The 141,305-nt window shown below is 48.5% G+C and overlaps 2 protein-coding genes across 11 annotated transcripts; both read left to right on the forward strand.

Moving 5' to 3' along the window:
- The first annotated feature begins 7,280 nt into the window (after positions 1 to 7,280).
- MYC (MYC proto-oncogene, bHLH transcription factor) lies at positions 7,281 to 11,141 on the forward strand. 2 transcript variants are annotated; one of them, XM_086742613.1, is made up of 3 exons: positions 7,281 to 7,529; positions 8,343 to 9,053; positions 10,138 to 11,141. In XM_086742613.1, exons 2-3 carry the CDS (start codon positions 8,354 to 8,356, stop codon positions 10,698 to 10,700), a joined length of 1,263 nt encoding a protein of 420 aa, XP_086598739.1. In that variant the 5' UTR covers positions 7,281 to 7,529; positions 8,343 to 8,353; the 3' UTR covers positions 10,701 to 11,141. The 2 variants fall into 2 exon arrangements, with proteins under 2 accessions (XP_086598739.1, XP_086598738.1); XM_086742612.1 differs by having other exon boundaries at positions 7,402 to 7,529; positions 8,339 to 9,053.
- Positions 11,142 to 27,330: 16,189 nt separating this feature from the next.
- On the forward strand, positions 27,331 to 101,974 carry LOC147601859 (uncharacterized). Of its 9 annotated transcripts, none has more exons than XR_015257897.1 (6): positions 27,331 to 27,451; positions 65,361 to 65,726; positions 76,836 to 76,888; positions 82,724 to 82,828; positions 89,119 to 89,199; positions 93,203 to 94,006. XR_015257897.1 is itself a non-coding variant. In XM_086742619.1 (6 exons), the coding sequence occupies exons 3-6, from the start codon at positions 76,851 to 76,853 to the stop codon at positions 90,182 to 90,184; spliced, it is 270 nt and encodes an 89-aa protein (XP_086598745.1). In that variant the 5' UTR covers positions 27,331 to 27,451; positions 65,361 to 65,726; positions 76,836 to 76,850; the 3' UTR covers positions 90,185 to 90,224. The 9 variants fall into 9 exon arrangements, 2 of the variants coding, with proteins under 2 accessions (XP_086598745.1, XP_086598744.1); XM_086742619.1 differs by lacking the exon at positions 93,203 to 94,006 and adding an exon at positions 90,139 to 90,224; XR_015257899.1 differs by lacking the exons at positions 89,119 to 89,199; positions 93,203 to 94,006 and adding an exon at positions 101,419 to 101,974.
- The last annotated feature ends 39,331 nt before the right edge of the window (positions 101,975 to 141,305 follow it).

A 141,305-nucleotide genomic window follows, 5' to 3' on the forward strand; every position in this document is an offset into this window, starting at 1 on the left:
TGACCATCACTTATGGCTTAGGCCACCCTTCTCACTGCTATCCCTTAATTCTGGGTGCCTGACCTGAGACAATAAGAACTCAGAACCCTTGGAAAGTCCAAGCCCTGATCCAGCCAAGGTAATGCCTTTACTATACCTGGCTAGGTATGCTCAAATCCATTCAGAATTTACTGCACAGTGTAATAAAACTAGGGAGAAGCTAGGGTTAGCAGTCATATGATACTATTGAGAGACTGTTACAGTTGAATGCATGAAAAGGTTTTTAGGTGTGAAGAGTTAGAAACCATCTAATGCTTTTTTAGGAATCAGTTGGGTGGTGTGTTCCCCACTGACGTGCTCTGTACTGCGAGCAGCTACTCTGAAAGGCTTTGCAGAGAGCACTACCCGTGAGAAAGGTGTCAGCATCACACTTAACAGAGGATGAATGTGCTGTGCCAGCATCACACTAACTTGAGCAGAGGACAAATGTGCTCAGTTTTGTATGTTTCTCAGTGCTGGAGTCAGTATCATTTCAGTTGAGTGCAGCCGGAAAGTTAACTTCATCAGAATAGTGCTGAAAACGTTTTGTCCTTGACTGCAGAGACCAACTGTGCTCAGTTCCAGCTCACCAATATAGTTTTTAAATGGGACTATTCTCTTCCATAAACCTGCCCTGAGAAGATATGACTTGATAGAAGAAATTCATGGAGGACAGACATGTTAAGTCAGAAACGTTTCTTGTTAATGCCTACAAACTCCCTGCTGCAAGCTCATCTTCCTCCCTCCCGTAAAGACATGGTCAAAGAGGAGCCCCAGGATTAATATAGGGGTTGGCAACAAGAACATCATCTAGGACGAGAGGAAATGGCCTCAAGTTGCAGCAGAGGAAGTTTAGATTAGATACTAGGAAACATTTCTTTACTGAAAGAGTGGTCAGGCACTGGAACAGGCTGCCCAAGGAAGTGGTGGAGTCATCATCCCTGGAGGTGTTCAAAGAACATGTAGATGTGGCACTTCAGGACATGGTTTAGTAGGTATGGTGGTGTTAGGTTGACGGTTGGACTTGATGATCTTGGAGGTCTTTTCCAACCTTGAAGATTCTACGATTCTATGATTTCACCTACTGAGTAAGATGAGCAAAACTCATGAGCACTCTTGAGCTTGCTCGGTGTGGAGCCGTACAAGGGAGCTCAGACAATCTTCACCAGTAGCTCAAATCAGAGCCCTGCACTTTGCATTGATTCAGAGGAGTTGACAGCATACATCCCTCCACCCCCAAAAAAAATCAAATGCAACCACCTAAGAGCTGCAAAAAGAACAATATCACCTCTGATCTCCAGTGTTTTCCGAAGCCCATACAATTCTGCTTTTTTTGAGATTCTCCCTCTACAGGGGTACTTCCCCCCCCCCCCCCCCCCCGAATGTTTTCCTATGGCTGAACCTGTTAATTTGGTAGAAATCAGATGTCTCATTTTTAAAGTGGCTATTTTGCAACCAGCCGCACTATTCCTGGAAGGGTTACGCTAGCCTGTTTGTAGACGGGACAGGATTGTTGGATATTAATTCTCGAAGAGACAAGAGATAATCATAACAGTGGCCCAGCTGACAATAGTTTCAATGGTTTCCAGCCTCGTGGTCAGCTGACACATTCCTTCTTCCAGATATTATCTGATACGCTCAGATATTTCTGAAGCTGGGCCTCCGCAAGACGTGCTATGAGAACTACAGCAAGCTCTGCATTCGTCTACTTTCAAACCAAACCTGCAAGGAAGTCGCTAGAGGAGGAGTTATTTATTTTTCCTGAACGTTAATAAGAAATCTGCCTAATAATTTCCGATCCTTCCCTCCCTTCCAGCTCTGGAGCTCCTTCCCACTGGGTGCACAGGCTCGGCAGATCCCTCGGGCATCACACCCAGCAGAGGGGATGCAATACGACAGTAGCTCCACGTGCATGGGTAGGCAGAAAGACTCATTTCTGGTGCCCCACATGTGACCCTCAGTCCCACGCAGGGCACGGATCAGGGAGCATCACTCAGAAACTCTCGCCCTCCAATGTTGACAGGCTGGAGCAAGGCAGTGGGAGAGGCTCTGATCCCATCTTAGCTCTAAAGATCAAGGCTTGTAAAATTAAAGAAAGTCTTGACAGTGTTGGTACCTGAAAGGATCATTAAGTAGTTGCAAACAGCCTTAATACTTTAAAGAGGACTTAATCAAGCAGAGCTGGGGGGTTTTGACAATCTGATAATTGCAGCATAAAATTCAGAGAATGTGGAGGCCATGGGGGTGCATGACCAGCCTTTTGGGGCTGATTGTTCTGCAACAGCTCTTCTTTTTCTTCTTGAAGAGAAATTTAAATTACCCCGACTTTCAAAAATAACTGTTTATCTTTCACAAGGGCCTTTAAGATCTTCTCATTTATCATGCACTTAAATCAGTGCAGATTTCCTGTAATTCACCCTTAATCCACAGCTGGACAAAACTCTCTTCTATCAAAGAATTGCCAAAACTATTGGTGTTAGCTCCTTCCCTCCCAGTTATCCATGTCAAAAGGTGTTAATTTGTGTAGGAAGGGCTGATTCAGACCCTACTCATATTTTCGGGGGTTGCTTCAATGGGACCTAGATTAGTTTACAGGTCATGTATTTAAACAAGAAAAACAGCTAGGGTTACCTAGCTGCTACTGAGATCTTAAAATAGTTGTACACACATCTGAATGTTTTTATTCTATATAGTTAAGAATAAACTAATCAAGGGCTGCCTTGTTTGAAAGCAAACTAGAATTTGATACCCAAGTAACAGTGATGGTTTGAAAGAACTGCAAAGCAAAACTGTCTGTAAACAAAGTTAAATTAACAGCTGTGGTAATTTTACCCTGAAGCAATAAAGGCAAAGACTTCACAGGATGGAAAGACCAAAGCTGGCAAAGATTATTTTATTTTCTTTATTCAAATAAGTTAGTTACATTAAAATTAAGATATTTTCCTATGTTTCACTCCTGATGTCATCTTCTATTTGACAATTGCATAGAGCAGGATAAAGCAGGACACATAGCTACCGAGACATACCTGTATCACCCCAGACTGCCTTTACCAACAGCTAATGTTTTAGTTTCATTAAAGATTTGATTTTATACGCAGTGTCAAATTAAAAAAATCAACTATGAAGCAGGCTCAACATCCAAAATATTTGGTCATAACAATAAAAACAAAACAAAACAAACAAAAAAAAGGTCTAGATGCTGGGCATGATCGTTCCAAATCTCCTCTGTTTTGGGTTGAAGACTGGCGATTGCAGCCCAAGCCAGAGGAGAAGTTCAGGCTCTGTCCCAATTCTCTTCATGGCAAAACTTAGTTTCTGTGAGAGACGTGGTACTCACTGCAGTGCTGGCGGATTAATTTAACGTCAGCATAACACTTTCCTTCCCCAGCCTTCTTCCTATTTAGTTTTCTTCTGTTTCCTTCTGTGCATGTCCCTTTTCCTGTTGGGAATAAATGCTCTGAGTTTTTCCATAGCAAGTATCAGGCTGGTAGATTACGAGAAGCACAGTGCAGAGGAAGAAGCTGCCGTGTTTGCCGCAAAGGCTCTCGGGCACATAGCCGAGAGCATGGGGGAAAGTCAAATAAATAAATTACACCAGATGCCACTGTCACTGACCCCATGACATCACTGTCTGAAGGTGGACATCCACAAAGTCAGTGTGCGCAGCCTTGGCAGATGAGAGTTTAGTATTTGATACGCACTACCTCTAGTTTAAAAAGTGTTATGTTATGTTATGTTTCTTTATTTTGTGATACTGTTGTGATCCTCACATTCATATTTACTGATGACACATCATCCATAAAACCCACTGTCTTCTTCTGCAGCCTGTAGTGTCATTCTGAAGACCTGTAGCCCACAGCTGGGGCTGCTGTGCCAGGCTAGCAATGACAGAAACTGCAGTGGTGCTGGTCCCTCTGCATCTTCAACACGAGGTGTATGTCGGTCTCTGCTTCTCCCCACCATAGACAGACAGGGCTAGTGGCCCTCCCAGTCATCTGCATTTCTCCTCCACGCTGGGGAAGTCTGTTAAGAAGGTACCTGTCAGTGCAGCATGGACGAGGAGGGCAGGAAGATGTCATTAATTTAGCCAATGCCGTGCAGCTTGCAGAAACACCATCAGCTTCTGCCTACACACATCTCACCTCCAGTTGTTAAAGAAATTACAGCTACTGAAAGAGATGAAAAAGTAACACATTTATTCTCTTTATATACATATATATATAGTAATAAGGCAAATTCAATTCTTCTTGACTCTATAGTGTGGGTTTGCTTTTTGGACCAGGGTCTTTTGGGGTAGCAGTGGAGACACGACTCCTGCAGAGTCAGGCATGCAGAGGTGTGCCAGCCTATTTTAACTGTTCTGAGCACAAGGACCCCATTTCGTTGGGTAAATCTCTTCTACAAGGAGTTAGGACTTCCCAGGTTTCATTAATGTCTAATTTCCTCACTGGTGGAAGGCTAGGAACCTGCAAAGCTCTGGAGAGGTCAAGTGAAAATTTCAGTAGAAATTTCTGAAGATCGCTATGAGCTCATGGTGACCCCACAATTATTACACAGCTTATTGCCCACCCAAAAAAGTGATTGCTGATGTCTCCTGAAAGTAAAACAGGCAGTAGGTGGCATGCATGACATTACGAATTGTGTCAGGGGTTTCCAGATGCAGAGAGGTGTGAGAGCTTTTTTCCACTATCTCCACTTGTCTCTCTTCTTAAGGATTTGCTTTTGTTTCTGCTTCTCACGGGTTCCCACTCTGCCATCACACATAAATTCCACCCTCAGCACCCTCCAATTTATTGTTTATCACTAAACTCCCCGTGTCAAAACAATCACCTTGACTCTGCTGTCTCCTTAATGCTATACTTGCGTATTTATTCTTCCCGTATAACAGCTATTTTGTCAAAACAGCCTTTTTACGGGAGATTTATATTTACTGCTTTCACACCTTGCCTGTGTTCTTTTACAGCTGGGGCTGGACATCAGAAATCAGAGCAAAACCTCTTTCCTCATCCACGCTAAAACTGCCACGGAAGAGCCATGCTGGTTTGCCTTGGAGCTGGCTCCCCAAGAAAAATGAAACTTAGAGTCTGCAAGAGACCTGAAGAAATCCTATAGAATATTTTAAAGATTGTTTCCTCTGAAGGCTGTATTGTTTCAACAGCACATTTCTTCCAGCCCTCCTCTCTTGTTTCTCCATTCATGTGAACGCAGGGTATTTTACGGGTCCATCTGCTCATGTTACTTACTCCTCGCTTCAAGTCATAATCCTCTGCGACACTACAGTTAATTGCTCTGCCTATGATTATATTGTATCACGAACGGGATTATGATTTTCAATGCTATCTGTAGTGAAGTAATTTCCAAGTATTTCTAACCGTTACCAGCTCTGGCTGAACTTTGACGGCTTTTGACAGTTTTGAGGACATTTATTGTGTACCCAGCTATTCTGACGCTGTTCATAGATAGATAAAAGTGCCCACACCGTGTTTTACACTAGTTGTAACCAATTAATTTGGATCTTGCACCTTTCTGGCTGAGTTCAGGCCCGCCTTTAGTCATGTTATTTCCATTGACAGCAGCAAGGTCTACGACAGACAGAGGGGGTGACGAGTTTTAAAAATAGCAGGGTGTATTTTAAGCCATCTCTGAGCAAGGGTCAATCCAATTCTGAAAATGTCAGCAGGTGAAGCATCTACATCACGACTATACAGCACCCTTTCTGCGTAAAACTGTGCCCTACTTTACCAACGGGATGCAGGATGGAAGAAAACGGCCCAAATTTGTCTTGCGGGCCTCTGCTCTGGAAGGAGTTTGATATTTGCAAATGCTCTGCTTGGCGAAGCGCTACTCAGCAGGAATGATGGGGGTAAAAAAAAATAAAAAATAAAAAAAAGGAGGGAGGTATTTTGGGGAGGGGGGATACTTTTGGGGTGGGGGGTGTCCCACGGCGCGGGTGGGGGGAGGTGCAGGTGCCCGTGGCGGGGCCGGCCGGCAGGGGGCGCGCTGGCCCCGCGGTAGCGGCGGCCGTGGGAACGTGGGGCTCCCCCAGCGCCGGAGTCGGGGGTGGGTCCCCGCCTCGGGGGTGGCCCCGCGCCCCGCATCGCCCCCCCGGGGGTTGTGCTCGCCCAGCGCTAAGGCAAAAAAGCTGCGGAGGGAATACATAAATATATACATCGGGATAAAAAATCCCCGCGGGAGAGCCGCCTGGGAGTGTTTTGGAGAGGGGGCACGCCGTCTCCCGCGGGTGCGGAGCGGGAGGAGAGAGGGGAGGGTGAGGGAACCGCAGGTGCGTGAGCTGCACCCGCCTGGGCGGCGGGAGGGGTTCGGGGATGTTGGTGCAGGTCGCCGGCGGGTAACGGTTTGGCGGTGCCGAAGTCCCGGCGCGATGTGGGGGGAGAGGAGGGGTGTGCGCCCCGTCGGGGCTCGGAGTTCGGATGTCTCCGGGGTGGGGGTGAAGGGGCCGCCGGCGGGGGTCTGAGGGGGGCCGGCACAAGCTGGAGGCAGGGGCACACGCAGTGACCGTGAAAGGGAGCGTGGCTGCAAGGTGACCCCCGTGGGGCTCCGCCGCCACCCCCTCCCCCCCGGTGTAATCCCCCGCAGGCGCCGGCGGGGGCGGGGGGTGCCCGAGCCACACACGCCTCCTTTGTGCCGGCAGCCAGCACCGCCCCCGCCGCCCCCCGCCCCCGCGGGGCCAGCCCGCCCTCCGTGAGCCCCGAACCCTCTTTTGAGAGGGGGGAAGCCGCTGCTGTCGGGTGGTACCGCGCTCTCCCTGCGGGAAAGCCGGCGGGAGGAGGGGAACGGCGCGGAGCCGCCTTTTAATCCCTACTAGTATTTTTTTTTTTTTTTACTATGTTTACTTCCGACCTCTCCTTGCACGGCTCGTAGTAAAAAGCCAACAAAAAAAAAAAAAAAAAAGAGGGCCGCATCGCCTCCCCGCCCCGCCGCTCCTCTCCCTCCAGCCCGGCGGAGGCAGAACGGCACAGGCGCGGATCTCTCCGCGGGGAGGGGTGAAGGGGAGAGGACAGCGCGGAGCAGCGCGGGCGCCCCCTGGTGGAGCGCCCTTCCCCCCGCGGCGGGAGCGCGGAGCCTGCGCGTCTGCCAGGAGCAGGCAGGGGGAGCGAGCGGCGGCGAGTACGGCGGGAGCGCGCAGGCCCCTTACTGTGCTTCCCCCGCCCCCGCTGCCCCTCCCGCCCGCCCCTCGCCGGCGCTTTAAAGGAGGAAAGCAACTAAAGTTCTATTGTACCGGACGGAGCGCGCCGCGCCGCCCTGCCCCGCCGTCCGTCCGCACGGCGGGAAGGCGGCTCCTCTCGGGGCTTTTTTGAAACGGTGGTGGGAGGAAGAGATCCGCACTCTCCCAGCGTTTTGTCTTCTTTTTACCTCGCCTTTCTGGCGGTTCTTTTTAATTATATTTTGCTATAGATATCTATATTTTTTTTTCCCTTGTTTTGTCGTTCCTCGCACCGCTCGCAATAATCGCCTCGCTCCGCCTGGCAGCCGGCGCGTTGGAGAAGCCGGTGAGTGGCGGGGTTCTGCTTTTCCCATCGCTCGATTATTTTTTATTTATTTTTTTCTTTATCCCCTCCGCGGTTCTGGCTTCGGACTGACACGGGCTGCTGACAGACACCCGCGCTGCGCTCCGCGGACGTGGATACCGACGGTCCCTCCCGAGGGACGCTCTGCTCCCCATCGTCCTTGCGCTCGGATTCTAATTTTTTTAAATTATTATTATTTTTTTGGAGGTGGGGGGAAGCATTTGCTTCTCCCGCGTATGCGCGGGCAGATTATTCTTATTGCACGCATCCCTTATATGCATATATATGTGCGTGTATATATGTATATATGACAGGATTTGGCCAAGTTCGCCCAGGTTCTTGCCCGTCCCCCTGCCTCGCCAGCACGCCCAGGTGGGTGGCTAGGCAGCAGCCCGGCTCTCGCCTGGAAGCTGCCGGGTTTCGCCGCCACTTCCCGCCCGCTTCCCGGGATGGGGATGGGGCTCCGTGCCCCGTGTGCGAGCGCGGCGGCGGGCGGGGAGTCCAGGGGAGCCGAGCCGCCGGAGCCCTTCCGCGCTCGCAGGGAGGACGGTCAGGTCGCGACGAGCTCGGAAAGGGGGTGAAGGGAGGTCGTGCGTTTATTTTATTTTATTTTTTTTTATTATTATTACTATATTTTTTAACTGCTAAAGGCGGCTGCGCCGGGGGCCGGGAGGGAACAGTGCTCGTCGGGCGGGGGGTCCGGTGGCCCCGCCGAGGTCGGGGGGAGCCGGTCCCCGCGGCAGAACACGGCTCACCCGGGTCCCCCCCCTCCGCCCCCCTCTCCCCCGCAGGCAGCAGCCGCCGCGATGCCGCTCAGCGCCGGCTTCCCCAGCAAGAACTACGACTACGACTACGACTCGGTGCAGCCCTACTTCTACTTCGAGGAGGAGGAAGAGAACTTCTACCTGGCCGCGCAGCAGCGGGGCAGCGAGCTGCAGCCCCCCGCCCCGTCCGAGGACATCTGGAAGAAGTTTGAGCTGCTGCCCACGCCGCCCCTCTCCCCCAGCCGCCGCTCCGGCCTGGCCGCCTCCTGCTTCCCCTCCACCGCCGACCAGCTGGAGATGGTGACCGAGCTCCTCGGGGGGGACATGGTCAACCAGAGCTTTATCTGCGACCCGGACGACGAGTCCTTCGTCAAGTCCATCATCATCCAGGACTGCATGTGGAGCGGCTTCTCCGCCGCCGCCAAGCTGGAGAAGGTGGTCTCCGAAAAGCTGGCCTCCTACCAGGCGGCCCGTCGGGAGGGGGGCCCCGCCGCCGCCGCCTCCCGCCCCGGTCCGCCGCCCGCCGGACCCCCGCCGCCGCCCGGCCTCGCCGCCTCCCCGCCTGCCGCCTCGGCCGGCCTCTACCTGCACGACCTGGGGGCGGCCGCCGCCGACTGCATCGACCCCTCGGTGGTCTTCCCCTACCCGCTCGGCGAGCGGGCTCCGCGGGCCGGGCCGCCCGGCGCCAGCCCCGCGTCCCTGCTGGGCGTCGACACGCCGCCCACCACCAGCAGCGACTCGGGTGAGTGGGGTGGGGGGGACCCACGCGTGTTCGCGGCAGGGCGTTGGGAAGCCAAGGGGCTCCACCGGGGGAGCCGGGCGGCAGCCCCCCTCCTCACTCCCCCTTCCCTCTCTTTCCCCCTTCTCCCCTTCCCTCTCCCCTACTCCCCGTGTGGGCTTTTTTAAATGCCACGTTTGCGAGGGACGGGGAGACTCTGAGTCTATTTCCTGGAAAACCAGCCCAGTTTTCCCTCCAGGCGTGGAGGGAGGAAGGGAAAAAAAAAAAAAAAAGAAAAAAAAAAAAGGCGAAAAAAAAAAAAAGAGAAGAGGGAGGGAGAAACTTTCATAACGGGGTTGCGGTGGAGCCGGCTCCCGGTGCCGCCCGTGGGCCGGGCAGGGATTAACTCCCGCTCGAAAGCCGGGCGGGAGGGTTGAAGGGATGGGGGGGGGAAATGTGGAGTCGGGGAGGTGCCAGTGAAAGTGGCTGCAGAGGAGTGAATGGGGCTGAGAAAGTTTTAGAAATGCTTCCTTAGGTATTTGACAGTCTGTTCCGCTCCCTCATAAATTTGGTTTGGAAGTGAGTTTCTACTCAAAGCTCTACAGCCTTCCCCCCCTTTTTTTTTTCTTTTTTTCCCCCTTGGATTTTCCACAAATTAGCAGATCAAGAGAGATCGAGAAAATGTCTCTGAATGTGTGTTAAGTAAGCTTTCTTTTGAGGCGTGGCCAAAGCCTCTAAATCCTTAATTAAGGGCAGCTTGAGTCTGGGAGCTTTATTGCGCTGTACTGCTGACGAGCGAGGTTAAACTTCCCTGCTATCTTTCATGCGCTCCTCGGAATTACGCAAGATCTCTGCAACTTTTGAAATCCGGGAGCCGGGGTTTGGAGCGCAATCCCTGTGTCATAGCGCACTTGAAGCGTTGCTTCCTCAAGGGAAAAGCTCTTGAGGGGCAAGCAGAGTCCGGCAGCATTGAATGGGTTTTAAGAAGGGTTTTGTCCAGGGATTCTTTGCTATGCAGCTCAGAGTAACCTTCCCTTGTAACCACAGCAGTCTTGAGAGCATTTGCACAGATCTGCTTAAAGTATTTTTTTTTTCCACCCCCTTGCAGAAGAAGAACAAGAGGAAGATGAGGAAATTGATGTCGTTACATTAGCTGAAGCAAACGAGTCCGAATCCAGCACAGAGTCCAGTACAGACACTTCAGAGGAGAACAGTAAGCCCCACCACAGCCCGCTGGTTCTCAAACGGTGTCACGTCAACATCCATCAGCACAATTATGCCGCTCCTCCTTCCACCAAGGTCGAATACCCGGCCGCAAAAAGGCTAAAGTTGGACAGTGGCAGAGTTCTCAAACAGATCAGCAATAACCGAAAATGCTCGAGTCCCCGCACGTCAGATTCAGAGGAGAACGACAAGAGGCGAACGCACAACGTCTTGGAGCGCCAGAGGAGGAATGAGCTGAAGCTGAGTTTCTTTGCCTTGCGTGACCAGATACCTGAGGTGGCCAACAACGAAAAGGCACCCAAGGTTGTCATCCTGAAAAAGGCAACTGAGTACGTTCTTTCCATCCAGTCGGACGAACACAGACTGATCGCAGAGAAAGAGCAGTTGAGGCGGAGGAGAGAACAGTTGAAACACAAACTTGAGCAGCTAAGGAACTCTTGTGCGTAGGAACTCTGGGTGTCGCTTAGAATAACCCAACCTAGACTGAAATGATGATAAAATATTAATGTTTCTAATATCACTCATGAACTACACCAGTCCATCGAGTATGGAACTATTGCAACTGCATGCTGTGCGATTTTTAACTTGAGACTACACAACCTTGGCTGAATCTCCCAATGGTTTGGCCAGAACCTCAAAACTGCCTCATAATTGATACTTTGGGCATAAGGGATGACGGGACATTCTTCATGCTTGGGGATGAACTGTTCAACTTTTTTTTCTTTTAAGATTTTGTATTTAAGGCATTTTTTTCATACGAGAATCCAAAAAAAGTTGTCCCCAAATTGCTGTATATATTTACACATCTTATTGCCATGTAAATACCTTTTAATAAAGTCTTTATAGAAAAACGTGCAACATTAATACGCAACAGTTGTGGCAACTGGATTTATACTTGTCTTGAACTTCTGTGCCATAACATTTCACAATTTTGTTTTTTATTTAAATACATTTTTTTCTTTAAAAAATGATTTTTATTTTGTTTTTAGATAAATAAATATTTGCCCAAAATATAATTAGCTAAATCCTGTGTAAAGACTTTGCTTTGTCTCCTACCGTTGTCATTAGATGCTTATTTCCATGACATCCCATCTCCCTGTCATTGTGGCAATGACCTGGCAAAAGTCAAAGGGGAGTTAGGTGAGGGGAAATAATGACAGTTTTACAGCTCAGTAGGGTGTTGGGTTTCTTTTCCCCCCTCAATGGTCTACTGTGCTTTGTGTGTTCCACCAGTGTTGCCACCAATGTGTCCATGAAGGTGCTGTTAGCAGTGTCTGTCTTGGCTGTGGGCATCTGTGCCGTATTTTTTACGCTGGTCACCCTGCTGTATGGGCTCTGCCTTTTTCCCACATATATTTCACTGCATTTTCGGGGCATGACCTTCATTCTGCACTAGGCACCCAGCTACATATTTTGAGGGCTGCTTTGTAGTAGGCTCACCTTAATTGCTTCCTGTTTGATTTTGAACAGAAGTTAAATGGGATAAGAAAATAAACGGAGATGGTGAGCGTTGCAGTGGTTAAAAGGTTAAAACGACAGGGCAGTTTCCCTTTTTAAGTGCTGAAATCAGCAGAGCCGATCTTCCTAGACAAACACCTTAATGCTTTATTAATGTGATGGTTACTTGGGATTTCAGGGAAGACAAAGTTCAAGGACACAAAACCACACTATGGGAGCAAGGGAAAGGATGAGCTCTTTCTCGCCTGCAGAGTATGCTTGGACAGATTCCTAACATTCACCAGACATAGTAAATCATATTTACACACAGGAGTTGTCTCATGATCGACTTTTCGATGGACGATGAAGTACTTGCTTGACACAGCTTCTGAGATTAGATTTGATCTTTTTCTCCCTTCCTTTCACCCACTTTGCTCCACCTTCATAAGCAAGAGATCAGTGAACCCTTTGATGTGGGGGAGGTGCTTTTCAAAAAGTTGCACCTTGTACTTTTTTTTATTTCCATAATTCCCGTTAAATACATATTTGCTTGGCTTCTAACCGTTCGAGGAGCAGTGCTACTGAATAACACCAGTGCCAGCAACCGAGCTGACACTAAGGGTTCAGGTTTTCTCCTGCTTTCGAGTTTGGAGCGGGAAGAAAGGTTGAGTGTGGGTGTATGTGGGGTGGGGGAACAGAGGTAGCATTTTGTGGACAGGGTAGACGCCTACAAAGCCTATGGTGACCATCCCAATAATTTTGTGCATGGGGCTTCTGACAGAAGGTAAGTGTCCAGATCCCATCTGATGAAGTGCTTTAGGTGCTGTCCTGAAGGTTTCTTGGGGAAAAAAAAAAAATCATTCTGTTAGAAAATCAGGAGAAAGCAAGGCTTTTTGCTTCAATTTGTCTGCACCAGCTGCTTGTAACTGGGTTTATAGAAGTGGTCTGCAGTTGCTTTTTTCAATGCATGATTCAGATAGTCACTTATGAGGAAAAAGAATGATGTGAAATGAAACCATTAATTGTATCATCTAAGCTGTAAATCAGGACATCTTCCCTCTCTGAATAAGAAAAGTTCTACCTTTTATTAGATAGGATAACTTATTTTAAAAGATCGTTAATTTCACTTGCCTTCTGGCATGCACCTTCTCTTAGATATGGGTTCAGAACAGAAATTCTAACTGCATCCACATCCTCTGAAACAAACCAAGAGGTGTAGATCCATCCACAAACTATGAAAAAACTCTGTCACCTTTGGGTCCCACTTTCGTGTGTTAGCAAATCCCCCTCACTTCTTCCCGTTAAATGAGGTTAGACCACAGTGATTAATAAACCTCTCCTTATTTGTTGGCTTGTTAAGTCATTTAGAGAATAGTTTTGGTTTTCTCTTCTGTCTGCAGAAGGTCCTTGGTCTTTTGATGAAGAGGATACTTGCAGTTATTTAATTTCTTACTCTCATCTTTTAGTTGAGCATCAGTTCCACTTGCCACTTACCTACTGGAAGAGCACACCAGATTATGAACGTGATCCCCAATGGCCACTCTAAAAGACTAGGATTTTATGGGCTGACACTTCATATTTACGACATTTCTTATTTTGTTGAAGGATTATGAGGTACCAAAGCAATGTAGTAAAAAATAAATACATTTTACACAGCCTATGGGTGTAGGGGTAAAAAACCTCTCCTGGTCATTAAACTGCCGCTACAATAAAGAGGAAGGTGGCTTCCACTTTCTGACTCCGCGTGAGAGGTTAGGATGTTCGGAAGACACAGACATCCCACAGGAGTTTCCAGGCTGGAGTCAGTAACACATTGTCTGTGGATGGGAAAGTGTTGGGTTTTGCTGCTGTTTTGGAGCAATAAAGGAGATTATAAGCTTATAAAAGAAGCCTCTGAGCCTCAAAATAAAATGCAGTTAAGTATTTACAGTGCTTGCCAAACAGCTGTACCAAACCACTACTTGAAATACAAGGATCATTTCTAACTTCGTCTCTCTGCTCCTTTACTTTCACGGGAGATTTCAAGCCACTGCTTTTCCAGAAAGGCATGAGGCAAAACACAGCATGAAAATAATAAAATTTCCCTTATTGTATGCTCTCATTGTTCTTATTTAATAATATTGATTTTTAGAATTTCAGACTATTTTTTTTCTTGTGTGTAAGTTCTGTCTTTACAGCCAACTGATTATCTAAGTGACTTCAATGTATCCATACAGAATATGCTGGGGCAGCAATTGGGATGCACCAAAGCTCCCGCATCAGCTTAACTGAGCTCCCGCCTGAGACGGTGGAGATTGCATGTTCCTTCCAGGGAAACAGCCTCACGCCAGTGGAGGATGCTCTTGAAAATTTTACCACTGCCTATAAAGAAATCACTTTACTTGCCCCTGCCTTAACCACTCTTGCTCCTGTAGCATTTTGCAGCCTTTGCAGGCAGTTGAGAGATGACAAATGTTTCATCAGAGTTGTATTAAAAGGAGAATTTCAGGTAAGTGGAATAGAATTACTGTAAACTGGAAACAAGCCAGACCACTTCAGTTAACATCTGAATTTATTCAGAATGGAAGGTAGAGGTGGTTGTTTCATCTACAGAGATGAACCATCTTTTAATACGCTGGATTTTTTTTTCAACTGATTTTTTTTTTTTTTGGTTGATCTGTGTTAGAGTCATCTGTCAATGAATTATCAGAAAAATAAAATTGAATGCTAAGGAATCCTAACACAATCAGACAACCTGCGAAGAGACTCAGGATTTTACTTCCCAGCTAAGGGGTTTGCTATTTCCTCATTTTAGGAGGACATCCATGGGAGCTTCCGTAAAAAAAAGAAAGGCTCTGCTGACTGAAAACTAACCTCTGGTTCCCCTTTGAGGTTTCCATGCAGATGAGACCTTAACTTGCCTGAAGTCAAGAAACGAGATAGATGAGCTGCAGAAGCTGGATTTCATTTCCAGTACAAAACGTTTGACATTCAGCAAGTTTTACCTGTCTTTGTGCTGTGTACTCATCTCAGGCATAGCTGTAGGGTCAGTGGGGACAGGCAACAGCGAGAACGTTATCCAAGAGTCAGAATAACAGCTAGGAAGTCAAAGAGGAGGGGGGTTGTTCCTAATTCTGCCATTCACCTTCCACAAACATCTTGAGTGAAGGGAGAGTGCAAGCCTTTGGAGCATCTTGCGGATGGCAGTGGACTCAGCGGTGTGAGTAATGCCGACCACAGAAGAGCTGCGGTTACCGTGTGTCCAGGTGGGAACAGGGTTGGGTGAGACACTGGGCGGGCAGTGACAATACCACCTCTTAATCCGTTCTAGACAATATGACAGGGTATTTTTTCATACCCCTACAGAGGACAAGGACCTTGTCCTTAAGTGTGCCCAGACTCCATCTCCCTAGGAAATAAGTCCATTTTTTCTGATAATAAAAAGTATGACCTTTGGTGCTAAATATTAGCGCATATGAAAATGTTTCGTTTGCCGCTTGCCCAAACTATTTAATATTTGTAGTTACTGGGCAAACCTTGCTTCAAGTTGCCACCAATGTATGGGAGCCCGAGCTACGAGGCACATCTGCATGGTCGTGCTTGAAGCCAGGAGAGACGAGGGAGGAGTCGTTGGCTGAGAGCGGAGCCGCACGACTCTGGCTGACTTGGACAGCAATGTATTTTATTCCCACAAGCGCCGCAGTTTCCAGCTTGATGTACAAATTGCGGAGCTATTCCTTGTTGTACACAAGTCTGGGAGAAAGCAGCTAGGTAGGTTAGTTCCTGACGTTATGTACTATCGTGATTGCATTTCGTTGCTAAACTCACCCTTGACCTATGTCTCTCTATGGGTCTTGCCATGGCTGCTGTTTGGTTGAATACATTTCTATTCAAGGCAATGCCTTTCTTGCAACCATGTGTAATTTCCATCGCAAGCTTCTGTGTCCCAATTATGTGGAATGATGTTTTCCTGACAGGATCAAAAAGAAAAAATAGAAGGAATAAAGGATTAGGTGCTATGAATGAAGAGGTTTTCAAATGTAAGCTGCAAAAATGGAGCAATCTGACTGGGTGACAAAGAGTTCCAAGCAGAGAAATTAACACTGCTTGGAACTAATTAGCCCCATCAGCTTCCTTCATGCTAATTTATCCATGATGAAAGAGTGCAGAAATAGCAGGAAGAAGAAAAAAAAAATTAAAGGAATTGTCCTTTGTATACAACCACTTTGAGTAGGCAAACCCTCAAAAATTCTGCAGGCTGAAGTGGGAGTGTGCATGCTCAAAGGCAAAGCCCTGCTCCCACAGTCACATCCCCTCGGCCGTCTCTCTGGATCACTGCCGGTCCCACAGCAACACTCCCATCTCCCAGCACATTTTTCTACCCGGCGCCACACGTGTGCAAGGGGCTGCTCATAGGGATGCAGCTGCCAGGGTGAGAGCTTCTTTCCACTCCTTTTTCTCCCATTAATCTGCTCCGTGACGACAGCAGAACCAAACAAAGCCTCTCGGTGCAGGTATTTCCTGTGATCTAGTGCCCAGCTGAGCATCTGACAAAGCCCTTTTTGGCTTGTGACCAAGGCCGTGCTGCGCTACGGATGGCGTAGGGGAGGAGGGATCAACTCCGCCACTGTGCAGATACAGCAGACGTGAGCTAAAGGTTTGCGCGCCCCTCCACAGTGCAAAATCATCCCCCTTCGTCCTCCCTGGCAGACAAGCGGCGTCTGCAATACCAGGTGAGCTCCCACGGCAGACCCCACGTTGGTCTGCTTCTAAATTTAATTTTCAGTCTGATTTATGGAGTTTATTTACGTTTATTCAGCCCGATATGGGCAATGCTGTTTCCTAGAATTCTTTGGGTTCTCATTTGACTGCACTACAATCACTCCTTAAATAACTTGCTTTCATTCATGTCACATGTGTCCCAAGAAAGAAAACTTGCTCTGCAATGACTGCTACCAGAACAAGGCTTTCCAACAAGGGTGCTTTAGGAAAGCCAGTCCTGAAGTATCTAAAAACAAATAAAAATGCAGAAAATAGAGTGCAACTGCTGGATTAGACAGCAAAGATGACCTTTCCACCCCCAGCTTCTATCAGGGTTTTTTCACTATTCCACACTTTACTCATTTACTTTTAGGCTGCACGTTAAATGAAGGAATAGAGAATTAACCAGAATCTAAGTTAAAAGGATGTGACAAGGTATATAGGAAGGATTATGCTGTAACATGTTCCATGCACATACAAATTTCAGAGAAAAATCAAATATGATCCGTTAGTTTCTGAACAAAGATTTTTCTCCCTTGGCCTAGGCTGGGTTTTCAACAGTAACCTTCATCGCAATGTAACAGCTGCAACTCAGCTTTCAAATTTCAGATTTTTTATATTGTATAAATGTGATGGACAGGAGTGGAAAAGGGAGTTTTGTTTTGTGGTTTTTTTTACTTTTATCAACCAAGTATTTTTCACAGACAGGGATTTTACAAAAAAAAATCCATCAGTTTCTTACAGTTCAGCGTGTATTGGCTGCAGATACTGTGATTCACAATGGATTCAGAGAAGAAAAGCCATATTATTTTGATAAATAGTACTGTTTTATAATATTAATTTGATCTGCAAAATTCCTCTCATCTGGGGTAAAGTAGATTTTTCTTTGGGCGCAAGTAAAATCTTATTATGTGTTCTCATTATCGTTCATCATTATGGTAAAGAGTAAGATAATATTGTATTGTGCCTAGACTTCTACGCTTTGAAGGAATGTGAAAGGCTGTATGAATATCTTATGAAGTGATTGCAAAATAAAATTGACATCAAAGTGATTCAACTATGTAGCACATTATTCCCTCCTTGTAAAATTTGATTCTTACTGAAAAACTCTTTCCTCCTTTTGCATTTGTAAAAGAGAGAAAAAAAAGAGAGTCTCCTGCCCTTATGGAACAATACGGCATTTTTACGTGTTTTACAAGGGCGAAACTATTCAACAGCCTCTGTACTTTTATTCGAAGTTTAATTTTGGGTGCTTAATTAAAATGAATCCACCCCTTCATTTCAGCACACTGCCCTAAAATGGAGACCTGAGTGTGACACCCAAAACAGTGACCACAAACTGCTGAAGCGCTAACGGGACTCCAGGAGCCAAAATGATGGCCAGTTCTCTATGACCTGCTCAGCAGCTGGAGCGAAACACCTGGGCAGCGCCACTGCCACTGGGGTCCGCACAGCTGCACTGCATTGCCTGACCATGGGGGTCCCCCCATCCCTTCAACTCCTTTTCAAACTCCTTTTTCTTGAAATTAGTGGCCAAATTCCCACTCATGGCATGCAGTACTGTACAGGAATGCTATGTGCTGGAAGATTTTAAGCTGGGTTGGTGTTTCCATGAGGTTCTTCTGTAAATGTGCCTGTTGCTGGCCCTGGGAGCTTGCTGGGATGAACATTAAATCCCCCCAGAGAGTGCTGGCTCCTGGAACAGACACACCACATCCACATGATGCAAAGTGCCAATTCGGTATGAACTCACTTTGACAGTTCAAGTCTGTTTAAAATGCTTTGAATAGAAAGCTCTGTCCTGCCATGCATGATGGCCGATCTGGTACAGTCCATCCTACCACAGCCGGTCCGAAGCCATCATGAACACCCCATAGCGTGTAGATCAGTGATGATGTTGATCCACACTGTATTTATCCTTCTGGATGTTCCAGCTGTGCATGTTTTGATTTTGTGACTGAGTCCACTACAACTTATTTATTCCCTAATTTAATTGACTCTTTGTAAATTAGCTTTCAGTTCATACCTCGTCTTGTTAGGCACTGGGAGCAAAATCTCAGCCACTTCACGAGCACCATGCAAACCACAAAACACTTATTGACTCCAGGACTACAAACTTAATATTGCAATCTTTCTTTAATCTTCTTTTAATTAATTTAATTCTGATATCATTATCTAGATTGCCCCATCCATTTAGCATCACAGCATCTATCTCTTCGTTCTCACTGGAAGGCTTTGGTAGCTTTGCAAATGTTGCAGCTCTATCTCCCATTCCTGCCTTTTGATCTTTCCTAACAACCTTCCTTTAATGTCTGGGGAGCTCAGCCTTTTATCAGGCACAGCCCTCCACCCTCTCTGGTGGAGGGGGCACCGCTCTGATCAAGGCAGGCGTGAGGAGCTGAATTTCTACCGTCTGCCTCTCGAGGTGATCCTGCTGGCCTGTCCTGGCTCCCCAGCCAGTCTGAAAACCGGTTCAGCCAAATCAAACTTAAAACTGAAGAGCAGACAGGATTCCATAACAATTTATAAGGCAGCCCGTTCCAGTTTTAACTCATTTCAAGATCTGGTTGTCTCTGCTGGGGGGGTTTCTTTTTGTAACCACCTTGGGTGGACAATTCTGCTGTGGGTGCAAAAATGCTCTAACTTACCGCTTGCAGTGAGCAATTTAGATTTAAAAGTATATAATCCATAATGTGCTGTCATTTCATTTTACTTTGGTTGATGAAAGGAGCTCAGTTGATGCTTTACTTTTTTTTTTTTGCCTAGCCACACAAAAAAACATGCTGATGCCACACGTACAGTTGACCTTAATGGCATCACCTACATATAAGAAGCCGTCCCCTCTTCTCCTTGTCCTCGATGTGACTGCGGCTCAGCTGGCGTGAGGCAGGGGCCCAGTGAAGAGGACAAGCATTGCAGTGGGGTCAGGGCGAGAGAGACCCAGAGGTCAGGGTGGAGGGTGGCAGGACATGCACCAGGACCCCCCCATTGGACCCCAGTACATCCTGTACCACTAGAACAAAAATGTGCATCCATCCTAGGTGGAAGATATTTATATTAGCGTGACTATGCCCATACCACATTGCTGTAACTCACTGGATTTTTAAAGTGTAAAGCTTGGGATAACAAGCTCATGAAAACACTGAGGCAAGTTAGGCTGTGGAGTTACACAGTAATTTCCACTGTGCTGTACACGATCCAGCCCTCTGGGCCCCACAGCAAACGGCTGGTGGTTCATCTCTATACTGAGCTACCTCCTGCTGACAGTGGGCTATCATGAAATAGCTGGCGTGCTGGATCTCCTCACACCCTTCCCTCTCCATCACACAGTCACAGACAGGTGGAGGTTGGACGGGACCTCAGGAGGTCACCTGGTTCAACCCCCTATGCAAGAAGGAGCAGTTTGAGCAGATGGCACAGGGCCATGACCACAGCTTCTGAATGCAAGGAAACTTCGCAGCCTCTCCAGGCAACCTCTGCCAGTTCTTAGTGCCCAACGCCCTGGTTGTGACTGCCTCACAGAGGGGCTCTCATCACGCGTGATTTACCACAGAATATGTCAATTTGCAGAGGTGCTGAGTGTTTGCAGGTCCCATTGCCTCCAACCACAGCTGAGGATGCTCATTGCTGTTAAAGATCAGGCCAAAAAAATACTGTGGTTTTCCTCTTCTGAAGCAGTAACAATTTCTGGATGAGATGATAGCAGAGAAAGGATAGATGCGGGGTACAGACAGATACCAGTGCACTGCCTGCCCTCTGCCATTTTTTCTGGGTAACATTAAACTCCGATGCGCTCCAGCTCTCAGGGGAGGCACATTTTCAGAAGCTCTCAGATGTCAGTGGATGCAAAGCTCAGCTGAAATGGAAAATCCTGTCCTTCAGTCTCTCCTGGCACGACAGGATTTGCTTTGACCTCTTTAAAACTTACCTGCTCTGCCCTCATTTTCTCACCTCCATTCATTTGGATCTATTGGGATCATTCAGCTCTAAGGTAAATCAATCAAACAGAAGATCGGCGTGGCTTCATTATCATGAGCTGAGAAAAAAAAAAAATAACATCCCTAAATCCTGAGGGCAGAGACTGGACACTGGCAGGAAGGCAAATACCAGCAGGCAGCATCTCAGTGGTGCTGGTTTTCTGGAGTGACAGTCTATTTGTGTGATGCTTCTCTTACAGCGCACACTTTTTCTGCTTTTTCTACCCATCATCACCAAGATGAAGCTATGCAGCAGGGCAACAAAATAAGCTGTGGAAAGCAGTAGTGGAAAGGTCTTTTCCCAGCACATACTACAGTTTGCTTAGTTGGGTGGCTAAAAATGGTGTGTTGATTTTAACGAAGATTGATAGTCAACACGAATACGCTGCCGGCCTCGCTTCTCTGCTCAGCAGAGAGCCTGGCAAACCTTAAACAATGGGATGGCCTGTTGATTCAGGGATTAAAAGCTGCTTGTGGAAGACGGCGCTGAGAGAAAGTGCTGAGAGCTTCTGCTGAAGGGGCTAATTCATAGGCTAGTCAAGTAACTTCATAACCATGTCTATCATGAAGATTTGTTATCAGCAGACTCTTTGAATCACAGATCAATGCACTGATTTCGGCACTTCTAATTAGATTTGATGGGGAAGAACATGTTTGCATTTTTTAGGCTCTGTAGTTCCCATCTCTTTACATGCAATTTCATTTTTGATTTGTTTAACAGCGATTAAGGGTTGCGAATCATGATACTGCAGAGACGTCAGCCCTGGTTATCCCACTCACTCAGTTGCTCAACGCTGAGAATGGGACACTGGGAGTCCGGAGCCCAGTGCCTCCCAGTTACACCAGCCAGAAGTCAATGTGTGCTCCCTGTATGGCCACAGGCAAGATATTTTACATATCTGCACCTCAGCTTACATATCTGTGAACCTGGATAGAGCATATATATATATATATGCATCTTAGGGGCATTATAAGGCTTCTCACCACTGCTTCTAAGTTGCTCCCATTTCTTCTGCTTCCACAGCACAACACAAAATTAATTATCATCATTCAAGATGTAGAAGGGGCACAGCCCGGTGCTTATCTACCTTTGTGAGTACCGTGGCTGCTCTGATTTCAATTTTTGCCTCTTATATGCAATTGCTTAAATCTCTTCTTGGTACAGCGAGGATAGCAGCTACACACGTGTCCATCATGAGGTCAGGGCTTAAATGGGACGCTCTCTGGGATAAACCAGTGAGCGGCTTATGACAGATTCCACACCAGTCACTTCTCCCTCCCTCCTTAGGTCTTTTCCCCAGTGCCTATGGAGTTTATTTAATGGCTGTTAACCAGTTTGCTCATATTCATACTCCCATCCCAGGGGGAATCCTGTGCCTTGTAGCGTAGGCGCAGCAGCATCGTGGCTATGAAATGTGGATGGTGTCCTGTTCCTGTGCACACCTCTACCTCTGACATGAGAGGTGGGAAGAAAGGGGCCAGCACAGAACAACAGCTGAGGTGGCTCATGGCACCCAGGCTGCAGCCACTGTTTGGGCAGCAGGGAGATGCAAAGGAGGGCATTGAACCAGGTCTCCCACTTCTCAGGGAGGTGCTGGGTCGATATATGAAGTGTGGGCAGTGGTGCCTCCATCACCAGCTGTGCTAAAAAGGGCACAAGTCTCCCAGCTGCCTCCCAGGAAGATCCCAGCCCTGCAGCCACAAACCAGCCTGCCTGAACCCTCGAGGGCCCAGCCCCACGGCTGCACCCACGCAGGGAGTGCGGGGCATGTCGGTAAACAAGCGCTTTGGGAAGGCTGAACTCTAAAGGTGAGTGCACAGACAGCAACTGGACTTAAGAGGAGAGGGACACCAGGTCCAACATGGGTTTCACACGCTGTCCCTCGCTGCCATCCCGCTGCTGGAAGAGCATCGTGCATTGCCCCCGAGCACAAGTTGTGGCTTGGCTGTGTCGCTCTCCCTTGAAAATCGCTCGCAGGGATGTTGTGTATTTGTTATAGATGGAGAGATTAGCGTAAAGGCTAAAAGAGAAAGTAAACAGAAAGGGAAGGACCCTGGGGATACCGCGGTGGTGCATGCCAGCTTGGCTGGTCTGACCTGTTTATAATGTCTAACACCGTCACAGATGCCAAAGAATAACCGGCAAGTTAAAGAGTTTCCCCTCTGCGATTCAGCAACAGGATCCTTGTGTGAGCAGGGCAGGGCCCCTGCTTTTTTCCCAGGAGCCGAGTGCTTCACAAGCAGGGAAGCAGACATGAGGCTCTTCTCCGGAGTGTTCCACCTGCTTTGTGTGTTCTCTGCTGCTGCCGAGACCCCTAGTCCTCATGTACACGCTGCCGGGTGCACAGGGCTCTCCTGGTCTCCTCCTCTCTTCATAGGGCCCAAGGAAGCTGAATCAATGTACCCCAGACCTCCGCATGCCCATAGCTGGGTATCTCCAGTCGCTTCGCAAGCAGAGCATCTCCTGGTGGACATCCCCTCGACGTGCCATGCTCAGTGTGGGGCGTCTCCTCAGTGCCGCAGCATTGACTTCAGTGGCTCGTGCTGTCTCCTGCAACCAGACCTGCAACTCTTACCTCTTATCTGACGATGTCTTCACCTCCTGGGTTTTCTATCCCTGCTGACAGCGCCACTTCCACTTCCTCTCCCAGGCTTGCAACTTCAATTGTGATCTTTCTCCCTTCATGCCAAACAAACGAAGTTGACTCCTTCTCTGCAAGGACTCAGTCAGTCCCTTTCTTGAGGGCTTCCTTGGGAAATCTGGCTGGAGCCCGAATGGTGCTGCCTCTCTCTCTCTTGAATTCTCTCTTCTTCCACTCACAACATTTGTTTTTTCACTGCTGATGCTAAACCTCCAGCTCACAGTTTTGTTAACTCTCCCCCAAACTCAGGCATGCTCATCTCTGGATCTAACAGAAATTTAGTAATGCAGACATTTGGTTTCACTTTTTTCCATTGCTTGCTTGTTTATTAAATCACATTCAAGCTAGTCATCTTAAACGCTTCCCATAACCTCAAATGGAGTTTTTGCAGCTCTCTGCCCTACAGAGCATCTCACTGCAGACTCAGAAAGGCATCCCTTTAAAATGTCACAATTACTTTTTTTTTTTTTTAAATTCAACAAACTTGGGAAATAGACGGAGCATCTGTGTCACACGCTCCACAGTTGGGTGATCAGTAACAAGCCTGTTCTTTCTCTGCTTGTTATTAACCCTGCATATCCTCTTTCTCTGCACTGGGGTCACCACCACGCTACCCTGAATCAGAGCCTTCAGAAATCTCTAAGTACCTGAGTAGCCACCATACTACTCTAGCACCTTCCCCTCTACTCTTCGTCTTACGTTCAGCATCAAGAGCACACAGAAGCAGTGGAAGTCTTTCCAGCAGCTTCAGAAAATTCTCAGTCTTTGCTTCCGCTCGATTATTGCCACCCAATCCTGGCTCTTAGAGCTTCAACCCCACCAAAATTACAGGTGAGCCACTATTGCCTAGAGACGGATCACTGTTTGGGGACAGGAATGCCTTATCTTTAGAGTCATGTGAGTACTTAAATTAAAAGACTGGGGTGTATAAATAAATTACGATAAGCACCATTGCCTTGCACCATTATTTTATCACAGAATGAACTTGACATTTGTAGATACAGCAGGCAGGTATGTGTAAGGGTGAAGAGAAGAGCCATTTGTGCCAAATCATAACACCTGCTGCCGCAAAATGGGTGTACACTGGCTTTGAATACATTCAGGATGGAAACTAGGTGGTTTCTAACCTTCAGAGGAGAAGAGTTCCAAGATAATATCCAAGAAGGTGAAGTGAGGACAAGACACTGATGCTCAGCTTGATGCCTTTATGGGCAGGCTTGATGTGAAATGATGGCTTCTAGTAGGAGAGGAGCAGATGCAGTGACACAGCCCTTCCTTCTGAGCATCTGAGAGTATAGGTTTTTGGACAGTTTCAGAATTAACCTCGAAGAAGTTTAATCCCTGGATGATGGAAGGTGTAATTATTGCTATCATTACACATTCTCAGATGTTTTTTTTTCTGCCGTCTCTCACCATGACCCGCGGTTGGGGGTGATGTGCGGTGGTTTGCCCCAGCCTCCACTGCACCTGCCTACCCTGGCTGAGGACACTTCACTTCCCAACTACCCATGGCCACCAGCCAGAGGCCGTCATCTCTGTGCCGTGCTGGCCATGAGGAGCAGGTAACAGCTCCCGTTGGCTGCACTGGTGCTTCACAGACCTTGGCCAGCTTTGCCTGGCACAGATTAAGAAGCACTCGTGATCCCTGCAGCCGGCAAAGCTGGTGGGGCTGTAGACAGAGAAGCAACAGCAGAGCGCTGGAGGGCAGAAGCCTTCAGCCAGCAGAGCCTTGTTTGCAGCCTGACCCCTGATATTTGCCTCAGATCTTCTTTTGGCCTTGAAAGAGCGTGCTGCGTCATTTGGCCTTGACTCTGCTGTGTTTAACTTGCAGAGCTGAACTTAGAGCAATGCAATTGCCTCGTGTAAGTGTGCCAAGCTGTCGTAAAGATGATTATACTCAAGTGCTTTGTTGACATGGACTAAGTATATTCAGGTTGTACTACTAGATGATTTTTAGAGTGCAACCACTAAAACGGCTGCAAGGCTGAGTTGTACGGACACAAGGCGTATTCTACAGACTTGTCGAAAGAGGGTCTCCTGCAATGAAAGACCCCACGTGTGACGGAAACGGCAGGTCCCCTCGTGACTGCTGAAGCTCTAGCTGTGTTGTCACACGGTGGTCACCCACCACCCCCCTGCCAGCCTCCCCAGAAAGTGGGGCAGTATGAAGGATGGTTTGTGCATTTTTATGGGGTGTGGAGCCCGGCTTCCAAACCCTGGGGCTGCCTTGCGGTGGGCAGGAGCAGCATGTCCTTCTGCCACCAGTTGCAGAGGTCCCTCCTGGAGCTGCATCTGGACAAGCTCATGTGACTGCAGTCCGACTTCTCCGTGTGTAAACAGGGAGGCAGAGGCTTTCGCTGTCTTTTGCATGATGTTTTCCTGGCTTTGTCATGCCAGGAATTGTACACGGAGGCACCTATCTCTCATCAGGGCCACACTGCTGGCGCTGTGGGGACACACAGGCAAGTCTGTGGCGTCAGGAAAAACAGAATTAATTTGAGCTGATGTTTAACAGCAAGCTCTGTGTGTCTTTTACTGAGGAAGGACGGGAGTCCTAGGGAGAAAGGAAGGAAGACTCAATTTTTAGGGCTATTTGATACATATTTCACTCCTGCTCTGGCAGCCGGGAGCTACGGAGGAGCCATCAGGGCCTCATTGAAGGGCAATACCGGTGGGAAGCCAGGGTAAGAGCTCTATTCCACCGCTTCTTCCAAACTCCAGAGCAGGAACAGGCTTGAAGAAAAAAGTCCATCAGGCTGCTCCAGCGCTCGGGCTCTTTTCAGCTGATCCTTTGACCTCACCAGTAACCGTAGATTTTGATCTTTCTCCCAGGCTGACTGACCTCAGGAGGTGGTTTATTTAGGACCTGGTCCCCAGCGAGCAGCAGGAGCACGGCCTCAGGTGATCTCTTCCACCCCTCTCCTGCTGCAGCAGGTTGCTGAGGGGGACATGGAGCCCCTCTCACTGCCAGCACGCAGAGCAGCTTTGTCCAACCCGGCGTTGTATCTTCCTTCACCACAGAACTGTACTTTGGATAACACCACTTTTTATACCATATTTTTGTACCTTTTGCACTGTTATTTGCATCTCCTGTAACAACCGGGTTGTTCTTGCAGACCAGCTTTTCATTGCAATATTCAAAGCATCCTAGGGGAGCTGGGAGCATATCTGCTAATTAACCGAAACAGCACGTGCTGTGCACATTTTCAACCCTGCTTTGCAAATCTGCCCGCGCTGGGTACAGAGTGACCCCGTGCAGAGGCTGACGAGCCTTACGCGGCAGCGGCAGCTCCCAGAGCGGGCACCGCATCCCGTGCGGGTGCTAACAGGTCACTCCCACCTTGTGCACATGGCAGGAAGGACAAACTGCGGCTCCCAACTCCTTGCAAGGGTGCCGGCACAGCCGGATTTGGGGTTTTCTCCTGGATGGAGCAAGAATAGAGCCAGGGGAAAAAAATCATGTGGTACTGAAGCTTCAGCTTGGTTTCATTTCCAGCCTGGAACTGAGGAGGATACAGTTCATTTTTACTTAGTTTTTTTTTTTTTTAAAGTAAATTAAAAAAACCCACAATAATGCTAGTTTTGCACATAAAGTGGAGATTTCTCTTTTTATTTCCCCCCGCCCCCCGCCCCGTTTCACCAGCCTGCAGCCTGTTCTCTATTTTTGATGTTGTTTCTTCCAGCACTCAGAGGACCGGGAAGCTGCTTTCCCTACTTGCATGTGGGACGCTTGCATCCCTCCTCCTGTGATTATTTGGAGACATCCACGATATTTCAGCAGAAATGGGAGAATGGGACATTTTTAAAAATCTGTGGTTTCTATTAGCAAGCAAACTCGTGGAGGAACGGGACCGAGGGCATTTTTTTTAAGGCTGAAAGGAGCAGAAGCCGCAAAGCTCCCGCACGTCCCACGGGCTGATGCTGGAGCTAACCGCGGTGTTCCTCGCCGTCTCCCGCATGGGACGGGCCGGGGCCTCGCGGCCGCCCCGCGCACGCTGCGTGCCTCCTCCGCGCCGGCTGCTCCCGCACCTGCGGAGCGCCGCCGCCCGCGAATATTTATTTATTTTATTTTATTTTGGTTTTATTTTTTTTTTGTTTCCGCTTCCAATTCTAGGGCACGTCGAGGGGTGAGGGGCGTGCGCGGCGTTGCGGGGCGGCGGGGTCGGGGCCGTGCGGCTCCGCGGGGGCGGGCGCTGCGCGCTGCCCCGGGCTGCGGCCGGCGGCGGCGGCGACGGCGGCGGCGGGGGGCGGTGACGTCACAGAGCCGCTCGCCAGCACAACGTTCCATTGAGGCGAGCGCGTGCTCCGGCGAGCACATGGGCAGTGGGGCCCGGGCCGCTCCGCGCCCCTCCGCGCCGCCCGGCCCCACCGCCGGACCTCAGCCCGGGGAGGGAGGGGCGCGGTGAGTACGGGGGCGGCGATGAGGGGTGAGGGGAGCTTGTTTGCGTGTTTGTGGTTTTTTTATTTATGTCTTCCCCCCCCCCCCCGTTTGTTCCCCCCTTCTCGTTGCTGTGTCTGTGTCCCCGTGGTGGGGCTGGCAGGTCGCGGCGGAGTTTGCAGCCTCGGGGCAGGGGCTCGTGCGGATGGGGGAGGGGGGGGATTGCATTTCGATCAGTTTATTTATTTATCTATTTGTTCGAAGCGGTGGCTCGACGGTGGGCTAAAAATAGCGATCGCGAGCCGAAATCCGCGCGGATGAGGAGGCGGAGGGCGCGGGGTGCCTTCCAGCCTGAATACATGGCCGCGCTGAGGGCCACGGGGGTTGGGGGTCTGGCTTCGCCCCGGGGTGACACGGCGGGATGTGCCCATCCCCCCCTCACCTCTCCCTCCCCCCGCGGCCCCTCTGCACCCGTGGGTGGGGGTGGGGGGGAGAGGAGGACAGGGATGCAGGGATGCCCGCTCACCCCTCTCCTGGCTGGGGCAGGAACTCGGGGCAAGGGGGTGATGGGGGGGGGTCCCTGCGGCTCGGGGCAGGGGAGCGGTGTGTTTGCGCCCTCGGCAACTGCGCGGAAGATGGGGCCGTGCGGGTGTTTGCGGGGCGAGTCCGGCTCAGGATGCGGGAGGCTGGAGTGCGGGGCTGGGCCGCTGCCGGGGTTTTGGGCCGGGCAGCGCCGGGGCCTGAGGAGTGGAAGGCGCCCTGGAGGCTCCAGAGACCGTTTTTAGGAAGGGGTTTATAGGCCCTCTTTTCCTTACAAAGCTGTGCGTTTTTCAAGTGCAACTCCAATAGGCCGCATTTCATTTTTATATATAAATAATATTGAAATGTTTTCATCGACAGGGTGCTTTAGCGACTTTGGTCTCGATCTGTTAGACTGTTGGTTGCTGCATCTTAAAATATCTGTCGGAGAGATTCCGGCAGAACCCATCGTTGTATCTGGGAGATGCTGGAGGCCTTCAGCGAGAGCTTTTTAACCCCCTTCGTGTTGACAAGTTTAGACATGTTTTCCTGTCCACGTATCAGGGTCAGACAGAGCGAGTCGCGAGCCCCACTCTAGTTCCTTTTTTTCTAATATGTCAAAAAATACGCATTATTTAAGTCATTGATTTGGAACAAAAGAGCCTTTCTGGGGAGTATATTAGCCCAAATACATTGCTAAATACGAAGAGCACGATATATTACGTACACGTTACGACTGTATGAAATGGGGGTATTTATTTCTTCAAGGAGCAGAAATACAATCTCACTAATGTCACTTTGTGCCAACTGCTCTGGATTATCGTAAGAGCCCTTCTGTATGATGCTGCAAAATGTGAGGACATGAAAAAAAATCCAGCTCTGAAGCGCTGGCATCACTGTAGGAAATGAAGATACAGCCTGATATTTAGTCATGTCTCATGAAATCCGGTTTCCTTTCTATTGTGGCTTTTAAAATTATTTAATAACCGTGTGTATTTTCCAAGCACGTGGACCAGTCGGATGCTGTTATGTGCTAGGTGCTGCGTATCTCTGATAAATGCCAGTTAAGTGATCTTACATGTACTTTGCATCGTTTTAGAAATGCACCTCTAACTTATTTTTTTTCCCCTCTCTCTCTCTCTCCCATCTCTCATAGCATTAAGCTGTGAGTCTGGCTTGCAGCCAGCTTAGCACTGCTGTAATTCTGATCGATTGGACGTTGCCTTTGTGCATTTTAAGTTATTTTAAGGTAATTTGTTGTACAGGTGCGGTTTGTCAGCTGATGGAAATACCTCTGTACCTGTTTAGAGTAAAATATATGATGCATCTATACATCCCTGGGAGAGATGCTGTGCCCATCTGACTGCACGGGGACAGCAAGAGCTGTGCCTGCTCTCCGCCTCGGCAAGACCCGAAGGATTTTGCATCCTTTGGCATCTGCATGCCGAGTCCGTGCAATGTCAGAGCGGTTCTGCAATAGCGAGAATAAGGAAGGGCTTAGGCCTGCCGCCGCTGAAAGGCCCGTCAGCTGCAGAAATGAGTTGTGTGTTTGGATTCGTTTGTGAACTGGAATATTGGCTCCCTGGGTGAGCGTGCGTGCTCGGAATGTCACTTCGGTGGGAGCTGACAGCTTTCAGAGGCAGCGGTGGCTTGTGTGTCTCCCGAGGGCGCATCACCGAGTTCTCCCTCTGTGCCCCTGCTGAACCAAAGCCTACTTTTTGGTTTAATTAAGGACTTTATCAGTTAAAATTGGAGCTTATGCTTAATTCTTTGCAAGTTTCGAACTGTATCTTCCTGTTTTTAATCAGAATGCTTTACAGAGACAGCTTATGCTTCCTGGCTGTATACATTTTGCTAACTTTTATAGGAGGAATTACTGGCAGGGAGAGCTACCGGTAGTGCCGATGTGCAGCAGGGCTGGGGGAAGAAAAGTGTGTCTGTATACTTTTAAGGTATTGGTGCATCTTGTTCTTTTGTCACCTTTCAGCTGAGGATGCTCAGTGGGTTATTATGGTATCACTGGTTTTCTGCAGACCTCTTTCTTCAGGCTTTTTCTGTAATTCTGCTGGTGCAGCTCTACTAGGAATTGCAAGGTAGGGCTTATAAGTGTGACACCTTCATAATTTTTTTTTTTTTTCCTGTTGGTCTATGCAGACTGTAGCACTGGCAGGCCATCGGAAGGGGAAATGCTGTCTTTTTGTGACCTGGGAGATGTTTCTGCTGCTCGGAGGAATGCTGGGGGTTCATCTTCTGCTCCCAGTACATGGATTTAGCGCAGGCTGGTGTTGGGTACCTGTGGTGCAGTGCATGGACTGCATGCACATGGGTCCGTCAGAGCCTCGGTGAAGCCCCTGTGCTGATCTCCGTGCGTTGCCACCAGCGAGGCCGAGGTGGGGGGCGCATTGCCCCGAGCCCTCACTGCCGGCCAAGGGGACAGTGGCGCGGTCCGAGGTCCTGTTTTGTGAGCTAGGAAGGGTGCAAAGCTGCAAACTGAACCGGCGGAGAGGAACACGCGTACCTGGTCAGGAAGCTTTTGCCTGGTTGCAGCAGGGTGATACCGATCTCACCATGAAGCGCGGTGCATTATTTTATCTCTCCTCGCTGGCTGGTAGCTCTAACATCGAACACCTGCCTGGCTCCTGGCGAGGTTTATGAAGAATGAGGAGGGAATAAAGACATAATCTGTCTCTTGGGCCCACTAACGCTGCGTATGGGGCACGTTTTCCCTTGTCACAGCTGCATCTGTTCCTGAGCTGGTCTGTCTTCTTATCCAGTAAAGTGCTCAGAGCCCTGGCAAGAAATACATCTGCAGCCGCGCAGGTTTATTTATACCTGGAGATGCCGCGCCTGCCGTCCACTTGCGGTGTTCGTGCAGTTCAGGGGAGGACGGCATTTTTTGGAGTTATCGGTGTTGCGATAAAGCACCATTCGTGAGTCTTTCCTCGGTCCTCTCTCTGGGAAGTGCCAGAGGCTGTTTAGGCCAGGGCGTGCTGGTGGTGGTTTTTTCCCCCCCATCGTTGTTCCAGGGATGACAGGTGACAGTGTTCTGCAGGGTGACATGAGCACGGGGATGGGCAGGAGCGGTCTGCATGGTTGGCAAGCATCCAGATCTGTATGACCAAAATGCTGTTTAATACGTCCCTGGGTGGTATCATTCTTTCTGTGGATTCCAGGTATGGATGTGAATATTGTCGTGGAGCTGTATCCTGCGAATCAGGGTTGGCTGAGTGTCGCCCGGGGTTTGCAGAGGGATTTGTCCCACCTGCTCTGATGCCTGTGTTGTCACATCTTCACTGCTATGGATGCATCTGTCAGCAGGTCCTGCAGTTGAATCCACCAGTTCTCCCTTCTGTCCCACTGGAGGGTGGGGGGAGTGAGAGAGGGACTGTGTAGTCTGGTCCCAACTAAACTACGGCAACACCCAACCCTGGTCACCTCGAAGGAAGGATGATCCCTGTGTGAATTGCTGCTGGTAAAGTGCATCAGGCAGCGAAGGGCACTCCAATGCAGTGGTGACAGGCAGCTGGAACTGGTAGGCAATTCGAATTAGAAATTATGGGACAGGTCTTTAACGGTGAGGGTGGTTAGCCACTGGAACAAATTGCCAAGAGAAGGGGCGGATTCTCTCAGTCATTTCTGCCTTAAAATCTGAGATGGAAAAAGCAGTAGAAGTCTTGTGTAAGACTGTTCCTGCAGCTCGTCCCGTTAGAAAGTCTCTGGGCGGGAGAGGGGAGGTTGGACCGTGCCCCCTCACTGCGCTGTTGGGTTGTGCGGCTGTTGGGAGCCCAGCTGCGCTGCTGGAGAATGGGCTGAGCGGAGACAGGGCGCGCGGGGAGCCCCCTGGTCCTGCATCGCAGCCCAAAGCCCCGGGAGGGCTGTACGTTTGCACAGGAGAGTGTCGCTGCTGTGAGATCTTTCGGAAGACCGCATTTTATTTTTGATTGAGAGTTGCCTGTTTGCATGCCAGAGTCAGGAATACCTGGTTACAGCATCTCCCCTGGACATGGGAATGAATGGCGGAGGAGCCTGAAGGAAGCCCCAGAAGGCTCTCCCCTCTTCTGGGGAGAGGAGGTCCCTGCCGCAAGAGTGGTGTCCGGAGCTGTGGGCAGCTGGAGAGCAGGGGTGGGTGGGAGAGGCGAGACCGTGTCCCGTCACCACCTCCAGCTTGTGGAGGCCCTCTGCACAATGCGGGTTGGGCTGGGAATTCCCACGCTCTGAAGCAGGACAGTGTGAGGATTTGGAAGTGGAAAACTCTGGTCCAGTCCTCCTAACCACCCACCATCGCCTTCCCACCATCCGTCCGGTGTGGTCCAGTCCAGTTTTCCCTGACTTGCTCTGAATGCCCTTTCTGTGCTGGCCGGCTTCCCTGGGTAACTGCTGGTTGGATGCCTGGGCTGTGCTTCAGCTTTACGGGGGAGTTGAGCTGGGTAAGGGGTATGCCATGCCGGTAACACCTTTGGTGTGGATGCAGTGTCCCCGTTCCTCGCACTGGTAGAAGCCATCACGTTGGTGCTGCTGTGAGCTTTTCTGCATCGGGGCATTTTTGCAAGGTAGCAGGACTCTCACCTGTCCTACAGGAATGTAGTGCAGGTGAGACCACAGTCTGAGAAGGAGGAACGGGAATGTCTCTATGTCCGTGTTGTTTCCTTGGCTTCTGCAGGGATCCAAGTGTTGTTGGGCTGGAAAAGGCTCCGTTCAGTATTTGGTGCCTAGTGTCAGTGCCCCAGTCCTGAGTAGCTGTGCTTGCTTTGATGGATTTCCTCTGGTGAACATTTTCCCATGGTTTTGGGAACCTTACAGGGTCAAAGCTATCCAGAAGCAGGCACGGGCCAGCGCGCTGCTGCCTGCTTACCTACTGCTTGCCTTTGGCCTCAGAACATTTTGTGCCTTTCCTGAATTCCCAACAGCTGGATTTAAGAGATTGCTTGCCTTGCTTTTTTCCTCCCGGTCAGAAGAACTAAAACTTAGGATCTTTTTCACCAGTGCTGCGGAGACAGCATCTTTTGAGGTCCTGTGTAAATCTCAGCCAGGGTTGGGAATGAGCAGTGCGGGAGGCTGGAGCTCCAGCAGTGGAGTGTTGCTGACGTACACGCGATGTTGTGTGTGCTGGTTTGCGTGGTGGAAACGGTAGCTGTGGGCTCACGCCTGAGCGTGTGGGACATGGAGCAACGGCCAGAGCCCAGGCTGTGCTCGAAGCCTTTACGTTACATCTCCCCTGCTTGGAAAAAGGTCTAGCGTGGGTCTCTCTTTGTTAATATTAAAGCTTGATAACAATATTGTTATTATTTTTAGTACTAACTGTGTTGCAGTTTATTATATATTAATGTAATCCTCCTACATCAGACCCTAGATGAGATACACCAAAAGCCCTTTATGCATCAGCTAATGCTGTAAACAGCCAGTCACGCCTGCCAATACAATAACCTGTAATTTAGCACGCAGAGCAAAAAGCTACCGCTACCATAAGTCCTTTTGGAAATATTTAGTAATGTTTCCGGACTTACTTGAATAATAATGGGTTGTTTATTTTTTTTTTTCCTCCTTCGTAAGAGTCGGGAGGTCTGAAATACACTTTCCCAGAAGTGATCATGGGGGGAGCAAAGGCCGAGAGCTTCATGAGGTGGCGTGGGTAGTTGAGATGCTGCTCAGGGGGTTGAGACGATGATGTTTGCTACGTGAATTGGTGGATCATTTGATTTACAGGTATCTCACATCTGGCTCTGGTTCTACTCGGTTTGCTTTTGGGGTTGGGGTGGGCAAAGCTTTACATTTTTCTTAAGTGTTAAAAAGGCCCCTGCTAGATTATATAAAAGTACTAACAAAAAAATACACGTGTTTAATGTTACAGAGGAAAATAATGAGCCTTGTTTGTGAGCTGGGAGGTTGGACTGGGGACCCCAGAGGGTTTTTTTCCCACCAGCACTTCTCTGTTTCTGTGGTTACTGAGGAAAAATTTAAAAGCCAAGCTTCATGTCTCCGTTTGTGGAAGGAGATGGAAGGAGGCCCAACCGTGATGAATGCAGAAGATCAGTAAATAAAAGCAATTAAAATGAGCAGGTTCAGAGGGGAAGGAAGGTGCTGCCTCTTTGTAGTCCCAAGAAGATGAAGCAGTGAGAAGTTAATCTGGAAATGTTTTCTGTATCTGGGTAGTTGGCATTACGACCCACTGGATCTGCTGGTGACAAGTAGCTTGGATAGATCCCCAGTACTTGGCTGTGGGAAGGATTTGGGGGCTTTGCCCTCACCAAGCCTTTTCTTCTCCCTCCCCTTGACTCTTCTGCTTGCCTCTCTCATCTGTGAACACATTGGGGCAGGCGCTGCCTTTCGTACAGTTGTTCACAGGGTGGGACAGTAGAGCTCTGATGTCAGCTGAACCCTCAGAGCTTCATGGAAATAGTCGAGGTCCTGTACTTCTGCTTGACGTGGTCGGAAATGGCAATGGTGACTTCCGTAGGCTGCCATCTTGGAGGGAGAGGTCTGGTGGCTACAACCAATGCAACTAGACAGCAAAAAAAAGCTTTTGAAATCTCACCAAGTAGGTATATGGGAACCTACAAGTGTTGAAGGAGTGGAAATAAAACCTTCCTTAGCTCCTAGATTAGTGTGACAGGTAAATGTGAGTGCTGGCTTTTCGTCTTCATAGCATCATTGACGGCCGTTCTTCGTATGGGGGAGGAACAGGAAGAAAAGGGGAAGGGAAGAAAGGTTTGCAATAATTTTACAATTTTAATTTTAAAGATAAGTACATCAAGTACAATTTATAGGTTACTGGTAGTAACCATCTTTCAGACAGGCAGCAGTGGCCTGTTCCAAGCTCAAGATGTTGTCCATTAGCATAAAGCATAACCTTATATTGATTGATGTTGCAGGTGGTAAACTACTTTTAGTACCCAGTGTCCCTGCCTTCCGTACAAATCTTGGTGACCTAAGAGACTTTTACCCAAGATCTTGTTCTGCAGGATGTTCTCAGTACCTTTTAGTGAATATTTTTCTTTGATACTTTTGTGAAACAGATTACAGTAAATGGCATTTCAGTTCTGGGCATCCCGCTGTTAATTAACTGCTAACACCGCCTCACAGACCAAGGTGGTATGGGAGGGGAATGTATGGGAGGGATTAAACAACCCACAGTCACTTGTGCTGCTCCACCATGACTGGGAGAGCTTACAGTTGGTCTGGCCAATACATTTCACCTCCTTGTAATAGTGTTAGGACTGCTAATATTCATAGTGACAAACACCTGAATTGTGTTCTGCTTAGAAAAACTGGATGCTGAGCAGGTAGAAATGCTCTTGTCTCCACTGTGGCAGGAGAAAGACAACTAAAGCTTATGAAGGTACAAGATACCATCAGGGATGGGGCTGATGTGTGGGTTCCAGGGAGCTTGGAAGTCTTGAAGTCTGGGCTAAATCTGTTTTAAGCCTCCCTGAGGCATGACAAAGCTTGTAGACTTCTGCAATACTGCTCATAACATTAATATTTGATTTGAAGATGTTAAGGGATTTTGATGCCCATTAGAAGTTGGGAAGCATAAAGGCTGAGCTCGTGCTGCTGCAGTTTCACTGGAGGCTTGGCCGGCAGAGCGAGTCTGCCCAGAGAGGCTTCCAACTTCCCTCCATGGTGGCAGGCCACCAGAAGGAGCTTGAAGTCACGTTCAAGCCCTTTGGGGTGGCTGGTTGCACAGGAGAAGTGATGGGATTGCCTCTTCCTACCAGGTTCCACGCTTGGAGCCCTACACTGGCCTTGCAGTAGGTGACCTGGCCAGGCAACCCGGGCTCAAATGACCATGGCACAGAGATGATCTGTAGCTCAGTTTAACCTTTTTGCACCCAGCTACTGCCAGGCAGCTGAGTTCTTGGACACCATCGGCTCATGGGTGAGGAGCAGCTCTCTGAAGCTGAGCTCCAGTGGTGCAGGAGAGCTGACGGGCATGAGGAAGGGGTTGAAGAGTCTGCCATTGCCGTGCTGGCTCTGTTGGCTCATGGTACATGTCCGCAGCTCGTCAGTTGAGTTGGTGGGTTGGGACCACTCTTGAATCTCTTCTGGTGATAAGCTCTTCTCTAGCAGTGCCAGTGTTTCTGTTATCTCTGGCTGATTAAGAGGTGCAGTCCCATCTTCCTGGGGAGAGTCTTGGTCTTGGTCTTGACAATCATTGTGTCTTGGCTTGACAACAGCAATGATACACTTGGGTAGGAGCCTGCAAGTGAAGGAAGCTCCAGCTGGTCCAGAAAGCTGCAGCCCGTCTCCTCCACTGCATGGGCAGCTTGCGATGTCTTTCTACACTGGCTTCTGTGGGAAATACAGATAAAGTTTTGAGATCTATTGTTCTTTTTTTTTAGGGTGCTCCCTGTATTGCCTCAGGTAGGAGAAAGACTGCTTAAAGCTTTGTACCAAAGGCCATAGCAGCTTTCTGCAAGGAAGTGAAACTGTGCTTTCTGAGGGTCCAGTTTGACATGGACTGGGCTACTCCAAGGGATGAAGACCACCACAAACCTCATCACGTTCTGTTCCAAGTGCAAGTTATGTTCAACCAAAGGTCCTTTTTCTAAATATATAGCAACGTTTTGTATAAAGATGGTTAAGGAAAACACAAGCAAAACAAGACCTTCCTCTGCTCGGTGGAGTGAAAGAGGAGAAATAACGTGTACGTAATGCGTACCAGATGTCAGTTCATCACTTAAAGCAGTACCCAAAAGGTAATCTGGTGATGACCACAGTGTTTAAACTGAGCATTGAGGAAAATGCATTTGACTGTAATCCCAGTTGCCTGCAGTGATTTGTGCCTTTTCAGAATATAAAAAAATCAGGAAGTAGCAAGATTGAGGTCCGTACTCAGACATCTTTAACTCTGCCCTCCCTTTCCTCTCTTCACCCCTTTCAAACTAGGGTTAATTACCAGGAATTTTCTGCAGACACAAGACTGGTTTGTAACACTCTGTTGTGTTAACGGGTCAAAGGAACCTGTTTTATCTAGCTGATGTGTTATGTGTTAATTTGTAATTTTTTTTTTGTTTAGTTACATTGCATTCTTTATGACCTTGTGGACAGGCTCATAGATTCCAGATTAATTCATGTACGACTCTTGGCCCCCATCTGTTTTATATCTCCGAAACAAACGAGCATGCAGAAGAGGAATCATGAAGTCAAGATCATGATGGACATTGTGGCCGTGTTAGTTAGGGATTATTCTCTGTGTGGTTGGATGGATGTGGTGGTTCTGTTGTGGGTTACTACTTACTAGTGGTTGTTTCAGTGATGGGGTATCTTTACACCCGCTCCATTAGTGGTTTAAGTGGGATTTCGGAGAATAGGGAAGAGTGGGTCTTTGCTCCTGCTCTGTTGTGGTTCACCCTTTTCCTGACTTCCTGTCTAAAGCAAGATTTTTAGATGTGCCCATCCAAGATTGCTGTGTATGGTGAGATGGTGATATCTCATGTCTTTTTCTCCACTCTGGTCAGCCTGCCTTATTTGTTTGTACTTTCTATCTGTGTCTTGGTTTTACCCTAGATCATTGGGTCTCTGTGACAGAGACGGGCCTTTCTGTTCCATTTTTATGTAACGTCCAGCAGAGACATATTTGGTACCTCAAGCTCTTGATGGTGCTGTGTGTAATGCCAATAACTAATAACAGTGATAACTGCTCCTGGGGATCTGTGGCTTTCTGTGCACATGACGGAGACGTGATGGCTGTAAATGTGCTGCTGTAATGTGAATTTTCTTACATGGCTTCTGTGTAAACATGGGAGCCAGCTCAGTAAAGTGTCCCCGTGCAGGTGAAAACTGTCTGTGCTGACCTGTCAGAGCCAGTGGCCGATGGTGAAGTCCTTGCTTTTGTTCAGGGCAATATGAATAAAGGGGGGCACAGTTTTCCTATTTGTGCGTGTAAGTATATATCTATATCCAAGCAGCTTTTATGCGTATTTTTATATATACACAAACATATGTGTGAAAGCATCATTGCCTCTTTGGCTCTAACTTTGCTTCCTCCTCCTAGTTTCTCTCTGCTTCTCTTTTTCTGTTCCACTTCATGTTTGAATTTTATGCCTGTGGTGTTTTTCATAGGCAAGTTTCCTTTTTTTCTTACCTTCTTTCCCCTTTCTTTCTTACCCTGGCTTTTCATTCTTTACTTTCTCGTCCATGTGTTTCTTCTCCAAGCTGGTTTATAATTTCTTTTCGGTGTGCCTCCTCCGTTCTCTCGCAGAGGCAGGTCAGCCAAGCACCCTGTTAGCATCTCTGCACCCTTGAGTGTTCACGGCCTGAGGAGTGGCCGCAGCTGTGCCCCTTCTTTCTTGAAAAAAAAAAAAAAAAAAGGAATAAGGGAGTTGGAGCTGCTCTCATTTCCCTTCTGTCTAAATGAATGTCAGCCTGACAGTTTTGGCTTTCCTTGCCGGCTCCAGATTACAGCTGACGTGGCCGAATACAAGTGTCTGAGATCCGATGGTAAGAATAAAATTGAGGTTAATGGCTGTAGTGCTTCTCCCCTGCATCCCAGGCCTGGTGATGCTAAGCGGTGGTCCGGGCTCCCTTTCCGTCCTTGACGGGTTTCAGTCTACACTCAAAGCCTTGACCCTAAGCTGGGAGCTGGGGGGATCTGAAATGGAGTTGGGGGCACGCCCCACACAGCGCTTCCCACTTCTGTGCAAGCGGTGAGCGCTGCGGAGCACAGCGTCTGTGAGGGGCTGGCTCGCAGGTGATAAAGCCGAGCGTTTCGACTGCTTCTGATTATGGAAACGGGGGGATCTGAGATCAGGAAACGCTTTGATGTTGGCAATCTGAAGAACATGCTCAATATCACTTGACAGCAGACATTTTATTCCTGGCTGCATCAGCCTTGCAGCAAGTGAGTTGGTTGGGTGGCTTTGCTTGCGCAGCTGTTTCCCCCCGCCCCCCCTCCAAAATCCCAGGACTCAGCACTGTGTTTCCCGTACTGGAAAGCCGATACTTCCCAACCCTGGTGGGGTTGGTTTCTTTGATGGGTGGCAATTCCTGAACGTGCCCAGCCCGCGCTCCACCGAGGTCAGGTCGGGTGAGCTCTGCCGAGCACAGTTTAGCTGAGCGGATCTGCGGAGGGGGCTTTTAGACAGAAATATATTTTTTTTTCCCTTGAGAAGATGTAACCTGAGCAGAAAATTTTAAGGGATATCGTCAAGGTGAATAAACAGAAATCACACTCCAGACCATCCCCTTCGTGTCGCTGATGATGATATGTGAGGCTTCTTATGCGAAATGTGAACGCTCAGTGTCGTGTTTCATTCAGGATGACTCTTCATTTTTTTTTACTTCCTTTTTTTTTCCCTTCTGCAGTGCAGGCTGCTTTCACAAGCGGTGCAAGTGTCCCGTGCCATCCACCCCTGCCCCTCAGCCCCTCTTGGGCGTGGGGCTATTTCGGACCACGTTAATAACCTGATCTTGCCGGTGACCCCTGCACCCAAGGATCACTTAGGGTGATTGTTAGGCTGCTTTGCTATTTTGAAGACACTCGGGCCTGATCCTGTTTCCCTTGCACGCCCAAATGGGATTTTATTGCCCTGGTTTAGTTTGGCTGGGGAATGATCTGCTCACAGATTTGGTATTCTCAGTCCACCGCACGCAGCGAGAGCACCTGGGCTTCTGCCGCAGCTGCGGTCTTTGGGATGGGACGCTGGGTGACACTGGTTGCCTTGGGCGATGCGGAGGACCTCACCTTGGGAAGGATAAGGAGCAGGTCGTGGCTGAGGTAGCCTGGCAGGCAGGTCAGTAAAAACATTTTTAAGAGCCAGGCCACTTCACGCAGAGCTGTCCCCATGTCAGTTGTCCCCAGTTGGATGGCAAGGCTTGCACTGCTGCTGGCCATGTATTTTTGGGTTGAAGTATGAGAGACTTGCTGTACCAGGGCAAGTGTTTTTCTTAACCAGCATCCTGTCTCTGGCCCTGGTCAAAGCCAGATGTTCGGAAAAAGAAGTGGGTGAAAGTGAAATAGATGGCTGAAAAGTAGCCAGATCATATGAGCAATCTTCTACCAAAACATTTCAAGCTGAAGTTGGCTTATGCCCGGGTTGTGCCTGCTTGTTGGAAGGCTTGGCAGTGAGTTGTAGGTGGCAGATTTCAGCTAGCTTACAGCATCTAAACAAATAAATCTTATTTCTTCAGCGTCCAGGATCCAAGTGTGTGGCCTTTCCTAATGGGGTGTCTCTTCTGAGCAGCTAAAAAGTTCTTCTAACTGAAATATGTTGAGAAATAAATATAGCTGGTGATTTGAGAGAAGGCCATAGTATGTGTTATGTTGCCTTACCCAGTATTTTTTTTTTTTCCTTTTTGTGGTGATTCTCTGCTAACTTAAAATGGAAAACCTCCTGAAAGATGTTATTTTTCCCGTTGAAAGAAATTACATACCGGAATGCTGCAACTGCCTTGCGCTGCAGCCAGTGAAGGTTTCAACCCCTCACCCCTCTTCTTCAGCCGAGCGCCGGGCGTTGGGAATGCAGGCGTGCTTGCAGCTGAGCCAGCTCTAATCATCATAATTCGTGTTGAGAAGAGCAGAGCAGCCTGTGATTAGCACAATAATTATTACGCGGTACGTGTAAATTGAGAGGTGGGCTTTTGACACGGCAAAGGGAACGCAGGCTGCAGCTGCCTGGGGAGGCAATGGGCTCGTGTCGCCTTGTTGACGTTCTCCACGTGCAAGTAGGGACAGGAACCGCACAGAGCAAAACATGCTGGTAAAATTGTGATTGCTTTTCAGTTTTTCCAGTAAACTCTGCTGATGAAAGAGCAGCCAGAAAACTTGTAAATAAAGAGTTTTACACTCTCCTCTGCTCCCCAAGGTAATTTTTTTTTTTTTTAAAGTTTGGATGCAGTTGTTGGATATGTTCTCTCTGCTTGCCAGGAGACCAAATCTTGACTAGCTGTTGGCACTAGGACCTGAAAAATGGGCTAGAAAACCTTCCAAAACTTCTTCACGGGTGCCGGTTCAGATCTGGGTCAGCTGGATTGAGAGAGACAGCTCCATTGTACGATGCCGCTCTGACATGTATAAAGCCAAGTTCATAGGCTCGTAGCTGATGACTCGTTGCCTTAAAATCTAATCTGCCGGGCTGCCTAACAGCGAGCAGGGCATTTTACGCGTGCTTTCCTCTCCCTGCTTCGTCAGCAAGGGCAAGGTTTCTCCCTGGCAGTGGGCAGGCAGCTGCGCCAGAGCGGATGGGTTGGGAGGTGGCACCATGCACCCATGGGTGCCATCGGCTGTCACTGGTGCAAGGCTTTGGGGCACAGCTCACCCCAGGGACCTGCACAGGCAGACTCAGGATCGGCTCTTGGAACTGATGTAACCCAAAAAAACCCAAACAGAGCTTGGGAAATGCTTCCTAAGGATGGTGCCGGGATGGGCATCCCCAGATCTGGGCTGTGGTCCTGCCTATGTACCCTGCCTCCCCTTTTTAAAAAATAGTTTATGTGCATATAAATATTGTTCCAGTATAAATAAGTCTTTTAAACCCCCTAGGTTTAAGCTAAAATGAATGTCGGGTACTCTTAGGGGTTTACGTCAGTTTAACTGAAGTCTAATAGACGTAGATCTCTTCCAGACTGCCTTCAGTATTTACATAGGACTTGTAGAAATAGGGCCCTGATCTTCCCCCATGGTGCTTGCTCAGTAATCGACAAATAATAATAATTAAAAAAAAACCAGCCTTAATTAGGCTTGTTTTACTTGAGGCAAGCAGGTGTAGTGTGTCCTTTGATCCTTTCCAACCTTTGTTTTCTCTGATTTCATGTTTTTCTTTCCTGTATCTCTTTTGTTGACAATAATCAGAAGCATGTATGTGTTCACACGTGTGTGTGCGTGTGTGGATGCACATACCACACATTTACATACACATACTTGCTCTTTTTCTGTGTTACAGAATGCACAGATCTTTTTCCCTGTGTCAAAAACAACTGCATGCGACTAAACAAGCCGTTAATACCACCGTGTAAAGTTCAGGAAAGCCCAGTGAACAGTTTTCTAATAAGAGGATATTCTGGTCCTCTTGATAATCAGCCCCCTATTGTAAACTCATTTTGAGTCACAGGTTTAAATCTTTGTTCCAGTGGAAAAAGATTTTTATGGGCAGCCCAAACAGGCATTAAATCCTGTTTTTTTTTTTTTTATTTTTTAGCAGAGTTGCTTAAAATAGTACAGATTGTAAATTAGAAGAGTGACTCCAAGGGAAAAGAGAAAAGTTGAAACAATACAAGTCATGGTTTGGTGGCACAAACCTTTTGTCCCAGCCCTGCCCCTGATAGAAGCTTGGCAGAGGCAGCAGGCTGGGTTTCCTCACTGCGAGACACTGCGTGCTTGCGATTGCTCTGCGCCGTTGGGTTTCCATCTTCCCTGCTGGTGGTCACCCCCTTTTCTTTTAGGGATGCCAGAAAATGACTTTGAAAGTCAAGACTATGCCAGTTTTATGCAGATTTATTCCCCTGCTTCCCGCCCCGTGTTTGCAGAGAAAAGGCTTTTCTGGAAAACATGCCAGCATTTTGGAGACATAGTGTCCCCATGATTTTGGGTTTTGACCTCTTTTTCCTTTCCCTTCTTCCATCCTGCAAGTAGGATATCCCCAAACAGCCTGTAGCTCTTCCCACCGGTCCCGCACAACTTACCCCTCACCTTCGTTTCTGTGGCTGGGATTGCCGTGGCAGCAGCGGCCCTTGGGATTACGATTTCATCAGGACAGAGCGTTGTGTGGAGACAGTCCACACCTCGGGGAGGGTGTGAGATGGTGGGTGGCTCAGAGGAGTTGGTGCCCAGGTCGAGGTGAGCTGGGAACGTGCCCGATTTTCCAGGGGTGTAGAGGATGCTCCACGGTGGGTTTTGCAGGCAGCATTGCAGCAATGAAGCTTAAGGCTCTTAAATCTCCCTTTGCTCTTCATTCCTGAGGAATCCAGTATTGAAAGGTGGCACGCATCGTTTTCTCCTGGTCTTAGTGCTGGCGTGGCAGCTGGGTACCCCTCGGCCGTGACGTCCTTGTGCGTGCTGTGCTGCGGGTGATGGATGCGCTGCCTCCGGTGCAGCCCCTTCCTTATCCTCCTGGGTCCCTGGAGGAGGACCTTCCCCTGGCTGGGAGCTTGAGGAACTTGCACTTTCATTGCTGCTCTGTCGCATGGGAATGGCAGCCGTGGTGCAAAGGGCTTTTACACCATGCAGGGTGTGCGTGCGCTCGGATTTCCATTCTTTGGTCTCAAGTGCTTTCTTCATTCTCCCAACTCTGATACTGAAGCATCCTTCCAAAATTAGCAGGTGACGGCGATCTTAGCCTTTTCCTAAAATCAGTCCCTGAGCAAGAAGGAACAGTGAGGTTAGCATATGGAGCTGACGGATTTATTATTGATGATGCCTTTAAATGATTAAACAAATTTTCCTTGCGTTATTTAAGGGGAATCATGATATTCATCACTAATGGAAAGATGTCTGGGGAAGTGTGCAATTCACACTCATAAATACCTTCTCTCCTCCGTTCGTTACTTGCTGCCTGTCTTCCCCCAGCTCTTGCTTGTCCTTTTGGCGTCAGCGTTCGTCCTTCTCTCAGGACCTCCTGCTGCCTTCCTCCTTGGCATAGGTGACCCGTGGCTGCAGAAGGGTGAGGTGTCTTTTCTTTTGGAGGGGTAACTTGCGGTGTCACTAGCACTTATATAAGGGACATGATAGTCTGGGTAAGGAAATAAAGTTTAGAAACTCTTAAGTACATTTGAGAGCTCTTTCTAGCGAATGTTGTTCGGATTAATGTTCTTTATTTTACCGTCAGGGATAACTGGAAGCATGAACAACCCTGGAATTAAGTGTGCTTGTCTCCCCATGACACGATGCAATACTACAGCTGGGTTTTATTGCAGAATGAGACAATGTCAACTGATGATTTGGTTGTGACAGGGTAGGCTTCCCGCTGCAGAAGATACGAGTCCCTCTACACCGGTTAGTTTTACTGGACCCTTAAGTCATTAAAGCACTTTTTTTTTTTCCACACAGCAGAAACACTGTTCTCAGGGTGTGGTTTTGAATGTTTTGAACGTGAAAATGTGTCTGTTCGCTTCCCTGCTGCCCTATGGGACATCAACATCTATCTGTGGAGCTTGGGTTGACCTCCACATAGTAATTAATCATTAATCTAAAAGTTATTTGGTAAAAAAGAGGGTATTTAACTGGATCTTAATTGTTGATAGTCATCATTTTCACTGAAACTGTGTATCTGCCGCAGTCTGGCTCTGGGAGGTGAGGGGGGCTGGAGGAGTGTGAGGTGTCCCCGCGCTAGGTTGGGAGATACAAACCTCAGCTTCAGGGGGTGTGTGGAAAGGATGAAAATGGCTCTTGGAGTCAGTGGCTTCCACACAGAACAGAAGTAACCTTAAGTAAAAAAAGTGTGTCTAGATAACAGTCTGTTATTTTCTCCCTCCTTCATTCTTCTTGCCTTTACTAATGTTTGTTTCTGGCTTTCAGACTCAAAAATCCCTCCTGTAAAAGGGTTAATGCTGGAAAAGGGTTAGTGCTTTTGCAGCTTCTCCCCGTACAGCTCTATAAGGGAAAACTTCTTCACTCTGTTTTCTTGACGCCCTGCTTGTCCTGCACCCCGAGTGCCCTGGCAGAGTCTTTCTGGGTAGAGCGGGGTATCGTGAGCAGAGACTGAGCAGATGCGTGGCGGGAACATCGTTATTTTGGGAGTGAACCTGGGGGAAGGTCTCTTAGATGTTTCCGTACTCTATGTTTTGCAGCCCTCATCCTTTGGGCGAGCTGCTGGACTTCAAGGCACTTGGCTGTGCAGGGCACTGCGGTGGTGTTGGGGGAAAGGAGGCCCTGCTCCCTGGCTTTCGCTGCCCCTCAGTTCAAGTCCAAGCACATAAGGATTTATTGTTTTTTTTTTTTTACTACACCTAATCTCTCTACAGAGGCTCTGTTTAATATCTTACCCTTGTTTGAAATGTGGAATTTATCTGCTGCTATTATTATCCCAATGCAGAGGGGCCACGAGACTTTTTGTTTGGTTCAACCCAGCCCAGATCACGTTGTGCTTGGGGTCCCGACTGTGGGATGGGGCTGTCCAGGCCACGTCCTCTGCAAAATAATATTTTCCCCTTTTTCTACAGCAGCTTGCCCTGCAGCTACAGCTCCTTTTTCTCTAAAAATCCTGAGTGGGGTGGCAGCCTGCCAGCCGGGATGCTTCTTGAGGTCTCATTCCCTGCGGCGAGGTATCCGTAGGCATCGCCTGGCATGCTGAAGGCGCAGAGGAGGCAGAGGATGGTCTCCCTAGCTAGAAGCCCCACGTAGCCCTACCGTCCTACTTCTGGATTCCTTACCAGCAAACGCTAACCTATCCCAGGGGCTAAACCCAGTCCTTTCCAGATGGGCATTGCTGCTGCGTGGGATGCTTCTTGTTGCTGGACGGTGACTGCCGCCTCTCTGGAGTTGTACCCTGCTCCCGGTGTTTTCCGCTGCGCCTCCCAGGACGCATTGGGCAGCCAGCCGTCCCTTGTGCCGTGGATACCATCCCAGTTATCTCCTTTTCTGGGCTGCGCAGGCGCTCACGGCCAGTCACGAGGCTCCCACGGGGCTGTGCCGGCTCTGCCGGTGCTGAGCATCTGTGTGGGCGCGTGGTCTCGGCATGCAGCGCTCGCCCCCTCCGGCCCCTGCTTCGATAGGGAAAGAGGGAAAAAAATCCCCGAATTCTTCACCTCTGACTGCAAAGGGCAGTTATTTAATGAGACTTTGGGCAGAGGGAGCCTGGAATGGTGAGGCTGCTCTGAATCTGAGCCGTGATGCTGCATGGAATGAATCACAAGGGAGAGTGAAAAAAAAAAAATCTCTGAGTCAGAATCTCTAGTACTATGAAGCAGATTTGCTTCGTGGTTTTTTTTTTTTTTTTTTTGTGTTCCTGCTTGCTGACTAATGCACAGAGAAGCAGTGAGAGCCCTTTCTCTGCTGTTTCATCTGTGAAGAATGCAACCCTAACTCCCCCCTCCTCATCTCCACACCTTACTGGAGCGTGATGTCCCCCCCACCTCCCAGCCAAGCCCTGCAAACCCCCCCCCGCAGAAGGCCAGGCACCGCTCCTCCTCCTGAAAACCCCCCAAACGCCAGCGGCAGCAGGATGGATGCCGACGCTTTGCCGGCGGAGGGGGTGTGCCAGGGAGGACCACACCGGCAGCTGCTTGTGCCCCTGTGCCTCTGCCAGCTCTCTGAGCATCTCAAAATAATTTACAAAGGGAGTTTAATAGGGTGATGGCCACCCAGCCCCCACAGCTTGGCAGTATAAATACACTGAAGTGACTCAGCTGTCCTCTCCCCGGAGATGTTCCTACAACTACCCGAGCCTAAGAGCCTGAGGAACTTGAAATCTGTATATTTTTATAGGGCATCTAATTTTTGGCACTTTGTTCTGCCAGCCAGCTCTCATTGTGCTTTTAGATTCCGACTACGTGGTGATTCCTGCTCTGTTAAATTCATTTTGATTAGATCTCCCTCCCCAAAAGATGTACATAGTATTGATATTCATTTAATAAAATCTCCCTGTCCTTTGCTTGCTGTGCAGTAGCGCCCGGGATGGAGAATTGAACCAGGTCCCCAGGACTGGTGCTGTTCGCAGAGCAGCAGCATTAAGAGGCAGCAGATGTCCCCCAAGATGTGGCGGAGAGACCGTGGTGGCTGCAGGGGGTTACGTTGTGGGTGGCAGAGCTGGTTCCCCCCGAAAGGGCAGCTTCTGCCTCCGGAGCCAAGTTTTGGCTGTCTTGTTTGGCTGATCAGATTAATTTCCTGGGTGAAGCAACTAAGTGGCTGTTTATGTTAAAGTACCAATATGAGCTGCGGTTTTAGACTCTGTATATGCTTAAAAAATATTTTGGAGTATTTCCTTTGTTTAAAGTGTGCAGAATTGAAAAAAAAATGCACAGATGCACACTGTACTTGGACATCCACAGAAAAGTGATGCGGGTGATTTAAATTTCAGTGAGCAAAGTGTTTTGTTGGGATGTGAGACTGTTCTTTTTGCCTTACAATGTCCTTAATTAATTTTTCATTGTTACAGGTATTGGTGATGGGATAAATGTTCCTCCCCAGAGAAAAGCCAGTAGCATCCCTGTCCAGGATTGCCAGCTCAGAGTTCCTGGTGCTGGTCCTGAGTTTCACTGCCCCTTGGGTTTCCTACACCTGAATCCGCTCGGCTGGAGCGGCTATCCATGTTATAGGTCGTTTTGTTTTTTAATTCCCCTTGTGTAAGGTTATTTTTCAGTTCCCTGGTCGAGTTTGCTGCCTCCCTGTAGGAAAAGAAGAGGCAGGGTTTTTGGGGGCCAGCAGATGTTTGGGTGATGCGGCTGTCACCTACTGCAGGTGATGTGATTCACTCCCCCGCCGCTGCGTACAGCTCTTCTGCTGGGGCAGCCCAAACCGGCTCCCAGAGAGAAATAAGCTTCTTCAGCAAAAAGAAGGCTTTTTCTGGTTTTCTTTCTCCTCTGCCTCCTTAGAGGTTTTTCTAAATCAGTTGCATTTCGTCAGCATAACTACCCTGGTTGGGGCTGTGGGTGTACTCTGAATTTTCTTTTAATTTTCTTTTCATCATTTTACCAGCTCCTGGCACATCCTCTGTACGGATCAAGCCAAGGCAAATGTGAGGTGCCTTGGTTTCTTGTCTGCGGAGAGGAGCTAATATGCCTTTGGGTATGAGGATGGGGAATTTGCAAGGCTTGAGATAGGGATTATTTTTTTTCTTCCCCTGTGTGTATGAGATTTAAGGGGGAAAGGAAGTCTTTGGATAGTAAAGTGGAATTTGTATTTTTTTTAAATGCTAAAGCATTTGCCTGTGCAAAATCTTTACTCATTTGATATTTAATTCTTTAATTTTTTTTTTAGCCACATGACCTGTAGCGATGCAGGTGTTGGAGTAAGTGCTCTGATTCTGCTTTGTTGACCTGGAATGCAGGCGGAGCTTTTTCCCAGCCGAATCCAGCACAATAACTCAGGGTCGCTCCCCCAGCCTGCCAAATTGCCGCCCTCCCTCGCTGTCTCTGCCGCCCTGCTTGGGCTGGCCTGGCCTGCTGATGTGACCTGTGATGATAGCAACCCCTGGCACGTGAGCAGGCAGGGAGGGCGGTGATATTTTAAATAAAAATCCATCCACCTCAGCCTGACCAAGGGTCTGAAGTGAGGAGTGGATTCCCTCTGCAAAGATCCCCTCCCCTTGTACTGAATCTAAATGAAATGGAGATACTAATGAGATGGATGCTCTCCTGGCAGGATGAAGAGCCTAAAGACGAGGGCATTAAGGGAGGTGGTGCGATCCCAGCAGCTTTGCTTGGGGGGGAACGTGTTCCCACCACGAGGCTTTGATGGAATGAGGGCAAACTCATAGGAGATGCCGACGTTTCCGCTTTGCCTTACGTTTGCATAATTCCCCGTGCCTTCACAGGGCTCCTCCTTGCAAACGGCTGTCCCAACGTTAAGTAATCCTCAGCAGCTTGAGGCTGTCGTTTCTTGTCTTGAAGGGTGGGGAGGCTTCGTGCTAGGTGAGGTTTTGCTGAAGGTGGAGCTCCTCCGAGAGACTGGCACCCGGCCGCCGGCGCCTGGGACAACCTGGCCATGCACAGCAAGGCCTGTCTCAGCTCAGGCTTGTTGGATTAAAAATAAAAGTAAAACTCCTGGTTATTCCTGAGCGGCTGTGTCTGGAGTGTTTTGGGGAGGTATCCTGTTGTGCTGAGGAGGCTTCCGATTTGTCCCCAGCTGGTTGTCCCCATGCTTTGTAGAGGCTGGAGAACCTGTGCTCAGGTTTCTCCCTGTGTCCTTGATGCCTCTAGGATCTATTTCAGCGGAGGTAAGGCCCGTGCTGCAGCCGTGCCTGTATACAGCTGGGCTTTCCCGTTCGCTTGGCTGAGAGGTGGAAGGCAAAGCCAGGGTCCCGCCTTCGCTGCACACCGTGGAGCCCGTGGGACCGCTGGGCAGACGTGCAAGTGGAGACCTCCCAGCCTCGCAGGGAGCTGGGGGTGTCCTGGCTGGTACAAACCCCACCGTCTCACGGGAACCCTCGCAGCTCCCAAGTCAAGCCTTGCGTTAGAAGGCGGTGGAATACAAGAAATGAATCCGCATATCCCGGTAGTTGTATCGGAGCCGCTGGGGATGTCCGGAAGGAAATGGTGTCAGGAGTTGGCAAGGCAGCCGCTGCGTTTGCTGGCCTGACTGAGGTTTGGTCATTGAAAATCTGCAGCTGAGAGATGATGAGTCTTGGACTTGAAAGTAGTTTTTGTCAGAGCATATAGATCTGAAAGCTGGAGACCTATCAAAGGTACAGGCAGAGTGCCTTTGAAAACAGATGTTTGATGGCTGAGAAGAACACTGAGCAGTCATCTCCAAAGATGTCCAAAAAAAGCGATGGAACTATGTGGGGGATAAGAAACCAGAGTGCTTGCTGGGCAGTGGTATTGGGACAGACTGGGAGGTGGCAGGGCCTGTCTCTTAAAACATGGTCAGGTAGAGAAGGTTACGTGGCATTTCTCGTAGCGTGCACGTGAAGAGCACTCGGTGGTAGACGGGGGTGGAGCAGCCTTGCTCGTCATCTGAGCGCTGGCTGGGAAAGGGTGACAGAAATCGGGCAGAGCGAGCTCCCTGGAAAGCTTCGGGAGTTCTCGTCCCACTTGGAGGAGTGGGATGATCCCTACAGTATGTGTCTCTCTCTGTTGTGTCGTGGTTTTGTCCTTGCTGGTAGCTGTACTGGATGAGGCCTGATGTGTAATTCATGTCGGTCATACGTAGCTGAGAAGTGGTTCCCCGTGGTGTGGAAGCAGATTCCTCCTGTCCTCCTTGAATTTCTAGTGGGACCAGCCTTACTTCACCCAGCTCTGGCACCAAGCCCCCAGCTCGGTGTCTGCAGAAAAGTGTGCGGTACTTTGCAGGAGCGTCAATGAAAGCTGTTTCGTTTTCATGACAGAGTCTTTACCAGGATTGTTTGGCAATATGGGGTATAAAAAGTACGTAAAATATGATGGCATATTTATTTTTGGTTGCAATTGTGGCGGTAATGACTGAGAAGATACGGTTGTAATTCCGTGATGGTTTTGTTCATAATAGACTTTCTGCTGCTAAGGTGAAATTTCTACTTCCAGTTTTCTGTGGGCTTCGGGTGCCTCCGTTCTTTGTTTAAACTATTTGCATCTTTTTAAATGGGGGGGGGGTCACAGGAGCTGAAGTGAAACACCAAAGCTTTTTGATGGTGCCATGGTTCACCTGGCTTTCAAGAGGTCCTCCTCTGCGCTGCGGGTTTATTGCAGCTCCAGCTGCTCGTGCAATGAAGGCAGGATGAGCCCCTGCTGTAGACGGGTCATAGATGCTTTTTGCAGCAGTACGGTTTGAAGTAGATGTCTACTTTGCTGTAAGTAAGGGCTTTATCTCTGGCAGAGGTTGATCTGTCCGGTTGCAGTTGTGGGAGGTCCATCTGCCTTGCTGGCCCTTAGGAATGAGCAGTTGGTGTAGAGCAGATGCTGACAGGGCCCTTGCTTTCCATGCTTCATTTCATTTGTGTGGAAGGGAAGGGAAGAAAAAAGAGAAACGCCGGCAAAAGCAGAAGCAGAATTTCTGCTGCAGCTGTTTGAAACAGTAAATGAACCACAATGTGATGTTGTGGGTGTTTGTTTTCTTTTTCCCCTCATTTCCTCATCCAGCTTTTATTATTTCTCACTCTTGGCAGTGGGAAGAACCATTGGTGCCTTGCCTCAGTCACTCCCTGAAACCAGGCGTACCCCCATTTACTGGAGTGCAGAACCTGCTCACCCTTCTCAGAGCGCTGGGTGGCTCAACCTGTATGAAGAGTTATCGGTACATGATGGTCATGGGAGCTCACTGCTGTAGAGCCAGTATCTGAGCTACCAAACTGGGGACCTGAGATGGGGATGCTATGTGACCACAGTGACACAATACACAAGGTTTTGACTTGCAGGAGGTTCTGCTGAAGGACTTGTAGACCCATGCTGCTTCTCCGGGAGTTTGTTTGGGAATGGAGACCACCGTGTGAAGCGGCTCAGGTATTGTCACACCTTATAACCTGGCACGTTAGAGTCACCTGGAATGGGCTGCTGTTGGCACTCTGTGATCTCCTGTGGATCATGGGATCTGTGAAGCGGATGGTGGTGAACAGCAAATGAGCTGGCATCACTCCGACTCACCTGGGCTGGGGAGTCAGCACCTGCCTACACTGCTGGACATGAAGTTACACCGTGGTGAGATTCAGAATAGGTCTGATGGGGCAAAAACACGAGAAAGCTACCTGAGATTAAAAATACCTATTTATGTATCTACATGTAAGTACATGGTGTGTATTTAAGCTGTGACCCTGTGGTTAAATGGACCTCTGGGGATTGTGGCAGGTGGTCTCCCGGCGATGCAACCGCCGTGGTAGATGTTGTCAACTCTGTCTGCTCTGCTTCCTGGAGGCTGCCACGCTTGCCACGGGTGGCAGAAGGGGAACCCTGTCAGCTCCTCAGCTGCTACCAGTCACAGCTGAGGAATTAGTTTGAGCTGTTGATTTTACTAAGCTGGAGAATACAGGAGGTCGCTTGTGCGTGCCGGTGGTGGGTGCCGGCTGGGAGCATCCTCTCAGGCCTGCCAGCTGCGTGGGTCTGCTCTCCAAATCATTTGAGGCTGGAGACTGGATGCTGTGTGAGAGCGGCGGTTGGTTTTGATCCGTCTGGTGATCCCTGTGTCACTATATTTAAAAGCCATCCCTTTCACTGGACGGCTCATCACATGGGCTGCGGAGGGTTCACATTCTTCAGAGTTATTCCTGGTCCCTTTAGATAAGCAGAGCTGTGATCTTTAGGTATGATGGCCTGACATGCCTCAGGGCATCTTAATGAATGGGACTTCATTAATGCAACTGAACCACTTAAATACAATGAACTGCTGCAGGCCTGTGGGTTGTATGAGTCCATGGGGATGCTTGAGGGCTTGGATTTAGAAGACGATTTCACAGAGGTCCCTTTCTGGGGGGGCACACGGAAAGGAGAAGGAGGGGGGCAGGAAGCGATGATGTTAAAGCGGTTGAAGATCACAAGATCTCTCATCCCTCGGTGTCCCACAAATGGGGCTGTTTGTACCGCTTCGTTACACTGTGTTAGGATCGGAAGAGAATGGACTCTCACCATTCCTCCCTGTGGTCTTCAATGGCTTTACACCATTGTGAACGATCATGAGAAGACAGGAAGATAGGATGCCGTCACATCATCTTGGGTGTATGCACAAGGATCTCTGCCAAAGCGACTGTTTTGCTTCAAGGAAGATCAGAAATTTCCCTCATTTTTGGGTCCTGACTAGCGGTGGTGCAGCTACACGAACTGCGTGGGGAGCCGTGTAGCAGCTGTGCGTGTTCCCAAACCTGACTGAGAGTGCACAGACCTCCTCAAATAAAGAAAAAACATGCTCAGAGTTGCTGCACATACTTATATCTTTCTTGCAACAAGCCCTTTGCGTCCAGCTTGAGTTGGACCAAGGTTGGCAGCTGCCAGAAGATATTACCCTGAGAGAGTGCGTTCTTACGCAGACTTGGCTCGTGTCGGTGAGAATAACCATTACCAGCTAAACTGGGCTTTGTCAAGTCAAGGCCAGAACTTTGGTGTAGCTGAGGAAAGAGCAGGCTGGCTTTGGCATGTCTGGATATCGACATGATGCATTTCCTGGTGGTATGTGGTGGGAAAGCTCACATCTGCTGCAAAATGAGCACCACTTTCCTTGGAAAAGTACTTAACGAGATAGCGATGATGGACAAGTCTCTCATGATAAATATGACTTCACAGATTGACATTTTTTTCCTCATGGAAAAAAATGGAAAAAATATTCAACGTGTTGAACTATTTAAAGGACAGGTCTGGAGGTTTGAAGGTAATGCATTCTAAAAATAAATGCTAAAAATGATTCTTGAACTTCGGCCAGGTTATTTCAACATCAAAATCAAGGCCAGGGCACTCCAGTATAGATTTCCAGGTCACTTTTACCGACTTTGTTAATCCGTGCTGCTTTTGAGGTAGGAAAAATGGTAATGTCAACCAGGATCTTTCCACTCTCTTCCTGAAAGTATGTTCCTAAGGATCGTGAAGGACTCTTCTGCCAGTCTTCTCTTGGCAGCTCTGTTGCTGTATTATGTGAGGCTCTTTTCCTTTGATATATGAATTTACCCATCGGGAAAAAAAAACGGGGTTTTTTTGTACTTTTTGTATAATCAAGACTGGTAATTATTTTGGGGGGGAGTGTGATGATATGTATATAGTGGCAGCCTGTTCTGGTCCCCCTGGCTCTGGGGAGAGCTTCGAACATGGGTCCCCCTCCCTCCTTGCTCTTAGCTTGCTGTGTCCTATGAGGACATAACTCTGATCCCGGGACCTTTTAGAGCAAGCAGCCGTGAAGGGGCTTGTTTTTCCAAGGTAATCTTTTATCAGGAAAGCGGCTCGGCAGATGTAGGTGAAAGGTGATGCCGGCACGCTGCTGGCGCAGGTCGGCCACCGCTTTCCCAACCGCGTCCTCGGCTTTTTATAGCCTGGCAGCATCATGCCGCAGCTGGCACCCACCTCCCAGCAGCTCCGGGATCGCGAGGCAGCGTTGGGACCGCGTGCGCCGTGTTGGATGGAGAGGCACGCACCGGCGGCCGAGTGTGCTGCAGCGTTAGGTTTACGGGGTTGCATCAGCCACAAGCGTGTCTAATCCGATAGCCTGACTCCCAAATAAGCAGTGTTGGATGGGTCAGAGGAGGGCAGGAGGTGTCATCTTCTTGAGAAAAGACTGATTAAGTTTAATCTCCTATAATACATTTTTTAAAATCTCTTTTTTTTCTCTTTGTTAGCCCTGAATCATCAAGTTTGGTTGTTACTCTGCCACTTACTACTATGATGTTCTTGATGTGTTTAAGTGTCCCCTCCTTCCTTCTTTTCTTTTTCTTTAACCGTGGCAGCTTCCATCACCAACTTTATCCTGCAGTCTGATTAGGTACCGTGCCTATCAGCTTTGCATTTGCTATCTTAAGTAAATGGAGAAAGCGGCCTGGAAAGTCCACTGACTTCTGCTCCAGCATCATCCCCAAGAGAAATGAGTTCAGCCTAGGAAGGAGATTGGCAAAAAGGGTGTCCCGATGAGCAGTCTTCAGAAGGAAGTTGTTTCAGGGTATCTGACCCTGAATCTCTGCAGGCTGGGTCACAGACTTAGGGTCTACCATTGCTGCCCTTAAGGAAAGGTGGTATCACCTGCGGTGATCTTTCTCTGTTCTTGGTGACAAAGGATGGGCATCTAAGTGAAAACAGATCTTCTGTTCCCCCACCCTGTCCCTGGAGCAGGTTATGACCATGAGAAAGAAATCCTGACACCATTGAAATCAATGGAGAGGCTGAAGTGGGACTGTTTGCTCCTGGCAAGGGTAAGTCGGATGGTTGAGAAAGGCTGCTCTTCTTTTTAGGCTGCGCTTGGGAAGGAGGGGAGCCAAGCTCAGAGCACAGGCAGCGGCTTTGCGTCGGGCACAACTCAGGCGCTTCCGACTGGTGGTGACAGATGGATCTGCTGTTGCTGTTAATGTGTTTGCACAGCAGGTGAGAGACATCCCTGACTTCATGTGTGGGTTTGGTAGACAGGCTGGTGTGCCTTTCGCCCCCCTAGACACCCCTGTCCAGGTTTTAGCTGAGCCTGGGGAGCAGTGGAAGTGGTGGATGGTCAGTGCTGCAGGAGCAGATATATGAGCTCCAGGTGTTTTCCCTCCTCATCCAAGTGAGCTCAAATGGACGTTTAAACAGCTTCATCCGACCCTACTTGTTGTTTTGTTTGTTTGTTTTATTTTTTTACCTGGAGCAAATCAAAGAGCACTCGCCCGTGTTGCTCTCTTGGCACGGTGGCAGAGGCGGAGACGTGCTGGCAGAGTGAACCCTGCACTGTGCGCGGCAGCATCACCCCTGCAAAAGAAAAGAGACCTTTTGGACTGTAAGTTCCACTGAGACTCATGGAGCAGACTTTGTACTTAAATATAGTATTTGACTGCATTCACATACAGCAAACGGTATGTGGCTAGGGATTCCTTCGATGCCTTTAAATGCTAATATAGTAACAAAATAATCCTGGTTTTAGTTATTTTTCTCTTATTTTTCTCCTCATTCTAGTCTGAACACCAACATGTGGCGTTCATTTCAGAAGCAGCGTGCAAGCTGTTCAGAAAACCTGGGCATTAAACATTTAAGAGGATGGACATGACTAAAATAAAAATATCAGTGGCAATAAATGGGTGAGAAGAGGTGCAGTACCTCACCAGTCTTAGAATAAAATGTTAAAAATCTCCTCTTTGGGTTGCAGGAAGGTTAGTTGGTTTTGTGCGCACATTCAGGCATCAAAGTGATGGGGATGCCAGCCCGGGGCGGTTGTCCATCCTCCCGGCTCAGCTTCAGCCCGACTGCTGCCCTCTTTGTGCGTGTTGTGGGGTTGGTGGGAAGCAGCTCTGGGGGCAAGGAGCAAACAGCTGGTCCCCTGCAATTAACTGCCACTGTTTGGCTGTATATTTATTTGGCAAATGCAGAGCGGGTTATACAGGAGCCAGACATGTTTTCAGAGGTCTTGGGTTTTGTGTTTCTGTTTTTTACCTCTTGAGGTGGCTGCAGTGATCTTGACAAAGGATGGAGGTGATGTGGGCGGAAGCGGAGTGGTGGGAATGGGACTTGGTAGGACTGACTGTTGGTTTTGGTGAGAAGGATTAAAACCATGGAGCATGGTAGGGCATGCTCTGCAGGTACGAGACAGTGAGCACGGGACGGGGCAAGCAGAGATGGAGCTCGTCCTTGATGGGAGTCTTTGCAGAAAGGGGATCGCTCTTGGATATCAGCAGAACAATGTGTCCTGGGCTGTAACTTCATAATGTAACTATGTGATGCAATAAATAAAACTTTTCCATGCTGGATTTAGTTAAACCAATGCAACATCTATGTTTGGATGAAGCCTAATCCTACGCTGTTACAAAATGTTTCCTAATAATAATGTTTTCTTTCAGTTCCAGAAGGTCCTGAGCTCGTGCCTGTTGACTTCACTGAGCTCCACATTAAAGCCGCCTGTAACAGCGGGCAGGCATTTGTTTGGATTTGCCAGCTGAAATGAGTCAAATTATTCCATGGGCTTCGGTTTAATGGCAAACACTTTCTGTTATTATTTATGGAATATTGAACATGTGCCCTTAATAAGTGGGAGCTTTAAAAAAAGTAACAGGAAGACAGAGCCTAATCTGCCAAAATGTCTCTGCGCTGCTATTCCCAGAGATGTTTTGAAATCTTCACCTCGGTTGCCTTCGCGGAGCCGTGTGCCAGCCCTGGAGCACGTGGGGCTTCTCCTCGGCTCCGCGGGGATGCTCGGACCTCAAGCCAAGTGTGACAGTGCACAGGGCAAGTCATTACCACTGGGCTCCCGTCCGATTCTCGGAGGAGGAGGCAGCCATCGAGAATTCAACTTTGAAAGGAGCCAAATACTCAACTTAAAGTGCGTCAGCCATGCAAGGGGTGATTTATACTCGTTAAAAAATGGATTTTTCCTTCTTGGCCGTTGCCCCCTTGCTGCTTCTCGGCTAGCTTTGGGCTGGTTTGCTTTACCCGCAAAAAAACACTCCCAGCAAAGAGCAGTGCATCGTTTCCCTTGGGGCTGATGAGTTGAGCTGGTCCAGAAGAGCATGGAGAAGAGCAGTGGGCTCAGAAATGTCACCTTTTGGCCTCATTGGACCAGCAAACCAATTTGATGTTCATGGGGCCAGAGCTGTGTCAGTTCAGTGCCGCAGCAATCAAACTTTGCCAGCACTGGGGTCTTCTGCTGAGTCTTTGTCCCACTGGTCCTTTCAGAGGACCAACCCCACCATCCTGGCTCCGGTGGCTGGCTCATTTCTACTTTCTTAGAGCTGAAGTGGTGACAGTATGGACGGTTCAGCAGGGAGAACTGCAAATCCATTGTAGTTACAGGGATTTCAGGAGGCTGCGGTGGTGGTGGTTTGATGAAAGCAAAAGTCAACTTTGCGAAGTAGATGCCTCAAGTTGGTTGAGTGTACCTTTGAAAAGTAAGGGGCTGATGTCTTCTGTTTTACTTTTTTTTTTTTAAATAGGCTCTAATTAATCTTGCTGTTAGCCACTTTTACAATTTTAGCACAACTCCTTTGCTCCTGGAGTGGTGTAGTCTTGTGGGAATTTCAGCATCCTGAAGGCTTAAAGAATAGGTCTAAGATAAAAGAACTGAAAATGTAACGAGCAGGAGGATTATTTTTGTAGCTGGCTTGGTGGTTTTTTTTCCCTTTTACTGTAAGCTGATGATTTATGCTGTAGGCTAAAAATCATAAATAAAAGGTAGCAAAAAGTTACCCCAAGCTTCAGACTGAGCCCAGCTCTGGGGAGCAGGATGATTCACGGTGACGAAGCCAGGCATGGGAAGCCGCAGTTCATTTTGACCGAGGCAAGAAGTGAGTTTGCAGCAAAGTTTCCCAGTTTCCTGGGAATCCTGCAGTGGTGCCCAGCGAGGGAGCCCGGCACGGGGCTGCGCATTGGGATGCAGCTGAGCAGCTCTGGAGGTGGAGCAGCAACTCCATCTTGTACCTGTGAGAGCTCTTGCAGGTCTTTGGGGCTAGACATAGGCCAGTGGGAGAGCTAATGGTTTCCTTGCTACCATGTGCCTGCGTACGTGACCCGAGGAAAGAAAGAGGCTCTTGTTTGAGCCCGCTGGCGGCACAGGAGGTGAAATGGTGCCCAGTTGGATGTGAAAACTGGGATGGAAACATGGGTGAATGCCAGTTTCAGTGGATGGGCAAATAAAAAATGTCTGTTTTGTAAGGAATTAAAAGAATTATATAATTTAAAAAAAAAAAGTTTACTAATTAGGCTCCCAGTCAGGCTTATCTGGAGCTTCTCCTCTCCTCTCCTTCCGGAAAGGAAGAGTGGACCAACGACAGCCCAGGCAGACTGTGATGAGTCTGTCTATCAGGTCTCTTGTGCTCTTGGTGGGATGAGACACTTCACACTTTTGGCTGGTGAAAGCCTGCGAGAGGTCCATCCATGTTGGTAACTAGTTGGGGCTGGGTTGAGATGTAGACCCAGCCCTCAAATGTGGTTTTCCTAAGACGTGGTTTCTCCCGTGCATGTAAGACCAAAATGAGTTGGAAGAGCAGAAGAAAAGGTAGAGATGAAGCATGAGGCTGTACAAGCTGGAGTCCTAGAGTATAAGTACTGATGGCCCAGGAGGTATTGCACTCCTTGTCCCTGGGTTTTCAGAGAGGTGTTTCAGAAAGCATGTGCTGGCTCACTTCTCCTAAAACAACATGTGGTGGGATGAACTATGTGAGGCATCCTCGTGTGGCCTTTTCCACTGCCTCCATCCCACAGCACCGCGCAACCCGCAACCGGTTATGTGCCCTCCTCCGTCTCTCAAGATCCATGTAAAGCAGAGAAGATTGAATGTAGCTTGGGCTGGTGTGACTCTCCTTCTGGCAGGGTGGTGACCCATCTGGACCTCCTTCCTGGCCAGTGTGTAGGGGCAGGAGAGCCCCCAGACATTGTGAAATGTCTCGTCTGCTGAAGAGAGAGCTGAAGGACCTGTGATGGCTCTTGCAGTCTGGCCGGATACCGTGTGGGGTTGGTGGGTATGGTGTTGGGGTGGTGACATTGGTCCTCCCTGGGCAGACTGATGTGCTTCCACCCGGGTGGCGGAACCTGCCTTTCGTTTTGATGCACAGATCTTGACTTTCCTTGTAGTAGCTGAAGTTGATGGGTAGGGATTATTGAATTAAATGAGAGACTATTTAAGAAAAGAAAGCAAGCAAGTAAAACAAAAATCCATTTCCTCGTGCACTTGAAGAGGCACAGCTTATCTCTGCAAGCTTAGCCTGGGGACCAGCTTTTCCGTAAAACAGCTCTGAAGCCGGAATCCAGGGTCCTGGAGAGTAGGAGGTGTGAGGCGCTGTGCCTTGCTTGACATCCCACTGCATTGGAGTCTGATATTCCCCTCATGGGCATCCCATGGCAGCAGTGTTTGGGAACTGGGATCAGTCTCGCATAGATGTTCTGAAATGGAAAGGGAAAAAAAAAGGCTGGAGTTTTGATGAGTCAGCTCATTACGGAGTGACCCACGCTCTTGGTGCATCACGGAGCGGCCAGGTGGGTGTTCCTCCTATCCAAGGAGCCCATTTGCGTCTCAGAGGGAGCATAGCTGTTGTCTGAGCTGGAGGTGGTTCCGGGCTGAAATGGTTATTCTTGATAGACTTGGGTTGTATGTGGTCTTTCAGTTTTTCCAGGCGTGGCAACTCAGTATCTCCTGAGAATGACACTCTAATTCATTGTAAGGCATTTTTTTTTTGCGAAGAGGAGGATGTATGGAGTGCTTTTTTCCATAACAGAGGTGATTTCAATAGCATGAAAAAAAATGTTTTTTTTGGTACTGTCACCTACTAGATTGGGGAACATTCCTATCTTGAATACTATTAAAAGGCTAATTAATATTTACCTCGCAATTTGTTCCTTTGGTCTTTTCTGTGCAACAGTCTTTGATTTATTAGGAGGGTGTCCCCCCCACTCCCATTAGGGAAGATTTTAAAGTTTTTTTTCTCTTAGAATGACTATGTCAGCTGGTGCAGATGGAGCACAAGTTTGTTAAATTTTACTTTGAAAATGGTCCAAGGTGACATCAGGTGCTTAGAATGTGAGATTGTGGGGCATTTGCTTAAAATTTTGCTTTTTGTCTTCAAAAGCTTCCAGAATTAAAAGAATAGGGTTCATTGTAAGGCATCTCAGCAATGTTTTAAAAAATAGTGTCCCTGCTTGTGATCCTCATTTGGAATCATTTTGTGAAGACGAAATAGCATAGTCACAACCTGCGTTCTGTGGGAGAACTTGGGCTGTGAAATACCCTCCCTTCATCTCTTGGGTGATGGCTCAGGTTGGTTGGCAGATCCATTCTGAGCCTGGGTGAAGAATCCTGGATGGATATGAGAGAGAAGAATTTGTGTGATGATACCTTCAGTGGAATATCTAGGCTTAAATTTAAAAAACCCTGCAGTTTCTTGTGGAACTGTTACAAGAATCAGTTCTTGGACGTGTTATTCTGTTGTAATTGGTGTTATCAAACAACTCGTCTTTGGGCAGAGCATAGGTTGGAGTTCTCCATCTACTGGGCGATGCTTTTGGGTTTGTCTTTCTTCTTAAATATGTTTTGCGTGGAGTTCACAGAATGGTGGGATGGGACATGATGAATGGTTCTTGCCTCCACCTCACCTTATTTTCCTGAAATACTGTTTGTATACATACGTATGCAACTATATTTTGGTTTTTAAATGCTGAAATACTAATTGGGTGTGCATCTGTCTTCACCTCATCGCAAGCTGCTGGAGCATCTGTGAAGTGCCCTCCCCTCATTAATCATATCCCAGCCATAGTTGGGACATTTCTGGTTCAGGAGCAAAAGCCCTGGCTCCAGAGTCTGCCTGGGATGTGACTGTTGGCCAAGCTTGCCAAGCCCTCAAAAGCGGTCAGGTTAATCCAGGAACTTGGTGTTGCTGAGTGAGGAGGAAAAGGAACAGCAGCTTTTACATTTTTTTGGGGGAAAGAAAAAAAGAGGAATATTTGAAGTATGTTGGTTTTAGGGTTTTGTTGATTTCTCTGTTATAAGGACGTAAGTGAGATGATAGGTCGAGGAGGGTCGAGGTCGAGGGAGGTGATTCTCCCCCTCTACTTTGCCCTGGTGAGACCCCACCTGGAGTACTGTGTCCAGTTCTGGAGCCCCCAACACAAGAAGGACATGGACCAGTTGGAGAAGGTCCAGAGGAGGGCCACGAAGATGATAAAAGGGCTGGAGCACCTCTCTTATGAGGACAGGCTGAGAGAGTTGGGGCTGTTCAGCCTGGAGAAGAGGAGACTCCGGGGAGACCTGATAGTGGTCTTCCAGTACCTCAAGGGGGCCTACAGGAAAGATGGGGAAAGGCTGTTTAGTAGGGCCTGTTGCGATAGGACGAGGGGTAATGGTTTTAAAATAGAGGGGGGTAGATTTAGATTAGAAATTAGGAAAAAATTTTTTACGATGCGAGTTATAGAACACTGGAACAGATTGCCCAGAAAGGTGGTGGAGGCCCCATCCCTGGAAACGTTCAAGGCCAGGCTGGATGAGGCTCTGAGCAACCTGATCTAGTCGGGGATGTCCCTGCTCCTTGCAGGGGGGTTGGACTAGATGACCTTTGAAGGTCCCTTCCAACCCTAACCATTCTATGATTCTATGATTCTATGATAGGCACATGGTGGAAAAGACTGTTACCGCTGTCCTTCCGTGACTCCATACAGTAAGCAAGTTCATGCTTCCTCACTGACACAAAACATAAGTCCTGTTGACCCAAACCCCCTGAATTTGCGACTCTCATTACTGTGCTGGATTCTTTCTATACCTCTTTTAAAATAACTTAACTAAGAACAGGGATGTAACAGCCAAGGAGAGGTTTTAGAGACGGCTTGAGCTGGTGCACCAGCTGGACGTTGTTGCAGGGGACAGTCTGGGCCGGATCCTGCCCTCGCCCTTCCCCCAGCGCTGGTGCTGAGCCTGCTTTGGCTCACTAAACCAGGAGAAACCAGTTCCCTGTGGTGGCTGGGTTACCTCCCCACTGCAGTGAACTGATGCCTTCCAGCAAATACTCCTGCAACTGCTTGCTTAAAACAAGCTGGAGACTTTATTGAAAAAGAAAAAATTTAGTTTTTCCCTTGTTTATTTTTCTTCCTTTGCTGGGTAATATTGACTTTGATAAGTGGTCTCTGCACGTGCAAATGTTCTTCTGTATGGGGATGTGATGAAACCATTTTGGGATGTTCCCCTCCTAAATGAAGGGAGTTTGGTGTCAGCGAGCGGAGCACACGCTGCCCGCGGTGCCCGGTGGATGGAGCGGCGGAGGCGAACGCCCCCGGCTGTGTTCCCACCCATAATAAAGTCACTGCTGGAGCTTACTGCAGCGGATCGTGAGGTTTAACAGGTCCCTTACTGCACTGCGCTCACATGGCTGGGTTGTAATGAACACGCTGAAGTGGAAAAACAGCCCTTTCCTTAAGACAAAAAACACAGGCATAGAAAACACCCTTTGTTTTTTAAAGTGAGCCATTGCACTTGGGACTCTTTAATGGTCAGAATTTAACAGGTGGAACTCCTTATTCCTCTCTCTTTCCCCCTGTATTTCTCAACTAATTAGCGACGAGTCTCTAACTTTTTTTCATGTGGCTATTAATCATCTGGGGGCTCTCCTTAGCAGGGCACGCTTTGCTTGCTGCTGTTTTCTTTCAGCTCACGTTGACTTGTTCTCGCTGCCCTCGGAGAGGAGCTGTGGGCTCCGAGCGCCGCTCTCCGCCTTGGGGACGATGCCTTGTGCATCCAAGCTGGATGTGCGCTCAGTGCGTGGTCTTTCCTTTGTGTGAGTAATCGAACCAGCATTGTGTACAAGTAACCGAGTTATTCCTCATCAGGGGATGGGGATGATGGATGTGTTTTTCCAAGGATGGGGGGTTGGATGTGTTTTTCCAGGGATGGGGAGGATGGGTTTGTTTTTCCAGGGATTGGGAAGATGGATGTGTTTTTCCAGGGATGGGGAAGATGGATGTGTTTTTCCTGGGACGGGGAAGATGGATGTGTTTTTCAGGTGCTGGCCCATGACTTGCAAAATCTAGATGTTCTGCAGGGCTTTGCTGCCAACCTACTGTAAGTTATTTAGGGCAAGACCTAAACTGTGGGTGTTGGGCAATACTGACAGGCAGTCTGCGAGGAAGACCCTCTGATTCGAAGGGGAAGCAGAAGGCTACTGAGGGCCTGGAGTGCAGTGAGCTGGAGGTGGACGTAGGATCTTCAGTGCTTAGCCTTGACAACCTGGTACATTTTAAGGGCAGAATCCAAGGAGCTGGAAGGTTGACTTTTCAGACATCTCTCCTGGGCACAAGAGTTTGAGCTCCATCTCCATCCCAAACTGGGAAGCACTGAGACAGTGTCTTCTCCTTACATCCAGGGTAAGGAAGAGGATCCATGAGGATCCTCCATATCATGAAGATGCTTAAAATGAACATTTGTCATCTATCATTGGTTTATCAGCTGTCCCAACCCTTGTAACCTGACTAGAAAGTCCCATGTGTTTCTGTCAAAACATGGCACATGCGGGATGAGGGTTGCTGGGCTTTTCCGCAGCCCTCAGCTCCTGCTTCCACCCAGCTGGGCTTGAAGGAAGGCAATAAGAGTGATGTGGGTGGTGGTGCACGTGGCAAGGGAGGAAGTAAGAGGAAGAAAACAAGAAAATGATGGTTTTGTTCATTGGACAGTGAGGACCGTTGGGCTTGTCTCCTGGGAGAAGTGGGCAAAGTACATATTGACAGATCCGTGGTGGAGCTAGGACAAAAAGCCCTGCTGCTGCTCCCGGCACAGCGCAGCGAGGGGCTGGGTCTGCAGGGAACAGAGATTTATCTCTGTTTGCATGCTCATATTTTACAGGTAATTGGTTTATAGAGAAAACGGTTAGCCCGAGGATTTCAGGGAGGTGTTCTTGCAGCAGGGAAACAGGTTTTACAGGCATTTTGAGTGTCATATAGTCATCAAAGTAGCTGAGGTTCATTATGTGATTGGTGGGATGGGAGTTATTGTGGAGGATTCGTGTCCTTTTCCAAAATATTTTAATCAGCTTGAGGGGTTTGGGTCAGACCTTCAACAGCTTTGGTTCATGTAACGGGGCGGGAGGAGATTAGGGAATATTTCCTTTCCTAACTCTCCCCATCCCTGGAAAAAAAAAAAAACTAGAAGCAAGGGCAAGGCAATTCAGATTTATTTTTCCACAAATTAGCAGACTTCAACTGCGACTCCGTCTACGAGCCTGGCTGCAGACTGCCCGTGGCCTTGTACTGGCTCGTGTGCTGGGTTCTGTAGTGAACAACCCGCAGACACCAGGCTTCAGTGGGTTACAGTGCGGTCCGGTCCTGTTGGTGACATCTTGACCCGGGTCAGCTTGGGTTGCCCTAAGGCTGCATCTGTACTGCAGGGGAGGCAATTTCTGTTGTTTTTCCCAGGGAGGAAGAAGTTTTGACTCAAAGCAGGTTTCGTACTTCAGGTTATTTAAACATGATCAAAGTCAGGGGAATTTTATTTTAAAAACCCACTTGATTCTCCTAATCAACCATTTAAAGAGAGCATCTGGGGAAAAAATGATGGCTTTTGTACATTTGATTATTCACTTGATTTTTTTTTTATATCTGATGACATTTCCGCTGTTGGAGGAGAGATAGAGCTTCATTGACACAATTAGCGAAACAAACGATTATCACACTTTTTATTTAAACCTCTGCTGTTTGATCTGTTTGCCTGCGCTTTCATTACTCCTTCGCTTGGTTACGTTGCACAGTGATATCACCTTCCTGTGCTGCTACGGCTACAACGAAGCGGGGAAAAAAACCCTCTTTTGGCTCTCTGCTTCTCTCTGCTGTTTTTATTGCAGATGAACTGGAGAGCGATGCCAGCCCCAGCGTTATTTGAGTTTCCTTTCGGTGCTCGCTAGGTGTGATTTCCGGACCTGGCAATCGCCTGTGTTTGTGCGACAGATTTCATATCTTGAAATAACAAACAAAAATCCCAGCAACTCTATTCCCAGCACAATTAGTAAGATCAAATTAGAAAAAAAACCAACCAAAAACGAAACAACCCCCAGATTATGATGGCTTTATGTACATCGAATACTAGAATCTTTATGACTAATTCCCTGGGTACCATGAGCCACTTTGCTGGGATGTGTTTATTTTCTTGGAACGTGGAGGTGGGAAGCGTGGCTCTGCCTGGTAGGAGGTCAAAGAGGTTTGTTGTACATCAGGGCTGCGTGTTCCTGCGATGCTGGGGGGAGGATCCAACTGATGGATTGCGCCAGATCTTGGCGCAGGCTCCTGGTGCTGTGATGCTGCAAGCCACGGATCGATGTGTTCCTCTGAAATCAGGAAGACAAGCGGTCTAGCTGACCTGCTGCCTTCCAGCCCTTTCCATCCTTCTCTTCCCTGGAGGAGAAAACACCTAATGAGGTTTAGAAGGGTGAAAAAAGAAGGGAGGAAAACTTTCTCCTTTCCTCTGACACACACAAAAAAGAGAGTTTTGGAAGGATGTGTTTGTTAGTGAGAAGTTTTTCTCAGTTGCTGGCTTGTTTTCCTCCTCCTCTCACATCACCTGGCACCTGTGAGCATCTGGAGGTGGTGGCCCCATGGTGCACCAGGTGATGCTCAGTATGACATTCATTTAAATAAAACATGCAAATTTAAAAAAAGGAAAAAAACACCCCAAACTCAACCCTAAAAACTTCCTACTGTGCGAAAGTATGTCAAAAGCTATGGGTTTGTGTGGGAATAAGTCTCGTCCAGCGTGGAAAGAGCCTGGCTTGCTCTTGTGTAATGACTTGTCTCTTTGCTCTCTCCGAAGGTCCCAGCCCTGCACTTCCCACCGGTCCGCAGTAATGTTTGGAGGAGTCCGGCAGTGTGGTCCTTTCAATATCTCCCAAGGATTTTTAGGATCATGGGATCTATGGACCCCCAAAACCTTTTGGAGAAGGTCAACCGCGGACAAGAGCATCTGGAAGTTCCTACCGTCTTTTTAGCCTGTTTTTTCCTGGGTCGCCTCGTATCATCTGGGAATGAAGCCTCTCCGTCCTGAGGATTATAGCAAACTGGTCACTTACTGGAATACTCCCCTTGCATTTTCTCAAGATGGAGCCGTCGCTTTACCCAATAGAAGGATATTTTTTTTCTTCCAGAGCTTTTCCAGTGCAGGAGTGCTCATACTCAGCAGGTATGTAGATGGTTTTCTCATTCAGTAGCCAGCTAACTTTCCTGAAATTTAGGAATTAAATAATTTTATTTAATTACTAGCTTCTGCTAAAGGTGAGAGACATTCCAAAGTCCTTGGTGCTTTGTGTTGGAGGTGGCTTTTCCTCATTAGGACACAGACTCAAATTGAGATCCAGGTTTGTGTGGAGCAGTGGGGTCAGCATCTCCTGAGGGTTTTGATGCCCAACCTGAGTCTCCTATCTGAGGAGAGGGATGGAGGTGCTGGTATCTGGGATGGAGGTGTTCATGTCTGTCACTCCCTGTTCCTCCTCCTCGATTGCCCTGCGCTCCCGGGCAGCTGCCCATTGTGTTTGTAACCCACAGCCGGCACCAGCCGTGTGTGGATCTGCTTATTGGGCTTTGTCATCTGGTTTCAAAGGAGATGACACGAGTGTTTAATCTGTTTTTCCTCATCTTAATTTAACAGTGTTGCGACTGAAGAACGTCATTTTGAGGATGATTTATCCCATAAAAAAGGAGATGGCTTTAAATTTTTAAATTAAAACTATTCCATTCAGTGTAGACATGGTTAACTCAATAGCTGTAGTGAAAATGACCAAATTTGCATTTTTATAGTCATTTACAATGAGTTAGATTTTTGTGAAGGTGACAAATTTGGTTTTTTTTTTTTCTTTAATATCAGAAACAGATAGTTGTGTTGGTCTCAGCGGGTATCAGTTTGCTGTGAGAATAATTGTTTTTGACAATTATGCTGTTTTGGGTTGAATCTGCTCATGTGTGCTTGCGAACAGATCATTCCTAAAGGGTAGAGAAAAAGTTAACTCTTTGAATTTAGTTTAACTTATTTATTTTTACTGTACAAAGAGGAGATGCTGAAGGGAAAGGGCTGAAAATGCTTCGCTGTACATTTATTCTGCATTCCCATCAGCATTTAAAGTTTCATCTTCTTGCTTTGTAAGCACAATTTCGCATCAGATTAAAGGAAGGAAATGAGGGGGTAGAGCGTCTGCGGGGGGAGAACCAAAATTGGTCGCCTCACTCTTGAATTTGTCTGCGACCCGTAGGCCAGATAGAGATGGCAGACAAAGATTGAGGATGAAAAGGTTCTTTTTCACTATCAGGAGAGGCAGGCATTTGCCGTGCCTCTAACAGAGGCTAGAATTAATGATGGTGATTTGGTGGGTGAAAAGCATCATGCTGGGTTGGTGAGTTGGCTGGTGGTCAGACCTGTGCAGCGTGCTGAGATGGGACCTTCTCCAGGAGGAGGACTGCCTGGAGGCTCAGCCAAGAGCATCTGGAAGGTCCCGCTCCTCGAGGAGGATGGAGACCCCCAGCCTTGCTGGCGTGGGCTTTGCGCTCTGCCACAGAGGCGCCTGCTGGGACAGGGACATTCGGTGTTCGACTTCCCCGTGCTGAACTGTGCTCCTGCTTTGTTCACTTAGCATTTTGCAGTCTCGCTCAAAGATGTAGAAAATACACTGAGAAAATGATTGTACTTCTGCCTGATGCGGTGCCTCTTCTGAAGGCTTTCTCTGATGGCCAAGAGAGAGCAGAAGGGCAAATAGAAAACCCGTATTCTTCAGCAGACTCCACCAGTGACTCCATTTGCACCTCTGGTGAAGTCACCAAATAATTTGGTTTGTTTATTTGGGTCCGCATGTGGAAGATGATAAGATCACGTATAGCGGTATTTAGGTTTTCTCTTCTTCCCTAGCTTTTTATCCTTCAGCACAGAGGAACAATTTACTAAACCCAAATAAATGCTGTCCTGGTTCTGGCTAGGATAGAGTTAATATTCACCTGAGCTGGGTGGAAAACTGGAGCTGGTGGCCCCTATGGCTGGGGCACCCAGCTGGGATAGTTAACTAATTAGCTACCAGCTGGGGTTAGTTTACCCAAATTAGCCAAAGGGCTATTCCATCCCATCTGACATCATGCTCAGTGTATAAGTGAGGAGGGTGCTGAAGGGAGCTTCCTGCTGCTTGGAAGAAACTAGGTGTGGAGATTTGTTATAAGCAGTTATACTGTATTTGTTTTCCATCACTGTTTTGTTTTCTTCTGTTATTGCTGTTAAATTTATTTTTTGTTCCATCTCAACCCATGTGTTTTTGCTGTGTTTTTTTTTGTTTACCAGTTCTCCCTTCTGTCCCACTAGAGGGTGGGGGGAGGGGGGAGTGAGAGAGAGACTGTGTAGTCTGGTCCCGATTGGGGCTCAACTACGACAGTGCTCTTCAGCTTCACCTGGGCTTGCCAAGCCAGACCCCACTCCTGTTCAAATCTGCTGCAAAATGCTGGCTTGTGTCACCAGCGATGCCACTGATTGGGATATGTGTGAAAAATGTGTTTATTGGTCTCCTAGTCCTTGTTCCTCAACCTTTTAGGAAGAGCATCTCTGTGATTTGATGTGAGGGAGTTCCTTGGGTTTCCTCTTGTTTGGAGAGCCAGAAGAGGTGTGATCATCTCTTGTACACAGATTTCTTCATGGACCTTGAGGACGAGAAGAGGCTTGGCTACCCTTCTGAGTACAAGCAGTGCTCAAGGCTACCCAGAAAACTGGGTAGCGGTTGCTCTGCTCTGGTGGTGCAATCCCTTTGCTGCTTCTGGAGATGTCTGTTTGGAGATGGCACGCAGCCTTTCCGTTACCTGGGTGGCCTAGAGCAGCCCTGGAGCTGCCCGTGCTCTGCATTGCGTAGGTCTGGGCTGATACCGGGCGAGGAGAAAAGCCATGGTAGTACCTCAAATGTACCCCAGATCTTCCCCTCTGTGTTGCCCCTTGCAGAGGGAGTCCCAGCTGTCCCAGGTCTTGCAGGCACCTGAGAGCCTGGCGGTACCTGGGGGTGGCCTGAGAATTGGCAAAGAATGATATTTCAATTGCAAATTTACAGCTGTCTTTTATAGGGAAGAAAAATCACCTCAGGTTTTGTTCAGGGCTAGTCTTATCCTGCACAGATGTGGGGCAGCTTCAAAGGGAGTGTAATTTAAGGGCTTTCCCCTTGGTCAGCACGAGCATCTGGGCTGGGGGGCTGCCAGGTGCAACCCTGGGTGCTGGTTAAAAGATGGGCTCCATCAGCATTTAAAATGCTCGCTGATAAAATAGCAAAGCTTTTCAGTCAGGGTGCAGAGCATTGAGTCAAAATGTCCTTTAGGGGTAGGTCTGTGGACAGATGCATGTTAATAATTTAAAAAAAAAAAAAAAGATACAAAAAGTTTCACTTTGGCTGCTTGCGGGGGTAATGTGTCTGGGTGTGTGTTTCAAAAGCACATAACTGATTATAAAAATCAGAGATGGGCTAAGTCGGTATTAGCGACGGTCGGATGGGAGTGAAAAGCAGCCCTGGCACATTGCGGGGATGTTCTTGTCATGAGTAACCCCTCTCGCTCTCACCCCAGAGGAATGTTTTAGTGCCCAGCACAGACAAGCACTGAAATTGCAGGTTTGCAGAAGTTTTCAAATCTCTCCCCAGCTGGCAGAGAATAAAGGAATGGCGAGTATTTATTGGTTTAAGGGAAAAAAAAATAACCTCAAAGCTGTAAAATAAATTTGACGATGAAGCTTTTTTTAGGGAGTCGTACTTTCTTTATGGTTTGGTGAGTTGAATGTACCGGAGCCTGGCAAAGGAAGAGGATTTAATCTACAGATGCTGTCTCTTGCATGATGGTTTCCTGCTTCTAAAATTACTCCCAGTTCTGTGGAATTGGGGCTGAAACTAGTTTCAGTTTTCAGTTTGTGGACAACCTACCTTACCACTGCAGCCGGCTGGATTGGCAAGGGTTGGGGGCAACAAATGCAAGTTCGTGCTTGGAAAGAGTCTGATCTTGGCTGCCCAGTGTCCATTTGCCACCTTTAAAATACTTACAGCTGAGGCCCTGGATTCGCCTTTCCTCTGTTTGGGGAAAATGCTGAAGCCACTGACGCTGAAATTTACTTTGTAGGGGAGCGTGTCCGGGGTGAGGGATGCTGATGGGCCTACGCTCATCCTGCCCAAGGCCTGCTCAGACCCCAGGACTGCGGCTTGCAGTACATTGGCTTTTACAGCATGGGCAGCAGTGAGAGCCAGCTTGAGCGAAGCAAATTAATTGTATATCTCAGTCCTTAGGTTCTGCTAAACCTTCCTCTGCTTTTGCAGCGTGTGTTTTCGCTCCTTAGGTCTGCCCCTCTCTTGGGACGCAGGCAGCATCTCGGTATGGGCCCTTTGTGCTCTCATTGCAGGGCATCTAATGGAGGTTACAGAAGGCCATATTTCTATTTATTTCTACTTTTATTCCTATAAGTAAATAAATATTTATACATTTTTGAAGGTCTGGAATAATCCTGCTAATATGTGTTGCATGGTCCTGCATTTATCACTTTGAGATGTTGCTCGGTGCGTTATATTGACTGCAGCATCATAGTCGTTACTTTCAGAATAAAGATCTTTCTTAGTGTGCGATCTTTGCTTTATCCCCGAGTGCCTGCATCTGCAGGTGCTGACTTACAATGCATAGTAAGTATTAACTATCTGCTGACTTGCTGTGCTGCTTCAGGTTGCACAGGAAGCCTCGTTGCTCAAGCCAGCAAAGCGAGAGGATCTGCTCACTCCTGGATCCCTTGTATTGCTCCGATGGGCTCTGCAGAGCCACAGGAGTCGACAGGCTGTTTTCTTGGGCTCCCATCTGCTGAGCAACATTATGTGGATTAATATTGAGGAACTTGTCATGAAATTTGTCTCATGCCATGAAAATGTAAAACCTCCGAAGCTGGCTGGCATCCCAAGGCTGCGAGAGGCCCTTGGAGGGGCCGTTTGGTGAAGGTGGCAGGATTTGCACCGTCCCAAAGCCATGAATGGGATGTGATCTGCACAGTTTGTCATTAAGTTTTAATTGTCTCCAGGCGGATCTGGTTGCTGATTTTGGGCAGCAGACAAAAACTGCCAGGCGCGAACGGCTGCTGCGGGGCCAGCCTGCTGCTGAGGGAGTGCATCTGCGTGATCTTCTGGTCCTGCGGCGGGGAGCCCAGTGCAGAAGCACAAAATACTGGTTTGGGCAATTTTTTCTTCTGAGGGTGTTTCTTGAGCAGGAAGCAAATCTCACACCCATCCTCCTGATTTTTCCCTGGCAATATTTTGGGGTTCCTGTGATATCACTGGCTCTGCTTTTGCAGGAAGCCATCATTGTGCTGCCTCCTTTTTACCTTCACAGTGTCAAAGCCAGAAAGTTGAATTAGAGACCTGAGGCTCCAGCAGCAAAAAGGGGACCTGAGCATATGCTCTGCTGCTGTGCGATAAAAAGCCTGTGTATTTTCATATATGTTATCATAGGTAAGTTGGAGGATGAGGCACAGGTGCATCCCAGCCCTGGTGCCTCTGGACCCCTGCCCACCATCCCGACGAGAGATCCAGCTCCAGGCCGGGCTTGACACACCCCAGTTTTCCTGGCCAAAGGGGAGTACTGGGGGCATTCACTGGGGTGCTGAATGATGCTGGGACCCCCAGGGGCTATGGGGGCTGTTGGCTTGGCCACCCCCCAGTGTGAACGTGCCCTCTTGCCAGCTGACAGTGTCCCTGTGGCCACTAGATGCTGAGGTGCCATCACCCTCCCGGTTGGCACCATCCCTGGGTTTTCATTAAGATTTTTGCTTTCTGCTGAGGTTCCTGAGCAGTTTTATCCAGGGCTGCATTTACATCAGCATCAGGTGGTTTTTGTTTGACTTTTGCCCTACTTGAAAATTAAATACTGAGGTGCTAGGAAGAGAAGTGGTCTCCCAGATAAGCATTTTTCCCTGCTCTTCTGTAATTCATGGGGGAGCTGGCTTTCCCTGCCTGTGGATGACTAAGGAGGAAATTCTTTTATGCTTAGGATAATGCTGAAAGTTCACTGGAATTTTTTTTATCATGGGTTTATCACTTCCTCCCTTCGAATTCCTAACTCTTACTGTGCAAGGCAGGGAAAAAAATGATGGTGACCACAAGTTATGGAATTTGCCTTCTGTGGAAAAGATGCTGAACAGCTGAATGGTGCTCTCAGGTTTAAATGGGGGATTTGCTCCATATCCAGGTATAAAAACAGGCTGGGAAAGAGCTGTGAATATTCTAGCAGCTACTGTCTTTCAAATGCGTTTTTTTTAAATGTTGAAGTTAATTATTGCTTGTATCTCCTGAATATAGGTGAATGTAAGCCCCCTCGTCGTACAGATGGGGAGGAGGTTTGGATTTATCGCAGGTCTCTGAGAGATGGCAGGGTCAAAGTCAAGTTTATGTGTAAAGAGTTTCTGGTTCATCTTGTTAATCTCCAAACCTCCCCTTTTTTATAGAGGGGATCTGGATGTGTGTCCCTGGAGAACACAGATGGAGTTTGGCTGGACGAGCACCTTTGAGAGCCTGTGTTTTTCAGCTGAACGTGTGTTTATTCTTGTGGTGTTCGCTTCCCGGTGGTGTTACCGTGATTGCGCTGTCGATCTTTCTGCAAAGGCTTGGCAACACTGCCGAAAAGCTTTGACACTGCAGAGTTTTGTTTACTTGTGAAAGTATTTTTATATTTTGGATCTCTATTATTCATCTCTTGTGCTGAAAGTGACATTATATCATAAAATTGCTCTTAGATTTCAGAGCTTTGAGGAAAAGCTGTTTTTTGTCCCTGGCTCCCCGTGACAGTGCTAGGAAGTGCCATACCCCTTGTATCTCTGTAGTCCCCTTTTATGAATTGTGAGTGACAGCAGGGAAGTATAAAAGAGTGTGGAGGAGCTGGTTTTGATGTTCGTAAAAGGCTTTGATAAAAGATGCAGCACATAGACTTGATATTATTTCCTATTTTTAGCTTCTTAAGAGCATAAAGCGCTCACATCCAGTATTTATGTAAAAGGAGAAAGGAGGCTGTATTTCTTCTTTTTTTTTTCCTTTTTTTTTTCTTTTTTAGGACGAGGTGAGTTAAAACAGAAAAGCATCTCTTCTGCGCCCCAGTAAAATTTTCCTTTCTTCCGTGAAGCATCCATGTCTGTCTTCCATGAAGCATCGGTAAAGCGGGTCCCATGGTTTTAGTGGTACGGGTGATGCTGGAGGACACCGGCTGTGATTTCCAAGGCTCCTTGGTCAGGGGCTTGTGCCTTCCACCTCCCGGTTACGGCTGGCAGCAGCGGACCCACCAGCCACGGTGATGTGTGGGGTAAGCCCTGCGCTTCCGATAGTGGGTCTCTCCCCCAAGACCTGGAGAAATAAAACCTGGGAAAGCCAGGGCAGCCTCTCTCCTTTCTCTAAAAGTCAGATTGCCTGCAGTAAAGGCATCTGTCTAATAAGTAGCTTTCCTTGCTCTGTAGAGATGAGAAGCTGTGCGCAGGCTGGGTAATTGGGGTTTTACTGATGAAAGCGCTTGTCATTATTTCCAGCCTCTTACATGTTGCAGTCTCCTCTTTAATCTCGTCTGTCAGCGTGGCTGGCTTGCTGTGGGCCCGCGTGCTCGTGCATATTCATGTGCATGTACATACGAGCACATCCATAAAACTTCATCAGCTGCTTTCCTGTGTGCATGTGCGTAAGCATGGCCAGATAGAAGATCTGTGTGAGAGGAGTGTGAGTAGTACATGCACACGTGGCATTGGCGTGGTCATTTGCATGTTTGGGGCCTTTGTTCATGCAAGGGCTTTCATGCTCGGTATCGAGACTCCTAATGATGGCAGCCTGCAAGCCTTGAGACCCACCTGGTGACAAAAGCCACCCTCTTGCTCAACACTGCATTTTCTGTTTTATTTGGGTGAAATGCCTTGAAACACCCTGTGCAGGTGAGAACGGGTCCTGTTATCCCCTGGAGGACTCTGGCACAGAGCAACGTTGACGAGTCCCACCTTGCTGCGGTGCTGATAAAGAGTTTATCCCAATGGGATGAGCACAGCGAAAGCTGTCAGTGAGAATTCTGAGTTCTTCAGCAAGGGGCCATTCAAATCAGGTGCTGGGTTTGAAGTAGCTGGACTTGGCAAGGACATCCCAACCTCTCACCCATCTGAGGTGAATAAGCACCTTCTGCTCAGGCCCTCATGCAGGAACTTTTACATGAAACCATAAAAACGAAGGATATTACAGCCTTGGGTGGTCATTAGAAGATGCTGAGAAGTGTGTTTGCTTGGGTGGTGTCTTCCTGCCTCCGCTGTTCCTCTGGGAGCTTGCAAAGCTGGACGCTGAGCATCTACAGGATGGGATGCTCCTTTGGGATGTGTTGGTGTAGCACTATGTCTGGTTGATGGCCTCACCTCTCGTGTGCACCTTCATGGTGGGGAGTCTCCAGTTGTATCTCAAATGGAAGCCTCCAGGATTGTATAACTGGGCCAACACATGACTTTAAGGGATGAATAAATTGAAGTCACCAGATCTGCAACACAGTTTTACTTTTTTTTCTTGGCTTACCCATGAAACTGTGTCACACCATGTGCAAGGAGGTGCTGTCGTCCTATGCTCTGTCACTTGTTGGACTTGGCCAGCTTGTAGCAGAGGAGTGTCAGGATGTACAAGTGTCTTTTCAACTTTTGTCCAGTTAGCCAAAAGTCTGGGTGCCCTCAGTTGTTCCGTAAGATATGGGAGGACTTTATTGTGCTGTTGGAGTGGACATTATGGTAAATTAGAAAAGCTGCTGCTGAATCCAGGAGAGATGAAAGGGCCAAGTCAGGGTGGGACTTGTTGAGCCGCAGTGACACCATGCTGTGCCCCACCTGTGGCAGGTTGATTGTACGGACTTGGACGCTCAGAGGTGTTGGTGCATGCTGTGCAGCAGCTCAGGAGCTTTGGTTGCATTTCCAGAAGCAATCCAGCTGCCTCTCTGCGAGTTGGGGAGGAGTGGGCTCTGGAGCACACTGGCTCCAGAAACCCATGGCTCTGTGGGGCAGAGCTGTGCCAAAGCATCTGATGAAACATAGACCTCGGCTGGCGGGAGCTGCGGTTCCTCTTCTTTTGGAAGAAGCTGGGAAAGGTGCCCCAAAACAACCACCGGAGAAAGTGTCCAGATGAAAGGTCTGGTAAGTGTCAGGGTCCCCTCTGCCATGTTTTCAGGCTCTTCTGTAATCAGCTGTCGTTTCAGGATCTGGGCATATTGGACCTCAGCAAGTATGGATTGAAACTTAAACAAACAGTGACTCTTCTATAAATATTTAGCTCACACTGTTTAGGAACTGCTGGGAGCAGGAGGCAAAATAAATTTAAAGTTCATGACTGTCTAAAAAAACTATTGGAGGATGGCACTTGGTTGCCGGATTGACTGATGTGTAGGTTTTGAATAGCTGTGCCTCCTCTTTTTTTTTTTTTTTTTTTCCCAAAGAAAATGATGTATTTAAGCATCCCTTTCAGGAACATGATGTTGCACTCTTCCTCTGTTTAAATGGCTGCATTGGGAATTCAAATCAATGCAAAGTCTAGAGAAGAGGCTGAGGGGAAACCTCATTGCTCTCTACAACTAACTGAAAGGAGGCTGTAGGGAGGCAGATGTTCGTCACTTCTCCCAAATAACTAGTGACAGGACAAGAGGAAATGGCCTCAAGTTGCAGCAGGGGATGCTTAGGTTGGATATTAGGAAAAATTTCTTTACTGAAAGAGTTGTCCGGCACTGGAACAGGCTGCACAAGGAAGCAGTAGAGTGACCATCCCTGGATGTGGTCAAAGAATGTGTAGATGTGCACTTCAGCACATGATTTAGTGGACATGCTGGTGTTAGGTTGCTGGCTGGACTTGATGATCTTAGAAGTCTTTTCCAACCTTAAAGATTCTATGATTCTATGAACAGTCTTCTTCAGCTTGGCTGGTTGAGCTGGGTGCCCAAGAGGAGCCATGATATAGAGTAAATGGATGATGTTCCCTGACCCTATGCATCTTTCTTTGCAAATTTGGCCTGGTCATCTGAAGTACATACATCTGCATGGAAGAGGGGGATGTGTCTCTGAGTGTGTGCTTTTATCTGGCCACCTTGATACCAGGACAGTGGCTTGCGCCCGGGCTGGCTGCTGACAAAGGAGCTGGGGTCCCTGGTGGGGCTTGTGTAGACAAGGCTAAATCTTGGGTTGCCACATTGTTCCTGCTCTTGCAAAAGTCTTGATAGCAAGGTAGACCTATCCCTGTCAGCCTTTTTTGCCTCTTAAATATGAAGATAATATCCTTTTTTTACCTTGAAGAGCTCTTGCAAGAATGGAAAAGAATGAAAGGTGCTGATAAGAAACGGTATCAGTAGCTGAGACGGGCAGAGGCGCATGTGCTTTGAATAAGCAAGGAACTTCACCACACACAACAGTCTGGGATTATTGATTAAAAAGAAGAAAAAAGATCAAACATTGATTATTCACTTTCTCTCTCTCTTTACTCTTCTAATACAAAGTAGTTGCAATTGGACTAGATGGTGGTTGTAGGTCCCTTCCAACTGAACTACTCTACTGTACTCTACTCTGTCTTATCCTGCAACCTGATTGAGTTGAAGATGTCCCTGCTCCTTGCAGGGGACTTGGACTAGATGACCTTTAAAGGTCCCTTTCAACCCAAACTATTCTGTGATTCTGTGATTCTAATGTGACAATAAACCAGAAACACCTGGCATGCGCTGTGAGAAGCTTTGCAACTGCTGGCACTGTCTCTGCTCCTGCTTGCGGCATCCTGCGGCTTTGTGTGCCTGGATGCTTGACGTGCCCTGTCCCGGTGGTTGACTGCTTTGCCTGGGAGATTAATGGCAGAGGAGAAAATGTTAGGGAAGGGTGAGTAAGAAAAAGGTAAAATCCTCGTTTGTCAGCTCATTGAAACCACTGTTGGGGTTTGAGAGAAAATGTCAGTGTTTGAGTTGGATGCAATGGTGGGCTTGATGGTTTTTCTCTTTCAATAGTTTCTTTTAGTGCCCTTCCTAATTTAAAAGGAGAGATCTAAATTATTAATATTTTATCTCTGAAGCGGAGGGATTCCAAAGCCTTTGGCAAGTCTCTGCTAGAGCATCTAACATAGCAAAGAGCCTCATGGTTTTTCCCGACTCCATCTTTGACAGAAGCCTCTCCTTGTGTCCGTGAGAAGCACTAAATCTGTGGAGGTGGACAAAGAGCTTGATTTATGTGGAAGGTAATTTTCTCCAATGGTGTTTGGCCAGAAAACATAAAGATGATAATGATTTTTATTTTTTGGCACAGCCTTTGCAGATTGCCATGTTCCTGACTGTTGCTGAAGCAGCACTCTGCCACGGGTGAATGCCTGCGCTTGGACTGGGATGCTTGGGTGCTGCCTGTGAGGGATGGGTGCCCTTACCTGGTCGTTTTGGTCCCAATCCCTGCAGCATCCTGGAAGTGAGAGACAGCAGAGGCTTCAGTCGTCAGTCCTCACCAAAGCTGGAGCTGGAGCTCAACCCTCCATTTAGATTTACAACATGTTTGCTCACTGAACCTCCCCATTCACTTTGGGTGTTTGTCCTGATTTTGTACCAAATCTCCTTGCTACTTGAACTGAAGAATAAAGTATTATAACTTTGGCTCAGGGCAGCTGTCCAAGGGATATATTGGGATACACTTGGCCTTTGAAAAGAAGGACTTCAGTCTCCAGCCCTGTCAGTCTCTCTGGCTCCTGGAAGTTTTCCTTCCAAATGGTTACTTCCAACCTCAGAGAAGGAGTTTGTGTTTTTTTCAGAGCTATGATTAATACCGTTTTTACGCTTCGTTGCAAAATGCCACACAATGAATGAGACCAGCAGGGTGGTGCTTTATGGGGGGGGAAGGGAAAAAAAAAAATCATCAAACAAATGCTTTCAGATGCTGTTTTGGATGAGTGATGTGTGTGTGTGTTATATAATCTTCTGCAAACTGTGAGGTTGCATTCTTATTAAAAGGAAGGGCAAAAAAAGGCTTAAACCTCATCTATGGAAAGAATGTCAGAAATAGTTGAGAAATTGAATAATTACAGTCTTTTTGCACCACGTCAGTGAAAGCGAAGTTAATATGCAGGATTTCAGTGCAATATGTCTTTGCAATTACAGAATCACAGAATGGTAGAAGCTGGAAGGGACCTGTGGAGGTCATCTGGTCCAACCTCCCAGCCCAAGCAGGGCCACCTACAAGCAGTTGCCCAGGACCACGTCCAAGTGGTTTTGGACTATCTCCAGGGATGGAGACTCCACAACCTCCCTGGGCAACCTGTGCTGGAGCTCGGTCACCATTACAGCAAAATTAGGTATAATACATTATATTTCAGTGAGCTGGTCATAGATTCCTGCTCATTCCTGGTGCAGCTTGGAAAGTTTGGGGGATGCGCATGTGGTTTTTGGGTTGGGAGTTGACCTGACTGCGCGGGGGATGTGGGTCTGCAGCTGAACCCTGTGGCTCAGGCTCAGCAATGCTTGGTTGGGCTTGGTGCAGGGTGCTTAGGATCTGGTTCCTCCTCCTGGTCTCTAGTGTTTCCTCCTGTCCTCCCTCCATAGAAAACAGTAGCCATTGTGTGTTGTCCTGGGTGCATTCTTTTTTCCCCAAAGTCACTTTCTTTTCATGCTGTTTGGATTGCTGGTAAGTGATGGGAATGGCAGGAATGAGACGATGGCTCCTGGTGAACGCTACCCCTGTCCGCAGACGCGTCCCGTCAGCATGTTCAGCCCTCATGCCAGTGACAGGGGTGTTTTTTCATTAAAAATAGACCACAGACAATGCCACTTCCCAAGGACTGTGATTTATCATTTAATAACAAGTGGTTACTCATTTCCTTTGGAAAACTTGCTGGAAGTCTTATTCTGCTTTCTCCCCTTGCTTCCTTTTTTAAAAAAAATTCCTTCAAAGCCTTGCATTACCCTTCAGAGCCACTGTGTCTTTTAAATGAAGTGTTCCCTTTTTAAGTGGAAATCATATTTATGATTTAAAGATCATGAAAAAACAACTCTTAACCCTTTGGGTGTGAGCTTTTCTTTGTAAGCTCTTGCAGCCCTGGAGTCCCAGCTCAGCCAAGGGAAATCGCAACGGAGAGACAGCTGAGTAGGTGAGACTTGAAGAAAAACGGAGACGCTGATCCTGAATATGGAGTGGATGATCTGCTTGATCTGGCTTTGAAGAAAATTTCAAATAACTGCAGAACTCATATCTTCTGAGTTGCCAGCTCTTAACTGGCACACCTCCTGGTTGCAGCAAGTTTTCCTGAAGGATGGAAGGCTTGCAGAACTACTAAGCAAACTCATACCAAGTCTGGTATTTTAGTGACTTAACCAAAAAAAAGTGCCGAAAGCTGTTGAGTGGTTCTTGGGAAAAGCCTGACAGCTCGGTAAACAAACTCGGAAAATGTACTGAAGGTGAAATCATCATAAGTGGGTACTTAAGAAGCTAAAATAAATGGTTTGCTGTTGGATCAGGAAGACATTTTGAGGGTCAGTAGCAGATTAGATGGTAGACTGCAGAGGATACAGGAGGTGAAATGCAACCAGAGGCATTGCAGGTGCTTTAGGTGATAGCATCTTCTCTTACAGGTGTCTTAATGAGCTGCAGGGGTGGTTTGAAGACAAAAAATAAATGCAGTAAAGACAAGTACAAAGCAATGCTCTTGGAATGCACATACCCAAAATGAGCAATAGCAGGTTAACTGCAGAAGAGGATCCGGGAGCTGGAGTGGATCACAAGCTGGTTGTGTGTGAATTGACAGTCAGATGGTGTTACAAGAAAGGCAGATCTTGAATAGCCCTCAGAAGAATGGCAGAGGTCATAATTCAATCTCGATTGTCATATAAAACCTCGCTTGAAATACAGCATCCAGTCTCAGCCTCTGTGTTTTTAATATGCAAGCAGGCCGCTTGGGAAGATGCTGATGATTATACTGCAGCTCGTCATGCCGTGAGTTGTGGAGTCGCACCCTGCGTGTCCACACTATGAGCTGGGACAAGGAACTTTTCTAGTATAGGAAAAGCTGAAAGGTGTCCCCAAGATTATTTTAAAGTATGGCTACATGGTTTTGCCTGGACAACAGATGGCATGCAGGAGGAAGGAAGGACGGCAGGGAGAGGAGAGGTGTTTGAGCACCTGGTAGGATCATAGAATCATTAGGGTTGGAAGGGACCTTTAAAGGCCATCTAGTCCAACCCTCCTGCAAGGAGCAGGTATGTCTCCAACCAGATCAGGATCCTCAGAGCCCCGTCCAACCTGGCCTTGAATGTTTCTAGGGCTGGGGCATCAACCACCCCTCTGGGCAACCTATGCCAGTGTCCCACCACCTTCATCATAATTATTTTTTTCTTCTATCATGTTTGAATCTGTCTCCTTCTATTTTAAAACCATTACCCCTTGTCCTATCACAACGGAGTTGAGACTTGAAGGGAATATCACAGATTTGAGACATCCAGGAAGGTGGTGTGAGGAGTGCAGCACCTGATGTCTCTCTGAGGACAGAACTAGAAGAAAATTGCAGACAGGGAAGTGCTTCTCTGGATGCTGCCTTCCAGTGCATCATCTCCATCAAGCCTGGTAGCAGCAGGGTAGGCTGGCATTTCTCAAAGCATAGGTTCCAGCTCCTGGTGATGGTGGTGAAGGAGAATGAGTGATGCTGGAGCTGGCCCAAAAAAGTGTTAGAAACGGCTTTGTTAGCTGCGCAGCAGCCCTTCCCGGATGGTGGGGCGAGCGGTGCTCGTCGCTGGGAACTGTGGCCGAGTCCTGCTTCCTTCTTGGCAGAGCTGTGCCGGTGTTGCCTTGGAGAGCGGCACGAAGACAAACAAGCCGAGAGAGGGCTCGGGGCTGGGTAGCTCTTTGAAGTCTCTTCTGGCCCAGTGTTTCTACAACCCTTGCACTCAGATTTTGGCGTGGCCTCCTTCCCCATCAGTCTTGCCGAGGCCAAGTGTCCCAACACCTCCTCCTGTTCTGAGTCCAGATTTCCAACGTTACTGCTTTGCACTTGGTTTCTCGGCTCTTGGGAGTAGTTTGGTTGACCACTAATTCGTCACTCCGTGCTGTGATGCAAGGGGATGGTTTCCTTCTTTGCAGATACTGCCTCTGCCGTCTGACGGTGATGCTGCTCGGCTGGCGTTTGCAGCCGGTGGGAATGCTCTGGATGCGGTCCTAGATGATTCAAGCTGATACTTACGATTAAATGCCTGGTCTGTTCTGCCCTACCAGCTGTACCCCCCAGGGAAAAGAGGGGTTTTATTGCGAGAAGAAAGGATATTCTGGTGTTGGTTGGTTGATAATAAGAATGCGTCGCATCAAAGCTGAAACAGTGTGTGCTGGGTTTTAAAATCACAGGAGGATGTAAAAGTGCCTTGAAGAGGAAGATCGTAGATAGGCAGACCTGCTGGCTACATCTGATCTATTTTTTTTTTGTAGGCTCAGAGCTTTCCCCTACGGTTTGCAGGGTTCCCTTCCCTTGCTGCATCCTGCACAGTGTCTGCACCTGCTGTCTTGGAGGATGCAGATGTCAGCCTTGCCAGGAGGATTTAGGCTTCAGTTCTAGCTATATTGATGCTAAAATTCACCAAAAAAAAATTATAGACTCGTTATAAATGCTTGCTGTGCTTGCTTGTGACATGCTGCTGCTGAATCTGACTTGTGTTGATCTAGATTGCTTAAAAAATAAAAGCAGCATGGTAATTTGTCATAAAAAGGGTACAGAGACAGTGAAGAAAAAAAGAAGCAATTTGCTATTTATTGCCTTTTCAAGGCTAACAGGCTGGGGCTTACACTGAGAAGATGTCAAATCCCCAGGCAGTTCCTATGCACCACATGATATCAGAAGGAGTGACCTCCAAGTGAAGCTTGCTGGATGGGGAGTGTGTGGCAGGGCTGGCATGGCAGGACTGCTGGTAGCGGTGCTTCAGAGCTCCTCAGTATGGTCAGTCAGGTCGTGGTGGCATCTTGGGGACATGTCTTTGGGCATGTGGAAAACCCATCTCCAGCAAAACGCAATGGGTGGTTTGGGCAATGCTGAAGGTCTTTGTTTCCTGAAATGCTCAGAAGGGGCAGGGAGAGCCTTGAGCACTGAGGGTGAACTCCAGGTCTGTGCCAAATTCTGCTCTGCCTGACACGGGTGCGGGTCCTGCTCACGGTGCTCGCATGGGGACCTCGCCTGGGGAAGTCTCTGGAGGACAGGGTGGTGACACCTCAGCACGCTGCTGTGCTTCTGGTAATGAGTCCATGAGGGTATTCCTGGTGGCTATGTCTGCCAGAATCTCTGGCCACATGTGGCCCTTTTGCCCAGCTCTTGCACATGTTGGGGTTATCGCTGGCTCCTCTCACCGTTGGTGTGTTTTGGCTGCTCTCTAGTGCTCCCTGTATTTTGCCCCCTTCCTTCTGTAGATTTCCAACCCATAATCATTATTATCAGCATGTTTTAGCAGGGCTCCCGCTGACCTGTACACTCTTCCTCTCTCTGCTTGGGCTTGATAAAAAGCTGCATGGAAGAGTCTGCTCGTGTTTGGTCCAGGGAAGACCCCATGCCTGCATCCATCCATCCACCCACCCACGTCTGGTGGGCAGGAGGATGTGTTGGAGGAGAGGAGCTGGGGCGAGTGCATCCCCAGGTTTCCCTCTCCCCATCGCCCTCCACCTGCTCTGCGGATGGAGAAGAGCCGTTAAAGTTTTGCTGTTACCATTTTGCTGCCTGCCAGCCCCGGGCCGACGGTAGCGGTGATGATGGGGCACATGAGCCTGAGGAAGCACCCGTGTTTGCAGCTGCTGCAGCTGAGTAATCCTCGAGCTCTTCAGGGGAAATTGGTGGTTAAAGCAGCGTTTTGTGCTTTGATAGGGGTGAAAAAGGGATTCTGATATTAATTGATAAAAAGTTCTCTTTGGAAGTGTGGAGGCTGGCTGTGATCAGACGTTTCACAGCTCCTGTCAGCAGGTACCAGGCAGATTTCCCCTGATCCAGGCAGGGAAGCTGCACGTCTGGGGGCAGCATCCGTCCTGCTTGGCCACCATCTGTCTCGCCTCTGTTCGCCTGCTCCAAAAATCTTTCCCAGAGGCTGACCTGATGACATAGAGCTGGCAGGAGGAATAGAATGGAGGTCCTTGGAGTGAGACTCTGCCTGGAGATGTTCAATGTCTTCGTTCTTCCCTCCATGTGTTTGTCCCAGGGCTGTTGGTGCTGCAGGGCATGCTGAGCAGGTGGATACCAAACAGCGTTTGTACCCAGCTGGATCATCCATCCTCTGGTCATTTCTCCTGCGAAGGTGTCTCAGGTGGGTTCAGCGCCTCGCCTGGGTGGTACCTGCATGGGGCATCCCTGCTGTGGAGAGCGCTGTGCCATCCTCCTGGGATGGATGCTTGCGCACGCCTTTGCTTTCGCCTGCTCATCTCCCAGCACGCTTGCTAGGTGTAAGGAATCAGTGTGCTGAAAGTGGGGAGCCTCTGCCAGCAACTGCCGAATGGTGATGGACCGGGCGCTGCTCTCCGTCCCAGCTCCCTCTCCTCCTTGCTGTCCCCAATTTTCTGCTTGCCTCTCTCCAGCCGCACAGCTGGGGTCTGCTGCTGGCCGTCACCGCGGTGAGGCCTTGCCCTGGCACCTTCCTCCGCTCTCCGTCTCTGCTTTTCCCTCCCTCTCTGGCTGCCGGGTTCCTCTAATCGACTTTGGTGCTTGTCCCGGGAACAGCCTCTCAACACACACAAACCAGGAAGGCTAAAATAACACTTCAAAATTGTTAAATAAATAGCGAACGGGTTCTGCTTAAATGGGAAACGCGGCTTAATTTGTTAAAGGTTTTTTGTCTTCCCTCAGACGGGGGATTCAGCTGGGCGTGTGTGTGAAGCGTTTCTTGCAGCTTCTAATCTGCGTGTCGTGGCCCCAAGTGGGCAGAGAAGGATTATACGACTCCGAGTTACTAAACACTTACAGTAAAAGTGTAGTCATCCTGAACCTCATCCAAAGAGCTTGAAGTTTTTTTTGGTTTTTTGGTTTTTTGTTTTTTTTTTTTTTCCCTCTCTCGCGGCAGGATGCTGCTGCGTCACTTGCATTCTTCACCCCGGCCGCCTTGTTGGGAAGGCAGAAATCCTCCGAGCCGGGCGGTAACTCTTTCCAGGCTGCCAGCAGCGGTCCAGGCACTTACATCCCCCTCCATTCCCCCTCTGAGAGCTTTGTGCACAGGGGAAGAGCATGCTCTCTGCCGCAGCAAAGGAGCGGCTGCCCACGCAGGCAGAGGTGCCTGTCTTCCTGAAACTCAAAAACCACTCATTTCTCTCTTGCACCTTTTCAGATCTTGAAGAAAAATAAAAAAGCAGTTACTGTTGTGTGAGTGAGGATGGGTAGCTCTGGGTAAGAGTTTGGAAAATACCCAGGGAAAACGACTGCCAGCAAAGGCGCTGAGAGAGAGCAGGGATTGACTTGGGTACCAAAATGCGTGTGTCAGGTTGAGAAATGTGTTCCTCGGGAAGGACACGGGAAACTGGCTGCTTCCCAGCACACACCTCCCTCCCGGGGCTCACTCCACGGGAGCCTGGAGAGGTGGCACCGGGGCTGGTTGTCTTCTGTGCCTTGGTGCTGAGCGGGCTGTCCTCACTGGTTCCTGCTTTTTATTCTTTCTGTCGTCTCTCAGAAGATGCTCCCCCGCCTGCCTGCCCATCCAGCCGGGTTCGGAGCCTGTTGCCCTGCTGCCTGCGTGCAGAATACATTAGCAGGTTTTTCTGAAGGTATCCCAAGGCTTGGTTTGTTAGAAAGCAAGATGCTGTCTAAGATTGTGCTGGCAATTGCCTCTCCTAAGCACCAAAAGGCGCCCTGCTATGTTACTTTAGCAAGGAAGGGATATGGAGATCACTGTTGTGGCTGGGGCAGCAGGGCTCAGAAGACTGGGCGGGCACCTGAGTGGCTCAGCATCTGCTTCCTGCAGAGCTGTGCACCGAGAGTCGTGTTCTGCTGCTCTTTGCAAGTAAAAAAGGAGTAAGGTCAAGTGAGTTTCTTTATAGGTCGTTAATGGTGCGGTCGGCTCACCCCTGGCTTTCCGAGGGACTGTTCCTGATCCGGAGTGGTTTCCGTGCCCGCTCCGCGGAGGTGCCAGGGCTGCATGGCACAGGAGCGAGCTGTGGTCCCGCCGGGTACCAGGGCATCCGTGCCGTCTGTGCAGAGCCGTGGAGATCCATCTTTCTGGTTTTTCCGGGTTATGCTTCCTCCCTGCCCTCCCTCACCCGCGGTGGGGGTGGATGGACCACGCCTGGGCTCACCTTTCTCCATCGCTCCTCGCTGCAGCACTGCACGTGGGGCTAGTGATGCAGGAGATGCACCTCTACACTGGGATCTGCTGTTCTTTCAGTCTCGTCTCTCTTTTTTTTTTTTATACATGAGTTATCCCAGCCCAGTGTTCTGAATAGTAGAAACTTGTCTGTGTTTTGGGAGACAGTTGTTTCTTATTAGTAGCTGAATGGGGAAAAAATAACCCTTACTCCCTGTAGTGGGAGTTGCATGAGTCAAAATTTTACATTTCCTTCTTCAGCTCCCCAAAGTCGTTTGTGTAAGAATGAGTTGTGGGTCAGAGAGGGGCTCTGCCCCCTGCAAGGGCTGTCTGTCTGTCTGAGTGCATCGTGAGAGCAGAGTAAAACTGCAGTCATGGCCTGAGCGCGGATACCCAAAATTAACATCAAAGGGAAGGGAAGGAGTTGTCTGATTACAACCTGCAAGCCTTTGATTCTTTGTGACCATGATACCCTGAGCCTGGTTATCTCCAGCATCAGTGATGCTGCAGTGATGGAAGCAGCTGATTCTCTATGGGAAGAGGAAGGTTTTATAGAAGGCATAATAATCTCTCTTAGATGTTTTAATTTTCCCCTTTTCATCCCAAACTGTAAGTGCAGAGTTTCCTCCACTTTGAACAGATCTTTTTATGTTGGCCTACCTTTCAGGTTGGGTAGAATCATGTTTCTTCAATATATAAAGTGAATCTGGCAGCCTGGTGTTATACTTCAGCCTCCCGAAGAGACACACAAGCATAAAGCAAAAAGATTCACTGCTGCTAAAATGCTCCACTTATTAAAAAAAAAAAAAAATCCTCTGTGAACATCCTGTTTCAACTCTGCAGTAAAACTCACCGGTCAGTAAACGGTGGATCTCTTGTTCCCATGGAGAAAGACAGTCACAGAATTAAGAGTTTGCTGTGGGAAAGGGGGAAAAAAAAATTAAAAAGATCCACTTTTGGTCTTGCAAACAAAGGTTGCCTTGGATTGCGGTCACATGTTGCAGTTCAGCTGATCTCGCTCATGCCAAGAGGGGAAAGATTTCTAGTACTTGCCTGAACCCCACTGAACTGGTTTAGGGAATTAATTAGAAGAAAATTATTCACCTTTTTTTATTTTTTTTTTCCTGGCTAGTTTTCTCTTAGATCCGATTGCCCTACTCATCGGGTCAAGGGAGCCAGGGGAGCTGGAACAGGACCACCTTCTTGATGCTGGATGGCCATTCTGTGAATTTAACAGTGATTTAAAATCGCACCATTGACAAATGTCTTTTGGCTTTCCCCTGCTGAGGATGAAGGAGTTTCTCAGGTACCCAAGTCTGGGATGCTCCTGAGCTTTGTAAATCATACCCCGTGGCTGAGTTGCATCCAGAATATCAGGGCAGAAGTACCCGAAAGAACATTTGGGGGTTAATTGCAACCCTCAGGCACATCAAATGAACTGATAAACTAGTGTTGGCAGAAACCTCACCATGCCTGTGTCTGTATTCAGTAGATACTGTTGGCCAGGTCAGGCTCCTTCCCTTGGGTTCACCTCTCCGTCCGCAACTGCTTTGGCTTCACAGTAGGTAGATATGTGCGTTACATGCATTATACGTGGCTTTTTGGGGCAAAGCCAGCGTAGCAGGTTTAGCTCTCCTCCTGTCTCAGCAGAGCCAGGTTTTGAAATGCTTCCCAGGATTTTGTCACCTTGTCCGTGTGTGCGCTGGGTACTCGTAAGACCTCCAGATCTGTTCACTTGGAATGCACTGGTGGTTAGTTTCCCTTTTTTTTTGTTGGGTTTTTTTTTGTTTTTTTTTTTGTTTTTTTTAACTCAACATTATGGATTAGGGCTGCTGAATGAAAAACAAGGAGTGAAAAAAAAAATATATTTTTTAATTTTACAGTGAAAAAGCATATCTCTGTTTCTTGGGTGAGGCAGAATGAAATGCTTGCCGCTTCCTAAGTTCCCTTTGCTCACCTGTGCATCGCACGCTTTGTTTGCAGTGCTGGAGACGAAAAGCTTTGGTGCGTGTTCCCTTCAGGGCAATGTGGATTTCTCCTCAAAAACCTCAGTTCTAGTGACTGGTTTTATAAATGCTTAAAAAATGAGGCTTGTACCTTATCTCTTGGGAGATCGTTGATGGATCCATTTCTCAGAAAGATATTTTATTCAGTCCTTTAATGCTATGCCACTCCCTTCGTTCAGATGCCTGGAGTCTTTTATCACGTCTCCTCTTACTCATTGCTTAGCCAAGTTAGGCATATTTAGTTCTTTTAATCTTTCCTTGTAACTCAACTGTCTTTAATCATCCTTCTTGATGTCAGAGCGTTTGATGCCCACTTTTACAGAAAACAAGCCTTTTTTTTTTTTTGGTTTTTTTTTTAGTGTGTGTGCATGTGAATTACTTGGGAACAGTCCCTGGAGAGCAGCCGTAGCTCCACGGCCGGTTGCCCAGGCTCATGCCTGGATTCCTCAAAAGCTGCCTCGAACGTCTCGGCGTGGGCGCCGGGGAAGATTTCTGGCTCACCTTGTGCGCCGTTGGATTTGGCACCCTCTGGGATTAATTACCGTGTTTATTTGTTGGCTGTGGGCAGCAGCTCCCCCCACCCAAGCCATTTCGCGGGTTGGGTTTCCAGGGGCAGGTTTCTTTGGGCCTCTGCAGAGGGGTGCAGGTGCTGGCAGTGTTTATGGAAAACGGGCACTGAAAAGTCACCGTAACCTGTGTTTCCTTCCTGCAGACACCAGCAAAAAGAGCGAGAGGGAGGTTTAATTTGCTTATACGGTCTCAAAACCAGAGCCTGGTGATCAGATGTTTTTAGGTACCCATGCTGCAGGGCAGGTCAAGGTTTCCAGGTGCTGCAAGGGATGGTGAGCCCTTCTTCCTGCAGGTATTGGTGCTGTCTTTCCTGAGTAGTTCATCTGTTTTGCACCCAAAAGTAGTCATTTGTGGCTTCTTAAATCGGTTTGAATGTAAGGATTGCTGCTGGCCTGTTACCAGGCTGAGCACTGCATCCTTTCAGGGCAGGGTCTTCAGACTTCGCTATCTGAAGGTGAGCGCCTCCTCTCTTGCATGGAGATGTCCCAAATCCACCCCCACATACCTCCTGGAAACCTATTATTTCAGTGGGAACTGTCTCAGAAAGCCTGACTCCGTCTTTTTCTTAAAAGAGCCAAGCTCAGATGCTGACTCAAAGGGGTTAAGGCACTGGATCTCCAGGTTTGCTGGGTCTGGGCCATGGCTGTGCAGCTTGGAGTGACATCCCTGACATGGGCTTTGGATTACAGAGGCTTGGCAGGGAGTTGAGGGAGGCCAAAAGCTTGGCCTGTCCCTCCCCCGCCTCCCCTTCTGCCGGAATGCTTCTCATACTCTCCCAAATTTAGCAGTGCAAATGTGGCTGGGTTAAGTAGTCTGAGTGATGAGGCTATTGTGATGGGGATAAAGGTCCCATCCCCTCCTCTGCCTCAGGCGCTCGCTGCCAGAGCTGCTGTGTGATCTAGGGCTGTGTGATCTAGGGCTGTGTGATATATGACAGCCCCAACAAGGGGTCCCGTGGCCTCAGAAGAAAGAGAGGATGGGGATGTAGATGGTGGGAGAAATACAGACATCCTGGTCCACCACCCAGCATGGCGCTGGGGACCTAAGCCATGACCTGGTGTCCATCTGGCTGTTCCTGCGGCCCTCGGGCTGTACTGTGGGGTGTCAGCGAGGCCTGGAGGTCACCATGGGGAAAAGCCCACATCTTCTCCGTGATGAGATGCTCTGGGTCATGGAGCAGGGGCCCGCCGACTCCAACTCTCTTCCTCGCAGCTCTTGGCCAGCCCTGGGTGAGCACCACAAGAAGGACATTCCTCCACCATCCCAGGCTCCGTGGCACTCCTGGCTGTGTTTCCTTCTGTTACTCTTGAGGAGCGTTTGAGGGATTGCTTTAGAGCTGACAGTGAACATCACAGGAGGACCTCATCGTGCTCGCTTTGGTGCCCTGTTGCTGGGTCATCGTGGGTGTTCATCATGGGACAGGCTGTAGGGCTCCATCCCCGGTGCGGGTCCGTTCGCTGCCACAGAGGAATGTGCTGCCACCTCGGCCACTCGCGGGGGGCTCCCGTCCCTCATCAATTCATATCCTGTCCCCTCCCCCTGTCTATTTAAATAGGTAGTGTATGTATGAAATAGATATATAAAATACTTAAATAGGTATGTAAACTGTAATTTATCTATAATTGCTTTCCAGTGCAGCCTTATTTTGAAGAACTGAGGAAATGAAGCGTTTTGTTTGGCAGGAGGGGACAAGGTTGGGCTTGCTGACATTTCTCTTGTCGTAATGCCGTGTAGGTCTCAGTTGGCTGTGAGAAGGAGAGAGGAGGAGCGTGTGGAAGAGAGGTCAGGTCCTGGCAGGGTTTCCTGGGAGATGAGGTGAGTGGTGACGGCTTTCAGCGCTGGTAAGCCTGGAGATACAAGCCCTCCTGGGCTTCCCTGCACCCCTGGGGTAAGACCTCTTCTGTTGAACCTCCAGACTAGAGTTTTGTTGTGGGTTTTGCCTCTTCAGGGCTGATGGGAGGATTTTAGACTGCTGATGGGTTTGGGGGTCTCAGAAGGGCTGGAGACGGTCTTGAGGGCGCTGAGGGCTCTGTAAGACACAGACCTTGTGTCTGGCTGTATTTGGGCTTCACAGGAGGGGACTTTGCTCCTCTTGATTTAGAGACCTCTGCTGCCTTTACTTGCAACTGAGCCAGTCCCCAGCCTCCTTTTACAGTTGCTGGCGGGAAATGTGTATTTTTAGGAAGTGCCTCACCCTGACCTGCGTAGACACCTGCGTGGGGTGAATCATTCCCTACCTGCTTCTCCGCACTGTCAGCGCAGCTGAGACGGCTTGTTTGGATGTAGGGCCTGCAAGGCGTGCGTAATGTCTGCACCCTGCGTAGGAGGACTGGAGTTCAAGGTGCTTACTGGAGGCTGGGATGTCCAGACCCGCTGGATGAAAGCTTGGGCCTCTTCTAAGCTGCCCTTAAATTTTCTTGAAGGTTTGGACACAGCCTAGATCTATGAGCTGCTTGTCTGGGCCTGCTCTCAGCGTTTGTACACCCTGACTGGCAGCGTAAGTACGTTCCTGAAGGGCAGGGTATCGCCGAGGCGGTTTCAGTCCAACTGGGTCATCTCATGTTGGTTGTAGCCATCCCAGAGGGGACCAGCAAGATGATTCCAGCCCCAGGAGATGACTCCAGCCCCAGGAGCCGCTGCACAGAGACCCAGGGAGGCTGCTGGGGCTCCCCACCAGCCTTCTGGGAACCGTCCCTGGAGCCACTCTGGCCTCTGGCTTTTCAAGTAATGTGGCTTGTGGCTTTTTGACCGCAGGAAGGTTTGGAGCGATGCTTACCCTGTTGTCTCTCTGGGAGCCTGACACCTGTGGCGGGAGCATCAGCATCCCGGTAACTCGGCTACGGCACGGCAGCCCGCGGGTGTGGTAATGTGAAGAGCTGAGACATGCGTGTCGGGGCTCTGTTGATTGGCATCTCCCTCGAGAGCTTTTGTGCACTTCGCTGCATCTCCTGTGCAGGGGAAATTCCCTCCAGAGATCCGTCTGCCTTTGCTGGGCTGCCTCCGCCACTTCACCTTCTCACTGTAAGGTTTTTTTTTTGGGGGGTAAGGAACGCTGTCTCCTGTTTGTTTGCAGAGTGCTCAGCATGTACGGGCTGGTCCGTATTACGGTATGGATAAATATCGAGTAGAAAAGGTTATGACTTAGGTGTACAAGCTGTTGTACCTCAGCAGCTGCAACTCTGGAAGATTTTTGATATGCTTCTGTTTTTGCTGATGCTCTCAGGTGCAGCCCCTTGCCCTGTGTTAAGAAAGAGGAATTGATGTTGATGGCACATCCTCAAGATTGTCACCTTAAATCAAGGAACACATATAGTCTGGTGCAGTACATCACTCTTGTTTGGTTTTAAGTGGGTGAAGAGGATGTGTGTGCAAGTGTTTCTTATACAGAGAGTTTTTTCTGCAATTTACTTTACTGTTAGCTTTGCTGTGTTACCAGTCATTGGAGTGTTTTCAATGCAGCCCTGGAGAGAAGAAACGCTCCCTCTTACAGTGAGGAGAACACAGTCACGGTGAAATTGTGTGGTCACTGCCCTTTGCCTCAGCCCAGGCCATGTCCAAGTGGGGGACACGTACATCTGCCTTCCGTCTATCTACCTTGGGGACCAGAAGGTGTTACAGGGGCTCCTGGTGCCCTTGGGTTCGATGCTTGCCTCTGCCAGTGGTCTCTGCTCTCAGGTTGCACCCCGATTCTCCAACCAGAGAACAGGGATGAAGTGAGTTGTGGTGATGCTTACATTAAGGACAAGCAATGTAACAGGAATCCTAGAGCTGTGCCTAAGCAAGGGACGATGCTTGCTGCAGTATCAGTGGTTCCCAGCAAAAGCCTTGTATTTCCTTGGCTGCTGGCCATCTGGCTGGCTTTTCCACAGTAAAGTTCACTCCAGCTGGCTTCTTTTCTCCATCCCTCCTTCTTTGGAAGCATCTTTGTGCTGGGCTGACACCTCAGAGAGCGTTCAGGGCTCAGAGATGCGGAGCTGCCGAGCTTATGACCTGATGCAAGGCTCTCTGCTTTCCTTGGCTTTGGTTTGCTGGGATGCTTTGAGATTCTGGGATGCATCAAACAGGAGAATGCAGCCATCTCTATCTTGACCAAGATAAAATGAGCACCCTGCCTGAAGTGAGGAGAGTTTTGCAAATCTCAGTGTGAACTGGGGGAGGGTGGAGAAGGAGGTTTTTTAATCTGCTTCCCGGCAGCTAAGGGCAGGTGTTTGGTCGACTGGGAGTTGCCCTAGAGGCAGAGAATAGGGATGCAAATGACCTGTGGAACATAAAAGTAACCATCTGAATGCCCCTTTCTGCCGCTGAGTTTACCTCCACCCTGAGTGATTTGCATAAGGCAAGTTGATCCACTCTGAGGAAAGGCAGTTGGGTCAGACAAGATGACTGTCAAGCCTGAGGATCTTGCAGAGAGGCAAAAGCCCAGAGGCCAGGCCAGGGGATGCAAAACAGGAGAGGGTGGGCTGGGGGATGCTGCCCCGGCAGGGATCTGGGTACCCAGGAGGAGCGAGGTGCTCAGGAGCGGGTGGTGTTTTTGTCAGCAGTTGATTACTAACAGCAACTGGTTGATGCTTGTGAGGTCCCTGTGGTGAAGCTTCCCCCAGGTTTTGCTAACTCAGCGCTGATCCCCGCTGTAGGACTGTGCGTAGCAGCTTAAAACCTTCTTTGACAAACGCAATCTGAGGAGCGTTGGGTGATCAGAGCTTGCTGAGCTGCTGCCCGTTAGACTGTTACAAGTACATTGGACTGGTTAGTTGAGACCTACCTGGAAGGGCTTTTAGGCAGTGCTTTGCCTCACCTTTGATGAAGTAGCAGTACATGAATCCAATCAGTTGCTGCAGCTCAAGGGGCAGCTGGTTAAATGATGACATCCCTCAGCTCAAAACCGCTGTGGATTTAGGACCTTTCTTGGCCAGTGTGGTGATGCTGAGTGTGATGGGGAGCAGCTGCCTTGATTCTGCTGCGGTCAAATTTTACACCCAGCTGGGGCTTTTAATGGAGTGAATATTTTTGCTGTGATTTGGACCTGCACATGTGTCCCATCGGGCACCGTCAGGTGAGCCGTGGCCACAGATGGCTCGTCCTCCCTGTCTCTCACCTGTGCTCTCCTGCGATGCAACATGTCCCACTTCAGTTCACTCATACTTTCACTAATTTTCCCGGTGTTAATGAGCACTTTCCCAGCACTCCTCAAAGCCAAGACGCTGACTCTTTCACTGTGAGGTGTTAAATGCTGATTTCTTTTGTGGGCTGCTCCTCCTCCTTTCTGGTTTCACTGGTGCGTGCAGGATGTGATGATAAAAATCTGGTTGAGCTGTCTCCTATTTCAGGCGTTTTTACTTCTTTAAAGTAGCCGGGTGGGGTGATGAGTGTGTGCATAGCTGCCTGGATGGGGAGGTGGGGAGGCAGCAGCAGGCTGGGCAGCCCCAAGCTCTCTGCAGGTTCCATCCTTGCTCCTGTGGGCACCCAGATGTTTGATCAAAGGTTTCCAGGCGTTACATCCTCTCAGAGCCGTTGTTGTAATCCGGAAGAAAAACAGATAATGGCTTTGCTCAGGCTGGTCTTCCCTCAGCTCATTGCATTTTCCTCTTCCAAGATTTGACTGCTCCTCATCATCTGGGCTAGCGGGCGATGTGCCATGTTGGGTGGTTACATGTGTCCATGCCTGAGAGAGTGTGGCACCGGGACAGACTTGTATGACCTCCTTTGTGAATCACACTGCGTGCATGGCTGTGCGGGTCTCTTGTGTTTGTGGTGGGTGTTCAATAGCAAACTGCATATATTTAGTTGAACCAGGTGTTTTCTGGCTTTTTTTTTTTAGGTTTTGCATCACTGAGTTCTTCAGTTCTGCTGCTTCCTATTGAAGTTAACGGTGTCTATGGATGGTTAAATCACATGCATATAAAAAACTGCTCTCAGAGGTGGTTTGTATCGTCTGGATGTTTTTCTTGAGTGTCTTCTCAACCGCCCAGTGCCTTTGCTTTCGTCACCATACACAGAGCTGCCCTGACCTTGATGTCTCCCCAGGATGTGCACTGTTTCTTGGGAAGCCTGAGGATGTAACAAGGGGAGTTGAGGGATATCATCCAGATGTGGTCCACGGTGGGGACCTGGGGGGAGTGAAGCTGTGGGGGAGGCAGGGAAGACCAAGGGGAGTAGCCAGGCCATCAGCATCTCCTACAACACAGCAGGACCCAAGGGAGAGCCCCCAGCACGCTGGCCGGGAGGGACCACAGGAGGTGTCTAGAACCACAAGCACCGGAGGAGGGCAGCCAGCACTTTCAGGGATGGAGATGTCCCCACCTTTCCAGGTGATCCCTTTCAACACTGTATGATCTTGCTGGTAGGAAAACTTTCCCTGGGGTCCTACACGATCCTCCCAGGCCACAACTTGTCGATGTTGTCCTTCTTTGCATAGTCTGCTGTCTTAGCTGTGATGGGGTGGATGTTGAAAGGCTTGGGAGGAGGCCAGGAGAGTCTTCTCTGGGCCAATTGTGGGCAACAAGTGATGGCACGGGTGGGCAGCAAATGCATCCACAGTGTGTCCTGCAGAGACATTGCCTTCGGGAGATGTTGTCCTTGTGGGGATATTTTTCCTTAATAAATTTGACCCCTTTATGGAAAACTGTGTTCATTTTCTGAAATATGAAGTTGTGTATTGAAAACCAATATGGAGTAGAGAGGGCCAGGAAGGGTTAATCACTAAACCCGGGGTGTAATCTTCTAACCTAGGAGTGCTCTGAGGGTAATGTTTCTTAACGATAACCCTGAGCCATAACTGCCTGCTCCGTTGCAACCTGCAGCCAGATCACTCGTGGCTTGGAGAAGGTGGCTTGCTGGCTAGAGCCAGGGGCTTGAGGGGACCGCACTGGTGGGATAGTGGATGCGTGGTGCCAGTGCATCTTCATGAAAGGGTAGATTAAGAATCAGATGGCGAAACACATGAACCAAACTGCCAAACGGCTGCATGGGTTGGACTTGGATTTTTTTTTTTTTTGTTGTTTATTCAAATGTATTTGCCTGAATTTGTCAGCTGGATTCCCAAAACAAAAGAAACTGAGAGGTCTTCAACAGCAATAGACGGGGGAAAGGGTCACCTTTGAGAGAGGGGGTTTATTGCTCCTAGCAGGCATGCTGGGAGCTGCTGCCTTGAAGTGAGATGGGTGTTGGTTTTCCATCTTGTCGTTCCTTGTGGTCACGACAGGGAGAGCTGATGTTCCTGCAAACTGGCTGTGCACAGTGGCGTGCTAGGAATACCTCCTTACTGGGTTGCATCCTTACGTGGGAAGGCATCAGATACACACTGTGATGGGGCTTAACTCATTAGGCCTTACTGTATAGATAATGCTTTACAAATTATCTTTTCCTGGGAGAATTTCCTATCTGGGCATAGTCCCAAAGAGCATAAAGTGGATTATTCTGGCTATTTTATATTACTACCCTTTGATACTTTGGATAAACGACAGAAGCTGCAACCCTTTCCCCATGCTCTCGCCCGTGGGGATGCTGCTGGTGCAGGCAGGGCTGCCGGACAGTTGAGCAGAACCGGGTGGGAACAGGGCAGAATGGGAATTCCTCACATCCCACCGGTGGGAAGTTGCGTACCAGATTATCCGGGAAGAGATGTCTTGGCAATAGGGAAAAATGGATTGTCTTGCTGAATTGAATTTTCATGTTTCTGTAACAGTTGTGCTAAAAACAACAACAAAAAAATCTTGATGCTTCTTGGGATTCTTTTTTGTGTGTTTTCTGAGAGCACAGATGAAGGCTTTTAAGGCAGTTTCATTTTCCAAAAGGAGGAAAAGCCCAAGCTTGAGCATGGAGCAGTGTGGTCCTGGTGCTGCCACGTACTTCCCGTGTGACCTCAGACAGGTCACACAGCCTGACCAAAACTGTCCAAAAGTGTGACTTGGAAGCCAAAATGCTGACCCTCTTGGAGAGGTTGTTCTGGCATGACTGTGCCAGTTGGAGCTGGTATTTGGTGGACTTCACTGCTTCTGAATGGCTGTGGGTAGGAGTCAGGTGAGGTTAAGTGTGAAGTCTAAAAATCCTATTTTCCAACGTAAGCTCCTCTCACATTCAGTGGGAGGAGGAGGAAAAAGTGATGCTTTGGAGCAGCCTGTTCCTCCCTGGACCATGGAAAGTTTCCAGACAGCTGGCTTAGATTAGATGCCCAACTTATTGACAGCTGAGGTTAGGGAGAGAGCAGTCCCACCTTTGAATTTCTCGACGTCTCTCTTACTTGTATGTAAAATGAGTTTAATATTAAGCCCTTGTTGCCCTGAAACAGAGGATAAATATAAAATTTGGGGCTGCTACCTGGCTACAGCAGTGGATGGGTGACTGCATTTGGGACAACAGGCTGCTCTGGGCCATGGGCAGCATCTTTGAAACTGCCAGCATGCCAGGGGTTAATGAACACGCTTGGGTTTCTTCTGATGAACCCCTGTGTTAGTGCTTTGAAAGTGATTTTACTGCTGCACGCCACCACAAACCTTTTTATTTAAGGTGTTCCTTTCATGAAGCTTCAAATAGCACTCACGTCGGACTGAAATCGAAATCTGCAGGAGCAATGAGGACAATTTCGCTTGAGGTTTCTGTTGTGGTCGCTTGCAGGAGAAAAAAAAGAGGGTAGGATAACCAAGGTCAGCACCTCACTTCAGGCTGCTGCTAGAGCTCCTCCAGTGGGGAGAGAGATTGAGTTACCCCGTGCCTGTAATTCATCCCTCGTGCCCACCACCAAATAACCCAGCAAAATGCCGCCAAAAAGGATGGGAAAGTTCGGAAAACTTTTTGCTGGGAGCTGAGCTGGCCAAAAGATGCTCGGAGCTACGTTGGTGTCTCAGGCACAGACTTCTCTTCAGAAAGTGCTGGGGAGGGATTTTGCCCAAGGTTTTGCAATAAAAGTCTTGATGTCCATTAAGCGTGGAGCGGAGCATGCCTCTTCTGATGCACCATGGTTACCTCGTCTTGGTGCTAGGTCTTAATTTTTGGGTGCAGTGATTCTGATTATGTTTCGCCCTTATTGTTACTCTGTATAAGTATTGCCTTTATTTAAATTTGATTAATTATTGTTTAATATTATAGCAGGCTTCATCACAGATTAGTACTACCTTGTATTTATTAATCTTATCTTTCTAGAGGAGTCGTTAAACGCTTCCCAGCCCTGGGATGCTCGTGTGTCCCCTCGAATGCCCTTGGGCACATTATCCAATTGTGATAAAAACTCTCCGGGCCATTTTCATTCATTTTCAGTCTCATTTTGCACTGTAACTTGATTGTTATGAAGTCATTGAGCTAACTACAGTATTACTCTATTCTAATTTATAAGCGTTCGACGTTTTTGAAATTTTTGCCTTATCTGGGTTAAGTCTCAAGGATGGCATTCCCTGCCAACATTGCTTTTTGTCTAGTTAATGCTGGACTAGCCTTCAAGGAATGGATTTTGAAAAGTTATTTCTGAGGTGCTGCTGATTTTTGCCATGTCAGGGCTGTGTGATTTTAAGAAAATTGCGTTTCAGCAGCAGATTGGCTTAGACAGCACACTGGTGCGCTCTGTGATGCCAAGGAGATAATTTACTGCAGCACCCTAATGCATGCAAACCTTGTTTTTCCTGGGATATCTCCCATGGACCTCCTGGTTGATTTTTCTCACGTGGGATCTGGCTTGATCGTTGTCTGTTGTGGTATGTAGGGCTCCAAGCCAAGAATAGCCACTATTTTTGAAATGTGATCATTACTGTTCAAAATAGGCTTTTTTCCATGATCTTATAAGATTTTGCCGCTTCTCTAATGAGCTAATTTTATCCCTGCTTTGGCATCCGTAGTCGTCGGTGTTATTTTGGTGTGTACTGTACGTATGTGTTATATATAGCTCTGTGCGTCTCCGTGTTACTGTACGTGATTTATATACAGCCTGTCTTGCCTGCGCTGTCACGAGGAAATCATTCTCACTTTTGTGGTGGGATCTCGGGTCAGATGTGTCGGGTCCAACCAGTCCACTGCCAGACTTCTCTGTGACCCATCCCAGTTTGCTCCCCTTTATCCCCACATAAGACCACTGCTCTGCCTGGGCAAGAGAAGACACGAACCATCCAGCACCACTTCAGTTGCCTCTGGGTGAGGGGTGTGTGGGCTTTGTAGCAGCTGGGTGGAAGCCCCCAAATCTCCAAGTTACCGATGCTCATTGGCTGCGTGTGTGCAAACGGACATGGGTCCACGAATGTGGTAAAAGCATGTATGGGGAAAATGGCTTTAAAAATGGGGGTAAAACTGCCCTGAAAGAGAAGGGGAAATGTGCTGGACTGTGACTAGGGTGTCACAGGCATGGATGAAGGCTGGAGACAGCAGCTGAGATGGAGGTGGAGTGCGTGGTGGTGGGTGGAGGAGAAGATTAGTGGGAGGAACTTTGCCCTGGATGGCAGACTTGAAAGGAAAATTCTGATTTGGATATGGAGATCATTAACTGGGGCAAGCTGGTCCCCTCATTGTTTCTTACACACTTTTCTTTGCTACCTTGCTTACATTACTTTCCCTAGTGTGCTTGCTAGAGTCACGTGCATGGGCTTAATTACTGGGTAGAAGGACTCTGACAGTGCCAACATGTTTTTGGGGCAGAAAAAGAGCCAAAGTTAACCATGAGGTCAAGTCATAGATGAAAAGTGGAGCCTCATGATATTCTCCAACCTGAAGGAACCTGTGGAGTAAAATGGCCACTTAATGCACCCTTCTTTTGGTCCTGTTTGGAAGAAGGTGTTCTCATTGCATGGACTTTCATGGCCTTTGTTATGATGGCTTCTCTTTAAGGCCGCTGCATGGTCATGATGGTATCTACCAAGGACATGGTCATGATGGTATCTACCAAAAAGATGGAGACCTGGTCTGTTGTGACTTTGTCAGTTTTACATATTTGCCTAATGTAAATCACAGTCCAGCTGAATTTTGACAGAATTTGTGGTAGGCAGATAAAGGTTTCCAAGAAGATCTGGAGTTTCTGGACTGATGACCTGAAAACAGGTGCATAAAAATGTCTGGAGTGGAGTGGAGTGGAGAGAATGGTTTTTATCTTTGAGACCGCTGGGTTTTCCTGGTAGGAGGATACAAGGCTGAAATTATTAGAGGTAAATGCACCGTGTACCTCGACTGCCAGTTTTGAGGTCGTCAGGTGAGAGAGGTGTTACGCCAGAGCAGACTGTCAGCACCTCTTGACAAGGGTGTTGGTGGCTCTGGTGTGACAGGGCAGCCTGTAGACTGGATTTCAGCTCAACTGTACATCAGATTTCTGGGCTGAAGGAAGAGGCAGCTCTTGGTCTAAGGAGCACCACGGCTTGCTAACAGCAGGGCCATGGCTTTGGTCAGCACTGGTGGTCCTCCATCCTTTCTGCTGAAGCTGTTACCAGAGGTTGGATAAAAAATACCAGTTTTCTGCAAAAGAGATCTTACAGTGTGATAGAGGCCCCAAAGGTGTTAAAATGTTGAGCCTGAGTTTTGTCGCTAAATGTCACCTTCAATCAGCGTGAGCTCTGAAGATTGAAAGGTTTTGGCAGTGTAAAGTTACTGAAGGAAGGAAAACACTCTGCGTGATTAGCTTAATATTCGCTCAAGCTGTAGGGAGTTTAAGACGGGTCGGTGAGTGTATGGACATGAGCGAGCCTCCTGCAATCGCTGTGGGTCGCATCAGCCAAAGGGGGATTTTCCCAGGTTGGACCTTAGATTCTGCAAGTGAGACAGATTGAATGTTGTCGTAGCTGTCTCTGCAGGAAGGCTCTGGCTGGCATTGTGGCAACAACACTCAAAATTATGTATTATTCCCTTCACAGGCAAAGCCAGGACAAGAAAAATGTCTTGTGTCAACCTGGCCTTTGAAATACAAATGAGTAAGACCAGCCTCACTTGTAAATGTCATGGTGTGCTTTGTGCGCTCGCTGCGTAACGTGGTTGCTTTTCTTCCCTGGTTAATGCGTTCTCAGGCTTTTGCTTCAAGTGATGCTTCCACAAAAGGGAAGGGAGGAGAGAGTCACGGTGCTGGTGTGGGGCTGTTTTCCCTCTGGGGAGCTGCGCTGACCCTGGGTCAACTCGAAACCGTTGCCACAGGTGCTGTGCTCCTGGGAAAGCTCAGCTGATGGTGGCGGTACCTGCGGGCTCATTTTGTTGTCAAATCTGGGAGAACGCTGCGTGAAGGGGCACTGCGCAACTCTTCGGCGTGACAGCCCTGGCTTTTTTTACGTGCGCTAAGTCCCACTTTGGGCCTTTTTGTGTCCATCTGTCAGGTAGTGTGCGCTCGTGTGCTGAAACCCGTTCCTCCTGTCGCAAGGATGAGTTATCCTTTACGGGACCCACAGTGAGCAGCCATGGCTGGCCAGCCGGGCTTGCTGCAAGCCAAACCACTGCACTTACCGAATCGCCTTTGGGCTCAGCTCTTTATTGCCTTTTGCATGATGCACTTTTGGGGTTTGCACTAACTCATGCATCTTCTTTGTGGACTTCTTCCCCTCAGAACTGAATCAGAAGGCACATACAGAGCCAAGACTGGAATAGGATACATTGCTTCTGCAGAAAAGCCGGTTACAGAAACTTAATTGTGTTATTTTGGATTATACCACGATGGGCTGACTGGTTTTGGTGATGTTTCTGTTCTGTCTGTGATTAACCTGGTGGTGACAGTAAAACAAAAAATAACATTAAAAGTGAATAAAAACCTCAGAATGATACTTTGGGTGCCAGGGGATGCTCATCCTCAAAACGTAATTGTTTTATACTAATTTGATGATTAGTTCAAGCCAGCTCTACAGACTCCTGTCTGAGTAATGGACATTTCTGTGGGGTTAATCAGAAAGAACTGAAATTTCTTTTACCATGAGCAAAAATAGCTCATAGACTGAGGACAATGTGTAACAGCAATGACTGATTCTCTTGACTTAGCCAGAAATATGCAGCCAGTTAAAAAAAAAGAAAAAAGAATAATCATCTGGAAATATCTCACAGGCCTCTCAATCTGTGCTGAAAATCGCTCCGGAGCTTTACTTGCAGTTGGTAAATAAAGTTGTTGAGAGGAGTAGCAGGAGAGCAGCGGTGCAGGAGATGCTCTCTGGGTTCAGGTGGACCAGAGAAATGCTCATCCTCCTTGTCTCTCGCTCTGCCCATCTGCAGGGCTGAGCATCCCAGGCTGAACTTAACCCCATGCCTTTTTGCTTGTCTGAGAGCAGAGAAGAAGCCTGTGAGAAAAAGTAGAGTCCTGAACCGAATTTTTGGCTGATGAGTTTTGCTAGATCGGAGTTGTTTTCTGATCCTGGTAGAGCCTAGAGAGGGCTCATCCATCCCAGCTTGGATGGTGTAGGGTTGCAGTTCAAACGATGGGTAAATGAAGCGGCCCGGCTGGCGCAGAGGTCCTTGGGTGCCCCAGTGAAGGGTTTCCCAGGATATCCCATCAAGCCTGCATTATCCAACATTTGAGATCCGGGAGACGGGACTGTACTTTCCCCAAATCCATGCCCATCTGATGGCAGGCGAGGGCTGGGAGCCGGGATGAGCTTCTGCTTCTCTGCCATGCTGAAGAGGACCACCGTGCCCCGCCTGCATCCCGAACCGGGGCTGTTTCTCCAGAGGATGCATCACTAATCCAAACCGTGTGGGTTTGGCAGGATATTAGGGTAACTCTGTGGTGTGGAGGGAGCAGCCCTCACACGCATAACCTTTCTGGCTGCTTAATACACTAGCTGGTGGTGAATTTCCCCCCACCCTCTCTGTTTTCAGCTTTTTAGTTAAAAACATAAACAGCCTGGTGTTGTGTAACAGGCTGCCGGGGCAGCAACCACGATGCGCAACCACGGAGGATACACACGAGAGCCGGGGCTCCAGCCCTGCGTGCGGGTGCCTCCCTGTGCATGACCGTGATTTAAAAAAATGTGGTGGGAGCCTCCCAGACCGAAACAAGGCTTCGCCTTCTCTGGATGAGCTCAGCTTTTTTTACAACACTCCAAGCTCAGCCCTTTTTTTTTTTTTACAACACTCCACTTACACGGGTTGATGTCTTTCCAGGAGCCTGGAGTCGGGATAGAGACCCGCGGCCAGAGCGTCTGCTGGAGCTCCCTGGATGAAGCACTGAGCCTGCTGCTCCTGGGGCAGGAGCCTGCCAGGCAGTTTGCCCATACACTGCCAGTATTTAGGATGGTAAAACAGAGGTTTATAAAAAGGTTTAGTGATGGCAAGGCTGTGCCGTTTTGCTCGGTCACATTCATAAAATAAACAGAGTTGTTATTTGAAGGAAGATGCTGTTCCCTGTATCCAGTTGCAAACAGCCGGTGTGATGGGTGAAGGTTTCCTGTCCCTCTCTGTTGATAACTTAGAGTCTTTCTACTTCATGTTTCTGTAACATTTTGTTCACTTAAAAACTTCCAGGGCGTGCTGTTAACTTTATGGAGTTGAGATGCTTTTTCCTCTGCTGTGTTGAGCGGTGCGTGCTGGTTGGATCACTGCTGTCATCTCAGGTTTCCCCGTGTCGTCCCACAGGCTGCTTTTGATTTCAGATGTCTGTTAAAAAAAGGAAGACTTCCACAAAAACGCCTGTTGCTCCTCCACCACTTTCAAGAAAGACTCCTGTTGAGCATCTGTCCTGTCTTACCTTGGCAATTAAAAGCTAATTAAAGGAGCAGGAATCCCAATTTCAGCTATTTTTGTTGCACATGGGTCACTTTGCATGGACACTGCTTTTGCACTTGTGTGCCCAGCATACTGGTTGGTGATGGTTGCAGGCACTTAAGAATCATAGCATCATAGAATGGTTTGGGTTGGAAGGGACCTTTAAAGATCATCTAGTCCAACCGCCCTACAAGGAGCAGGGACATCTTTAACTTGATCAGGTTGCTCAGAGCCCCGTCCAGCCTGGCCTTGAATGTTTCCAGCGACGGGGCATCCAGCACCTCTCTGGGCAGCCTGTTCCAGTGTTCCACCACCCTCAGTGTAAAAAAAAATTCCTAATATCTAATCTGAATCTACGTTCCTCTATTTTACGTGTGCACTTTCGGGCGTGCACACGAGTCCATGGCATCACTGCCCATTGCAGGCGCTGCAGCGGCGAGCATCAGAGCGACAGCCGCTTGGGCGGTCAGCAGCAGTGGCTGGGGGTTTGGGGATGCTCTGCAGGGGAAACATGTGCTTCATCTGGCTGAGCCCCCTCCTTTGGAAACAGGGAATAGGTCCAGATTTACCAGTCGTGCTGGTGCTACCATGCCGAGTTCCCTTGGAGACACCCCAAGGGACAGCAATAGCAACAGATCCCCCCTCTCAACCAGCAATGCGCCCTCTCAGCCCAACTCTTCTTCTCTGAGTGTGCTGCCCACCCAGCATGGAGATGGCCAGCAGAATCCTTCGAAGCCAAGCATCACCTCATCTGAGTGGAACCTCTTTTGGACATGAATTTGCACGTGAAGGTTGGTTGAGGTTAGGTCCGAAGCTTTTCCAAGTTGTCGTGTTTGGGAAGCATTCCTGCTTTGTGGAAGCTGCAGGGAGTCACACCTTGAAGGCTGCTGCTGTAGGCAAGGTCAACAGGTATTGAGTGGGTGGCATGTGGGGGCTGCCAGTGCTGCCGGCGGAGGCTCCCGGTCCGAGGTGTTATCCCGATGGTGGCTGGGGTGGATCACCTCCAGCATCTCCTCCCTTACACATAAGGCCTTGGTGCCTCTTCACGTGCTGCAGTGTGAAATGCTCGGGGCCATGCTGGTGAGAGGGTCTCCAGAGATGCCCCGCATGCATCGATGGGTTCACAGAGGACCAGTTGTTTTTTCACGTGGGTGAAGCAGTAAACAGGCCAACTGCGAACCCACTGAAATAATTTCTGAAGAAAATTCTATTTACAAAAAAAGAAAAAAGTAAAAATAAAATGTTGAAATGTTTTGAGACCTTGCAGCTGCTCCTGCCTGGGGATGAGCCTCCGGTGGTTTGCAGTGCCTGTGGGAAAGGGAGCTGAGGAGCAGAGGAGTTCAGATCGGTTCAAGTCCAGAGGAGGACACTGAGGTAGAAGAGTTATCCTTGAGAAACGTCAGTGTAAAGCCCTTTGGTGAAAGTGCAAGAGGAGGGAGTGGATTAGGTGGGCGTGTTGGTTCACAAAATATTTTATTTCTTAGATGGAAGATGCAGTCTGAGCATCCAAATGGCTCCAGCTGGTCTTTGGAGTCAATGTCTCATCGAAAAGTGAAGAGCAAAAGAGGTGTGGAGAATAAAACATTTCCTTTATTTTTTGGTTGCTGAATATATTTCTCCACAAAGTTGAGTTAGCAGCAAGACTGTACGTGGCTTATTTTGGGGGTACTGTTTTCTTTGAAACACAAAGCATTTATCATTTTTGCTGGGATTTTTGTTTTTTCTCTGTTCTTTCCTAATACTCACACTTGATTTATGCAGAAAACAATAAAAAATGACAAAACTGTAAGTTAATTTCCTTTACACCCCAGTGTTCCCCAGTGCTCCGGATTGTAAACCAACAGCAGCAGCTACCATCTCATCTCGTTCCTCCTCTGTGTGAACCTGCTCTCGGGCAGCAAAACTGGAAGCTGTGCTGTTTTCCGCTCCCGTGACCTTCTCAGCCGCTGGTTTCATGATGGTTACAACCCATTGCTGGCACCGTGGGGTGAGCCGGCAGCGTGGCTCGGGTCCAGATCAGCCCTGGGCGTTCGATTGCCTCTCCGTGGGATCAGGCTGAACTCGCCACGTGACGGTTACGTTGGCTTGCAGCGTTCGGGCTGGCTTCATGCCGGCCGCGGGAGGACGGATGATACCGGATCGGGTGCACATGGATGATGCCTGATGTGGCTTTACCCAGCATCATTTTTGAGCATACTGGGATGGGCTGAGCATCACCACGATGTGCCACCTCGCAGAAGTCCTGTGCTGGCAGCAAGAGCTGCGGAGCCCATGCCAGCGTCCTGCTGAACTGCTGCCTCAGGTTTTGTGTCAGCATCAGGTGACATTATTATACACAAATTACACCGTCTTTTTTTTTTTTTTTAAGTGACTGAGTGGATTTTACTGTGTCATTTACTGAGGTATTTTGATCCCAACTCAGATTGTTAATCCAATAAATCTTGCCTGCACGCTGCCTGATTTACCCCACAGTGCTCACTTTGCCTGCCTTCCCCCATCTCTGTAACATCTCCACGCAGCAATGAGGCTACTCCATACCCTTCCCCTTTATCCCTGTGTTTTAATTCTTGCCACTCTTACACCTTTTGTAGGAATCTGCCATCCTTGCTCTACTTTCTGATGGTTTGGAAACTCATGTGCTTTTTTTTTAGTGCTTGGTTTTCTGCAAGTCTCTTGTTCTGCAATACTTCCTTCTGTGTTTGAAGCATCCTCTGTATACTGAGAATATGTTAGAGTGAAGCCAGAATGTAGAGGACCACCAAAACTTGCCTGAAAGAGTGAGAGATGTGGTGATCTTTTCCACCAGAAATCTTCCAGAGTCTGCAGTGTCAGAATTCTTGTGTTCTGTGGCACAGAGATCTTCATGGAGCAGGCATCTGGGACACGGCGGGGACATGCTCATTCTCCCTCCACCATCCAGGGCCACCGGTGTCCTGTGGGTAAGAGAAACAGGTGCAACCCCTGCCACCTCTCCTCCTGTCAGACACCTGCTGTTCACCTCCAGCCCCTCTGTCCTTCCCTTAATTTTGGTTCCTTACCTGCACTGCTGCGGCACAGAACTGCCTGCCAGTCCCTGCCCTGACTCAGCCCTGCTGAGACATCCCTACTCCCTCTCCCTGGGCTGCGAATTTCTGGGTGCTCATTTGAGGCCATTTCCGATGCCCGGTGAAGTCTTTCCACCAAACTCATCACTTCTGATTCAGTCCTTGCATCCCCACACCCTGACACGGAGCACGGTCTGCCTGCACCACGGCTGGTGCTGTCTGTGCCCTACAGCTGCCGCCACCGCATGGTCCCTTTGAGCCCGGCCGCACAAGGGACAGGTGGGCCAGCTCGGCCGGGAGTGGGATGCATGGAACCATCCTGCTGGCTTCACAGGTGATGGCTGGCCTGGAATAAAGCCTGGTCGTACAGAGTGGGTTGTTTATGAAAATGCATGTTACTGCTGATTGATAGACAAGTTGTGATGAATAGTTCAAGTAAAAGCGACCTTAATGAAATTATATCTATTAAAAAATATCATAAAAATCATATGTTGGAGAAGATGGTTCGCGGAGCTGGGTCGTGGCTGTGCTGCTCACGGGCAGCAGCACTGGTGCCGGGAGGCAAAGCGTGGCCCAGAGGGCAACATCCCTAATTCGGATTGACGGGGCGGCGGCGGAGCCACACCTCAAATCTGTCGGAGCCCTTTCTGGCAAACCACTTCAAAAAGGGCGTTTCAGTGTGGTTTAATCAACAGAAGAGAAAGCCCAGCGTGGGGCACGCACAGGTTGCAAGGCAGGAGTTACCTGGCAGGCATCTGTGGGAGTGATCCCGTACCCAGTGCTACGACACGGAGGGCACCAGGGGCGAGACAACTTTCCCCTCTGCTCGCTTGCTTTTCTTTCCCTCTTGAGTGCTTTGCGCAATTTTCAGAGCATCGTGTGCGTATTCTATTTCTCTTCTCCTGGACTAAGCAGTCGTCTTCTCCTTTTTTTTAGCTGATTTCTTCACACAGAGGTAGGGAGTGGCAAAATATTTTTTCGGAGATAAAATGAATGTGTTTGTCTGGTCAGGGAATGTGGGAGTGGGTGATACCTGAGAGTAGTTTTTACTGTTTGTTTGAAGCAGCTTGGAATTCTTAAGGAAAATCAGAAGCATTTCCCTTAGGATGAGCTACTTGCTCATTTTTGTTGAATAAACCATTCCTCACAAACCATGGCAATGAGGTCACTGCTGTTGTGGGGGTTTTGTTTGGTTGGGTTGGGTTTTTAGCAGCTGTTTCCACCCAAGGGTGGATTTCCCTCATTATGCACCTTCTATCAGGTTCTCCATACCTGCTTCACCTTGTGGGTTCCTATTTTTTTTTGTTATTTTTAGTGGGGGTATGGGATCCTTTCAAGGGAGTTTAAGTCTTCTGACAATAGAGTTGCATTCCTTGTATTACTTTCCATACAATATGGTACATGGTTCCCCAAGGACTGAACAGCTTGAAAAGCAAGAGCACAAGACACAAAACCCTGTAGATGTAGTCACCCAAATCTACCAGAATGGGCAGAGTAGTGCACTTGTTCACTTAAATCTGTTTTTTCTGATAGTTACTAGTTATGGTTATTAGGAATTTTCTCGGTCGTTGATGATTTATAACCCTTCCATCTTCATGTAACTGTTGTGGAGGACAAAGTCAAAGGTCTGGCTGGTGTTTGCCCAGGGAACCCACATTGGGCATATGCGCCTGGGCAAAGTGCTGTACTGTGACTCCGTGGCTTTTGCCTTAAGCTGGATTGAGTCCCAGTCGGCTTTGGGTGCAAGCGGAGCAGGCCTAGGTCTGCCTGCACATGTCTAGGTAGACACATCCCACTTGGATCATCTGAAATCCCTGCTCATCAGAGCCTCAGAGGGACCTTCTCACCTTTGGACGTACCCGTGGACTGTGCAGCACTGGATGCACACGATAATCAAAGTGAGCCTGAAAATGCCTGTGATGTGGAATTGTTGTGTTAATAAAAACAAAGGGAGCTGTGTGTGTGCAACCAAGCAGAATCCTGCTGTTCCTCAGAGAACAGTGTTTTCAGCCTTGCGCTCCGTGGAGAAACCCTGGTCCGAAGCGCTGGTTGCTGACCTGCAGGACAGGTGATTGCCAGGTGAGAGGCACAAGCTGTGGCCCAAGGAACATTTTCATGTGCACATGTGCAAAATGTCTGGTGTGACCCACAGGAAAAGCTTCACCAGGGAAGGCAGAGGTGCCTCATGCGGTACAGATGCCGTGGGGTCCCTCCGCACGGGGCAAATCCATCCCAAATCTGCAGAGACGTGGCTCAGCCCCAGCATGAAGCACTAAAAGAGACAGGAGAGCTCTCACTTTGTCTGAGGTCTGTGAGGTCTGTGGCTTACGCCTGGCTGCTCTCATTACGGTGTCAGCTCAGGCCAAGTTCAAATAAAGGATGAGTGCGAAAGGTGGGAAAAAAGCCCAGCCCTGCTGTGTGTGCATCTCCTTTTTGTGCTGCAGTGCACAGGTCTCATGTGGCTATTGGATTTTCATCAGTCAGCGAGCCGACGGCGCCATGCTGCGGGGCTGGTCCTGGAGCCTGCTGGAAGAACTTGCCTTGCAAGCCTCTTCTGGACAGCCGAGAGAAAGTCACCTCTGCGTGGGCATGCTTTTTTTTTTTCCCAAATGTCTTTCAGTCTGCTAGTAGCATTCGCAGTGCCATGCAAAGCTGGGACGCTAAGCTGGGACCCTGTCAGAGCTGCTCAGGATCTGAGCTGTGATACTCACAGGTTCTGGCCAGTTGAGCATGTCTTTGATTTGATAGCAGAGATGCCAGTGCACACGTAGGAGATGGAGCTGCAGGCAGAGTTTGGACCGGAGCGCTCTGAGGTCTTGCTTGGGGCTGCCCCCGCCCCTGGGACTGAATGACAGCAGGGGCTGCTTGGTCGTGGTCGCCTTTAGATACCAAAAGTGAAGGGATGGCTGGGGTTCAGGGATCCCGGAGCAGCTCATCTGGTCCCTGGGAGCACAGTGACACTGATGAAGACAGGCTGAGAGAGTTGGGGCTGTTCAGCCTGGAGAAGAGAAGGCTTTGGGGAGACCTTGTAGCGGCCTTTCAGTACCTAAAGGGGGCCTATAGGAAAGATGGGGAAAAAGGGCTTGTTGTGATAGGAAAAGGGGTAATGGTTTTAAACGAAAAGAGAGTAAATTCAAACTAGACGTAAGGAAGAAACATTTTACAATGAGGGTTGTAGAGCACTGGAACAGGTTGCCCAGAGAGGTGGTGGATGCCCCATCCCTGGAAACATTCAAGGCCAGGTTGGATGAAGCTCTGAGCAACCTGATCTGGTTGGAGATGTCCCTGCTCCTTGCAGGGGGGTTGGACTACGTGACCTTTAAAGGTCCCTTCCAACCCAAACCATTCTATGATGCTATGATTTCCAGTCTAGTGGAGAGAATGTCACTGAAGTGCAGTCATGGTCGAGTAGTCACCGTCAAGTGGTCAGAGTGGAGCTTGTGCTTGCAAGCAGGGGCAGTGCTGTTTTCTTCCACATGTACAAAAAATCATCATGGGATGCCTTCCATGTTAGCAAGAGTGATGTGTCAAGAGATGTTAGCAGTAACCAGTGGGAATGCTTTATGCTGAGATTTGTTTGGGAACAAATAGGATGTTCTTGTAACTAGATGCAACAACAGGGCACCTGGATCTTGGTGCACTGTGAAATACCCTGGGTAACTCCATGGCAACATGTGAGTGGACTTCTTGGCCATGTTCTGTGCTTTAAATCTGAGGATCATACCTAGTACGGATGGATATCTCAACCTTGATAGGTGTTTAAACATGGTATTTAACACCACTGTGACACTAGGAGCACTAACTGTGCCGGCAGAGCCTGTCACTCTTTGTGCAAATGTTGAATCAAAGGCTGTCCGTTCCTCAGGGAGCTTACGGTCTGGATCAATGACGGAAGGTTGTGATTGGATACATGCAGATGGGAGAGTAAAATGAAAATGCTGTGGCACTATTGATCATCTTGACAGACGTGTCTCAGGACACCAGCAGCCTCACAGTTATTGAATTTTCTTGTAAATGTCAAAGCAAAGGAGAGTTTTGATGAAGTCAATGAGGTGGTTTGGCAGACATTAGAAAGGAATTCCTACGAGGCAGCAAAGGGGCAGGAAGGGAGAAAATATCGTTCATTATCAAAAATGTTTTCTGCTGACTGGCCCAGGAGACCAGCTTCCTAAGCAGAAGTCAACATTGTAAGAGTCAACAGCAGATAGTGGGTACTGTGGGGCATGGATTATGCCTTGAAAGTTAGGGAGCTCTTGTGCGAAGAGACAGGGAAAGGGGGGAGCCTTGAGAAGGTGAAGTGGGATAGAAAACATGACCAACGTGGTGGCATACTCTTCAGTCAGGAGAAGTTAGGTTTCTCAGGGAAGGGTAATTGTGTTGGTTGTGATGTGGGAAAACAAGAGCTTTGATGGCAACAGCAGATTTGGATGTTGGATGAAAGAGTGTCCAAAAGATGACCTGAGACTTAATTTTTAACATAAGGAGACCAGTCTGGAGTAGAGAGGAGAGTCTGTGAGGAGGAGGGCTAGATGTGTGCTCCTGGTGGAGGTAAAGGGGATGGAAAGAAGGACCATGGCTGGAGCTGCAGGGCCCATGGGGAGGGAAACCTGAAGTTGAACAGGAGGATGATGAAGAGGTGGGGAGGGAGAGTTTTTGGAGTTTCTGAAGAGATGAGAGGTGGTACTGTCAGAGGCAGGTTTGAGGAGCTAAGGCCAAGCAGAGGAACCTCTGGATTCTAACCTTTGGCTAAGGAGCCGCTATTTTTTTTTTCAGTGAAAACATGAATAAATAATATTATTGCTTCCAAGTCCTCTGCAGTGCAGATAGTGAGACGCTTTGGATGTAACATCATCAGAAGTGACTTTGTGTGTGCGCTTTGATCAGGGACCTGTGCTGCACCCTGGTCCAGCGAGGTGTCTGCCTGACTCCATGCACCTTCTATCCCATCTCTGCGCACCCGAGGTGGGGATGCTATTCCCATAAAACAGGCATGTACTGACGTCTGCGCCTGGTTACACAAGCCGGCTCTGGAAAACCTCAGCTCCTAGATTACAAACATAGCAAGACTCTGTCTGCGAAGGTGTAAGGTTACAAAACACACACCCGCACACTCACACAGCTTAACCAAAACCACCTCGTTTTTAGCAGTTTGTGAGGGTTTATTCACTACACAGCGGCAGAGGAATGCAGGAATGCAAGCAGCCTTAAACCTATTCATTTGGTGGGGAGGCATCTCCTCTCCCCTGCTCCAGCCTGCTTGGCTTTAATGATAATTGCACCTCTTGAGTTGTTGGTTGGCTCTCCGCCACGCCAGCCCTCCCTGTGCAGATGTTTGTGGCACAACGCTGGGAAGGAAGGCTGGAGCTGGGAAAGAGCTTAGGTTGATGCTTTGGAGCAAGGCTGTCCTTCCCGCCAGGATGTGCCCTGCATCCCACCCAGCATCCCACCCAGCATCCCACCCTGCATCCCACCCTGCATCCCACCCCTTCCCAGGCTCCTCTGCTGTGGGCAGTGTGCTTCCAAAAAGGCTTTTATGCTCCTCCTGGAATTAGCTCTGCCAGGGAGGGAAAACCTGCCGGCGCCTCCTCCCTGGCAAGCCCTGCAAGTGGCCTCAGCTGAGGTTTGAATGGCTCCTGCCTCCTTCCCAAAGAGCCTGTCCTGCCAGTCCTGGGCCACCCTGCCTGTCCAGTGCTGCCTCAGCGCCGGCATGGGCAGCGAGACCGTCAGTGAGACTCGTGGATGTTCCTTTGCACTTGAGTTTGGGCAGGGAGGAGGAGGACTGTCCCTTCCTAACTCTTGTGTATCCTACTGGGGAATTTGCTTTGCCTTTTTTATTATTAGTATTACTTTTATTAGTATCAGTATTTTGTTAGTGTCTCTGATTAACCATCACCAGGTATTTCTAAAAATATCCTGACATTTTAAAATTAACTATTGATTATAAAAGCCTCATCACTTTAAAAATGGGAAATAAAACAAAAAAAATAAGGCTGCAGTAATTTTTGTTGGCTTGTTAAGAATTTGAAAGATGCAATAAAATTGGATTTTAGGTTTATTCGTGCTGCCCGTTCCTGGGGGAGGAATGCGGTGCTGTGCACGACCCAGCTGCTTGCGGCAGCTGCTGCCGTCGCCGCCCTCCGCTACGCTGCTGGGGTTTCACATGAAGGGCCTGGGAAGTTGGGGAGACCGGTAGCACTGGATCCGTGATGCGAAGACGAGCATTCTGTGTTAGCTGCGGATGCACAGGCTGGGCGGCTGGAGAGTTTGCCAGCAGAAGTGAGCGGTGAGGGTGCGATAGCGTTGTCGGCCTCAGAGAAAGGGCTGGTACAGTTGAGCTTGAACCACAGAGATACACAGAGATTTTTATTGAAGGCAGTGTTAAGGTCAGTGTTTGAAGAACACTGTTTTTAAGGGTCTGTAGTGAAGATGGAAGCAGCCTGGTCCAGTCAAATAGCCGGAGACCAGCTGTTGGCATGGGACCCCAAGGTTTCCCGTGCGGCGCAGCGCCAAAGAGGAGCCAGTCTCTGCCTAAAAGACTAGATAGAATTGGTCACGCTTCAGCAGCTGGGTGCGTTTGGACAGAGTATATCAATTGCACTTCTTGTACTGTGAAATTATAGTTAAACCCTTTTTCCCCAGCAAGTCTGGGTGATGGAGAGTTGAGCAGTAAAGAGGTTTGCAGAATGACCTTGAGTTTGGGATGCTCAGGTGCAGTGCTCCTGTACCCAACCTCTGTATTTTAGGCCAAGCCATTAAGCTGCTCTGTGCCCATGGTCTGCAGCTGAACAGCGAGAGCCGGGGCAGAGGCCATCTGTGCGAGGCTCATTTTTGGTCATTGGCGTTGCTGGCAGATAGCTCCTGTCCAGTTTCCTCTGAGTCAAGTTAGTGGACTTCTCTGGAGTGGTGAACTTTGGACATGTCATACTTAGTCACTGTGACGATAATCATAGAATCATGGAATCAGAGAATCACAGCATCATAGAATATGGGTTGGAAGGGACTTCTAAAGGTCCTTTAATTGTTCATTTGCATGGTAAGGTAAGAGGTTATGAGAAGGCCAGATGAATTAATATGAGGTAGATGAGGGGATGAGATGGACAAGATGGAGTCACTAGAGCAAGTGGAAGAATTAAAGAGGAGTGAATAAGTCTATGGAAAGATGAGCTGGAGAAGACATATGAGAAATAGAAATACTTTGCTTCATCTTCTATCTTGGAGGTCCTCCAGTGAGGGTGAACCTGCTGACCGTGGAGTGTTCTCCATGGTCACCTGTCCTCAAGCAGTCGAGGTCCATCACAGCTGCAGTCCCTGGCTTTGTGTCTGCTGCTGCTGGAATGGTCCAGCTTTGCAACCTCTGGGCAACTGTAGGGTCCTGTTTGCTTTGACAGGGACTCACTCTGTACAGTGAAGTGTACTCCACTCCACACCGTGTGTTCCCTGTTTCTCCGAAATTCCCTCTCTCACTCTAGCATGTAGTTGTTTCACCTGGACCTTGGACACAGAGGGTTTGGGACTGAACTGTGGTACCAGAACAGAAATCCTCAGCGCTTTTGGGTGTTTTTTTGCTTGCAAACACCTGCAGGCATCAATCCTATTTCAGGGATAGGGAAACTGAGGCACGCCTGCCACCTCCTCTGACAGCCCTTGCTCTCTCCAGAAAGTCAGCATTCCTAAGCTCTAAAACCAGCTAATTTCTGATGCGGGGCGGAGGGGTGGGGAAGAAGAAAAGAGGCAAGTAATGTATTTTGGACTACTCTTAGCGAGGACGGTGGCCACCGCATTCCACCCCATGTGGCGGTGGAGCACGCCCCACCCTGGGAAATACGGCAGTGCTGCGTAACCGCCCCGGCTCGCCTGCCCGTAACTCGTACCCTGCGGCAGGGCAGCGCGGTGGGATGGATAGGCTTGTGCTAAACCAGTCCTGCCTTCTCCTCTCCCGGCGGCTTGTTGGGCAATTTCGGATGGGTTGCTCAACCTCTCTGAATTGCAATTTCTCCATTGGGATGACAATGCTAACAGCACTTAAGTAGGCTTTTAAGTGCTTTGAGATCTATGGAAGGAATTAAAAGAGATACAGGAGGGGAATGGGAAGAGACAGAAGTATCAGGAATTTAATTGGGAAATATTTTTCATCATATCACATTTGTATTTATTCTGATCCCGTTGCTGCTGTCGGCTCTCTAGAGCTAGATCAAGATTCTGGTTAATGCAAGGCTCTGAACTTTGCTGTTGCTGCTGGGTGATGCTTGACATCATTACTGTGCTAACAGCAGCAGCAAGGCTGATAATATTTGTGTCTCCTGGAAGGTAACCTCTTCGGGATGGGAAGAGGTCCCGGCACTGCACTCTGCCCGGATTTAGCTGTAGATAATGGAGTTTTTCCTACCGACATCTTGGGACGATGTGCGGTCGTACGACGCCATCCTTTCGTAGCATCCCTGCTGCGCCAGCCCTCTTCTGCGGGCTTTCTCGTCCAGCTGCGGGTGCTCGGCTGCCATTTCGGGGCTTGGGCCATGCCAGCCGTGCGTTGCCTGATCAGGCAGGGCACAGCTGATGACTCCACGCTTGCTCAGCGGTCCTCTCCTGGGATCTCCAGCTGAGCTCAGCCCCGCGTGTACGCACACGTAGGGGAGTAGGGCGAGCGCCGGCAATCCCTCCTCCTCCTCCTCCTCCTCAGTGCCGGGGCTGACTGGCAAGCCGGGATCAAAGGAAAATTTCCAACTCGTGTCTCTTTTCTTGGAGGCTGCCTGGCTCCAGCGTTGGCTCTCGGTGGCGTTGAAGCCTGCCTGGGAATGGGCATGACTCCCGCATAGCTCCTGGGTTGACTCTCATTAGGAAGGGCGTATGCTTCGGAGGGGGTAAGCTGCACCTCTCGTGTTGTTTCGCCGTGCTGCAAAGCCAGGACGCAGAGCTGGGTTTCTTCCCCAGGGCTTGTTCTCACCGATGCTCACCCTGGCCGGCAGCCCTGGGCGGCGCAGAGCGGTGATTAAGGCCAGCACGGCAGCGATGCCCTGGATGGCCAAGCCTTTCCTGCGTGTGCTGGGCTGTTCTACTGGACCCTTGGGTGGGTGCCCCATCGGAGCTGCTCTATGGGGTCTCACCCCTCGTACCAATTTCCCTGCACACTCTGTGATGGGGCAGAAGTCATGGCCCCCAGTTCTACTGCTGCTGTCCTGCAGGTCCCTCCCAGAGCTTCTGGCCCCAGGGTAGCTCGAAAACCGAAACTGGGTACTTGCCTAAAAAAAGAGGAGTGGTGATGAGTGCCAGAGCCAAGGAGTGAACTGTTCTGCCCTCTCCAAATCAAATGGAGAAAGCCAGACTTCAGAAGCTCCCTGGGGGTGGTTCCCAGCTTGGTAGTGCCCAGCATTACTGGGGTTACTGGGTAAAATGCTACAGTCCTGTCCCCACAGTTTCCCACTGAGCTGCATCATTATTACTTGCCCTTCAGGTCCATCAGAGTGAAGCAACTGGAGCAGCTCGAGTGCTTATAGGAGGTAGGGTGTGTGTGTGGGTCACTTGTCTCCTTTGAGGAAGAGGAGGAACAGGTTGCCCAGAGAGGTAGTGGATATCCCGTTCCTGGCAATATTCAAGGCCAGGTTGAATGGGGCTCTGAGTGACCTGATCAAGCTGGAGATGTCCCTGCTCCTTTCAGGGGGGTTGAACTAGATGGCCTTTAAAGGTCCCTTCCAACCCAAACCATTCTGTGATTCTATGAGGGCAACCCCAAGCCCAACAAACCTAGAGGGACTAGTGGGGTGCAGGGCATCCCCCTGACCTCAGCACGGAGCGGCAGGAGCTGTGGGAGTGGAGGACAGAAGGTGACCCAGCACGCGGTGGTGTGGGCAGCAAAGGGGTGGTTGGTGTGTGGAGGAGAGGTCTGAGTACTCACATTGCTGAATTACAAACAAATTGGTCCCAAAATGGGTGGCTCGGGGCCTTTTTAAAGGCCATCGCTAATTAACACAGACCCAGCCTGTGCCTGCTCTTCGTTAGCAGGATGCATCACTCTCAGAGCTGGCTGCAGAGGCAAAGCACGGAGTGTTTTTTCTGTCTTCCCACAGAACATGCCTTTCTGGGCACTGAAGGACATCTCTGCATTTTTGGGGAGATAGCATGAATACTTTCAGCAAATAATAAAATAAATACACACATCTGTCCCACGTGAGTGTATACAAGGCTATACAGGAGAACTGCGCTTGAAGAGATCAGCATCTTCTCACTCCCCCACTGCTTGCTGGTCAAGGAAACTGGTGGAGTTTTTGTGTCCTTTGATGGTGTTTCAGCTTGTGCCAGCATTGTGCCCGGTATATACCGAGCTTCAGCCGTGGGTTTCACTCTTGAGTACCTAGTCAGAAATAACTTGCCTTGGGTTTGCAGCCAGTATTTCTAGCTGGTTCATGCGGTGCTGGGGGTTACTGATCCCTTCGGCAGCCGAGCAGCATTACCATGAAATCGGGGCATCCTTCTGCACTGCTGCACACGAAACCGTTTCAGGCTGCCGACAGCGAAGGATGACACTGAACCCACTCGCAACGGGGAACCTGTCCAGCTGATGTGACTCTCTATTTTTTCTCTCCCCCAGGTTGTTATTCCGTAGATTCAGTTCCCCGATCCAGTTTGTGATTTGCATGGCCAACCAGCGTGTGCTGGTGTGGCTGAGAGGGAGGAGCGAATGAAAACTCTATCATGGGTTGGTCTTGGTGCCAAAAAGTGTGTGGGGGAGAGTCACAGGCATAATCACATCGAAACCTCAGGAGCTGCAGCCGAACCAGGAACCTCCTTGGGCTTTCTGCCTCTCTGCTCTGCCCCACTCCCTGTCGTGGTTTGGTTGACAATGATAGATGGAAAAGTCTCTGCACCTGGGTACCCGCACGCGCAGTTTGTTCCTTTGCACTTTTGCTTCTAGAATGAACAGCACAAAGTCGTGGAGGTTGGGAGAGTTTTTGATATTTTTTCTCACATCCTCGTCTTTTTCCTTGTTTGTACCCCATCCTGATACCCTCTCTCAGCATCGGTCCAGAGCAAGGCCACCCCTGGTAGGTGGGAGGTCAGGAGGAGCTGGGCCGAGTGCCAGGCTTGGGGCTGGATGCCCACACTGACCTTTTTTATCCTTCTTGCCCCAAATAAGCCAAGATCCCCCCTCCAGCAGCTGTATTTCTGTACGGCTCATGTGGAGCTGGGTACTGAACCTTTTGCTGTCTGTTTTCTCAGCAGTGGGTTGCTTGCCAGCATCCTCACCGCAGTGCTGAGATGGAGCCACCAGTCCCCAGTGTTGTGGTCCAGCAGGTGATTATTTCTGTGATTTCTATGATTTTAACCATCCTGAGTGAGCCCCTTTTGGAAAAGGAGAGAGCGGGCACATCCTTCCCCTCCGCAGCCCCCTTCCAGCACGTGGCGTTTCTGAGATGCACCGGTTCCGCCGACGCAGTGTGCAGTAACACCAGACCTTCTCTTTTCTTTGATCCAGGGCTTTTATCGGAGCAGCGTGATGCTCCTGCGCTAGCCAAACGGCTTTGATTCTTCCGTGCAATGTGGCGTGCATGTGTCCAGGTTGAGACAGATTATCAACACCCATTTCCTTGTGAAATTTCCCTCACAGAAATTGACAGTAAATGAAACCAAAGCTCACTATTGCAATTTTTTAATTTTTTTTTTCCTAATGATCTGTGTGTTTTTAGCACTTATTACTGGATGCAAGGGGATGCTGCATCAGTGTGTCCCTGCTGTGTCCCGTGCTAGCTCACAGCTCTCACCCCAGGTACAAGAGAGGATGCTAACAACAACTAGGTCCCAAAAAAGTGTTTTCCTGTAAATCCTAGAGATGAAACGCTCTGATGTGAGGTGATTTGCTGCAAACTTGTGGCCAGAGGAAGATGGGTGGTTTTGAGCAGGGGTGTTGTGACCTGAAACTTAAGCTTGTGGCTGGGTCACTGCCCTGCTTTCAAGTTGTTTTCACTGGACTGGAAGCTTTCTTGTTACGCATGGAGCTGCATCCAGGGAGGATCTGAAAGGTCACTTAACCCTTTGCTGTGCAGTGAAAGCAGAAGGGAATGATAATACGATAAACCTAGAGTGAGCCAACCGTCCCCAAAAAAAGACCCAGAAAGGCTGAAAAAACCTAGAGGAGGATGCTGGGTTTGTATTGCCAGTTCAGCCAACAGCCCGCGTCTGGGTTGGGGTTGCACCAAAGGTTTGTACAGAAATTCAGTGACATTCGGGACGTAACGCAGCTAACAGCGCTTCTTCCCTCTCCTCTGTCCTCCCTTCGTCTTTGCTCTCATGCGTTTGACTGAATTACACTGCAGATCTGTGGCTGTGTGAAATACCAAGCGGGGGGGGGGAAAAAAACCCAGCAGAAACCACAGGCATTGTTTAGGCAGTTCTTTGATGTAGTTCACTCGTGAATATAAACTGCATGAGCCTTCAGGGATGGCTTTGGGCTAAAAGGGGCTTGAGACTGGTTTGTTGGGTGCCTTATAAAAACACTTCACAGACGTCTCCCTTCCTACCCTGTCTCTCTTAATACATGTGCCTTGCAGAAAAGGTGCTTGTACTCTTGGCTCCCAAGGTTAAGCCTCTTTTACTGCAGGAATACTGCTTGGGATCCACAGTTTGTACGTACATTGAACACCTTGTAGGAATTCCTGCACCCAATGGTGGAATTGGGAGTGGGACCACGCTGGCAGCGCTGGGTCTGGGGCGAGAAAGGACAGGACGGGGCGATTTGCCAGCTGGGCTGTTTATTTATTTGGGAGTGCGTGCGGAGGACTACTCAGTGATGCTGGGGAGTAAATTTGGCCTGATACTTAAGTACCAGCTCCCAGGAAATTGCCGTCAGAGTAATTAGCACGCGCTGACTTATTTGTACAGTGATAACAGCAGGAAAGTATTGAAGCAGGAAAAACAAACACATTATTCATCTGAACCTTCAATCCGCTGCCTTTACCTGACAGTTCACCATTTGCGATACCGAGGTCTATTTTTAGGCTTCCAAGTCAGACAGGCTCTTTTTTCTTTGTTTGTTTTGCTTTTTGATTTTTATTTTGCTGACATAAATTGGAAATGAATCTGTGCATAGAGATAAACAAATGCATTTTTAAAATAAACCTTTTAAATAGCAAAAGAGTGTTTTCTGTGGAAATGCTGAAGCGTCAGTACAAGGCTCTCGAAACATGTGCCCTTGCAAGTGGGATGGAGATGCTGCAGACGGCGGATGCGGCTGTACGCCCTGGCTCCAGAGGCTGGAATGAGATCCCTGTTTCTATTGGAAATATTTAGTGTGACCATGAGCATTTTCTTTAGCCCAGGTTTCCCTGTTGGGTGGTGAGCACTGCTTAACCAGCCGGGTTAGAGTTGCCCTTCAGGATGTGAGCACCAAAGAGAATGTTTAGTAACTGCATAGTAATTATTGTTAATGAGAGGCTGAGGGAAAAGAATTGCACGGGGTCACAGGAGTTTGTGGTTGTGAAGCATCTGAGGAGGATGTTTGGGGAAGGGCATCCTTACATATGTGAGTATATGGAAGAGCTGGTGGAGAGCAGGAGGCGTTTGGAAACTGGGAGAAAAAGTGGGTGTGGAGGAATGCGTGGATTCGCCTTGGAATGGGAAAAATGGGGATGAAAGTGTTTGCCCTGCCCTTCCTTTCCATCCCTTCCCTCTCCTTCTTACAGCACTGCCACCCCCAGCCGCCTGCAGCAGCAGTTCCCTGCCAGGCACTTGTGCTAAATGCTTTGAAAGCTCCTCTTCTCCTTTGGGGATTAGAAATAAATGAAAAGGGTGGGGGCAGAAGACAGGCTGTCTGCATAGGAAGAGAGCCGAGGGCCCCCAGGGTTTCTCCTGGAGATGGGTTTTGTGAACAGCTGAGGAAATCACCAGGCAAAGCACCTCCCACAGCCAGCAGCTGTATCACTGGGCACCCCTCGCTGCAAATGCAATGCAGATAAATCAGAGTTAAAGGGTCTTTTTTAAATACCAAAGGCTTTTAAGTATTCGAGCCAGCCATCAGAAAGGTAAGTTAACCATCTCAGTATCTCGAGATCTTTGCATGGAGCCTGCATGCCTCCCTGGAAGGTGGGGCTTAGGCAAACACTAGCAACGCAGCTCAAATCAAAGGTAAAGGAGTGAAACTGGTGACCTACCTTACGCAAGATTCAACCTGGGTGGCCCAATGGTCCTGAATGTTTCAGGAAATGATTCTCATGGTTTGCAGCCCCAAAGCTCCCCCCATGTTTTCCAGCCGCGAAGGGCAGCTCCAGGGCTGGAGAAGGCTGGATTTTGACTGCAACCTCCAGGTTTCTTAGGGAGCCATAGCAGCTCCTTGATTTTTGTGCCACAGGTTAGTTCACTCTCTTAATCCTATTGCTGTCACAGTGAAGGCCACACGTTTTCAGCTCTGAAGGAAGAAGATACAGGGTTGAGGGAAGGTATTGCAAATGCACAACCATGACCCAACACCATGATAATGGAAACTTCATACAAACCAGCCAGGAGCTGGGATTTGCTTTCTGTTTGCAGGAAGGACTGGACGAGAGCATTTACATCCTTAGGGTTTTTCAGCTCTGTAAGGCAAGATGAGGGACCATGTTCTGGGACAGGCTTTTGAGGCTTCAGGGAACCTGGCAGTTGTGAAAATCGTGGAGTTGAGAAGCACAAAAGGAACCTAGAGGCCTAAACATGATTAATATCAACACGCATTTCCGTGCATTTCCGTGGGAGCTTTGTTCCTTTAGCTCCAAGTGCCTTTAGTCCTTGGGCATGGACCTCCTTATGCCCATATTCCCAGCAGAATAATTCTGGTGGGACAATAATAGAAGCAAAGCAAAATCATCGGCAAGGTATAAAAAGACCACAGATTTTAAAAGTGTCTGGTGCATAGTGTGCATATCCATGCATATGTAATACTGTACACTTAAGACTGCTTTTATGTATCTGTGACTTTTAAATGCTTTTTGTGGTTTATAAAGACTTCCTAGTCTATAAAATTTAGATAGTCTCTCCCCGTTTAGGAAGAAAGGCAAAATTTTGATGTTTATATTTTCACATTACTCAGAAGCCACAGCTTTTGAGAAGTGCACCAGATCTTGAGAGACTGGGTGTCTTCAGAGACAGTGTGGATCTGGATGAGGTTGCATGGTGTCATTTGGTGAGGTTTTTGTTGAAGGAAGGAAAGAAACCCAAGACAACCCAGCCCTCTCCACCAGCAGAGCTGGTGAAGCTATATGTTGTGCTAATAACTTTTTAAGTAGAGTCCTGTCCTCTCTTCGGGGAAAGAGTAGGATCTTTTCCTCCTCCAGAACAGTCGTGGGGGAATCAGGTCAATGCAATCGTCTGCATCGTTCAGATCCCCATCTGGCCTCCTGCCAGCCTTATCATAACATTGGTGGGGATTGTGTTGGTTTGCCTTTTGATGATGATGATGATGATGATGATGATGATGATGATGTGTCATTATTGCTGCTGCTGGAGACAGTTTTGGCAGGCCTCCATTCCCAGTATAGGTTGATTAGCTCTCCCACTTCCACCTTTTCTTCCCTGCTCTCTTTCTAAGCCATTAAGACCAAGTGTGGTCAGAAGTAAACCTCCATATTAAAATATTTAGAGCCTTTCTACTGCCAGATGATGGAGAAACAGTTCTGTTATCCTGTGGGCTTCACAGCGTTTGAGCTGAATGACTTCAAACCACCTGTATTAATATAATGGAAAACTGGCTTGGAGGAACACAGATCAGCTGAAATCAATGGGTTTTCTTTAACAGCTGCTTGTACAAATTTACCCAGCTCTGATTCATATCTCAGTCATCGCTGGTACTGCTCCTCCGACTTGCTCTGCTGACCCTTGATTTAGAGGCATCAGAGATGCCAATTTGGGATCCCCAGACTACTCCCTTGCCACCTCTGTATTTTAGGGAGCTGCAGATTTGCTGAGAAGATGTGGTTCTGCTAACCAGTTTTTGAGCGATGAGCAGTCTGCCGTATTGCCTGTGCTCTTCTCTATGACCCTCCTGAACATCGTCCCTAGCCTGGAGGCACAATTTGATATTTATCCTCATGGTTGCTGCGTGAAAGAGCAAACCATTAGCAGATGGGGTGCTGAGGCACAGGCTAATTGCATTGCTACTGCCATAAGCTGGACCACAGGGAAGGAGAGAACAAGGCTTCTGGTCCAGTTGGTTGTACATTAGGTTGCAGTGCCAGTCTGCAGGTGTTGCAGCTCCAGGCTACATCACAGCCGCGTCTGGGAAAATACATTAGCTGCATCCAAAGCGGAGAAGCCCAGCAGCCCTCAGACAGCTTGTCCAAAAAAACTACAAATAACCAGTGAAACCTCAAAAGGAGGAATTAAGGAACAGTGTCAAAACACAGCTGATCTCCACTGATTTTAACTGCTGTTTTAACAAGCTCAGAATGTCATCTTGCTCCGATAAATGACCGTCCTCTTGCTCACTGTAGTGTGACACCCACGAAGGTGTCCTTGGCTTGTCCCCACCAGCCATGATGGCAGGACCATCATGGGGAAAGTGATTCCTTTTTCAATTTTCTTTCCAGCATCCGCTGGTAAATCTAGCCGCCAAATGTCTGTGGCCAGCTCTGCCAGAAAGCTAGTTGAAGGGACATCCCTCCAAACAATGGTGAATATTCACCTGTAGATCCCCTTCTCTCAGAGTTTAAAAAGAACACAAAAAAACAAACAGGAAAGTTTTGTGTGCTTTTCATAGAATCATAGACCAGCCCAAGCGGGAAGGGACCTTGAAAGATCATTGGGTCCAACCTTCTCTGAGAAAGGGAGCCTAGATGAGATTCTCTAGCACCCTGCCATCTCGCATCTTGAAAACCTCCAGTGATGCAGACTTCACCATATCCCTAGGGAGGTTGCTCCAGCGAATGATTGTTTCACTGTAAAATATTTCTTTCTTATATCCTGCATTGTTTGTGCCCTGTCAGTGTAGTTTTTTGGCTTGATTTTGTCTGGTTGTGTTTTTTTCCCAGTTCCTTAGCTGAAAAAAATTGGTGTGGGTTTCATGGTTTAACAGCATCTTGCTTCACTGCTTGTGGTGGGGATCTGGCACTTGTGCTACTCTTCGGCAAAATCCACATCTTGGTGCTGATGGGATGCAGAGCACCCTCAGGTTGATCAGAGATCTCTGGGGCTGGAGGGGCCCAACCACAGGTAATTTGGTCTCTTCTTTGCTGTACTTCATTGACTTGTATGTTTCAAGGTCACGGTGCTTGTTTAGTCTGACTGACTGTATGACAGAGATTCCTTGAATTAGTTTCTACTCTAGGTTCAGCAGTTGTGGGTGGACCCAAATGTGGTTTTCAGGGAGAAAGAAAGGCCACATGGAATCTCATCTTATTTTAAAAATTACCCGTGCTGGTTTGTTGGCCGTGACAGTTAGAAGACTTTTCCCTCTGTTAATTACCTGCAGTATTGAAAAACGGTATCTTTGTTTCTGGTTTGTTTTCTGTCAAGCTTCAACTTTCAACCTTTGGTCTTGTTATGCCTTTGTCTGGTAGACTGAAGAGCACTCTTCCTGACAGGTACTTACAGGCTGCGAGGTACCTTTTAACTTTCTCTTTGATTGACTTCCTTGAGCTCCTTGGTACAAGCCTGGTTTTGTTCTTGCGGCTTTCCTCTGAACTCTTGCCAGTTATTCCAGCATTATTCTTGAAGTGTGGGTACAAGTATTAAACCTTGCACTCCCATCAACTGTACCAGCCCAAGGCCCGAAGATAACAGGGCCTCTCTGCTGGTACGTGACATCCCTCATTTGTGCATCCAAGCAATGCGGACCTGCCTTGCAAGCTCCTGTTGGGCTAATTAGGCCTCTTACCTCAGCCAGTCCTGTAGGTCTTGTATGTTTGAAAAGTTTCCATGTAGCTATTTCTTTAATACGCCAAGCATCTCATTAGGCTTTTTGATGTTTTGTTTTTTTTTCCTTGGTTTGTATTCTGAAAGGGGTTTTAGTCCTACCATTCTCACTATACCAGCCACATGTCAAAAACCTTTATATAGCTGAGAGCTACTAGGAGTGTATTTTACAGAGCTGGGGGAAGGAAAGTGGTTCACAAGAGGGAAATAGCACTGAGATGTATCTACAGTGCGTGGTGGGACAGGACAGACTGCGTGCCACTGGGCTCCAGAGTACTGCAGTTTCCTTTGACCTCTTTAGCTCTTGATGGATCGCAGTCTCCCCTGGAGATTAACTGTGGAGATGGTTAACCTGGCAGCCCTGTGGAGCCAAACCCGTCGTTGTTGGGTATGGAGCGTAGCACCAAGCTCCTTGCTTGGGAGTCACCAGTGAGGTTAGCTCAATGAGGTTGGCTGCCCTCATTGAGGGTTTGGGTCAGTGCTAGCATATTTCTAGACGTTAGACACAGAGGGCTGACTGTATTTCCAACTGGGGCTCTTTTATTATGAGTTTTATGTTATTTCTTACGTATAATGACTCAGAGGAAACAGAGGTGTTGATCTGATGGGGAACCTAGAAAGCCTTTTGGTAACAACATCCAGATATTTCCTTAGTACATCTGCATAAGCCACTGTTGAAGTCGGTGCCTTCAGCAGCCGTGCTGGTGCACGTAATTGCTTGCTGCGATGTGTGATGCTAATTTATTAGTCACACAGGAATGGAGGAGGGGGAAATTTAGACAGCAGCAGAAGCAGGGACAACCAGCCGCTGAGGAAGCACGGGAGAGGAAGGCAATCCAGGCTGTAACCCATATGATTCTTGCTTTTGCCATTCGGGTGGAGTGTTTGGAGGTAGTCTTGCATGTAATTGTTCTGAGTACTGTGCCCCAGGTTTGGCTGGTCACTGTGTACCTGTCCCATGTGGGCAAGACTTTTGTCCATCTGAACATTGACTTCAGCCGAGAACAGGGCAACCTCTGCTTGTGCAGCGACCAGTGTGTGAAGAGATATTCCTGCCTGTCCTCTTATTTGTGGGAAGCTGTTTTGCTCCCTGGTCGTGTCTGTGTTTAGCACTTCAACACTGCCTTGCTAATCCCCATGCCAGGATTGTCAGCATGCGGTGTTCCTCCCGGGGAGGGTCAGCTTTGGGACAGCTCTACTGCCTCGTGCCAGGGCTTTGGGTGGCCAGGATGCTACTGGAAGCTGTGCTTTTAATGTCACTGTGTCAGTGTCGTGTTCTGCCCAGGGGAATGTTGCTGGCAGCCTGAGGAAAACGCTCCATAATTCCAGATGCCCTGAGCCATGCAGTCTCTTTCTAGACTGCACATTGCAAACCCTCCATTTACGGTCACAGCCCTTCCGATACGTACCCGGCCCCGGTGTGCGGTGGAACTCTCACACCACGCTGCTCTTTCTCCCTCTTCCCCAGTGGCTTCTGCTGGTGGCTAATTTTCAGCGTCACAGAAAGCGTGTCTTCAGAGGAGACCAGTTTGTGGTGCTTGTTGGAAAGCACGGACGTGGGCATCTGATCTTCAAAGGTGCTCGACAGCTGCAGGAACTTTGAATAAAAAAAGAATCTTAAAACCCGGAATTAAGGCTAGTGTGTCGCCTCCTTCCAAGGGTGGTGAGTTGACGTTGGAGGTTGTGCAGGTTGAAATGGAAGAAGAAGGTGGAAGCATGTGGTTGGGGTGTGGCAAAGCACTTCAGTGGGGAGGAGGCCTTGATGTGGTGGGTGCGTGTGAGGTGCATGGCCCGAAGGCGTAGATCTCATCCTGTTTCTTCCTCTCTAATACGGGACACAGCATCATGACCTGGCCAAGGACGGGCCATCAGGTGCGTTTGGTTACATGGCAGGGGACAGGCCTGGCCCAGTGATTCAGGGGATGGAGATGAACAGAATTGTACAACCCGAGAAGAGCCTGCAGCAGCTTGGTCTCTGTGTGGGAGGGCCTTTAGAGAGCCAGGCCCCCAATCAGCACTGTGGATCTTGGAGCAAGAGAGACGGGGTGGCGTGTAAACCCTTGGCATGTAAATACAGAAAACAGCAAGAGGTGGTCAGAGACACGTCTCTCTGGAGCCATGGGTGGTATTGCCACAGGGCTGAGGCCCTGCTTCCAATTCCTGTCTTCCTACCTGTCCTTTCCATGCTCCCAGGGAGTGCCAGAGCCACTTGCACCACACGAGTTATGACCTTGTTTCCTTTGGCAGTGAGGTGACCCATCTCCCTCAGCTTCCCTGACCCACTAACTAAGAACATTAAACCTGACTAAGGCCAAGCATCCATTGATAAAAGATCTCTTCTTTTATGAGGCTAAATCACAAGTTATTTCCAGCTACCTGCTAAACCTGAGCTAGTTTCTGTGTTTCCTGCCCTGGCAGTCCTCCTTGGTTGCTGGGTTGGATTTGTTTGCAGTTCGTTCCTAGTGAGATGGGGCTGCTGGTTCCTTCTTGTGCAGCTCTTGCCACCCAAAGAAGCCTTGTAGACCTCTCCATTGTGTTTATTCTCCATCTCTTTCGAATGTCCTCTGAAAGCAGATGAAGGCTTGTTACTTCTTTCTCAGGAGCATTACATTGGACTGCTTCCATCTGGCAGGAGGAGCTCCTGGACATTCTGAAAAATCTTTAGTTCCCAGTAAAGTACCTGGATACTGTGTTTCTGTTTCTGTCTGTACACAAAAAACTACTGGTTTTGACAAAATATAGAACTTAATATGGATTTGATTTTTGGAGTTTTCCTACCTCCCCACTGGACCAGTATTTTGTACCCAGTGGAGCAATGTCTGCAGTGGTATTAATCAACAGGCAATGCTGTCATTTTGCTAGTCTGTATGAATCTGTAGTTGAGCACTGGAATTGTTTTAGGATAGAATTTACATGTAAACCTAACTGCGTTGCATTGTATATTAAAATCCGTTTAATTTGATTAAAGTAGCTCAATGTTTCCTTTGTTGGCATTTGAGCTGACTGGGAATTTTTCAATATGCTACCGTGTTGAAGTTGAATGCCCTCTTAGGAGAGAGTTGGCTTCAATAAATCCTCCTTTTTGGGAAAAGTATAGCAAAATTGTGGAGAGGGTTGGCTACTGACAGTACATCTAATCTTTCTGCCTGTGTTTGTATTTTGGTTTGTATTTGAAATGAGTCTTTGTTTCTAAGGCAAGTTGCAATGAAAAGTGCAAAACTTTGTGACGCTGAAGGGAACTCTTGAAACAAAGTGCTTCGAATCAAAATGAGTTTGACTTCAGCAGCCTTCAAAATGTCAAGGTTTTTCTCTTTCTTTTTTTTTCCCCACTTATTTATAATGGGAAAAAAAAACCCAAAAAACTCTTTAAGATCTTGAAACCCTCCAAGGGTGAGAGAATTGGGTTTTTTTGGCTTTCTTTGACATCGTTTGTTCATCTCTCTCTGAGTAGTTAGTACCTTCTGTTGGCTGAATTTGCAGGCAAGAACAAGGTGTTCTTCCCTCGGTGCTGCAAGGTCAGGGTATCCCTTGAAGGGTGAACCAGACATTACTCTCCTGGGGGGTAAACATTAATCTCTTTTAATATTAACTGAAATCATGTATAAAACCTGAAAGCTTGTCAGTCTGTCCTGATCCAGATATTAAAACTGTATTTTCTTTATAGGTGTATCCACTGTTTGGATGATGAAGCTTGACGAGCTGCAATTTGCCTTGGATTACAATATTTCAAAAGACTTTCTGAAGTCTCCAGGCTACCCTTCCCAGACTTTGAGGACGGGTGAGATTAAGTTTATATCTCCAATATCACACAAGGAGAAAGGAAGGAGTTGGCTGCTTCACACAAGTAACTAAAATCAATACTGTGTTGCTGTTGGGATCGCTCAAAAGGAGAAAAGCCTGGAGCATAACTCTCATTTTAGAGACGGATTTTACCCAGGAGAAGGGTGTACAAGGAAAGATACAGGAGGAAGGAGGAGAGGTGATGCAACAAGCCAGCTTCCTGACCTCCAGAGTGGGACTAAAGCTTCGTAACAAGGTAAAAAAAAACCCAAACCAGCCAAACATTTTCCCTCCTTCCCACCTCACTCAAATATCAGACAAAGAGTGGGATGAGTCCAGACATTGACTTCTGATTGAATAGTTTCTCCTAATGTCCCCAACCTCCCTCCTGTTCCCTTGCCCACTTGTGTCCTGTGTCAGCCGTGCCTGCCTCTGCAGAGCCATTGCAGAGGCCAGCTGATACTTGAGCAGGTTTCATGTAGAAATGATCAGCAAATCTCTACAGTTTTACTTTGCTTGTCCACACATCTAAGACTTAATTTTTCAAACATGTCTGCTTACACACACATGCTAAATATATCGCTTCTGGAGAAAGCTTTGTGCTTTTACTTTACACCAGAGGAACTTACTGCTTTATTTTTGGAAGTGAGGAAGACAAGTCCCTCACACTTATTTGCACTGTTTGTGGCTCCAGCTCCAGAGTGCAGATGTATTTTACAAACTGATGAGATACAAAGAGAGCTGAAATAAATGGGTTTATTGCATTGCCTCATCCAAAGCCACAAGAGGAGATAGGCAGGAGCTGGAAAAAATAGAGCAAAATTACCTGGTTTCAATTTGCCACCTTTGGAGAATTGAAAAACGTTGGTTGCGGAAGAGAAAGTTGAAGTTTGATTTATTTTTTAGCTTCCCTCTTGCTGCAAATGTTTTTCCTCGTAAACATGTGAGGTGTCTCACTTGTTGTGCCCTGGGCTCAGGAGCACTGGGAGCATTCCTCAGAGGGGAAAGCTGTCTAGGATGGCAGAGGGTGTCCTGGGCTTGGTCTGTCCTAGAGATACACTCAACGGGCGTGAGGGACACATGGCTTTCCTCTGCTGCGCTACCACCACACGTCCGGCTGGTTCGTGTGAAGGCTGTGTGGAGGTAGTAAGGGTGGAAAGGGTTCATCAGACTCTTCCTCTGGGGTTACAGTGTGTGATCGTGCCGCGAAGGCCATGCCAGCGTGTGCATGTATCATCATGTTAACGTTCTGTCATAAATTTAGCAATGATGAAAGATGCTGGGTCGAACTCCCTTGAGATTAAAATCCCATCTTTTTTTTCAAATCTGAGGTTTCTCCGCTCCCCCTCACTCCAGTGTTTCAGCACTGAGCTGGAAGGACCATCTCTTAGTATTACTGAGAAGTTTTTTGATCTCAGTGACTCATTTAGTTGTTGGTCTAACTGCTGATATTTCCAGTGAGAATACCAGCAACATGGGTAGATCTGGTGATGGGAAGATACCGCTGGCCAGGAAGCAACATTGATTTCACATCAATGGAGAGACTGTCTGTGGCCAAGAGTGTAGCTATTACATTTCTACAGCTGGTTTGAATCAGAGACTTTCAAAGTCTGAGTCTGGCCCAGTTCCTTGGAAGCACCAAGTTGAAATATTTGCAGGTTAAGCATGCGTTTTTATTTCAGAGTGGACATTGGGGTGTTAATCTTCAGTCTGAGAGTGAAATTCCTCCATTTAAAGGTGATGGTGGGGAAGTATGTGATACGTGTTGAGCAGCAGCTGTGCTGGTGAGGATGAGAGGGAGTAGAAGTGGCTGTGCAGAGTGAAGCCACCTAGTTTGGCATCTCCTTTGACGATACCAAGAGAGGGAAGAGTAGAAGAGAGAAAGGTCTCTAGGGGTGAGCTTTCCCTAGCAGATCCTCCCAGCGACCAGTGGTTAAACAGGCTAAGTGCTTCTTGGGACTGTCCTTGAGTTGTCCCCATGGATCAGATGCTCCTGCTGCGGCTCAGGTTAGGGAGTTCATTACTCTCTGAGCAGCACAAGCCGTGCAATGTCTGACCCAATGTCATGTTTATACAGATTAGCTCAGATCGCCTAAATCAGAGGTGCTAAGTTGGACTTGGCAGGAGAGTGTTGCAGCACTGAGTGCACCGATGGTGCTGCAGGCCATTTATTTTAAACCCTGCTCTAACAGCTAGGGCCTATCTCAGGAGACTGGAGTTCAGCCCTTGGTCCTGTGTAATTCTGTCATTTAACCCCTCTCCTTCCTCCCCTGGATAGCATCTACTGGCACTTCATGCAGAGCACTGGTCGTCTCTGTGGGTGTAAGCTCCTGCGTAACAAGAAGGATTTAATGAGAGCAACAGACCTTAGAAAATCCCATGCAGCCCTGTCTTCGTTAGTCGTGTAGCACTCTTGTCTCCTCAGTGGCTTGATGCTTGGAGGAGAGAGATACAACCCCTTGTATCTCGCAGGAGCCTCTTCCAGGTCTCCAAAGGAGAATGGAGTGTAATTTGGCACTTATTATTTCATTGCATCAGCTTTTCTGAGTCTGGGAGTGCTCTTAGCACAAGCAAATAAATTACCCGTCTCGTTTTGCTGCGTGCTCTGCAGCCAGCCATATGTTTGAGCCTGATAGAGATTCTTATCTCGCAGGCTAAAATTACTCAATGGAGGATGACATTTCTTATCAACGGCTTTGCTGAATCAGAGAGTGGCCCTGGCACCCAGCTCTGAGACACCGCTCCTCTTTGTCCAGCCTCCCGGCCCGGCGATAAATGGATTTGTGTCTGTCGGTCAGAGGCGCTTGCATCAAGGTTTTGTTGCAGATCGAGGTTCTGAGGATTGTCAGTGGGCCTGGGAGGACGTGGGATTGAGGAGGGGAAGCGAGGCTGTTCATTTAACTAAAACTGAGGAGCCTTCAGCTGTGCAAACACGTCTTTGCTTGGAAGGACCTTGTATGCATGGCTGATAACTTCAGGCTCCGCAGCCAGTAGGAGCCAACGGCCCGCTTTTCCCAGTGCACGTGAAGGCTTTGCTTAAAATTAGGTGCTGTGAGTAACCATTCCCTTCTAGCAGCACGCCGAGCTTGTCTCTGGACTTACTCACAGCTTGCGTAAAGCTTCATCTCTTCATCCTCCTGCCTCTCTAATGGATGGGTTATTCTCCTCCTTTTCCTTTCTTTCTTGTGTGCTTTGGAGTTTTATCTGGTGGTTCCTGATAATTCAAGGTGTTCTCTGGGTATTTAGCAGGTAGGAGAGAGCCAGGGAGAAACCACTGCTCTTCCTTGTAGCTTCTTCCCATACAGCATCTTCCCTTTGCCTTCTCTTTGCCTCTTAGAGGTGTAGAACCAACAGCATGGGGCATTCAGCTTCTGCAATGTGTCTGGGAAAAGCTCTTGATGGACAGCAGAGCGACCTGCTGATGGATTGTCCTTTCCTCTAGCTGGGCTCTGTCCACAAAGGTAGGTTTGTCCCTAGGAACCCTCCTGGGCAGAAAGCAAGACCAGCCACCCACCCAACCACCCACACGTGGTCAAACTCTCTGTAAGAGGTTCTTGGAAAAGGCAGCTCTGAATTAGCATCTTTGTTTTCTCCTCACAGAAGGGTGTCTTTGCCAGGTAAATACTCTCCTAGAGTGTTGTACTAAGGACAGGGCGGGATCATCATCTCAGCTCAGAGTAAATATGTTAAGCTGCCCTATTCCACATGTAGGGATCAAGAGAGAGCATCTGCATGTGCACCATGGGTTTCCTCAGCTAAACAGTCACAGATGAGTTTTTAATATTTTCTGTGACCATAGCAAGTTACCTCACTCACCTCTTAATTACAAATATCTTCAAGCTGGCCTGCGGCAGCCACTGAACACATAGCAGGAGGTGAGGTCCCAGGAGTCCAGCAAAAGACATACTTTAGGTCAGTATCAGGTTGATAACCACGCTGGGTATGATGAGGACTTTGTAGCTGAAGGTCCCACCATGAGCGCTGTCGCCAGCTCAGCCCTGGCGTGCTCTCAGGAGCATGGGACAAGTCTTGGAGCGATGCTGCCTGGCACTGGTGAGAGGACTGCTCATCTTAAAGAGCCAAACCGCTGGCACCGCTTTCTACAGTGCCCTGTGAGATGCCTGGAGATAATAGCCCGCTGTGGTGTGGCGGTGGGCCAAGATCGCACCGTGGGTGACTCCTTGGAGAGGCTCCTCTGCCTTTTGCAGCAGCCATCCTCTTCATCAGCCTGTAAGAAATGCTGAGGTGAGGCTGATGGGTGCAGCATTGCCAGGGAGCCCCGTCCCTGGTATAGGGTGGTGGGGTTCAGAGCAGGACAGTGCTGCCCTCCTTGCAGGTGGCACCGTCCCTGGGGATGTGCAGCCTTGCTCCTTCTCCTGAAACCACATCCGCACCCTGATTTTGAGGTTTTTCCGTGTCCTCCCTCCTGCTTTTTGTAGTGCAGCCCACCACCCGTCACAGTTCACAGGGGTCTCAGGCACCTCCAGGTACTGTCACATGCAAGCTGGGTCCCCCTCCCTTCAGACTTTCTTTCTTCACCATTTTTCTCCCCAAATTGTGCTGAGTCACCCCAGCCTCACCGCAGCAACTTCAGGCCAGCCCGTCAGCCCCTGGCCCCACGCCACAGGTTGAGCAACTGCTGCGCAAATGCCAGTGCCCTGAGGTCACACTGGAATGGAGGTCTCCGGGGTGGTGGATGACCAGCCAGCCCTTGGGCTTTGCTCCCCGACCAGGTCCACATGACATCACACCACAGGTTTTTCGCCTAGCTCCTGCTCAGGTATCTGTTTATTGCTGGTTTGCCTTTGAGTGCAGCACTGTCCCATCCTGTGGAAATGGGAGGACTTGGGAGTGCTGGTGAATGAGAAGCTCAGCATGAGCCGACAATGCGTGCTTGCAGCCCAGAAAGCCAACCACATCCTGGGCTGCATCAAAAGTGGCATGGCCAGCAGGCCCAGGGAGGTGGTTCTGCCCCTCTACTCTGCTCTGGTGAGACCCCACCTGCGTCCAACTCTGGAGCCCCCAACATAAGAAGGACATGGACCTGTTGGAGCGGGACCAGAGGAGGGCCACAAAGATGATCAGAGGGCTGGAGCACCTCTCCTATGAGGACAGGCTGGGAGAGTTAGAGGGGTTTCCCTCTAACTACTGACCGTGCTCTGACAGTCCTTCATCTCAGGTGTTGAGTCTCTCTGTGGCTTCTGAATCATTGCAGATAACCTTGGCTGAGTTGGACTCAGGCAGTGTACCCATGGCGTGCACCCCACATGCCCATGATCTGCACCCCACATGCCCATGGTGTGCACTCCATATACCAATGGCATCAGCATACACCCCACATACCCATGGCATGCACCTGACGTACCCGTAGCATGCTCATCTCAAGCATGTGAAGGTTACAGATACCACTACAGGTAGCGGTGCTTGAGGTGACAAAGAGAGCTCACGTCCTTGCTTTCAGTTCCCAAACTGAGTTTATGGTTGGAAAAAAAAAAACAACAAATCTGTTATTTTATTTGTCAACAGAGGTAATTTTTCTCTAGAAGTAACCAGGGCATAGCCAAGCTGGAACCTGCACTGCTCTTGCTAGAAACTATTTTCCGAGTTAGGCTTGCACACTTATAGGGGGAAGATTGAAGTGATTCCAGTGCGTGACTGGGATGTTGTCAGTGCCCAGTTTTGGTCCTGCTGTGGCACAGCCTCAGGTGCTGTTGCTGCAGAGACCTGTGGAGCAACCTGGTGGGGCTGTGGTTGACTGTGGCTGGTAGCCCTCCCATGTGTGTCTCAGGGAGCATGGGAATGGGGACTGGAAAGGCTGAACTACCAAATATTCCCAAATACTTGGATCCCACATCTGTTCAGCACAGCTGCTGCCAGCCAGCCAGGCAGGAGTCGATGAGTCTAGAAGAGCCTCCAAAACATCTACTGCATGCTCAGGGCTTGGCAGTAGCAGCATAGGCTCATGTGTGCGGAGCAGGATGAGCCAGCAGAAATGCATTACACCATGGGGAAGAAGCAGATGAGCTCGGTCCCTCTCATTTTTAGCAGGTCAGAAAATGTTTATGAGAAGGCAAATCTTCAGTAAAAATTAACTGGGACCCTCGCCTCTCTGGCTTTCGTGTCTTGAATACACGGAGCCTGTCTTCAGAGGTGCTGTGGACAAACACGATGTCCTGCAACTTGTGCTTGCTCAGCCAAACTCCAGTGTCAGCTTTTCGCCATCCAGTTTCTGTCCTCATATCCAAACTGGGCTCGATCATCTTCCCACCTGATATGTTACAGTAACAAACAGCTCATTTAGGTAATTGCCATCTAGCTTTAATTAAGATTCTCGATGCCTTTTTATCCCAAAGAAAAAAAAAGGTGTAATCTTGATTGCTTTGGAGTATGGGAGCGTGCAACTGGGTGCCTTTGACTTCGGCGGTGATTTAAGCGCAGATGTAAGTGCTTTCCTGATCTGGACCAAAATTACAGTAAATCTTGACAACTCTTGGCGGGAATCTTTGATCTGCACGAAGCTCTGTGTAAGTGAAGGAAGCATTGACAGCTCTTGGAGCCAAAGGAAAGAATGTGCAAAAATCCTGGCAAGGAGGTGAATTGCTGTGGAGTTCGAAGCGTGACAGGCTCCTTTGTGTACTCTATCTCAGTTGTCAGGAGGGAGCCAGCTCTCAAAATGAGATGCTAGGAATGGGAACGGGGTTGTTTTCTGCCTTCTGAACTTTGCCAAGTGTTCAGGAGGGTGAGTACTGCCTCATCCCACAAACTCCAGCTGGCTGAGCATCGTGGGATGCAGGATGGAGCTGTGCTGGAGTCACTCGTTTCCTTTGGTGCTGCAGGAGCAGCTTTACAAAGCAATCAGTCCGTAGCTCAGGAAGTATTTTTCTGCTGACTGCATCCCGAGCTAGCAATTGCCCTCCCTCTCTGGGAGGCAGCAGCAGGAAGAGAAATGCTAGCTGAAGATCCTCAGTTTTCAAAATGAATCTGATTTAATTTTATTTTTTTTAAATACTTGATCTCTGGATTATTCTTGGAAGTGTGTTTCACTGGGGTTTGCAGAATGATTCATTTATTTTGAAAATTTTTAAGAGCGAAGTGTCCCAGTGATGCTGTCAGAGTCTAGAAGACTGCATGGGACGCAGGCAGGTGGTAACACCAGGAGGAAGGGATTAGAGGTCAAAACAAATGCTATTTATGCAAAGTTATCATGAAGAAATTCAGCCTGGTGAGGGCATTGAGCAGCACAGAGCCTTCTCAAGGAGAGACAGAGCATCACTGCTTTGCTCGTGTGACGCAGGGAAGGATACAGCTGTCTTCCCCAGGGGATGGGCTGGTGCATCTTTTCCGTCTCTAATGTCTCCACTTCCTCACATCTGACGTAAATAATTTATAAGGATCGAAACATGATCATGGGGCCGTCTGCGCGGGAGGAAGGCTGAAGCCCGGGTCCTGGCAGCGTGTTGGGGAGCTGGTCCGTAATGCAGTGCCTGTTCCTCACAGGCAGTGTGCCAGCTGAGCCAGTGCTGGATTGGTGCCTGAGCCTTACTAAAGTCACCGCACCTGGTCGTTTTGTTCTTTCCATCCTTTTCTCCATGTCACCTTTTTTTTGCCCCCTTACTTTCCTTTTTCTCCTTCTTTTTTTCGTCTCTCCATTTTTCCCGTTTGTTTTTCCTCTTTTTTTGCTGCTATGTTCTGCATATGAAAAAATGGCAACTCTTTTTGCCGGGCGGTAGGAATTTTTGGCTGTCATTGAGCTGCAGGTATTTTGGCTGCAGAAGAACTAAACAAGGCGGGCTGTCACTTCTGTAGTGATCTGGCTTGAACTGGGGGATGAAAAATCACCTGTTGATGCAGCAGGGAAGTCTGCGGAGAGCCGCGCTGGCAGCGGGGTGAGAGATGGCTTGAAGTGGAAATAGGTAGGAAGTTTTTTATCCGTCTCTGAACTCAGAGTATATTAGTTGGCAGTGAGTGTAAAACCCATCTGGAGGCAGTGGGGCACGGTCAAGTGTGAATCCCTGAGGTGCAGCTGCAGCAGAGTTTAGCTGCCAGGTCCCAGGACAGTTGCATGGGTGCTTCAAGCTTTCTGGAAAGCAGCACAAAGCAAAGACAAACCTTGCTAGTTGTTCTACTCCCTCGCTTGGCAGACTTGCTCCTCACCTGGAGCTCCAGAAATTGGGAGAAAATGATGCAGAGTCCTTTTTCCATTCAGAGGGGTGGATTAGCAAGCACAGCAGCCACAGGCGTTCATCAGATAGATGAAATGCATCGAGCCTAGAGTCCAGGGGTGGGCTCACCTCCAGGAGAGCTGCCTTTATCTGCCCCAGTGTCCTGATGGGGCACCTCTCCTATGAGGACAGGCTGAGAGAGTTGGGGCTGTTCAGCCTGGAGAAGAGGAGGCTCCAGGGAGACTTTATAGCAGCCTTCCAGTCCCTAAAGGGGGCTTGTAAGAAAGATGGGGAGAGGCTTTTTACTAAGACCTGTAGTGGCAGGACAAGGGGCAATGGTTTTAAACTGAAGGGAGTATGTTTAGATTTGACTTAAGGAATAAACTTTTTATGATGAGAGTGGTGAGACACTGGAACAGGTTGCCCAGAGGAGTTGTGGATTCCCCATCTCTGGAAGTGTTCAAAGCCAGGTTGGATGGAGCTTAGAGCAACCAGATCTAGTGAAAGATGTCCTTGCCATGGCAGGGGGGGTTGGACTAGATAATCTTTGAAGATCCCTCCTGACCCAAACCATTTTGTGGCTCTGGGATTCTTCAAGTCCTGCATGTTGTGATCTCGTGTTGCAATTGATCCATTTGCATTAACTGAGAGGGAAGAAACATGGCAGTTTCAGTCTGTTCAGCAGCAGAGGTGCTCATGCCAAGAAACCGCTGGCAGCTGCTGCGACTCAGGGGTGGCAGGTTCAGCAGAAAGGTGGAGGAGCAGATGAGCCCAGAGCCTGAGCATCCCTTCACCTGCACAGGTAAGCTGAGTCAGAGCACCATAAAAGACCATGGACAAATGTCTGTGAACCTACAGAAATATCCTCTTGGAATATTGCTTCTCTTCTGGTCTCCAAGGAGACAGGTCGACCCACCAAACAGACAGGAGTCAAGCATAATTACATTCAAAAGTGACATTTTCTGCCTTATCTCTCCGTGGGCTTTCTCTGGGCATCTCTTGCTCTGGTTGTAGAGAGCTCATTTAAATGGACGATTGCTCGTCCCTGTGTGTGGGTGGCTGGTCTTGTCAGCCTGGCCAGTGTCACTCAGAGAAGTAAATGGTAAATATATATATTTTTAAACTCAGGGCTTTCATTACATCAGATACAGTGGCACAGTCTCCTTTTTGTGCCATCTCAAATTTGTCCTTCAAACAACACGCGTAATCTTGCAGCATCATTCAAAATATTGCAATAATATTGTAGACTCAGGCATTACGGTTATTTATGAGAGCAGGATACTCACAATTTCCTGGGACTCTACAGTATTTTCTTTTTTTTGGCTTCTCTCTGGGACTCCTGTAAACCACTCTTTATTTTCAGCAAAGCATCTGTTTTAGCTTCACGATTACTTTGTCTTTTAGACTGAAAGGGGCCTCAGAGCGTTTTAACCTCCTGCTTCCCCTGCCTTGTAATCTCCCCAGGGTTTGCCAGTCTCCTTCCCAACATGAATGGGGGGCCGGAGGGGGAGGAGGGAAAGGGGGGGGATCCGCTTCCGATGAAATCAGACGAACTCTGTCCTGCAGCGGGTGAGCGGGGAAGGACTTGCTGCATCCGCCACTCCCAGTGCTGCCAGCGCCGGATTAGGCAGCGCAGCCCTGGGCTGGGAAGCTGATGGTGACTGCGCTCCCCCGCCAACGACCTTCCCATGGGAAACTTTTCACGACAGGAAGATGCATGAAATTGTTAAATACTTCCCAATGTCTTGCTAAAGTTTCCCTTTTCTTATTTCATTTCACTTTACTTATGAGGTAGGTGATTATTTTAAAAAAGGACAAAAAAATAACTTTTTTTGACAGTTTATGTATTTTTTTTCAATTTGAAGGGTCTTGTTCTACCTTTAAGTAGATAAAAAATCCTTTGGTTTATCAGAGGTGCAGTGGATATCGTCTTTGGAGAGCATCTCCCTCTCAACAAATTACTTTATCCCAACATAAAGGGATATTTTAGAAAAATTTAGGTCGTAGGTTTGAAAATGTTCCATCTGCTTGAAAAAGAAGGGTGCAATGGGAGCATCCCTTCTTTCTTCCCAGGGTTGTAACTTGGTGCCACTTTCTTTTCGCGTTGCCATTGGTGGTTTGCAGAGTATGACCCCTGAGTCCCGATCAGCTGTGCTGCCCTGGCAAGCCCTGCTGTGCCGCGCAGTCCCCATGCATCTGCCAAGGTCCTGGGCTTCAGCGGTCCTGCAGTTCAATTACTGTGATGAGCAAAGTACAGAAAAGAAGGATCATCCTCCTTTCCACTGCAGAGTCCTACAGCAGATCAAACATCTCACCCAAACTGAAGGAGGATTACTGCATGGTAAAGCTGGGGCTTGAAGCACTGCCGACCGAGGATGTCCTAGCACCCCAGCCTTGAGCTGGGTCTTCTCCTGCGACCACTGGAGGAGGTTGGGCTGCCTTGGAACACCCTTGGCTCTTGAAGCAACTTTGAGTTTCTCCTGAGGGTGGCAATGGATTTTATGTCCACTAGAAAATAGATCAGATGACAGAACCTTTGGGTAATTTGGTACCATGAGAGCAAGGAGGAAGGGAAACATGGAGGAGGAAGGAGACTACTCTTCCTTCCCGTGTCTCTTTCTTCCCCCCTCCATCCCTCTGTCCTTCCTTTTCCCACTCAGTGCTCTGCCTCCAGGATTCAGCCTCCAGTGGTCCCACCATCCCTCCTGGTTATGAAGCCAGTTGTACAGCTAATGGATGCGGACTTTTTGAAGCCCTGCTGGGAGTTTTTGTTTGCTCATCTTAGCGATTAAGTGTGGGATGATGGAGGCTGACAGTTACATCTAACATATATTTCAATTTTCGTTATCTTCTAGCAACTATTTTCATAATACTCATATGAAAGGTCTATTTATCTCACTCCTGCCGCAATAGAAATGGCTAAAGAAAACATCCCTGTTTGTTTGTATTGAAACTGGTATGGTTTGTGGCTTTTATGTTTTTTTGCTGTGTTTTCCTTTTTATCATCTTGAACTCTTGAGCAGAAGGTAACAAAACACTCAAGGGCAGTCGTATCTCTTCTACATCAGTGTGGAGGTAGAGTAACTACTGTCATTTACCGTGGGATTGCAACGTCTCATTTTCAGACTTGGGCTCTCTCTCTTTTAAATAAATAGATGAAGTCGACATCTTGGGGCAGTGCCAGGATTGCATCCACACAACTGCAGCTTGCACGGGTGGACCAGAAGTTGCATACATCTGGCTGCCCTGCATGTAGCCGTCAGCACTGTGAAGTTTCAAAACTAGCCAGAAAGCCAGGTCGATGGCAGCCTGAGTGGTGCAAGGATGCCTTGGTACCACTGCAAGGCTAGTCAGGGAGCTTCTTTGGGGCATCAGAGATTTCGAAGAGGAGGTGTGGGTCCTCATGACCTTTCCTTCTGGTGGCTGGTGTGGTCTCCTGCTACCAGGCTGGTGTTCAGGAGATGTCCTCCAGCACGGCGGTGGCATTTGTCCAGCCTGGAAGGGTAGTCAGGGGCTTGTTTGCTTTGGTAATTAGTCTGGCTGAGAGGCTGCAGACTGGGGGAAGGAAGGGCTTGGTTTCTCATGTCTGTTCTCAGGCGCTGGGCTGAGACCGTGCTTGTCTGGTGGGGAGGCAGAGGGTTTTATAATGTGCTTACAAGTCTTTATGTCTCTGGTCATTAGCTAGATGCAAATCATAAGATTTTTAAATTGGCTAAAGTTTGCATGGAGTAAATGAGTCAGACGTTTCCCCCCATGCCATGGTCTTCCTGCCTGCAGATCGGTGCTGGGCCCGAGCCGGTGCGCTGAGGGCTGCGCTTGCTGCTCTGCTCCAGCAGCTCCAGGTCAACTGGAAACCGGCTCCAAAGCCTGCGTTCCTTTGATCACCGATCAGAGAACCCAGCTATTTAAGGTGAACGTTACAGCTTTCTGGGAACTGTCACCTGTGTTGCCGCATAAACAGCGTGAAATTAATGTCAGGGAGCCAGTCTGGCTGACACGGGAATGTCTTACACTTGTGTGGAGATACGGGAGAGGACCTCTCGGTGCTCTTGGATGTTGAGGAATTCAGCCTCACAGCCTTTCTGAGAAGGGGTTTTTCTGCCTGCTTTGTAAACTGTGAAAACGAAACACGCAGATTAAAAGATTTACTACAGATCATGTAGGATGTTGCAGCGCATGAGATGAGAATCTTCATCTTCCGTGCCCCAGTTTTGTGCTCCATCTATTAATACACTGATGCTATTTTTAGCCCTCTTAAGTAGCCACATTGTTTGTAATTAGCCTCACTAATAACCGCTCTTCCCTGTGCTGCAGGTCCCGCCAGTAGAGCGGCACGCTCTTCCGAGCAAAGCTAAACACAGGGGCGGCAAATAAAAGGCATCTGCTTTTGGAGCTGGTTGTTGTTGAGCAGACACGTGTCCTTGCAGCTCTTGTGATCAGGCAGCTGCCTAAATACAGCTCCTGTACCTTGGTTAAGGACGAGGTGTTACTACTCAGGGTTTCCGGGGCGTTACCTTGCTGACCTTTGAAGAAAGTGAAGCAGCACGGTCTCTCCCTCTCCACTGTATGCTGAGTCAAGGCTGCCGCTTTCGAAGAGAGATAGCATCTCTCATTACCTAGAGCCGGAAATTTAATTAATGGCTGCAGACATCTTAGATGACGGCTGGGCTGTGCTTACGCCCTGCTGTACAAAGCGAATTAGTAGCTACTGTGGAGACCGGGAGGTGCGCTTGGAGCAGCTGGGTTAAGCTGGGCAACCAAGCCAGAGGCAAATCCAGAAGCAGTGTGGCTGTGGAGGAGGTGACACTGAGCTGCAGTTCTCTTACATGCCACCGGTGGCTCGATTTTGCTCCATGAAGAGCTTCACCAGTTCCAGGGTTGAAGGTGCTGTCTAAGCAGGTGGTCACATTCGTCGTTAAGAGGAACAGACTTTTCCCACTTTTTTTTTCTTAAGAATCCAGTCTCCAAACTTCCAAGCCTAAAAAAAGGGACCCAGAAACGTTCTTCATCTTGTAGCAAATGAGGAGCTGGAGGACTGCAGCGCTGTGTCGCCTAATGACGTGCTCACTGCGTGACTTTTGCACCAGCGGTGTGTGGAGCAGAAGTTGTAGGGGCAGCCAAATGAGCTCAACTTTCAGAAAGTGCCCACGTCAGAGGGGTTATCAACTCCACAGCCGTGACCTCTCAGGAGAGCACCACTCGGTTGCCTCCCGATCTGCGAGATCTACGTGAACGTCACTGTGTTTTGCATGCAAGATTCTTTTTCTCTCTCTCTTTGATATAAATGTATTGAGATAGTTATCTTTAACTGTGCACACACGCACGTGAGCCAGGCGGGTTCACTGAACATCGGCACAAGCCGTGTGTGCTTAAACCAGCGATCTTTATTCAGGCAAAGCTCCTGTTGATTTTTACTTGTTTCTGAAAATTCCAGAGCCTTGGTTCGAAGCTGGCAGTGCACATTTGTTTGCCTTTGTATCGTAATACAGATGGGCAATCCTTGTAATACCACGACGTTTATTTACTGATAGAAATGTGCAGAGCTGTGATAGGTTGCTACGTTGATAATTGATGATTCTTTTTTTTTTTTTCCTTTCTCCTGCAAAACTGACTAGGCTAAATGCTGTGTTAGACCAGGTTTTCAATTGATTTGGAACTGAAGAGCTGTCTTGTTTTTTTCCCACAAAAAAAATTATTTATAGCTGGAATAATGGTCTTTTCTTTCGCTGGAATCTCCTCATCTGTGTCTAATTTGGTATCATATGTGCTGCAAAAGCACTGCTAGGGCTAGATTACAGCTGTGGCCAGTTCAATTCCTACCCAGCGCTTTATTTGCGTCTTGACAGTAAGATGTGGTGGTTTTTCCCCCTCTTCCCTTGGATATTGATTTCCTATGAAATGTATATTTAGACATTTAAAAGGCATATGCAATTTTGATCATACAGCTCAAAAAAGAAAAAAAAAAAAAAAAAACCCAAAACCCAGAGTTAGAGTCTACTAGAAGGTCTCAGAGCAGCAGATGTGTACCTAGAAAAGGAGAGGAGGTTTCCTAGAGGACGGATCACCCTCCTAAGATAGGCTGTTGACTGGATCTAGTTCTTGTGTCCTCCAGAAATATTCAAATGGGAAGAGGTGGATGGGATGGACTGGGAGGGGAAAGCCTGGAGCAGCACGACTCACTCAGCCCAGTCCAGGCATTTCAGGGAGGTGATGACCTGTCCTGTTGAAGCAGAAGGATGCTGTTGGTTGAGGAGCAAATGCGTCTCACTTGGCATAACTGTGCTTAGGCTGGAAATGAAAAGAAAGTTTCTAATCATGTCAGAGGAGACGTTTTGGAGAAGCTTTTTGGTAGAAGTGGTGGGAATTTGGTGTTTGGTTCGTTTCTGGGCAGGATTATGTGTTCATCTGAGGTAGATGCAGATGGAGTTCATGC

Source organism: Chlamydotis macqueenii, chromosome 2 (genome assembly GCF_036417535.1).
Source record: "Chlamydotis macqueenii isolate bChlMac1 chromosome 2, bChlMac1.mat, whole genome shotgun sequence".
In the NCBI taxonomy this organism is placed as follows: Eukaryota; Metazoa; Chordata; class Aves; order Otidiformes; family Otididae; genus Chlamydotis; species Chlamydotis macqueenii.

Excerpts from the sequence above, each read along its gene's own strand:
- LOC147601859 (XM_086742618.1), top strand. The coding sequence starts at position 65,572 with ATGAAGCCTCTCCGTCCTGAGGATTATAGCAAACTGGTCACTTACTGG. Across the intron at positions 65,727-82,723 it reads GGAGTGCTCATACTCAGCAG|GGCTGTTGGTGCTGCAGGGC; the intron begins GTATGTAGATGG and ends TGTTTGTCCCAG. Across the intron at positions 82,829-89,118 it reads CTCCTGCGAAGGTGTCTCAG|GTCTCAGTTGGCTGTGAGAA; the intron begins GTGGGTTCAGCG and ends AATGCCGTGTAG.
- MYC (XM_086742613.1), top strand. The coding sequence starts at position 8,354 with ATGCCGCTCAGCGCCGGCTTCCCCAGCAAGAACTACGACTACGACTAC. Across the intron at positions 9,054-10,137 it reads CACCACCAGCAGCGACTCGG|AAGAAGAACAAGAGGAAGAT; the intron begins GTGAGTGGGGTG and ends ACCCCCTTGCAG.